Source organism: Physcomitrium patens, chromosome 2 (assembly GCF_059467195.1).
Source record: "Physcomitrium patens ecotype Gransden chromosome 2, ASM5946719v1, whole genome shotgun sequence".
Taxonomy (NCBI): Eukaryota; Viridiplantae; Streptophyta; class Bryopsida; order Funariales; family Funariaceae; genus Physcomitrium; species Physcomitrium patens.
In genome coordinates, this window is record NC_143411.1 from 19,668,960 (window position 1) to 19,812,287 (window position 143,328).

At 34.8% G+C, this 143,328-nt stretch overlaps 13 protein-coding genes and 3 long non-coding RNA genes across 26 annotated transcripts; 6 read left to right on the top strand and 10 right to left on the bottom strand.

The window, feature by feature from the left end:
• The first annotated feature begins 28,302 nt into the window (after positions 1–28,302).
• LOC112276236 (uncharacterized) lies at positions 28,303–34,204 on the top strand. Of its 2 annotated transcripts, none has more exons than XM_024507378.3 (4): positions 28,303–28,505; positions 28,905–32,368; positions 32,616–33,343; positions 33,676–34,204. In XM_024507378.3, exons 2-3 carry the CDS (start codon positions 29,687–29,689, stop codon positions 33,234–33,236), a joined length of 3,303 nt encoding a protein of 1,100 aa, XP_024363146.1. In that variant the 5' UTR covers positions 28,303–28,505; positions 28,905–29,686; the 3' UTR covers positions 33,237–33,343; positions 33,676–34,204. The 2 variants fall into 2 exon arrangements, with proteins under 2 accessions (XP_024363146.1, XP_024363137.1); XM_024507369.3 differs by having other exon boundaries at positions 28,308–28,505; positions 28,777–32,368.
• Positions 34,205–34,661: 457 nt separating this feature from the next.
• Positions 34,662–35,089, top strand: LOC149989778 (uncharacterized). Its single transcript, XR_016501794.1, has 2 exons — positions 34,662–34,801; positions 34,992–35,089. It is a non-coding gene; the product is annotated as an uncharacterized LOC149989778 (long non-coding RNA).
• Positions 35,090–37,272: 2,183 nt separating this feature from the next.
• LOC112278912 (uncharacterized) lies at positions 37,273–39,219 on the bottom strand. 2 transcript variants are annotated; one of them, XM_024512819.2, is made up of 3 exons: positions 38,566–39,219; positions 37,550–38,350; positions 37,273–37,408 (listed from the first exon to the last, which is right to left on the bottom strand). In XM_024512819.2, exons 1-2 carry the CDS (start codon positions 39,067–39,069, stop codon positions 37,556–37,558), a joined length of 1,299 nt encoding a protein of 432 aa, XP_024368587.1. In that variant the 5' UTR covers positions 39,070–39,219; the 3' UTR covers positions 37,273–37,408; positions 37,550–37,555. The 2 variants fall into 2 exon arrangements, with proteins under 2 accessions (XP_024368587.1, XP_024368586.1); XM_024512818.3 differs by lacking the exon at positions 37,273–37,408 and having other exon boundaries at positions 37,446–38,350.
• Positions 39,220–43,032: 3,813 nt separating this feature from the next.
• LOC112278913 (serine/threonine-protein phosphatase PP1 isozyme 1) lies at positions 43,033–47,476 on the bottom strand. Of its 6 annotated transcripts, none has more exons than XM_024512824.3 (5): positions 47,074–47,341; positions 45,253–45,528; positions 44,291–44,850; positions 43,781–44,002; positions 43,033–43,455 (listed from the first exon to the last, which is right to left on the bottom strand). In XM_024512824.3, exons 2-5 carry the CDS (start codon positions 45,428–45,430, stop codon positions 43,447–43,449), a joined length of 969 nt encoding a protein of 322 aa, XP_024368592.1. In that variant the 5' UTR covers positions 45,431–45,528; positions 47,074–47,341; the 3' UTR covers positions 43,033–43,446. The 6 variants fall into 6 exon arrangements, with proteins under 6 accessions (XP_024368592.1, XP_024368593.1, XP_024368590.1 ...); XM_024512825.3 differs by having other exon boundaries at positions 43,033–43,594; XM_024512822.3 differs by lacking the exon at positions 43,033–43,455 and adding an exon at positions 46,774–46,826 and having other exon boundaries at positions 43,738–44,002; positions 47,074–47,213.
• A 1,741-nt stretch (positions 47,477–49,217) lies between these two features.
• LOC112276024 (uncharacterized) lies at positions 49,218–53,757 on the top strand. Of its 3 annotated transcripts, none has more exons than XM_024506966.3 (12): positions 49,218–49,516; positions 49,670–50,187; positions 50,440–50,494; positions 50,682–50,735; positions 50,983–51,046; positions 51,347–51,403; positions 51,693–51,802; positions 52,063–52,107; positions 52,405–52,493; positions 52,709–52,787; positions 52,991–53,038; positions 53,348–53,757. In XM_024506966.3, exons 2-12 carry the CDS (start codon positions 50,000–50,002, stop codon positions 53,429–53,431), a joined length of 873 nt encoding a protein of 290 aa, XP_024362734.1. In that variant the 5' UTR covers positions 49,218–49,516; positions 49,670–49,999; the 3' UTR covers positions 53,432–53,757. The 3 variants fall into 3 exon arrangements, with proteins under 3 accessions (XP_024362734.1, XP_024362750.1, XP_090104385.1); XM_024506982.2 differs by having other exon boundaries at positions 49,377–49,516; positions 49,691–50,187; XM_090248259.1 differs by having other exon boundaries at positions 49,390–49,516; positions 49,866–50,187.
• A 200-nt stretch (positions 53,758–53,957) lies between these two features.
• Positions 53,958–56,574, bottom strand: LOC112276045 (guanine nucleotide-binding protein subunit gamma 2). Its single transcript, XM_024507006.3, has 4 exons — positions 55,130–56,574; positions 54,932–54,984; positions 54,740–54,784; positions 53,958–54,518 (listed from the first exon to the last, which is right to left on the bottom strand). Exons 1-4 carry the CDS (start codon positions 55,358–55,360, stop codon positions 54,440–54,442), a joined length of 408 nt encoding a protein of 135 aa, XP_024362774.1. The 5' UTR covers positions 55,361–56,574; the 3' UTR covers positions 53,958–54,439.
• A 2,496-nt stretch (positions 56,575–59,070) lies between these two features.
• LOC112276061 (uncharacterized) lies at positions 59,071–60,878 on the bottom strand. The gene is made up of 2 exons (XR_002967926.3): positions 60,427–60,878; positions 59,071–60,278 (listed from the first exon to the last, which is right to left on the bottom strand). It is a non-coding gene; the product is annotated as an uncharacterized LOC112276061 (long non-coding RNA).
• A 3,462-nt stretch (positions 60,879–64,340) lies between these two features.
• Positions 64,341–74,125, top strand: LOC112276013 (uncharacterized). The gene is made up of 11 exons (XM_024506934.3): positions 64,341–64,818; positions 65,962–66,442; positions 66,959–67,122; positions 67,351–67,474; positions 67,738–67,870; positions 68,104–68,165; positions 68,369–71,096; positions 71,303–72,754; positions 72,945–73,031; positions 73,132–73,242; positions 73,607–74,125. The coding sequence occupies exons 2-11, from the start codon at positions 66,288–66,290 to the stop codon at positions 73,661–73,663; spliced, it is 5,073 nt and encodes a 1,690-aa protein (XP_024362702.1). The 5' UTR covers positions 64,341–64,818; positions 65,962–66,287; the 3' UTR covers positions 73,664–74,125.
• On the bottom strand, positions 74,042–75,239 carry LOC112276053 (uncharacterized). Its single transcript, XM_024507017.3, has 2 exons — positions 74,932–75,239; positions 74,042–74,808 (listed from the first exon to the last, which is right to left on the bottom strand). The coding sequence occupies exons 1-2, from the start codon at positions 74,987–74,989 to the stop codon at positions 74,453–74,455; spliced, it is 414 nt and encodes a 137-aa protein (XP_024362785.1). The 5' UTR covers positions 74,990–75,239; the 3' UTR covers positions 74,042–74,452.
• A 15,001-nt stretch (positions 75,240–90,240) lies between these two features.
• LOC112278608 (uncharacterized) lies at positions 90,241–91,893 on the bottom strand. Its single transcript, XM_024512207.3, has one exon. It carries the CDS (start codon positions 91,891–91,893, stop codon positions 90,241–90,243), a length of 1,653 nt encoding a protein of 550 aa, XP_024367975.1.
• Positions 91,894–96,052: 4,159 nt separating this feature from the next.
• On the bottom strand, positions 96,053–97,677 carry LOC149989779 (uncharacterized). Its single transcript, XR_016501883.1, has 3 exons — positions 97,354–97,677; positions 96,940–97,132; positions 96,053–96,252 (listed from the first exon to the last, which is right to left on the bottom strand). It is a non-coding gene; the product is annotated as an uncharacterized LOC149989779 (long non-coding RNA).
• Positions 97,678–98,592: 915 nt separating this feature from the next.
• Positions 98,593–99,866, top strand: LOC112295520 (small ribosomal subunit protein eS30z/eS30y/eS30x). The gene is made up of 4 exons (XM_024547249.3): positions 98,593–98,640; positions 98,768–98,905; positions 99,028–99,107; positions 99,494–99,866. The coding sequence occupies exons 1-3, from the start codon at positions 98,637–98,639 to the stop codon at positions 99,072–99,074; spliced, it is 189 nt and encodes a 62-aa protein (XP_024403017.1). The 5' UTR covers positions 98,593–98,636; the 3' UTR covers positions 99,075–99,107; positions 99,494–99,866.
• Positions 99,867–106,072: 6,206 nt separating this feature from the next.
• Positions 106,073–108,262, top strand: LOC112276679 (cationic peroxidase 2). The gene is made up of 4 exons (XM_024508222.3): positions 106,073–106,890; positions 107,064–107,243; positions 107,375–107,531; positions 107,650–108,262. Exons 1-4 carry the CDS (start codon positions 106,645–106,647, stop codon positions 108,045–108,047), a joined length of 981 nt encoding a protein of 326 aa, XP_024363990.1. The 5' UTR covers positions 106,073–106,644; the 3' UTR covers positions 108,048–108,262.
• A 17,363-nt stretch (positions 108,263–125,625) lies between these two features.
• Positions 125,626–131,579, bottom strand: LOC112295589 (potassium channel AKT1). 2 transcript variants are annotated; one of them, XM_024547383.3, is made up of 15 exons: positions 131,234–131,579; positions 130,673–130,888; positions 130,319–130,535; positions 129,863–130,186; positions 129,470–129,709; positions 129,205–129,303; positions 128,983–129,021; positions 128,692–128,877; positions 128,354–128,548; positions 128,107–128,182; positions 127,492–127,988; positions 127,035–127,386; positions 126,801–126,935; positions 126,600–126,690; positions 125,626–126,364 (listed from the first exon to the last, which is right to left on the bottom strand). In XM_024547383.3, the coding sequence occupies exons 1-15, from the start codon at positions 131,434–131,436 to the stop codon at positions 126,361–126,363; spliced, it is 2,874 nt and encodes a 957-aa protein (XP_024403151.1). In that variant the 5' UTR covers positions 131,437–131,579; the 3' UTR covers positions 125,626–126,360. The 2 variants fall into 2 exon arrangements, with proteins under 2 accessions (XP_024403151.1, XP_073385910.1); XM_073529809.2 differs by lacking the exon at positions 125,626–126,364 and having other exon boundaries at positions 126,397–126,690.
• LOC149989780 (uncharacterized) lies at positions 131,453–132,951 on the bottom strand. The gene is made up of 4 exons (XM_090248444.1): positions 132,806–132,951; positions 132,018–132,246; positions 131,730–131,819; positions 131,453–131,585 (listed from the first exon to the last, which is right to left on the bottom strand). The coding sequence occupies exons 1-4, from the start codon at positions 132,949–132,951 to the stop codon at positions 131,577–131,579; spliced, it is 474 nt and encodes a 157-aa protein (XP_090104570.1). The 3' UTR covers positions 131,453–131,576.
• A 7,069-nt stretch (positions 132,952–140,020) lies between these two features.
• Positions 140,021–142,948, bottom strand: LOC112292887 (uncharacterized). Its single transcript, XM_024541847.3, has 5 exons — positions 142,668–142,948; positions 142,001–142,081; positions 141,628–141,745; positions 141,432–141,519; positions 140,021–141,309 (listed from the first exon to the last, which is right to left on the bottom strand). Exons 1-5 carry the CDS (start codon positions 142,804–142,806, stop codon positions 140,518–140,520), a joined length of 1,218 nt encoding a protein of 405 aa, XP_024397615.1. The 5' UTR covers positions 142,807–142,948; the 3' UTR covers positions 140,021–140,517.
• Between the last annotated feature and the right edge of the window lie 380 nt (positions 142,949–143,328).

Consider the following 143,328-nt stretch of genomic DNA (forward strand, 5'->3'; position numbering starts at 1 on the left):
AGAAAAAAAACCAATCAAAGTATTAAAGGAGGATGACGACTTCTCATTAGAACCGAAATCAGTGGAACCACCTATGGAGAATATTGAAATTAATCAATCCAGTGAACCAAAGAGTTAGAGACTTTGTAAGGATTCCATTGAAGTAGTTTTCTTTTACCAATTTTGTATTTACAAGGACACTGCACAATTAGGAGTGGAACTATGTAGAATAGGTAGAATTTTTTTGTTTTACAATACCTATGATGTAGAATTTAGAGAAGCTAGTAAATTGATGAATAGATAGTTTAGTAGGCAGAATGAATGATATAGTCAAAAAAAATAATTATTATTGGTTATGTAGTAGTTGGCATTTTGAAGAAAACATAAGTAGGTTGAAGAAGAAATAGAAAGAGCCAGACTATGATAGTCATGAGCCAGAGTAAGCTTGATGTTATCTCTTTGTTCTTTGTTTTCTTTGTAGAATAAGAATAATGGATAGTTTCTGAATATTATGAAGTGAAATTTTGGAATAAAAAAAAAGATTTGATATAGTTGATATCAAATGAGAAATTAAATTTATTGTGTGCTCAATTATAAGTAGAGGATTTGAAAGTCGATAATAGAAGATGTTTGTGAAGTATGGATATAACTAAAAAAATTATAATACATTGAATATTGATATTCAAGAAGAAGTATGTAGAATCTAGAATTGTGTGAAGCAGATTAATAGGAATGACAATTAGTTTGAAAAATTCCAATGATTAGATTATAGAATGTTTTATGCAATCTTTTAAGATAGTGTAGTATAGCCTATTGTTGTCATAAGTTTGAAAAAGAGAAGAGGTAGTGGATACATAAGATAGAATTATTGATTGCAATATTTTCTTTGATAGAATCCGGAAGACATATAGCATTCTTGGATGTTTTAGTTGATCAAGAGATAGTTAATTGTATGACCCTAACATGAAAACTCATGTAGATAGTCTTTCTCCGTATTTGAATCTCCTTATATAGGTTTATTCTGATTAAATTAGTCCAAAGTAAATAAAATGACAATCATGATATCATTGCATTCTTCATTTTAAGAAGCTCTATCATTATAACACTTAAAAAAATGTCTAATATTACTCATGAAAAACAAAAGATAAGCCTTGAAAATAAAGAAATACTAAAAACAATATTAGTTTAGAAGAAAATAATCTATAACTTCTAATATACTTATGTCTTATTAAGAAAAAATAGATAATCCACTCTTAATCAAGACAAGACAATGCTCTAATATTATAAGTGTATTCTTATCAATCTATAAAAGATAAGAACTCGGTGAAAGCAAATAAACAAGTGTACCTCTTTTAAAGAAATAGAAATATAAAAGTATGTATATTAAATGAAAAACTAAAATGGCTATTGCCAAAAGACAAAAAAAGTAGAAACTCTTGAAACTAGACTAAAAATAAGAAAGGAGTTGACAAGAATGAAGATGACTTTACTCTTATCTCTACATATATTATCTACTAAGGATCTATGTGATGATGTTCAACAAGACCTCCAAAAATGTATTGACTTTGTATGACATATATCTTGACTTGTAAGGCAAGTTTTCAATGTGGGCGCCACATAGAAAGCTTATTCTATGAGCTACAAAAACATGTGGCACATGGATAGCTTATTGACTAAGTTTTTAATCTATCAATCAACTACAAATATATGTAAAGTCAAAACAGCATCTAAAAAGCTTGTAAGAAGCTTTTTTAGAAGGTATTATGAAATTAATCTATCTTTACTTAATTCTACTTATTCATATTACAATAAATATATATTTGTGATACTTCATAAATCTTTTGTAAATATTTTAAAATTTTGGTCTTTACAAAAGATTCTATATCTAACACTTTAATAAGCTTTCTTAGTTCATTGCAATTTGAAGGCAATTCTAATCTTTCACTTATCTTTTTTTTTTTTTTTTTTCTGATATCTCTTTTTTTATGTTAACATTATGAAATGGATTTTTTTCTAAATAATCTTAAAACATAATACTACAAATAAATACACAACCACTTCAAATAGATATAATTTCATTAATTCTTTTTTTTTTTAATATTTTAGGAATCAAGTATAAAATATTATCATAGATATTATTATTGTCTATAACTTTTAGATTCCTTTTAATATCTATCTTAGACATTCCAAAATCAATCAATTTCATATCAATATATTTAATAATTTCATTCATTATTATTTTTCTTTAATATTAAATAAAATATTATGTAGCTTTAAATCTTAATGTTTAATATGTATATCATGCATATATCATATTCTTCTTGAAATTTGATATATAATATCAATAAAAAATCATAAAGTATTTCTTTTTTTTCTTTCAATGTATTCTCTAAGTTTATTTTCATCAACTCTATTCCCAATTATAAACTTTTATTTAGAGTTTTTTTAGTATAAGATTGACTATCACTATTATCATTATTGTTTATTACAAAATAATACTTCATCAAGTTGAAATAGCTTACATATACTAAAATACTCACTTCTCTAATATAAAACTTATCATCTTTAATATGCATATTTTTTATTGCACACAAAAGCACCTATCACTTTATTTTGTAAATTTTTCTAAAAGTTATTTTGTTTATAAATTTCATGTTTTTAATATTTATTATGTTTAATAATAACTTCAATACATCTGATTTTCTACCTTTCTACCTTTCATGCATGTCTTTTAAACTTTATAGTAAATTTTTTGTTAGTTCATAACATTTAAAAAAATTATTTCCACTTATAGGTATCATTATCATATATATATATATATATATATATATATATATATATATATATATATCATTATTATCACCTCCCACATCATTAAAAATTAAAACGAAAAAAGTAATAATTGTAGTGTCTTCAAATGTCTTCCAATTGTATTTTCTAAGTATATCATTTGTCATATTGTAACAACTCTTCAAATTCCAAAAAACAATTCTAAAAGTTTCTTTAATCTTTAATTAAAATATAGTCACTTGATATTAATTTTGATCTCTATAATTCTTTATTAATGATTCAAATTTATTTATCACAAAAAAAAATTCATGTAATAAAAGTCTATATTCCACTCTATTATTATTATAAGTAATAAGCCATTAAAAAACTTTATAATACAATCAATTTTCTTGAATAGATTTTTATATTTTTTTTGTTTAAACAATCTTTTTTTTCAATAAAAATTATATTTTTTGAATAAAAATTTGAAATTTTTCTCAAATATCTTCATCAATATCTTGCATTTTTAATATAGTACCAATATCTTTAATATTATTTATGAATCTTTGAATCTAAAAATTTACTATCAACCTTCAAGCCATTGTTAAAAATCTTGTAAATGATTCTAAAAGATAAGCCATGATGAATTACTAACAAGTATTTTTACTTGATTCTAAATCACACATTCAAATATAAACATTAATTTTACTTGAAATTAGTCAAAATTCATCAATATATATTTTATTAAATATAAAAGCTAAAAATAAATTTATTACTTATAATAATATCAAATTATTTATAAATATTCTAGATATTAAAAAAAGACATTCAATTAAATTTAAAATAATCTAATTTCAAAATAATACTCACCAAGTGGTCTTTATAATACACATATATTACATTCTCTTACAATTTTCTATCATAAAATACTACATTTATTCTACATAATATTTCCAAAATAAAAATCTAAAATAAGACTTCAACTTTCAATAAGACTTATTTATACTTTTGAACATGAGGTGATTACACATTCACGCCATGAGAAATTTATTACAAATAAAAATAAATAAAACTTATTAATAAAAAACTTCAATTAAAATTATTATTTTTAGTTAAAACAAGCTATACAATAATATTACAAAAACCTAATTTTACAATAAATTATCTAAAAATAGTATTTTAAAAATACTTTTGAAAGCCAATCATATTGTATCACATACATCCATAGTTATTATTTTGTACTTAAGGATGTAAGATATTTTGGGAGCTCTGGATGAAAAAAAAATGTAAAAGATCTAATTGTATCAATCACTCTTCTTTCAAATTTTTGAATATTACAATGATATTATAATGTGTAATTGATAAATTTAAAATCATTCAAATCATGGCTTGATTTCTTTGTTTTAATTCACAATCTTTTAAATAATTCTTTCTCATCTTAATCTAAATCACATGAATTTAGTTGGTTGTATCTTAAAATTTTAAAATTTTAATATAATCTTATTTCATTTGCTACTTCATCAATCATGTTATGTAACCATAGAAGGATAAAATTCATCTTTTAACTCAAATTACAAAATTTTTTCAATTAAGAGTTTTTTTTAATTAGTGGTATGAAGTAAGATAAGAAAATAACAAGAAAAAAAGAAGAAAAAATAAAAAATAAGAAAAATGAATGTAATCAAGTAATTATACACTCTAAAACTTGGTTAAGTCTATTTACTTGATTTTTTTACTAAAAAATAAATTTAAAAAACAAAAGATATATTTTTATATAAGTAATTTTATTATCTTTTTAATGAATTTTTAAAAATATATATTTAATTTATTATAAATAAATTATAAATTTTTAAACATATGAAATAAATAATTTAAAAATCAAATAAAAATATTTTATATCAAAGATAATTTAGATATAGATTAAAGCTTTGAGCCTAATGAAGGCTCATATATAGTATATAAAGGTGTCCTAGAGAGACTTTAAGGCCTTAATCTTATCTTTCTACCTACATCTAAGGTGCTACAATCTATATAAGACTTATTCACCTCTTTTTCTACAAGGACTATACTAGCTGCTAGTCTTCCTATTTTTTACTAATAAGACTATTTTTTCTCCATTTTTGACTTCACTATGGTATTCAAAAACTTCCAATTATCTTATGAATATTTTGTAGCCTTCAAATAGCTCCCAAGGTTGTAAAACTCAATTTTACCAAAATCTTAAAATTTTCTTTAAAGAAATTCTAAATAAGTTCTAAATAAACTTATAATATTTTTATAATACTAATATAAATTTAAAGCTATAATTTTTTATCTTTATAAATATTTATAATAGTAAAATAAATTAAAATAAACTAAAAATTATATATATATATATATATATAGATAACTATAAATGACATGAGGTTCTTTTTTATATTCTTTATGACTATTAACTAATATTTATAAGATTTTTTTATAAGTAATACATATAAATAAAAGGCCAATATAGAAATTTGTTTCAATAATTAAATATTAATATTTAATAATAAGAAAAATTATTAAAAAAACTAAGATAATTACATCTAAGACTTGTTATGACTATATTTTATAATTTTAGCTCTAATAAGACATTCATAACTTATAAATAATTTTAAATTCTAATAAATAATAAAATAATAAAAAAATGTTCTGTAATATTTAATTTCTATTACTAAATGACTTAAAATTTTAATTCTTGATCAAACTATTAATTAAAATTCATTGATGGGACTCACAAAAAATAAAAATATTTTTTCAAATCATTCACTTTATCATTTTTCAATTGATCTTCAAGAAGAAATTCAATTTCCATTTGAAACAATATATAATTGATTATAAAATAAATTAGCTTGACTAAAGTAGTGTATTGATGAAAACTTGGCAAAGAATTTTTATGCCACTTAAAATAACTAGTAGAATTTTTTATCTTATTTGTGAATAAAATAACAATTAATTAAAAATATATATAAAATATCAATAATTTAATAAGATTACCATTAAAAATAGATATCTTCTATCTTTAATATTAAGACTTCTTAATCAATTAAATCAAGGCAAGATCTATATCAAAATAAATCTATGATGAAACATAAGTTGGTATACATTAAAAAAAGAGTTGAATAGAAGAATATTTTTTGAACCAAAAAAAAAAAAAAAAATAATATAATATCATGCCTTTTGAACTTACATATGCTCTAGTTGATTTTTCATATCTAATACATAATATTTTTTAAGATTTTTTAGATTATTTTTTAAAATAATATTTTAATCTATTCTAAAAAAATAAATGAAAATAAATATTATATTTTTATTTGTTACAAAAATTTAGAAGTACAAGACTATACATCAAGATCAAAAAGTGTAATTTTTACTTAAATCAAATTGATTTTTATGATGTATTATTTCAAATAATGAATTTGTAATGGATCTTAAGAATATTTGAACTATCATAGATTAAAAAAATCTAAGTATAATAAGATGAATTTAAAATTTTTTGAGCTTTATTAATTATTATTGAATTCTTATAAAGATTTTTTTTCAAATCACAATTCCATTTATATGTTAGACTTGTAAAGACAAATTTGAGTAAAACAAAGAAGTTGAAGCAATATTTTAAGCTTTAAAGATAATTTTTATTTTATCACTAATTTCGTATTAAGTTGTTTTATCTAAGATTTTTAATAAATTAAAAATAAATACGTTAAAATTTGCCTTCGATACAATATTGGCACAAAAAAGAAAAAAATATAAATTTCATCTCATAGCTTTTTATTTAAGAAAATATTTAGCAATCAAAATCAACTATGATATGAACAAAAAAAGAACTTGAAATTATAGATTAATTTTAAGAATAACACGATTATCTACAAAATGATTTTAATATAGCAATTTTATTTATATATCAAAAGAACCTCAAGTATTTTATATAAGTACTTACATCATATTATGTATTTTATTTTTGAAAATGCATTAATTACTTGATTTTAGAAGATAAACTTATATTTTGCAACTATCAAAGAACCTAATAATTCTAATAAAATCCTGAATAAAATCAACTTGAAACATGATAATATTAATCAAAATTAAATCAAATTCCAAAAAAATTTCAAAGAAATCTTAATGAACCTTAAATAAATTTTAAAAAAATTAAGAAATATAATGAAAATTTTAAAGAAATCTCAATGAAATTTTAAATAAAATCATAATCAAATTTTAATCAAATTTTAATCAAATTTTAACCAAACTCTAAGTATATTTTAAAAAATTCTAATCAAATATTATTGAAATTTTAAAACTTCAATAATTATTATTTAAATCTTTGATCTTGCATTAAAAAATAATTAATTTTTAATCCAATAGTAAAAAATAAGCACACAAAAGTTTTAAAAAATAAAATCTAGAGATTGAAATAATATACTCCTAATCTATTTAGATACTAGCAATCTTCCTTCTTAACCCTTAATATCAATATATCAATAATAATAGCTCTTTATTGTACTTTTAACTTATCTTTAAAATTTTAAAAAATATTAAAAACTAATTTTTTTATTAATTTACAAAAAAAATATTTTAATCCAATTAAAAAATTTCTTAAAAACATAAAAACCCTCATTGATCCTTAAAATCTAATTTTTAAGATCCTAGTCTAATTTAATTTTAATAATATTTGATTTAAATATTTGATTAATTTTAAAATTTTAAAATATATTTATAATAATTAGATTTATAATTCAAAAAAAATTTACTTATTGATTTGCTTCAATGCTCACAAATTTCTTTAAAATATGAATCTTTTTTTATTTCACAAAGTTTTAAATCACCTAAAAAAATCCTAACTTTGACTAGTTTTCACAGAATCATTATTTATCTAAATGATTCAAAAAAAAATGCTTATGATATTTTGTTCTTAAAATTTGTTCTTTGATCCACCAAAAAACTCCAAATTTGTTATAGATATGTAGTTTTGTGCCTTGGAGTTTGGTTTTCACTTTGGTTCATAATTTGTCCTTTCTAAATATTAATCTCTAATTTTCTAGGTAATTTTTGCTAAAAGATACTCTTTACTTTCATTTAAAGAAGCTTATTACATTATTTTTGCTAATTTTCTTTGTTCCATTATGTTTATATTCTAATAAAGTAAATTTAAGTCATATTACAACACAATAATATGTTTTGAATCATTTCCAAGCTTATTGAAGTAAATTCTTGTTAAGAAAAGTATATAATATTATATATTACTTTAAAAAAAAACAAAGTTTGTTTTTAATTCTATTAAGAAGATCTTATCTTATACTAAAAGAATAAATTTAGCTTATAATTAACATAAAATAATTCTTTTGAAGGCAAAGCAATTTCATCTTTGAGCAATAAAATTAACATTGATTGTTGATTCGACCTTTTTTGAACGAATTCATTTAAGTATATATTTATACTTTTGTATATGTGATATTAAGTATAATATTTTTAAATTTTATGATATTTTTAAATATTTTTAAAGATAGATCTTTTCTATTTTAGATAAATTTTATATTTTCTAAAAAATAAAGTAGTTATAAAATTTACATGATCTTTTGTTTTTATAGCTTTCATATGGATATTTCAATTTCAAGCTTGAAATTATAATTTTATAAAATTATATTTGTGATATTAGATTTCTTCACTATAATAGCATATTTTGTATCATATATAAATTTGACACAAGTGAAGAAACATCTAGATTTTTTCTTAATAATATTTATTACTGAAATATACTATTAAAAGTTATTATATCAAATATAAGGATTTAATTTGTATTAAGGATTTAGAAAATATTTTTGAATATGTTAAAAGTGGACATTAATTATTTTTGGCCTTCTATTCTTGTAATAATAGATAAAAAAGTAAGTGAATTTAGTATTAGAATAATATTTACTATCTACTATCAACTACCATTAAAATGAATGTACAATTCTTTTGCCATTGGTAGAATTTTCATATATTAATAATAATAAAACATTTTTCTACTCAATAATCATATTTCTATATTAATTTTAGTTATTATCTATAATTTGATATTTTTATTTCTCAAAAGTTAATAATTATGCAGCCAAATACTATGTCAAATTTAATATTAGAATTACATATAACTATAAAGATAAAATTAAAGAAAAAATAAAAAACTAAAAAAAATCAATACATATGTCTATTGCAAGGAATAACTTCAATTCTATATTAGTGACAAGGTTTAGTTACTTTGTTGTAATATCAAGACTATTTGCCTATGTAAAAAAAAATATAATTATAAATTTAGATTATTTCTTATTTGTAAACAAATCAATTTAGTTGCATATTAATTATACCTATTGGAATCTGAAAAATCTATCTTATTTTTTATGTATCTCTTCTTGAATCATATAAGATATTGGATATATTAAAAAAAAGATAATTGCTACTTCTATCTATAGAAGTGGACAATAATCAAGAATTTAAAGTAGAAAATATCTTAGATTTACAATAATTCTAAAATATGTTAAAATATCTTGTATATTAGTAAAAATATAATATTAACAAATACATATAGAAGCCATGTTAGAATCTTGTAAAAGGGATAGAAAAGGTTGGTCTTTTTTTATCAACATCCATCAAATCTAAGATGAAGTGTCAAAATATTCTTTATTATAAAGTAGATGCAGTTCAATGAAGGATTTATTTTATTTTTTATTCTTATTTATGATTTTTTGTGTTTATAATAAAAGAACCAATAATCAATAAATTTAGTTCAAAAGTTATTGTTTATTGAATTATCAAATAAGCCATTGAGATTATTATAACCTTTAAGAGAACAAAATAAAAATGAAGGATCTTAAGAATGAGATATTTTTTTTTAAATAGATAACAATATATAATGCATTTGGTATCACAACTTTAACAGAGACTTTCAATATATAGTTATATTATTAAAAAGAAGAACCATTCTTAATAGTATTTTTTATATTTTATTTGATAAACTTTATAAATATGGATTTAACTTTATAAGTATTTATAGGTGATTGATAGGTTAAATTTTGGCCAACAAATTGACCATATATTGCACATATTGATCACTTATTTTACAAGTTAGCTACAAGTTGTGTATGTTGGTTACTTGTGATATAAGTTTGTTATGTAGTATATATGTTGGAAACTTGTCTCTTAAATTAGACATATATTAGATGAGCTATAGAACATTGTTACATAAATTCTTAGTTAGATAATATATATGAAGATAAGAATGAAGGCTTCATCACTCTTGTCAATATTATAAGTATAAATTTCACTCTTCAACTCCAATTACAAGATGGCCTCAATTAAGAGTTGCTTATAATTGGTGGTGTGAAGTAAAGTAAGCAATTGACAAAAAACCAAAGAAGAAAAACCACAATTCAACTAAAAGAAATGAAATCAAGTAATTACAACATCCAAAACTAAGTCACAATCTATTTATTAGATTTTTATCTAATAAAAAGCAAAATTAAAAAGTAAAAAATATATTTTTAGATAGAATTTTTTTTATCTTTCCAATGACATAAAAATCATGTAATTCCAAGTTATTATGAATAAGTTATAATAGATTAAAGATAGAATGTAAATAATAGAAAAGTTAAGTGAATAATTTTTACCTCAAGGGTAACTTGCTTAAGAAATTAGGAGTTCGAGCCTCACCAAGGCTTACAAGTAGTATATATGGATTGTCTAAAGAGGCTTTGAGGCCTTAGTATTATCTTCCTACCTACATCCAAGGTGCTACAACCCGTATGGGAATTGTGCACCTTTCTTCCTAAAAGGACTACACTAGTTGTTGGTCCTCCTATTTTCTACTAGTAAAACTACTTTTATGTATTTTTGACTATACCATGGTGTTCAAAAACATCCAATTAGCCTAGAAACCTTGTACAGCCTTCAAATCTTACTTCATTTCTTCATAATGGCTCTCAAGGTGGTAAAACTCAATTTTACCAAAGTCTTAAAATTTTCTCTAAAAATTCAAAAAAAAAATCTTAAAAAATTCTAAAAAATTTTATAATATTTAAATAATACTAGCATCTATATAAGACTATATTTTTTTATCTTTGTGATTTTTTATATTTATAAAATTAATTTAAATCCACTAAAAATCTTATTTTCTATATAATTAACTAAGAAGATATGAAGTTCTTTTTCATGCTTCTTCTAACTACTAACTAATCATTAATAGGATTTTATAAGTAATACATATAGATAGGGAGCCAATAAAGATATTCATCTCAATAATTAATTCTTAATACTTAACAATAAGAAAAATACTAAACTAACCAAGATAATTGCCTCCAAGACTTACTAAGACTCCATTTTTATAAATTTCCTTCTAATAAGACTTTTGCAACTTATAAATACTTCTAAATTATAATAAATATATGAATAGTCACAAAGACTCTCTCATCTTAATATTTATATAATTAAATAACTTAAAACTATAATTTTAATTAATCCATCAAATAAAATTAATTTGTGGGACTCACAAATGCCTTTCTTGTTTCTATCTTAATTATAAGAGTTTATAGTCTTATTTTCTTTAGCAATAGTTATTCTAATTTCTTATAGGATATATATATATATATATATATATATATATATATAGATAGATTATTATCTTTGATAGAATTTTTAGTTTTTTTTATTTATCTTCTTTTAAATTCTTATCTTGACACATTATTGATATAATATACCATCTTTATTATCTATTTATAATAAATATTTATTAATATAATATTATTTTTTATTACATTATATGTATATAAGAACTCAAGTTTATGTCAATTATGAATTTATATAAATATTAAAAAATATATATATTTTGCATAAAATAAAAAAATTATATACAACTCTACATCCAAGATAATAAATACTATAAAAATTTCAAAATACATATTTATTTTTTATAAAAATATTTTCAAAATTAAAATAACTTCATTTTTATGCATGAAAATTTTACATAAAATATATAAAGTCCTAAATCCAACTCTACAAGAACTTCAATAGAAGTGTATGAAGCTTCGTGGTCAATGAATGGAAAAGGCTTGATCATTCTTCCAATTTATCTTTTCTATCTATATATTAAGATCGCTTGAGGACACAAGTAGTGGCTCTCCTTCACTGCATGGATGGACCTTTGTTTGCATCAAAAAGGTTCATATTTTGTGGAGTTCAAAACCCGTTTTAGAGTTGATCGGGGAGTTCTACAGGGTATTTTTCATGGTGTTTCACACTGATTTTCTCTTCCTCAGAATTTATACACTTCATACTGTAATGCAATCATATAGACAATGAAAAGGCAAATACATTGAGGAAGGCTCAGCATGTGTTTAAGTTTTGTGTTTTGAATAAGAGCAATGTGTTTTGTGTATTTCAAACATTGGTTTTGAACATTGGTGTTTTGTCAAATTTATGAATTAAGAATTATTATCATTGTGCTTTGCAATCAAAATTTCAAAAGAATTTCATCATGGATTAATAACACGAATTCATCGTGGATCCTACTTTTGGGAGGTTTCTTTGTTATCCCTGTAGGGGCTTATGACGAGGAAGAAGCAGCAGCATAGGCTTATGATCTTACTGCTCGAAAATATTTCTATAATCAACTTTAAGATGCACACATATTTAATTTTATGATATTTGCTGAAATATTGCAGTGAAATATTGCAGTGAGTATTGCTGAAATATTAAAAAAATTGTATTTTTGTTTAGTTTTTGAGTTTTTTTGTTTGTTGTTCTTTGTTTTGTTTTGTTTTATTTTTATTTGATTTGATGTTTGGATTTGTTGTTAGATTAGTGAAATGTGGCTTGGACTGAAGTTGTGTTCATAAAAATCGATTTTTAAATTTTATTATTTATAATTTTAAGATAATATTTATTTTTAAGATTGTATTTTATTTTATTCTAATTTTATTATTATTTTATTTTTTTATTTTTTAAAATTTTATTATTTATTATTTTGTTTTTGGTTTTTTCAAACAAGAATTGTTGTATAAAAATTAAGTTGTAAGAATTTCATTTCTTGCTTTTAAATGAATTTTTTTATATTCAACTTCATATGTATAAATATATATATTTATCTATTTATGTATATAAATAAAATAATAAAATAATAATAATTTTTAATAAATAATTAAATATTTATTATTTTATTTATTCATTTTGATTTGAAAAATATTATATTTTGAAAAAATTGAGCTTTTTGTTATAGCAAGTTGTTATAAAAATATGTATAATTATAATTTGTAGGAACATATAGATAAAGAATATTTTTGTTAAAGTATTGTCGCATTATAACTTGACTAATTAAGCTGTATGTGCTCATTTTTATTTTACAAGTACAATGAAATTTTACTAAAATATTTGAGTAGTAAGGTTTTATTAGAATTTTATGGAGGTACAATCTTGATATTTACAAGCTTATTCCAATTTTCTAGTAGAACTTATGCCATTGTGAATGGTCAAGCTTTAACAATAAATCGGAGAGCAATTGCTTAATGACAACATAGGGAATGTGAGAGAATACAAAGAAAAGCTGAAATAGTTATAAGTGCTAAAGCCATAAATAATCTACGAAAGATGAATATTTTGTATCCTCATTATAACGCATTGCATTAGTTTGATGAACATTCAGTCCAGTTGCCAATGGAGTTGTCATTGCTTGGACAATGTTGTTAAAGAAAAATTTCTCTACCATCTCTACCTTCTTTGCCTTTGCTTATAAAACGCTTATTTGAGGACCAAGATGCAAGACCAAGGAAGTTCCAAGAAAATATCCATCAGTACAATACTGCACATGCGTTTACGTCTTTAAGTGGAAATATTGATCGATCTGTGCTTCAGAAAAATATTCCATACAATTTTAGAATAAATGGAGAGTTGTACCATTTAGTAGGAGCATTGTTACTAGAAGGAGTTGATCCAAGTTATGTACAATTCTATATCTACAATGCATCATTTGCATAAGTTAGAAGGATGATTCATAATTATGGATTATTGAACCAAATTATGTGGAAAATTGGAAAAGTTTTGAGGAAGAATAATCCATTTATTGGATTATATAGACATGCACATGAAATACAATCTTAGGTATGGAATGAAGGAGTAGTAGAAATAAATCTTATTGTTTCTTTGTATTTCATGAATGAAAGTAATAGACACCGATATAATCTTCCCACCACTTTTGAAGAAATTACTATTACATTGCCTGGAGATTGATTGGAGCATAATGCACTTTGTAATATTATTCTTTGTCTACATAGTAACGGGCAACTAAAAAAGATTTATAAGGCTTATTTTGCTTATTTGCCCCTTCACTATATTTTCTTTTTTCTACATGAAATCGTTGGATGATATCTTAACCTAAAAGTGTAAAATATAGTGATGGATATTGTTGAAAAAAGAAAAGGTGTTGGACAAGAAGATTGAAAAGGCAACAACCTAATACGAATGGATTATTTTGCTTATCGACTTTTTTTAAGGTCCACCAATTATTCTATAATTTTGTATGGAGATAAGCTATTACAAAAATTTATGGTTGATAGATGGACAACAACTAAGCAATCACATTTGTAATATCTACATTAAAATCAAGGAAATCTATGTACTGATTTATACAAAGAATTGGTAGATGTTGTTATAATTCATCAAAGTATTAGGCATGAAGAAGAAAAATATGAATTAAATATTTTAGGACATAGGAACTTACATCTATCATCATATATTAGAAGTTGAAGACATATGATAGAAATAATTCAAGATTCTATGGCAATTATGAGATTTTATCAGCATTCTAATATTTTTATGATAGTGACAGCAAATCCAAGATGGTCCAAAATTCCAAATGATTTTTTTTAAGGATAACAAGCAAGTGTCCAGCCACATTTAGTTATCCATGTATTTGAGCTCAAGAGACATGTAATTATGGAAGATATAAAGATGTTATTGCACATGTTTATACCATTGAGTTTTAAAAGAGAGATCTACCTCATATACACATCTTGATTTTTTTGGATAGAGAAAGCAAGATTAGATACACTAGAGATGTGGATCATATGGTTTCTACAGAGTTTCTAAGTAGAGATAACAATCAAGAGCTATTTGAAGTTATTCTATAATGCGTGGTACATGGTCTCTGTAGAATGTAAAATCTTCAAGTGCCTTGCATAGAAGATGGTCATTATACAAAGAAGTATCCTAAGGTATTTGTGAAAAAAATAACAATGGATGTCTTCAATATCGACAAAGAAATCATAGAAGAATATTTGAAATTCAAAGAATGGTTATTGATAATATGGATGTTATTCCATTTTGTCCAAAATTATGTTGAAAGTACAATTGTCATATTAATATTGAGGTATGTACATCTATTTGTGTTATCAAGTATATCCACAAATACACTTGTAAGGACCATGATCGCATTACAATGCAATTTGAAAATCAACAAGATGAGATCAAATAATATTTGGATGTAAGATACATTGGAGTTCTAGAGGCTAATTACAAACTTTTTGATATGCGGATCTATGAAGAAATGCCAAATATTATTTGTATGGCTGTTCATCTTCCAAGAATACATTAAATGGTATATGATCCAAATGATAAGGCAATTATAATTTTAGAACGTTCTAAAAGACAAATAACTTTAGTGGATGTTATTTATCTAAAGCTAGCAGAAGATAATATAGCAAGTGATACCTTCTTTAAAAATAGAATCATTTTATTTATACATAATGATGATGTAGATGATATTAATGATAAGACTATGGCCATATTTCTCAGAGAAAAATAAGAATATTTAAGTGCTGATGAAGTTTTTGTTCAAGATAGTATCAACAACAATAATGTTTATCTAGTTGAATTCATCAAGTCACTTAATCCATCTAAAATATCCAAATAAAAGTTTTATCTTAAGATTGAGACTCTAGTGATGCTACTAAAAAATATTGCTCCTTGTCAAGGACTTTACAATAAAACTTGATTGATAATTATATGACTAATAGATCAAGTTCTTGAAGCAAGAATTCTTGGAAGAAAATTTGCTAGAAACTTGGTATTTATTCTGGAGATTATATTAACTTCTACAACAAAAGAACATCCATTTATTCTAAAGAAAAAGAAATTTCCAATCCATCTTGCATTTGTGATAATAATAAACAAATCCTAAAGATAATTAGTATAACTTGTTGGTTTGAATCTATGACAACCTATTTTTTCCTATTATTATCTTTATATAGCACTCTCTCAATATACTTTCTTCCATTCTATTAAGATTCTTCTTTTTAAAAATAAAAATTTAAATTCTACATTGAATATTATTTTTTCAAAGGTTTTAATTAAATAAATATCAATAATTTATTTTATATTTTATATTTAAATTTAATTATTTATTATCTATAGTACATCTTTGAATGTCTAAATATATTTTTTAATATAATTTAATGTTTTTTTTATATTTTCACAAGTAATTTCTTGAACTAAATTTACTACTTATTTTATATATTAATTGTAACAATAACATGGATTTACTTATTCTACTTCATACATGAAAGCTCCATTATGTAATTTTTTTTCTTTCTATTTGTATTATATTTCAATTTGAAAAATATTCTTTTGTTCACAAAAATAGCTTCATTTGAGTCAAACTTTTTGTGACAACAATATGGGTTCATTTAGTCCTGATTCATTACATAAGTACGTTAATTGGAAGGTGTTAAAAAAATCTTCAAGCATCGAAACCTAATTGAGACACGTCAAGCCTCCAAGAATGTATTTACCCCATCCATGCCCGTGATTTGACATCGACTAAACAAAATCCACATGGGCAGGGATGAGGCTTGTCATGCCCAAACTAGCAGGCTCGAAACCATACCAAACCTAAGATCGGATGTTGTGGGTCAATGGTCAACAATCAGGCTAGGTTGGAGGCCAGGTCCCATGCTTCGAAGAGTGGGTACTGTCCTTTAATCTTGTTAAGATTGTTTAGAAAGACACAAGAGTAATAGTAAGTAATACACACACACAAGAATAGTAGTAAGTCATACACATAAGAGGGTTTCTAAGCAAAGACAGCTTCATACACATAAAATTCTATTGATCTAGTTGTGTCTCGTATACAAGAAGAGAAAAGGGGAGAAGATAAACAGTACTTTTCTACTAGACTCTAAATATTGTAGCTATAATATTTATTGTAGTTTACAATAAATATTATAGAGAGCGCCAGCTACATTTAATGATCTCAATACTCCTCTTGGCTCATCATAATATTTACATAATATAAAATTTGTATAGAATTATGATCTATACTTTTCTATAATCTTGCAAGATCAACAATTATTGCCTCATTAAAATCTTATCTAGGAAAATCTTATTGTATTTAAGAAAAAAACCATAGATGAAGGAAAAAGAGTACAACATTATTTTTTTTTAATTATTTAAAGAATTCATTAATTTTTTTATTCAAGAAAAGCAAGTCACCGCATATCAATGCCATAAATAAGTCGACAATGGTTGTACAATGGAAGAACTTTGGGGAAGAGATCAGCAAGGTTATTTGTAGATTCAATTTTCTTAATTATAAGTGCTTAATCAATAATCAAATTATGGATATAACTAAAATACTGTCACAGCCATAATCATGTAAGCTAATAATTATATATAGAAATAGGTAGAAGTAAGTAAAAGTAAATAAAAGTAAATTAATTCTATAATATTTAATATAAAAGCTTCCTAGAAACTTCTTAGACGCTGCTTTGACTTCATAGGTGTCTTTAATTGACTTTTTGGATTAGAAACGTGGTCAACAAGTTGGCCATGTGCCACACATGTTGTTAGCTTGAAGATCAAGCTAACTATGTGGCCCACACGTAGAAAAACTTGCCTTGTAAGTCAAGGCATGTGTCCTACAAAGTCAACACATATTGGAGGTCCTATAGAACGTCGCCACGTAGCCCCTAATTAGATAGTATATATAGAGACAAGAGTGAAGGCTTCTTCACTCTTATCAACTCTTTTCTTGCTTCTAGTCTAGTTTCAAGGGTCTCTAGTTTTCTTGTCTTTTGGCAATAGCCATTCTAGTTTCTCTTTTCAATATACATACTTATTATTCATATTTTGTTACTTTTCTTTGAGTGAAGGCTTACTTGTCTGAACTATTTTTTCATCGAGTTCTTGTCCTTGACAGATTGACAAGAGTGTACTTATAATATCAGAGCTTTGTTTTTCTTGAGTAAGAGTGGATTACCCCTTTCTCTTGACAAGGCATAAGCGTATTAGAAGTTTGCGGATTACCCACTTCTAAACTGATATTGTTCTTAGTATCTTCTTTGTTATCAAGTCTTTCTTTTCTTTTGTCTTGAGCAGTATCAAACAAATTTTTCTTCTTAGTGTCATTATGGCAGAGCTTGTTGAAATGAAGAGTGCAATGGCACAAATGCAAGAGCAAATGAGGGATTTAATGCTTGCGATGCATCAACTCAATTCACCAACACAGGAAAGAACAAGAATAGCAGAAAGTGGGGATATAGAGATGATCGGAGCTTCTTCAACATCTACAACAAATCATGTTTTTTCTCCAATTGTACAACACCCTATAAGCACTAGAGAACCAAGAATTGCCTTACCTGAGAAATTTGATGGTACGAGATCAAAGTTTCGAGGGTTCATCAATCAAGTACAATTGGCAATTGAACTTCAACCGCAAAGCTATCCAACTCCAGGATCACAAGTCAGGCTTATTGGCACTCTACTTTCTGGTTCTGCATTATCGTGGTTTTCGTCTTTTCTTGAACAACGAAATCCAATATTGGATAATTTGGAAGCTTTTTTGGCGGAGTTTCAATCTATGTATGGTGAACATGATGCAACTCGTGTTGCAACAAATAAGATCCGAATTCTGCGACAAGAAAATCGCTTAGTAACAGTGTATGCTTCACAATTTCGACAACTTGCAATTGACATCAAGTGGGATGATGCTGCACTCATCAGTCAATTTCTTTATGGATTGCAATACGAAGTAAAGAAATTGATGCTCAACTTACCTGATCCTCAAACTTTGAGTCAAGCAATCGATTTTGCGGTAAAATGTGATAATCGACTTTTCGAATTTCGATCCGAGAATCATTCATGGGAACCTCAACGTTATTACTCAATGGCAACATCAACATCTTTGCCAAACGTACATTCGAAAGTAGAAGACATGCAAATTGACGCGGTACATTTTAAACCCCTAACTGAGCAAGAAAAGAATTTGTCGTTGTCAAGAAAGATTTGTCGTCGTCATGAAATACATGTTCGTCAAGTATTACAAAAACTTAGAGATGCAAGATTGTACGCCAAGATGGAAAAGTGTGTATTTCACACTACTCAAGTTGACTTTTTAGGATACATCATTTCAAATGATGGTCTCATGATGGATTCTAAGAAAGTCCAAACAATCATGGATTGGAAGATTCCAAGGACAGTAAGAGATGTCCAATGTTTCTTAAGATTTGTCAATTACTATCGGATCTTCATTAAAGATTTCTCACGAGTTGCAGCTCCACTTACACGCTTGACTAGTAAAGATAAATTCCAATGGAATCAAGAAGCAGAAGCAGCATTTGAAGCCTTGAAGACATCGTTTGTCTCTGCACCAGTCTTATATCGTGTTGACTTTTCCTAGGTATTTTTTATGGAAACAGATGCATCAGATTTTGCCTTGGGTGCAGTTTTATCACAAATGGGAATAGATGACAAACTTCATCCGATAGCTTTTCATTCAAGAAAATTCTCAACAGCCGAGATCAATTATGAGATCCATGATAAAGAACTTCTTGCGATCGTGGATTCTTTTCAAGAATGGCATCATTATCTAGAAGGCGCTTCTAGTCCAGTCACTGTGTATATAGATCACAAGAACCTCGAGTATTTCATGTCAGCACGCGTGTTGAATCGTCATCAAGCTCGTTGGAATATGTCTTTGTCAAGATTCGAGTTTATTATCACTTATCGGCTAGGAAAACAACAAGGTTTGTCTGATGCCCTATCTAGACATTCTTATTTTGCATCAAAAGAAGGAGATGTAGCTTTTGAGCAACAAAGAACGGTCCTCTTGAAACCGGAGCAATTTCATCTCTGAGCAATGAAATCAACATTGACTGTTGATTCAACTTTTCTCAAGCAAATCCAGTCCAGTATGTCCTCAAACCCTCTTGTTTATGATATCGAGAATAATTCTTCCAAGTCTCATGATCCTTATAAGTTCGAGTTCAAGAATAATCTATTATATTTTGAAGGACGCCTATATGTTCCAGAAGGAGAAGCACGTTTACGTGTTCTTCAAGCACGTCATGACTTTCTAGCAACAGGGCACTTTGGATATAATAAGACTTTGGAACTCATATCAAGAGATTTTTGGTGGCCACAAATGTGGAAGTCAGTCAAAGACTTTGTACAATCATGTGATATTTGTTCAAGATCAAAAATTCCTCGTCATCGACCTTACGGACTTCTTCAGCCATTACCTATACCAGAACAACCATGGTCTTCTGTTTCTATGGATTTCATCACAGATCTTTCAAGCTCAAGATCTTATGATTCTATATTTGTGATAGTAGATCGTTTCACCAAGATGGCACATTTTGTGCCATGTACAAAATCTATCACAGGTGAAGAAACAGCTAAGCTTTTCATTGATAATATCTATCGCTATCATGGATTACCTAAAGATATCATATCAGATAGGGGAACTCAATTTGTGTCAAGATTTTGGAGGACCCTTTTCAAGATTTTAAAAGTGGACATAAAGCTATCTTCGGCTTTCCATCCTCAAACTGATGGACAAACAGAGCACGTAAACCAAGTCTTGGAGCAATATTTAAGGTGTACTATCAACTACCAACAAGATGATTGGACAACCCTTCTGCCATTGACAGAGTTTGCTTATAATAATACGGTACATTCTTCCACACAACAAACACCTTTCTTTGCCAATTATGGCTATCATCCACGACTTGATACTTTTGATTTTTCAAAAGTTGATAATCCTGCAGCAGAAGATATGGAAAATCGGTTGTCAGAGTTACATGCAATAATGAAGACGCAATTGAAGGAAGCTCAAGAACGACAAAAGATAAATGCAGATCTATATCGTAAGCAGCAACCACAAATCAACGTGGGTGATAAGGTATGGCTACTTTGTCGCAATATCAAGACTACTCGACCTTGTGACAAGTTGGACTATCGTAGGCTTGGCCCCTTTTCTGTTTCTGAACAGATCAACCTAGTTGCATATCAGTTACATCTACCGGAGTCAATGAAGATCCATCCTATATTCCACGTGTCTCTTCTTGAACCATATAAGACAGTGGATATACAAGGAAGAAGATAAATGCCACCGCCTCCTATAGAAGTAGATAATAATGAAGAATTTGAGGTGGAAGAGATATTAGACTCAAGGCGGCGCCGAAATAAGCTGGAATATCTTGTTCATTGGCACGGATATGATATTAGTGAATGCACATGGAAGCCATCCAGGAATCTAGTAAATGCATCAGCTAAAGTCAAAGTTTTTCATCAACGACATCCATGAAAACCAAGATGAAAATCTCTCTTATAAAAGAGATAAGATTGAGACAAGATAACATTCAATTTCTTATCCTTGTTTGTAACTTCTTTGCATTTGTGACGCTAATTAGATGGAGAGCCAATAACCAGCGGATTCAACTCAAGAACCTTCGTTTGCTGACCTGCCGGACGAGACATTACGATTGTCACAACCTTCAAGATGACGCAATCGAGATGAAGATCTTCAAGAACGACATGTTCTTCCTCGAATAGATGGTGAGATACAACGCATTTGGTATCACGATTTGGGAAGGGACTCTCGATGTTTGGTGATTTTGCTAGAGGTAGGAACAACTCCTAATGGTGTTCCGAATATTCTATTCGAAAGAAGTTACGAAGGCCTCAACAATGATCAAATAACTGGGTGGTCTTCCCGCCCTGGTATGGGACACTACCGATGGTTGAGAGGCCCTATCAATCATCTTCGAAGAGAACAGAGATCAGAGTATGTGGCAAATACAATTCGTCGCATCATAGATTTTCTCAACATATGATGACCACTCCTCGTGGAACTCGTCTCTAGAAGGGGGGTAATGTCACGGCCATAATCATGTAAGCTAATAATTACATATAGAAATAGGTAGAAGTAAGTAAAAGTAGATAAAAGTAAATTAATTCTATAATATTTAATATAAAAGCTTCCTAGAAACTTCTTAGACGCTGCTTTGACTTCATAAGTGTCTTTAATTGATTTTTTGGATTAGAAACGTGGTCAACAAGTTGGCCATGTGCCACACATGTTGTTAGCTTGAAGATCAAGCTAACTATGTGGCCCACACGTAGAAAAACTTGCCTTGTAAGTCAAGGCATGTGTCCTACAAAGTCAACACATATTGGAGGTCCTATAGAACGTCGCCACGTAGCCCCTAATTAGATAGTATATATAGAGACAAGAGTGAAGGCTTCTTCACTCTTATCAACTCTTTTCTTGCTTCTAGTCTAGTTTCAAGGGTCTCTAGTTTTCTTGTCTTTTGGCAATAGCCATTCTAGTTTCTCTTTTCAATATACATACTTATTATTCATATTTTGTTACTTTTCTTTGAGTGAAGGCTTACTTGTCTGAACTGTTTTTTGATCGAGTTCTTGTCCTTGACAAATAATTTAGATCAATATGCTTTGTCCTGTCGCCTTTAATGAAACCAACTTGCATCTGTGCAATACAAGCACTGTTATCTTCATGCAAGATAGTTGGAGAATCATCATATAAAAATCCATAGGTTATTTGAATAAATTTATCAATTGATTGCAACCAAATACATTCTCGAGATGCTTCATGTGGGGCAATAATTTCTGCATGGTTGGATGAAGTTACAGTTATTATTTGTTTCACTGATTTCCATGATATTATAGCTCGATGTCTTAAAAATATATATCCTATTTGAGATTTAGGTGTTGCAGTATCAGTTTTATATCCTGCATCACAATATCTAACCAATTTTGGATCTGCGGATTGTGTATAGTATAATCCCAAGTGTTCAGTACCTTTTAAATAACATAATAAATCTTTGATGCCATTCTAATGTTGTAATATTGAACGTGCACTATGTCTTGTAAGAATACTAACTACAAATGTAATATCTGGTCTTGTAGATGTAGCTAAATACAAAAGTGATCCAACCGCTCTAAGATATGGATATCGATCTCCCAATATTTATTCATCTTCCTTGCATAGACGGTATGGATCATGACCATCATAACCACGTCCAACCATTAGTGTGGACAATAAATAAGCATCAATCATATTAAATCTTTGCAAGAATTGTCTAATATACGTTAGTTGGTAGAAAAAAATGCTACCATCTGTTAGATGCATAATCTGAAGACCAATGCAGAAAGTCATTTTTTCTAGCATTTTCATCTCAAATTCATGTATAAGTAGGTTAATAGTTGTAACACATGCAAATGTAGTATCCACTAGGTTAAGATCATCAACATATACAGCGATGATTACAAAACCAGTTTTATCTCATTTAATAAACAAACAAGGAATTAGTGGATCACTTATAAAATTATTTGTAATTAAATAATCTCATAGACATTGATACCACATGCGTTTAGATTGTTTTAAATCATACAAGGCCTTATATAATTTAATACCATGATATTGACTTAGAGCGGATTGATTTGGAGTTCTTGTTTCTAAGCTAAGTAGAACTTTCATATAAATATTTGCATCAAGAGAACCATATAGATATGCAATTACTACATCCATCAGATGCACCTCAAAGGTGGCATGAATTATCATTCCAATAATATGTCGAAATATAATTGAATCCATGACTAAAGAATAAAAGGATTTATAATCAATGCAAAATCATTGAGTAAATCCTTGAGCAAGAAGACGAGCTTTATAGCGAGTTATTTGACCTTAAGCATCTTGCTTGCATATTAATACGATCTTATATCCTACAAGGTGGAATGTAAGAGTGTCTACAATTGGACCAAAGACTTTCTTTTTACGCAAAGAGGCATATTCTTCATCAATAGCAGTTTTCTATTTTCACCAATTGGAGCGACACATCCCCTCCTCGATGGTTTGAGGTTCAAGATAGTCTTTCTCGCAAGAAAGGGCTTCTATAATTATATATGTAAATGATTCATCTATCGTAATAGATGGTCTGTCCCAAATATCATCTGTAGCATAATACAGAATAGATAATTCTTTACTCAACTTGTTCTTATTCCTTCCAATTTCAAGATTATTTTTCATATGAATTGAAGGTACATTATGCATGGATATATCATCATGAATTAGTAGTCCTACAAGATGAGTGGTAATTTTTTGAGAAATAATACTAAGATTAGTCAATTTTATAGCTTTCTTCTTACGTGGTTGCTTATCTGGTCTACGAGTTCTTTTAGTTATTGTTGTTATAACTTGAGATATTATAGTTAATGGCACTGCAATCTGAGTAGGTATATTCTGAGCTTTATTAATAAAAACTCTTGTAATTCTAAGTGCATCATTGAAGCCATCAAGTGTTTCATCTGCGATCTGTTTTAGATGCAAAATCTTAGTAACTTCAATTTCTGCCAAAGATGTCTTAGGATCGGGATTCATTGTAAATGTTTTTAGTACTTCAGATATGAGTATTTTATTTCTTTGTTGATTGGATATTCTTCCTTGAAGAGATGAAAATATATTTTCTTCAAAATAGCAATTTTACAAATGTGGATGTAATAATATGCTATTATTACATGAACAATACAAATAATGCTTGGTGAATCAAAACCAACATATATGCCCTCTTGTCGATGAATTCTAATAGTACATTGTTGAGGTTCTGGTACTGGAATCCAAGTACGGCAACCACATACTTGTAAGTGACATACATTTGGAACACAGCCTAAAATGAGCTCATGTGGTGAAACAATTTCAAGAGAAGAAGGGCCGAGGCATATTAATGCTGCAGCATGTAAAATTGCATGACCCCATATAGATGCAAGTAAATTTACATGAAAGAGGAGTGGTCGGGTAATGAGTTTTATACGCTTTATAAATGACTCTATAAGTCTATTTTGAGCATGTTCATATGGAACACAATATATCAACTCAATTCTTGTTGCAGTACAATAGTCTTCAAAAGACTTTGATGCAAATTCTTTTGCATTATCCATATGCAATGTTCTTACAGGATAATCAAGAAAATATGCCCAAAAACAAATAAGCATAGATATAAGATTAGAAAACACCCTATTTTGAGTTGATAATAATGAAACATGTGATTGTTTACCTAATGCATCAACAAGGACCAAAAAAATAATGAAATGGTCCTGATATTGGATTAATAGAACCACAAATATCACCATGCAATCTTTCAAGCATTGGTGGTAATTCTTGTAGAAGTTTCTAAATTGAAGGCCAAGTAATCATTTTACCTCACACACATGTATGACATAATTCCATAGAGTCTACATCCGTAGGCTTTAAATTGTGCCCAGTTATACATGGAATGATCTTTCTAAATAATGAAGATTTTGGATGTCCCAATCATCTATGCCAGAGAGAAATACGACTCTTTGTGATAGATGATGTAAAATTAAATATAATGGGAGGCCGAATCACAATTCGGTCTAAACCATTTTCTATAGCAAAAGTTTTTTCAACAACTTTATGGTTCTTTGCAAGAACAAAAATATCTTTTCTATTTAAAATAGCGGTCGAGAGGTGATAACCATTAATATGCACAACTTGGAAGCTGATCAGACTCTGAGGTGCTGAGGATACAAACATCGCATGTTTACATTTTATGATGGAATCCACAGATAATTTTACCATCAATGTGCCCTCTTGGAAACAAAATGCATTTGCTCTAGCCATGGTCATCATATTTTTAATTTGCCAAGTTGAAGCTTTTTCAATAAAAAATTATCTATCTTACAAAATAGTATGTGTTATTGCAGAATCAATGAGCGCATCATTTGATTCATCTTTGGAGGTTTTGTCATTTATATAAGCCTCTAAGTCATCAACACCAATTGAATCCATAGACGCATCTATGGTATGAACTTCATGAGCCTCAGCTCATAGTTTCTTATTTTTTTGAGAATATTTTAATAAAATATTCTGAAGTACAGCATGCATGTGCTAAATGTCCAATCATTCCACACTTATGACAAGAATGCATCTTTGATTTTTATTTTCTACTATAATTAATAGTAGAACGTTTATTCTTTCTATATGAATAGAAATGGTCATGACTATGACTACCCTCATATTTATAAGCATGTTTCTCATGTTTATATAATTTTTTTTTAGATTTTAAAATATTAAGTACATGAGATTTTGGAACTGTAGTTCCAATAGGACGAGCTTCCGCATTGCGCAAGAGTAGCTCATTTTGCCTCTTCGCAAGAAGTAGATAGGACATGAGATCAAAATGACTCTAAAATTTTATGTTCTTATATTGTTGTGCAAGCATAGCAAATATAGGAGGGAATGTAGAGAGAGTTTTCTCAATCATTTCTTCTTCAGAGATGCTTTGTGTATATAATCATAATTCTGAGATAATTCTATACAATTTACTATTGAAAGCATTTAAATTTAGAAAATCCAAGACATGTAAATGTATCCAATTATGAAGTACGCATGGAAGGAAAATGGTCTTTTGATGATCAAACCTGGATTTAAGATTCTTCCAAAGTTCTGCAAGATCTTCCATTTTCAAGTATTGTTGTTGTAATGCAAGTACAAGATGATGACAAAGGAGAAGAAGTGCTTTCCAACGAATAGCAAGAAGAATAGAAATACTTATTGTAGGAGATTCTTGAAACATAATGGCATCCTAGAGTTGTTCTATAAATAAATTTATTTTTGCCATTTTTGCCTATAATAGATAATTATTTCCATCTATAGTTGTCACGGACATATACATGTAAGCCAATAATGACATGTATAAATAAGTAGAAGTAAGTAAAAGTAGGTAAAAGTAAGTTAATTCTATAATATTTGGTATGGAAGCTTCTTAGAAGCTTTATAGACGCTGCTTTGACTTTATTCGTATCTTTAATTGACTTTTTGGGGTTAGAAACGTGGTCAACAAGTGGGCCATGTACCACACATATTATTAGCTTGAAGACCAAGCTAACTATGTGACCCACACATAGAAAAACTTGCTTGATAAGTCAAGGCATGTGTCCTATAAAATCAACCCATATTGGAGATCTTATAGAATGTCGCTACATAGCCCCTAATTAGATAGTATATATAGAGACAAGAATGAAGCCTTCTTCACTCTTGTCAACTCCTTTCTTACTTCCAGTGTAGTTTCAAGGATCTCTAGTTTTCTTGGCTTTTGGTAATAGCCATTCTAGTTTCTTTCTTAATATATATTTATCAAATTATTTCTATTTTGTTATCTTTCTTTGAGAGAAGTCTCACTTATTTATTTGTCTTTATCATATTCTTGTCCTTGACAATAGTCAATGGTAGAAATAAAAGAGCTTGAAAATGTTGGGATGCACTAGTAATAGTTGGAACCATAGTAGAAGTAGTTGAAGATGTTGAAGCACTCATTATAAATAAATCTGTAGAAAAAATACAAAATCAAGTAGAAAAGTTGAGTAAAACATACCTTAAAATATAAAGTCAAATAAAATGATAAACTTGAACTTGAAAAATAAAAATATTATTTTTATTTATTTTTTATTTTTTTGAAGGAGAGATTATGGATTAAGGCAGCAGAACAACAGTAGGACGGCGATAGCACACAGTGGCGGGTAGCAGTAGTAGTGACGACAGGGTAGGCGTCAGCGGCAGCGTCAGCGGCAGCGTCAATGGCAGCAACGGTAGCGGCAATTTGATTGTAGTTCGGCAGTAGCTTGGCGGCAGTTCAATGGCTGTTCAATCCATTTTAAATATTCACACACATAAAATTCTATTGATCTGGTTGTGTCTCGTATACCAAAAAAGAAAAGGGGAGAAAATAAACAGTACTTCTCCACTATATTCTAAATACTGTAGTTACAGTATTTACTGTATTCTACAGTAAATATTGTGGAAAGCGCTGGCTACATTTAATGATCTCAACAAATCTCATTTCCCATCTAAATTTGTTCCCCTCGGGCTCTGCGAACAGCCGAGCTGCCCGGGAACAAATAACGAACGGGAGGAACGTGACACACTCCATCCAGATCCCTCGGGAACCTCCTAAGGCCGACAGCGCATCACAGGGAGAACATCGTCAACATTCTCCACGTTTCGGTCTTCAATAATGGCGGGAAAGCAGCGCCTTCATCTACGAGTTTCAATTATTGCTTCAACCACTTCTAATCGAAGATTTAAGGTATTCGGAACTTGACTATGTAGACTCCATAAAATCTAGGAATGGTTAAATGAGGGGTAGATCTAAAGTTTCAATAGATGTTGCGTCGGGAATGGCTCCCAAGCTTGCACTCAGTGACACACGAGGGAGAGCGAGTTGGTGCGATTCGCGTGAGTCTCAGAGAAATGGCCACATTTGTGGTGGACGAGCGATCTCCCTCACGAATTCATGCGCTTCGTCTCTTCCTTGTCTTTTCAACGCCCTCTCGCACGTCGAAGGTGGAGCCTGGAGCACATCGGTAGACGCACTTTTCGAGGTTGCGCGTTGGATTTGCGTGGGGTTAGTCTCGATTTCCGTTTCCCTTGCGTGCGTGGTTTATTCTAGCCGTAGCCAATGATGTCAGAGTGTGGAGAGGTATTCTGAAATGTAGGAGGTTGGAGAAATGGTTATGTGGTGTGACTGTATCGTGGGACTGCGGTAGACAGGGTCGTAATGAGAACCAGGATTTGGTTTGTAAGTCAATTTCGAGGGCTGGTATGGAGATTGCGCCGAGGGTTAGGTTGGTGGTGGATAAGGGGATGTTGATCGAGGGGTGTGCCATTTTGTGCAGACAAATCTGTGTTGTGATCAGAAGCGCTCTATTGGTGCGAGAATGAAAACCCTAGGTTACTGGATTTGTCGAGGTTGGGATATGAAGACTTGTATTTGCACTTCTTATACATGTCGGTATTGCTGCAGTTGTCAGAAGTGCCTGCGACCAGAAGGGAACGTGGGAAAGGGAAGATAAATATCGAAGTTTCGGTGTATAGCGAAATTTCACCCCAATTTCTTTTAGGTTTATTTATGTATTCAGATCTCATGCCAATAATGCATGAAGTTGCGAGTTGTTAGTTGGCTCCCGAGATGGAATTCGGAGGCACTGGTGGGGATTTTCGTTGACATTCTACACGTCGGGTTTGAGGTTTATTTTCTCTAGACTGTAGTGGATGTTTTTGCAAATTCTGCGACTCACAATTGCCCCAAGGATTCATTCTGTTCATTTCACTTATATTGAGTAGCAGGATAGGTGCATCATCACAAATGGCAGGCTTCCTGTCTTTTTGATCTCTTACTACTTCAAAGTTGATTCGGATTCTTAGGATGGGGGTCAATCATGATGAGACTATACTTGGAAGCTGTCCTGCACCCATCTTGTGGAATATAGCAAGGAGATGCCGATACCAGCAAGGTTGGATTCGAGTCGTTGAGCGTCCTGGATGCCTCCAATTTAGATCAAGACAAAGGTTAAATACATGGAAAAAGCATTGTTGAATCTTCTTGAGCCTCTAAATGTGCACGAGTAGAATCTCGGAGACATTTGAGGGTCCTCCCTGGGAGATCGTTTAGTGGAATGAATGTAGCATTTCTGTGTGTCCGGCGGCATGTGACGAGGGTTCCTTCATTCGATGGATCGTGTACCCTTCGACAGCTTCTAATGAATCCTATATGTTGAAGGGATTTTGAGACATTGAAATAGCACAATGAAGAGAGCCGACATCCCACCGGTTCCCAGGCGGGGCCACAACTCCTCTAGACATTTGCTAAAACAGAAGCTAGATAGGACTCCAGGCATGCGATTATTTCACGAGGAGGATTTAGGATCTGAGACAGTAGTGCACCGGACTTCCTCGGCGACTCGAAATTTTTTTGGGGCTTTGTCAGGCTTGAAGCAGCTTGCCGGTAAAAGTAGTCTATCACGGCTTATTCGAGACTCAAGTGTGCCTGCAGATTTAAATAGCTTAGATACTGAGAGCAACGCTTCCTCTTTTGGGTCAATCAGCGGCTTTGGGAGTAGGTTTGGTAGCGCAGTTGATTTGACAGGATTGATTGGTTTCGAAGATTTGGCGGTGAGTGGAACACCACGAGAGGTAGGGTCACTGAATTCCCCTTCTGTTTTCCTTCGTAGTCAATTGGAAATTGGTGGGCGACGAGATTCATTAGAAGGGCCCACTCCTCGACAATATGACTACGAGCATGCCTTCGAACGTGGCGATGACTACACTGGCACTGAGCAGTTTCCAATGGAAGGCGTCGCTGCGAGCACAGGTGGCACTGATGAAGTCAGTGTTAGATGTAATAATTTGACTGATCAGATGGATCAAGGATCCTTCAGAGACTGGTCTGGAAGTGTTGAAGTCGATGGCTTTGAGGAAGGAAGAGATTCTATTAGCTCTCCTCAGCCTAGATCAGTATCTTCCGATGAGGGTAAGCAGCAGCAGAATGGGGCCACTCCAGTTCAATTTGCTTTCCTTACATCGACAATCCAGTGTCCTACTCGAGCCAGGAAAGTTGCTGTCGTGACAATTCAAAGGTTTTTTCGGGGTTATTGTGCTCGGAAATCTTATTTGGAAATGCAGGAAAAGGCGCTTAAGTCACAGGCATCGGCTCGGATGATCAGAGCAAGGAAGCATTTTCGAAAGGTTCGTAATACAGTCATGGTATTACAAAAGTTGTGGCTTACAGTTAGAAGTCGGAAGTTAAAGGAGCAGGAAGCTGCGGCTACAAGTATCCAGAGTTTGTATCGAGGCTGGTTGGACAGGAGAACATTTTTAAAAAAGTTGCATTCTATTATAGTACTACAAGCCTGCGAGCGCAGAAGACAAGCTCAGAAAAGGTACCAAGTTTTGCTTGACGCAGTTGTATTTCTTCAAAGAAGGAGGCGGTCCATCATTTTGCAACGTCTGAAACTGCGAATGGCAATGGAGGAACTAAAATCCCTGCAGGAGTTACGCAGCCACCTGAGACTACAGGAGTATACTGCTGTGAAGATTCAGACTGCATACAGAGGGTGGGTTGCTAGGAAATCATACCGAAAGCAAATTATATCTGTAGTGAGAATGCAGGCTTATTTTCGAAGTAACCGATCGTTGAAATCTTTCCATCGACTTCGTAGTTCAGTTTGCATGATACAACGAGCATGGCGACTGCAAAAGTCAGTGCTGCAGCAGAGAGAAAAACAATCTTTCCAGGTGAAGGAGAGAGCTGCTTTGAGGATTCAGACCTTCTTCAGAGGCTGGTTGGTGAGGAAGAGGGTTAGGATGTTTTTTGAAAGGGTGGTGTTATTACAAGCATGCGCACGGAGAATGTTAGTCAGAAAGCATTACTGGATGCTTTTTGAAGCAGCATGTACCATCCAACGGGCTTGGCGTGATTTCAAATGTCGGCAAATGCTCATGCAGGCTGAGTTGGAGACGCTTGCTGCTGTTCAGAGTGAACTCTTGCAGTTGGAGGAAAAAGTGTGTGCCGCTGTTAAGATTCAATCCCTATGGCGAAGATATAAGCAGCGACGGTTTTATCAATCATTGCTTCAATATCGTATAGATTGTGCGACAAGGATTCAACAGAGATGGCGTGGTATGATGATTCTTCAACACCTTCGACTTGAGAGGTGGTCACGAGAGCGAGCAGCGACACGTATACAGGCTCACTTCCGGGGAAGGAGAGTGAGGATGCATCTTCAGAGATGGCAACATGCGGTAACATGCATTGAGTCTGCATACTATTCATATTCGCAGAGCAAGCTTTCCAGGAAGGTTATACCTGTTGAACAACAATGTAACGTGTGTGAGCAATCTGCCGATTCTTTGCAGTCTTGTTTGGTTGGTGCATCCCTTACTGATGGCAGTTATCCGCCTGGGACTCCTCTAAGAGAAGAAGCTTCTAGCGGCAACTTCAACACGTATTCGCCCGAGAGTCCCTTAAATGTTGCAGACAGCGTGAATTCTTACGTGCTTCCAAACAGCAGAGATGTGCATCTTAGCAATTTTGAAAATACACCTTCTCAATGTTTCGTTTCAGTAATGAGGGACTGGAATAATATAGCTGTTGATGAGCTTGGACAGTGTCCAGATATGTGCCTGGACGCCTCACCATTAAGTGCTGCATCCTCTCGACAACGGCCCTTAAAGTTTGATGTTGTTTCTCCAAGCTCCTCCAGGGATCAGGTGGACGCTGTAACTTCAACCGGTTTAGCCACTGCTCCACAAATTGAAAGAATAGCTCCACCAGCCTCATCGGAGAAAGCAAAGGTTCAAGGAAGTTGTGTTGGAGCGGGTGAGGGGAATCGCAGCACTGCAAGAGAAATTGTTCAATTTGGAAGTGACGCAGAATTAGCTCTGGGTGAAACATATCCTAGCCCCTCACGTCAAGTTCCTGTTGAAGAGGTAGTTTATGTTTCACTGATATTTGATTCCGCAGTGTCTGGTCCTGATGATCATCAAGTGTTGAATGAGTTCTGAGTAGTCCTTTGCTTATGAGTCTGCCGTCCTTACGATCAATGAAGAGTGGGTTTTGTTGCTGTATCTAGCGCAGAATACATGGTTCAAGTCCGTAAAAGTAATGCTGGTAGACTTGGTCATTGTTTCTACGCATTTCCAGAAGCTTACACACGAGCGATTTTCATTGTTCCAGGAGCGAGCGATGATGGTGAACCAGAGCGAAAGATCTCATGTGAAGTGGATGAGCAAAGATGAGGAAAGACTTCAACATTTTGCTGAGATATTTCTCACTATGCGGCAGATATCAATCCAGCAACAGCGGGCACAATCTGCTCCACCTTTCCCGCCCTCCCATGCTCCCCTCAGCTCTGAGACACCTCCACGATCTCCCCTCGTTGGTTCAACAGTTTCAGCAGCAGAGAATTTTTCAACACGACGCTCCCCCAACATTGGATATTCGAATTCACCCTTGGTCCCTAGTCCAGCGTCAAGCATTAATCAACCTCAGTTCTCGTCGGGTCGGGCTGATGTAGTACTGAATATGGAGGAGCTATTGAAAACATTAGAGCAGTACTGCGAAGAAGATCCGGGAGGATGTGACATGGTTGTCAAAGGGGATGTAGAGAGTGGGCAGGATTGGAGGGTGCGAAAAACGGGGATTAGCACGAGCTCGACGCCAACATTGGGTATTAAGCACTTGAAATTACCAGATGTCAATGCGGTCCTCATCGTCTTGGTGGCTATGGTGGTGTATACCAGGACTGTCTGTCGGGAGGTGTTTTTTGGGACGAAACAGTCACACCGTAAAAACTAAGGAGAATTTGCGTGATTCTTGCTATGAAAGCATGTGAATTCTGTCTCCTGTACCGGGCTTCTCCTAAGCCTTTTTTTCTTCTGGGCGGCACGTGGGGTACAAACAATGTGAGTGGCTACGAAAAAAATTCTCTGATTTATGGAAGTGCTCTCCGTCAGACGTTCAATTGAGTTCATTGGCTGTGCAACTATTAGGTGATGCCACCATATTATCGTTCCAGAGGAGATGATACTACAGACGTTTTTTTTTTTTTGTGTAAAAGATACGAAGCTCACTATTTCAGGACCGTGCTGAAAGGATCAAGTTTTGGAAGTAGCTGGGAATTCCAAGAGACGAAATTTGATTAACTGTGTATGGAACCATGTCGTGGTTATTTTTTAAATCGATACATACTCTGAAAAGGTACTGTTCATTCACAAATTTTCATTTTGCTGGGCAGGCGAGGCTTCTCGAGGATGAGTTTGGCACCGTGACCATGTCTACGGTGTCGCATGGAGACTCCCGTTCTAGGGTGTCGCACGCTCGAATTCTTTTCAAGATTCAAAAGCGAGGTAACTAAACTCAGGCTTTGTCCTTATACTGCAATTTGAGATTGTCAAGGTGTCTTATGATGGTTACACAAAGGTGCGCGTCTGCATGGTACCATAAAGGTTCTGCTGTTCCAGATTCAGATGACCTAGAAAGAATAAGTTATATCAACTCATGACCACAGCCATCGAGTTAGATATGTAGAAATGCCACATTCATAGATTCTTAAGGTCCTCAGCGATCAAGCTTAGAGAGTAATGTAGACTTAGAAAAAGTACTCATTGCTTTGGAAGGTATTGACTTCCACTACTGTGTTGTCTACTCTGGTGAATCATCTCCAAAGAGTAGCCTGTAGATGTAAAATGAATCTAAGTAGTTCCTCAGAACTACTGTATCATAGAATTTTTCACATGTAAAGTAGCTCATGACCTTTGACATCACTTTGTTCAATGTCCCTGCTGTATGGATCGTTGAATATCTGCTTAATCGTAAACTTAGTAGGATATGTAGGGTGTATATTGATTTTTTTGGCTTCTATTAGCTGTTGTGTTGTTTTATTTAGGTAATGGATCCTTTTTCCAACATTACTGATGAATCGGCACTATTCCCACACGTACCTGGTAACATGGAACAATTCAATAGGGACAGATTCTTCTGAGACAACTCGAGATGATGTGCAAACATGAGTCTGGAGAAATATTGCATCTTCACATTCAGATGGGCAAGCCCAGAATCGGCTGGCCCTCAGATCTGTCTCCAGCAGTTTGCAATAGGATTAAAAACATAAAAATGGAAGCACATTCATAGTTGCACTTTTCTATGTGCGAGATGTACTAGGCATTAGGGCAATTGCCACCTTGCACCATCAGGTAGCGTAATGGGATGATGGCTGGCATCTAACCACAACGATGCAGATGAGCAGTTTCTACAGGCTGCAACACCTTGAAGCACCTATCACTAACAAAGCCCGCCAAGCTGCAGAGATTTTGGGCTAGTATCCTCGACTCCCAGGATATGGATAAAAACAGTCACAGCAGGTAAGCCAATGTTTGTGACCCTGGAGATGCCTTCTAAAGCCTGGTCATCCATGCCCGCGGTGGGCCACTTTCTGCAGTAGATTGAATCCCATCCAAGTGTAAACACATGGATAACTGTAGAGTGAAGTATGTGATTTGTGTTTTCCATTCCTTTTGATCCTGGGTTAATAACAACATTAGGGGTTGGCAGAGTGGGAGGATAGAGCAAAGAAATCAATCTTGGAAGATTGAATGAACCAGGGAATTAAGAGGGAATTGAAGGCCACTTAATGCCGTGCCTTGACATGATATCCTTTGTCCATGATTTTTAGAGGCATTTTGTGCGTGGCTGAGCATTCCTATGGATGTCCATCTATTAAAATTGGGTAGATTTGTCCATCCATTGGTAACAAGCCCTCAAATATGGAGCAAACTCAAAGCTTGCTGTTATTATGGTTACTCTTTTGATTTAAATTTTAAGATTTAATTAGTGGAACTCATTTCAATGATTTAGTGAAAAAAGTGTTTGTTTGGGTATGTAAGGTTGTGGATTCCATTTATCACAACATTAATTAGGATAGAGTATGTTTTTTTAAATTGAAAGGAAAATTTTAAGATTTTTTTTTTTTTTTTTTTTTTTTTTCTCAAATGCATTTGATTGGAACTTTTCTTTTTTTGCATCAAGATCTGAATTATAATATATAAATAATCATTATCATTATCATTATAAGTAATTTTGAAAAAAGTGAATTCAATGTCTTTTTATTTAGTTATGTATTTGTTAATTTATATCATTTATGCTCAGAGCATGATATAAAATTTTAAATTCAAATATTATAGTCCAAGGGCTCATAGGTAAAGAAATAGGTACCAAGCTCATTACTTATGATTAAATAAATATATAAAAAAACAAAGAGTGTTAGTATAATTTGAAATCTTTTAGTAGATAGATATATACAAAGACATCAATATATATTATACGCCTTTTTTATCAAAAAAATAACAATAAAAATAACAATAAAAATAACAATTTTTTTGTTACTATCTAAAAGAAGCATTGAAAACAAGTAGAAAATATTTTGGAAGAAAATGGTCATTTCAGAACATATCTCTTTCAAATTGGTAATGTAGAAGTAAAAGGCAAGTATGTCAAATATCCTTAAATTGACTGCAATGAAAGTACTTTGCAAATTTTGGGTGTTTTCAACTATACAATTTTAAAAGGATGTATGTAACAATTATTAATTGGTTGAAGATAATGTGAATTGTAGAGTAGAAGATGTTTGTGGTGTTTTTCTACCAGATAGTTATACTTTGCAAATTATGGATTTGTCACCTAATAACAATGTTGGTGTTATAAAATTCACCTAAATTATTTATTAAAAATCAATGCTTTTGTAATGTGTTTGCAATTTGGTTCTTATTAAATCCAACCAATTTGTAAAATCTCAATGTAAATATTTATATTTCTTTGTGGTTGCATGTGTCAAATATTGTTTTTTTAAAATCATATTCTATCAAAAATATATATATATATATATATATATATATTTATTTATTTATTTATATGCATATATATGATGTTTATATTTTAAATAAAAGATTCTTTATTTTTTTATAATATAGTTATAAAATATTTTAAAAATCAACATACATACATATATGTATGTATGTATGTATGTATGTATAAACTAACACTCTTTATCTCTGTTTTTTGTCTTCAATGTGTTCTTAGTATAAACAAGTAAATTAAATAAAATACTCAATCTAACATAAATGATATGCAAGACATTGTGGTAATGACTGATTTAAAGTTGAGATTTGAAAAGGCATATAATACCTCAAAAAAAACGTGGTATAATTCATAAGCGTCTCACAAGGAAAAAATAAAAATAAAAAAGGCTTATGAGTCATTGCCTACAACATATAAAATAAACATGTTATTTACATACATTGTGTGTGTGTTTGTGTGTCTAATTTTTGAAAGCATAGATTTATCACACTATTCTTTGTGGTCCTTTCACTTTCAACAGTTATAATTATTAATAAAAATCCATTTTAAATGTCATCATACAAAACACACGAAAACAACGGGGAGCAGAAAATTAAATTACATGATTTCTACAGTACAACAATACACTGCAAAAATGATAATTCTGATCCATTTTGTAGGAAAAAAAAAAAAAAAAAACAAACAAAAAACAAAAACAAAAAACAAAAAACACAAAAAAATCTGATCTATACATATATATATATATATATATATATATATTATCATTGGAAACTAAACGAACTTCCATTTCTAATGTGTTGATTTTCAGTACCAAACTTATTGTTGAAATTTTTGTTAGCAGTGGAATAGTTTATGATGAACAATTCAGTGAAATGAGAGATCCAGAGCAGCCTTTGGCTTGGAGGAAAGAAATCCACTCACAAATGTCTTTAACCAACTGTTTCGTGAAGCGATAGTGAGCCATTTGGCACAGCACCTTTGCGCGCCCAAGAAGGAAACAATTTTTTTAATTTAAAAATGATAAAAATCGTTGTGATGAAGTCCCAGAACATGGAAAGGTTGCTCTGAGTCGAATGGTGTGCATCAGCAAAACCCTTTGAAGGCATTGTGAGTATCTACGACCACCCAACGCCGTGTACAGGACATGAGATGGGCACTCAAAACCCCCACTTTTATTCAAACAGCCACGAGCAATTCCCTTTTCTACAAAGTGGTAAGCATTCAGTGGAAATGAAAGATGAAAGACTTTTCATTACCCTCCCTCACTCGAGGACGCCGAACACTTCACAGTGCGCCTGCCAACAAAACTCTAGGGGGAGTTGAAGCTCGTGCCGGATGCCTTGCAGGAGCTCATGCCGCCTTTTGTCCAGGACTCCCTTCGAACTGTCTCGAAATCTCTCCAACAGCTTCTTATACGCCGCCCGGTCCTCAATGACCCTGTCGGCAGAAAAATCTGTGAATATTGAGAAATCTGGTAGCCCCTTTGACACTGTTCCTCTGTTGTGGGTACGCGTGTGCACAGATTCATCCTCTTCGGAATTGTCACCATCGGCATCGACGTCCTCGGAGCTGGACTTTGAGCTGGAACCCGAGTTGTTACTGCTGCTCGTTGATGATGATGAGGATGTCGCCGACAATGGCCTTCGTTGTGGGGATAGTTCTGTAGTTGCGAGTGCAATTTGCGACTGGGGATCCGATGCGCGCGTGATGTTGGAATCGTGGGGAGGACTGTCTGCTGGAGGTGATGATCCAGGGGTGAGGCAGACGATTGATTGCTCTGACACCTTTGGCGGATGCGGCGGCAGATTCGTGGTCGTGATCTCCATCCCGGGCTTCGGAAACTTGATCACGCGAATCCGCGTCCGAGCTCGCGGCTTGCCCGATACACTCTTTCTCTGCAACCTCGGCCTCTTGGTCGGTTGACGCCCTCTCCTTCGTCCTTTGTCCTCGTCCCAAGAGTGATCGGAATCGTAAACTAGGCGACGTGGGGACACCTTCAGTCTTGACTGTGTCTGCAGCTCTCTCTTATTCACCCGTGGCCCCCAAGCTGGCGGATCCTGTCAGAAAATCCACGCAAACCATCATTTTCAGATCTAACACACAAGAATGCTAGAATAGAAATAATCCTAAACTCATGGTTTGGTGATGTGTTTGGGGAGCGACACTTTACTACGACATGCATTTTTTAGCACAAAACACGATTTTCTCCTTCAGGCATCATGAATGTCATGAAAATAACGATGTTTAATAGGAAAGAGATAATCGAGCAAACCTGCATTGGGCAAACACGTCTCCAGCTCCACCGAAGATCAGAACCCGAGGGGCGAACATACTCCAGGCGACATCTAATGTGAGAATGCGGTAAATCGAGCTCTGCTTGCCCCACGCCATAGTAGACTCGGTAGGTGTTCTCCTTAGAGTTGTGGTATTTGATGAAGCCTACCCACCACGCATCGTTGTGCATCGTCTCCACAGCGTCACGCACCCTCCATCTCGTTTGTTGAAGCTCGGGCGGAAAGGGCCGCAGCTGGTCCTTCATCACAAACTCATGCAAGGGCTCACTGCCAGGGTCATCCGACACCGTAAAGTCGCGGTACTGCACGTACACCTGATGGCACACCTTGCGTTCCCCCGAGCTCTTGTAATGCAGCTTCACAATCTTCACTGCGAACCAGGAGCCCTCGTACCCCGCCTCTTCGGCTCTGTATTCCGCCATGTTCCCCTCCCGCATCCATGACGGCTCGGGGACAACAACGCCCTCTCTCACCATCGCCATTGCAATGACCAACGTGACCAGATACAGTCTCAAAAGCTCCAAAACACTACACAACAACTTCCTCAAGTCTTCGAAAAGCTATACACACACGCACACACGACCAAATCCGACGATGACCATCGGAATTCTATCATGGTTGCGACAGGAACGGCACAACCGATGAAATCCCCACGTTTGCCTCACCCTGACCCCAAACCCCCGCAGAAAAAACGACACATGCATGTCCATGAACGTAGTGTTCGCATGTTCGCAATCTGAATCAGAAACCTCCCGTAACTTCCGAACCATTGTAAGAGCGAAGCCCTTTGCAACATACACTCCAGGAGGGAGGGGCAGTGTCAACTGCAATACACCATCAGCACCACCACATCCTTCAGAAACCTCCCGCAATCTCAGAAGAAGCCAGGCCATAATACCCTCCTCCGCGATGATGAAACTGCCCACCGACGAGCGCTCTGGACCCGTGGGCACCACCACCGCATGCATGACGCCATGCAACCGGGCGTGGCACCTCCTCCCCTTCGCTGCGCCTGTTCCGCGTGGAATCGGCATCCCCACGTGAGTTGGATTCTGCCGTTTTCGTCCATCCTTTTCGTCCTCCGTTTTTTTTTTTAATAAATGCATGGCTTGACACACAATGATGATTAGGCCCTTCTAATATAGGACAATTTACTTATTCCAGGTAATTTTCCTTTAAAAAAATCAAAAAAAAAGATTCATGTATTAAGGAGAATGTTAACTAGATCCAAGTTTTTATAAAATCAACCTACCCATTATAAAGAAAATAATAATAATAATAATAATAAATCTCGAGATTCATTTCTCCACTATTGGATTTGCAACCAACTACATCCATCATGATTACCATATTCTTCATCAAAGATGGGTCTATTTAACTTTCCCTTATATTAATAATCATTTTAAATTTTAAAATTTTACAAAACAACAATTATAACATGTAATTATTGAGTTTTCTTAATGCAAGGTCGTTTATTTTGTCCATTGCTAGCATGCACAAGAATGAAAGCCTTCTCCATTCAGCCTTCTCCATTCACATACATATAACTATACATACATTCAAAGCTTATATTCATTGATTTCCAATAATGTCTATTTAGTCCTTTATTAGTAAAAATGTATGTTTTATATTTCTTAAGATAGGATAAATATAACTAAGTCTTCCAGTAGAAGAGTCTAAAAATATCTTTTTAAAAGAAAAAATGAGATAAATTTTATTTTTCTTCTATATGAGATAAATAGTATTGTCTTCAGAATTTGTGGTAGCTTTGCTTCAAAAAATATATTTTACAAAAATTTAAAAAGAAATATAATAACTTTTTTTAAATAACTATATGATAAGTTATTATCATTATTATTAGAATTAAGGTATGCACTAACAAGATTATACTCGTAATAAAAGAATAATCTATTCCATTTTGTGGTCTCTTCTTCTTTTATACTATCTCCAAAAACCAAGACTTTTATAGAATATTTTTTCTTAATTAAATAAGAGATATGAAATAAATCTTTTTTATTACAATCTTTTAAAGTGGACTTCTAGATATAAAACCCCTTAAGTTTAGAGAGGATGTACTTCATGCTAATGCATGTGTTGAAATAAGCTCACATTTATTGCATATCATCATTATTACTATTATTATCATCAAGTCCTTCTAATGTAAGACATTATCCTTCTTGTTCTATATTAAATTATACAAGACACAAAGTTTTATTAATATAAGGCACGAAAGATATTATTAATGAATTTAAGCTTAATAAGTCAAAATAGTTATATGTATGTGAATGGAGAAGGCTTCAATTCTAGTGCACGTTAAAAGGGAGACCTTGATAACTGCATGTTGTCGTTTCATAACCACAATCTTATAAAACAACAAGTTTAAGAAATATCCTAAAAATTTTATTACTATAAGATAATTTTTTAATTATGTAAGAAAAGATATCCTAAAATAAGTAAATTGTCTTATATTAGAAGTATCTAGCCATTGAGTTGATTTTTCTAAATATAAAGAAAATGAACTGAGGCCTCTTGAATTGACTGATCAAATGATTTACATATTATGGCAGCTAATTATCTCTTCAAATTATATAGACTTCTTTACTTGTTTCTTGTATATTGTAATTTTTTTGGAATTTCTTCGTTACATACGTCTTTAGTTTTTGTGGCTTTATTTCTTTAATTTTAATGCTCTTATTTTTCTTTTCATCAATCATGTTCAATTGTGTTTTATTCTTTTGTTCTCTAAGAACTAATCTAATAGATTTTAGTTAAAGTTTTATACTTAAAAAGTAAGTGTATGTTTTTTATTAAATATTTTATATTATTTTGTAAGATTAACATATTGTTGAAGTACAAAGTTGCAAAAGATTATACCAACACAATAATAGTGTGTGCACTTTAGAACAAAATGGTGTTTAAAGTAAGACGTAATTGAATTTATCACCATTATTATAACAAAATCTCATACAAAATACTGCTAAATAATAATGACATACTTCAAGTTTTTAAGATATATTTCTTTAAAAGCTTTTAGAAGATTTTGAAAGAATATAGAAGCTACAAGTACAATGTTACCATTTTTGGAAGATTAAGAAAAGTTCAGAAGGATTTTTTTTTTAAAAATCATAGGAACTTTTATGAGAGTACAAAAGCTACTAAACCATTATAAAAGACTTTCAAGTTGGACAATTTTAAAATAAGTTGACTAATACTTGAAGGACTTATTGGCATAGGAATTATACTTTGATAGCAAGAACATGGATAGCCAGGAGTTTTTTAACCCAAATTAGATAGTTATTGAAAAAAATCAAAACCTTATTATAAGATGTGTGTTTTTTTGCAAGAAGATAAATTGTAAAATTGGAAGCTTAATTTATAATTGCACCACTTGAGAAATAGTTCACATAGAATCAAGTCAATATATTATTTATATGTTATTAATAATAACTTAAAAAGTCACATTAAAAATACAATACTACATAAATATATATATATATATATATATATATATATATCTTACAAATACAATGACATTTAAAATGGGTGAAATTTCATACAACTCAACAAATATATATATATATATATATATATATATATATTAATCTTGTATTCTTTTTGCATTTCAATAATTACCCAATTAAGTTTTAAAATGTATTGTTGTTCATTTCTAAATATCAACTTCATGTATGTATATATCTCTGAAGATTTGTGCTTGTAAAGTACTTTCAATCAACTTGTGGTTATATTTACCAATTAATATTCATTTCATTGAATTCAGATATAATTTTTTTCTATTCATGAATAAAATTCAGTAATTTTGAGCTTTATTTCATAAGATTTGTAAATTCCTTCAAAAAATCCCATTGTATTCAATCAAGAGGCGCAATATTCATTTACATCTCTAGGACAAATCCGAGATTTTTCCACCTTCCGCTCTTAAACCACATGATATACAATCATTTATGCACAATATCATACCAGTCAGCACTTCCTGAATTATTTAAAATTACTATTGTCCAGAAGCATACAAAACTAAATTTTTTCATCAATGAAAGAGTGACTAAAAGCACATTGTAAAGTACCAAGCAGAGAGCAACTAAATAATTTAGTTCAACCATGAAGGGCAAATAACAGAGGTGAATATCTCATTCCAGAGGGTGAAAAAACATGCTCCAATCAATACTTGGCCACTCATATACAAACTATACCTCATCCATGGAAAGAACAGGCATAGAACAATGTGAGTCAATTACATTACATGTGCATTGGGAGAACGCTATCACCGAATGATGTTGAAGACAATAAAGAATGCAAGCATGGACATGGACAAGAGGACGACGTCTAATGTAAACCACGTCCTCTGAGACTTGGAAACGTTCTAGCAGGGAAAGGGATGGAGTATGTTCAGAGAGAGACATCCACAGGAACACAGTCGAGCAGAGAAGAAACTGCAAAACACGTTAAAGCCATGAGCCTGAATAAAATGAAAAATGAGATCGAGTGACATGAAAGGGGGTACTCATGCTCCCTAATGTACATAAACTACGATTGGTAAAACAGCTCTGGTGCAGATCACCGCCAAGAGAAATTTGACGCCCCAACAACCCCAATCCCACCCTGTCAAACCCCCTTGCCTTCGCAATCGTATTAAGGTGGGACACCGCCCTCCGAAGAACACCGCTTCAGCTTCCGTCATGACTATAACTACTATGTTTTGTGTTTGCATTGCACTACACTGCCCTGCGCTGCAATGCGTGCAAGCATGCGTGTGTGTATGTGTGTGTGGGTCACAAAAACCATTCTCAACTTCCTGCGAGCCACAAACTCCAGCAGCGCAGCAACCTGCTTAGGTAGCCTACTTAATAAGGCTGTTCACTCAGAGCAAGTCCACACTCAGTCGCTGCCATCCCAGAACGGTGCCCCAAGTGGATAAGGCTTCCGCGTCAAAGGTGCTTAACTGTAAATAACTCTCTTTCCCTCACTCATGACCAGCATCTGGCATTATCCCTGACCCTCTCACCAGAAACACAAATCTCAGAGTTTTACTTGAAGTCATTGAATGCACAATTGCATGCATTCATACTAGACATTTATGTTTCCCTCGAACATACGCACTTTCATTCTAGTACCATGATATACGAAACAATCGGTAACTTTGCCAAGTGAATTTCTCATACTTCAAAATCTGCTGACCTGGACTGCCCGAGGCGGTGTTCTAGGTCGTGATACATTATTGCCATAGGAGACGAACTTTTGTTTCTTTTCTGCCGGTTTCAAAATCTGAAACGAGCACATGAGAGTATCATCCACACTCATCATCGCACCCGCATTATCAAATTCACCACAGTAATTTGGTGCAGAGAAAATAGTGACCAGCTGGCGTTTAGCAAAAAACTCATAACCATCCTCCACTACCTGCATGTGACATTCACACATGTCAGTACTTGAAACACACCAGGAATAAGGTAATTCTACCCATTAGGAGACTGAATCACATTGTACAATTTGTAAAATCAACACTACGCATGTGTATACTTTTCCACGGGTTCCGCTAATGCTCAAGCACCGATATGATCTTTTTAGTAGAACAATTACCAACCCCTCTTCAGGCATGACTAAGTGCAACAATATATTTCATTAGAACACATGATTAGACGCTTTCAAATTAGAACAGTGAGTAATTCATAGTGTGGATAACAGTACTTGATGGGCTCGGCAGATAAGATCCAAGTCATGTTTTTGGAGAAACTCAGAGACCGTATCTGGACCAAATGTGTAGGAAACTCCTCGGTCATTATCTCCCCAGCTCGCTACATCTTTGTCAGGATCCGCCCATAAAAGGTCACACAACAAGCCTGCATCAGGCACGTCCGTTGGCCGTGCAATCTTCTTAATTTGATCCAAGTTCTTGAGCTCTGGAGAGAGGCCTCCATGCATGCAGAGAATCTTTTCATCAATCAAGGCAGCCACGGGCAAGCAGTTGAAGCAATCTGTAAACGTCTTCCACAACCGTATGTTGAAACGGCGTTTGCATTCATCGTAGAAGCCGTATATTCGGTTGATTGATGCACATTCATGATTACCTCTTAGCAAAAAGAAGTTCTCTGGGTACTTGATTTTATATGCCAAGAGGAGGCAGATGGTTTCTAGACTCTGCTTCCCTCTGTCCACATAATCCCCTAAAAACAAGTAATTTGCCTCGGGGGGAAAGCCACCATATTCGAACAGTCTCAAGAGGTCGGAATACTGTCCATGGATATCACCTAGAGCATTACGTCAGCACTTTGTCAAAGACTAGCTACGAGGCGAATGGACAAAGTGTGGAACTAACAGGTGCCTAAACAGTAACTATAACAGCTAGATTCAGCAAAGCTCATTCAATTAAGTACTAGAAAGATCTGCAATATTACTCCACTTTCAAATTTTTAAATCGATTCAAAAATAAAAAAATAAAAAATAAAAAGTGCATGGATGACTATGAATCACGTCAATGTCCAATTCAGTGTTACATCAATGATTGAAGACCGGACATTGCCAGCTTGTGCTCATCATAACGCTAAACAGCATGGTTCAAGCTCATTCTGCCGTGCATTCACATGAATTGCCAAAACCACTAGGGACTAATACTATGAGATAGTGGTATGAAATGAGAATTGTACACATACCACAGATCTTGATTGGCGCCTCAAGCTCAAGAAGGTTAGGCTGGGACAAAAATATATCCTTTGACGCGACACAAAGCTGACGGATTTCGGCCTCCGAAAGCTGCACTTGCTTGCCCGGCCGCCCAGTCCGTACCTCGAGCAGCCGCACTATAATATCATCTAATACCGCGCTGTCCATTCCCCCTCCCTCACACTTCTCCCCACCTTAAAGGACCGTGTCCTCTCCACTTTCACCTCTGTTGTCGTATTTCAGCAATTGCCAACGGAACACAACTCCTGCAATCCGCACAATGGTTATCGTTCGTAAACTCATTTAAACACAAAAAATTTAAAATGATCCAAAATTCACAAAAGAACTAAACTGGTCTTAGTCAATAGCGGCCAGGTACATGGGGAGAATAACCGGAGTTTGTATTGAAATACGCAAGGGCCGTCCATGAGAAAATGTTACAACGACACTGAGGGCTCCCAACATTTCCAACCCCTCTATAAACTACTGGCCCGTGATGCTCAAAGAGACGTAACATGTGATTCGAGTAACACACAAAAACCAAAAATAAATAAAAAAAACCATCCCATCTGATCAAAGAGAGTTGAGCCAGGACGACCACAACTCGCATTAACCCTAAAAGGATTATCAAATGCGGCAGAACAAAAAAAACTCGAACGAAATTGAAAGACAAATCTCGACGTGATTTAGAGGCATCAGAGTGCCTTTCGTGTTAGCGTGCTTGATTAAGCTGCTTTAGAAGATAACATAATACGTCTGTAAGGTAGACATACAGGCACGCACGGACAAGGACTCAAAGGGGAGATAACCCTTGTGCACTACGATTGCTCACTATAAGGACATCTCCAGAAATCGACTGCAACATAAGAAAAAGATACCAAGGAACAGCTGAAATTCGTCAGAGAAAAATAAATAAAAAAAATACATGCTGTTGAGGCTTCGGCTATGCAAGTCACGATAATAGATTCGGGAGTCGCGAGAAGCAAATACATCTCATCGTCGGCAAAGCGCTACAGAGAATATAAACAAAACAAGACGCGAGTACAACATTTACAAGAGCATCGGACAGTTAGGGTTTAAAAGCCTTGAAAGCATAATGGTGATCCATAACAGAGAAAATGTGAGTTTGTGAAGTACGAAACCTAAAATCATAAAACATTATCCATCCATACCATCGCGTCATGTGCAGAATCCTCAAATAAGAGACAGGAAAGGGGGGCATTCTCGGCACAGTAATATTGCAGAAGTTGAAATATGCAGGGTCAGCTACATGTTTGCTCTGAACCTTAGAGGACCGCTCACATGACCCATGGACTCACGAGTAAAAAAATAAGATGACACAAATCAGCTTCACGAGGTCAATAAAGAGTCAAGGAACCATTCAATTTTCCTATCAACTCCACGCCATACCGACCACAACGACAATGGCCTCCACCAAGACTCAACACCTGAGTCACATCTCTTCATTCCCCCATCCCCAGGGTGCAAAGACGCAAGTCACAACACACCACCTTCCTCAACCTCCGAGGCACCTCACACTGCACACTCCAATCCTCTTCACAACCTTCAAAACCACATCAAAACCATGCCTCACTCTCTCAGTCCGGTCCAAATTCCCCGCATTGGACTACTCACGATCCTGCGCTAGCTAACCAATACATCTATCTCATCACAAGCCTTCTACCAACACCACAACTATCTGCATCAGCTCAATCGACACCCCACCCAGACTCTGCCAATATTACGTCCTATCCCTATGAGCAGTCGACGAAACGGCGACGGAGAGAAAGAGTGGCTGGCTGAGAACTTACAAAGCCGGGAGCTAGGGTACGCCTCCTTGACAGCGCGGGGCAACGGCCAACGGCGAAAATTGGCCAAGGCGCGGCAAGAGAGGCAGCGATTGGGAACACACATCCAAACGACAACCGAGACGCGAGCATCGGCGATGGCGATCGTCTTCTGACCCTCCTCGGCAGCCCAAACCTCCTTCCAGCTCCCAAGGACGAAACAAACTCTGCCCGACCCTGACCGAACTCCGTCTTTACCTCCAACCCACAAAGGGAAAAAAACACATCGAATGAGGGAAAAAAAACATAAACAAGTAAAACATATACTACTTCCTGATCTACACCGCTCCACATCCATTCCCACGACAGATCTCACCATCTGTTTGAGTGGCGTACATGCGGCTGGTTTTCAGTTGTTGATTTTCGAATTAACCACAATGATTTTGCAATGGAACTGAGATATGTTCATAGATATACAGCGGAGGATGCACAGCATGTGTCAGAACACCACCTTGAAAGCTCCATTTTGGGCTGCGTCATTTTTATTTTTTTTTCTCTGTTGCTTTCTAACTTTTTCCAGAGAAGTGTAGATGTGAAACCCGTTTTTATTCACCCCAAAAGTTTTTTTTTATGTTGTTACACGATCAGGAAGAGTTTCGTAAGGCAGGATGTGAACAGAGCGTGAGGGCGCACCAATGGCATGACAAGTAGGTGGGTAATGAGGTGGCATTGGTGGTATTCTCTCATCCCTGATCACCATTCAAAAGCATGCACACACACACACCACCACCACCACCGCGACCATCTCGTCTTCGTTCCACTCGCTCGGTCTCTCTCCAGACCGATTCCCATAGGAAGAAGAAGAAGAAGAAGACACTCCTCGGATGAATTACCGGCAGCAGAATGAGGGAAGAAAAGGCCCATCTGGCCACTTCTGCCTCGTTTCATTCGAAACCACCGACCAGAGAGTGCATGGCACGGTGCTTAAACGACAATCATGACAATTTTTTCCGGTATCAGAGTCACCTACAGGCCGAAGTTTCAATGACGATCAAAATTACTACTGAATCAACTAATTTTGAGTAGACCCTGCGTCTCAATTGCACGGGATCCGATCGGTAGCAAATGGGGAGCGTGAAGCCCTAGACCCATTGCTGGGTGCGAAATCAGGAAGCTGTTGAGATCCAGACCGATTCCTCAGCCGTGCTAGAAATTTCGAGTATTGACTTTTGTGCTGATAGATCCGTTCGACTCCTGGATCCGCTCCTCGCCACCATGTCGAAGAAGATTGATACTCGTAATCAAATCTGGCAAGGTCCAGGTGCAATGGACTTTAAAGTTGAGAATCGAGGCACCAGATAGCAATCGCAAACCCCATGGGAGGACGAAACACTTTCCGACCAGATAAGCGAGGACAATGCACTGGGACAGTCACAGAAAAGCTTATTAAACAAGTCTGGAAATACAAAATGTTGTTCCTCTTGGGCTCTGTGTGTGTGTTATGTTTCGAGGTGGGCTAATCGGTGAACGATCTGTCTGAGTCGTTGCGTCAACACGAACTGCTCTCTTGCAAGGATTAGCACTGAATGAGATGAGGAATTTTGAAACGACACCAGCAGCAATGCCCAGACGTCTACACCAAGCTTGGACACAAGCGGCGGGGGGTGATTGTGTCAAGAGAGTTTACTAGCTGCCGGATGATAATTGGTTGGCTCGAAACGAAATGATTTGGACACGAATTAGGTTTAGGCAATGCAAGATAAAAAGTTGTTGACAGCTTGGTTTTTCGTTTAGATCATCGAAAGCGGGGGAACAGCTGCCTCGGCCCGAAGAATCGCAACACCAAGGCTACAAGCTCATCAAGCTCTGGGTATGAATTCACACACGCATGGTAGGTAAGTTAGATTGCCAACTCCTCAAAGCCATGATTGAGCTTTCAGTTGGAGGGAGTGCGTTCAACAAGTAGTCCCGTCCATCTAATACCAGGTCAAGCTTCCGAGGAGATCCGTAAGAAATACCTTCAAGCATTGTGCACGAAAGGGAACGAACCCAAAAAAAAGTACAAGAAAGGCTCAGCCACCTGGGTCCGTTCAATTCAGAACGTCGATGTCCGATTCTCGATGCGCTAAATGCGTCGTGACTCAAGCATTTCGATCGCCATGACTCTAGTGATCAGCATGCAGTTCATAGGAACTCATGCTCTCGGTACCCAATGTCACAAACGGGACGATGAATGAGCAAAAGGGGACGCGGTCCATGGAAAATCAGGCTTCGACGGTCGTGGGGTGTGGGTTTCTCTAAGACCGTGGATGTGGTGGCAACAGGCTACTAGCAACGTCTTGCCTCTGTGCAAACAGAAAGAAAGGCGCACTAACGCATCGTCATCCAATTGGGAAAGTTTCAAACTGGCTGCCGATTCACAATCTGGCAAGCTTGGGAATCGTTTGTACGATCGGAGAAAGAGATGGTATTATTCCATTTCATCACGAATCGGTTCAGGCTTCAATTGCATTCTAGTTCAATCATTCTGTACGCAGAGTGTCTGAATTCTTTCCCAATCTATGTTTTTGTCGTTGGAATTACGAGAGGGGATATGCGCATCATTATCAGAAGTGGACAGTGCTGCATGTGATTGCTGCAGGAGTAACCATCGGGGTTCTATATGGATTTGGATTGCTTTGGTGCACACTGCAGTTGCAGCAAGCAGGAGTTTTATTGCAAGGGTTTCTGTGGATTTAGGAAGATTGGAATTATTTCAGCAGGATCTTGTGGGAGCGGCTGTTATCTTGAGTCTAGGGTTGGTGTTTTGGGTCCAGGGGAACTTCAAAGCTGGAATGGAGGAGCAGGGAGTTAGGGCTTTTAGAATCCTGTGCGCGTTGCTGCAAGAGTTGATTGTTTGATGCACACGATTTGAGTTCATTTGTTAGGGTGTAGATTTCGAAATTCGGACATGGAGTGGCTTGTGGCTTTTGTCGTTTCTTTCCTGGCTCTCGTTAGGATTGGCGACACACAGTCTTGTGGGAATTCAGAGGTTTCGGATGCTTGTGCCTGGGCAACCACTACAAATGGGAAGATGTACAGCTTTAATCTTGTCTCTCCAACCAAAGGCTACCCTCATGGAATTTTGAGTGAAGACGGGTATTGAATCTTTGGACCCTAGCCCAATCTAAGTAGAGGATGCTAGGTATTTTTCCATGGCGATATGATTCTTCGTCAGTTCTCTGTAGATGCTGATTTAGTGCGGGCGATTACGAATGCGGGAATTGTAAAGCAGAGCACCAATAGCTTCTAGCCTATGCACCGAGCCTTGTACATAATATTCACAAACCACTGGAAAAGTATGACCCTGTTCTTTTTTCAACAGTGTGTTGGTGCTGTGTTTTTGGGAAGGTTTTACAAGATTTCTGCAAAGTCGAAAGACGGAGAGACCAACTACTGGTTCCAGGTGGGTGTACACGTCACGCCATAAATTAGTGGGCATTGACGAGCTTGGTTCTGCAAATTTTTCCCTGCTCCTCTGTCTTGTTAGTTCTGTTAATGGTTGGTGTCACCCTTTTCATCATCTATCTATATGTTCGTCGGTTTGGTTAGTTATTTTCAACTAAGATGAGCTTATCGTGTGCATGAATCAGTTGTGTGAGCACATGAAGTTCAACTTCAATCCACCTTTGTGCGAAAACTGTGAGGTATATATTCATCTTCTACATATAACTTTGTTGATCTATCCTTGGTATCTTTGTGTCGACTTGTAATGAGGTGGTGTATATGATGGTTGACTAGCAATTTGTACGCTAATTTTTTACTTCATTTGTTCCAATCTGTTCTAGTGTTAGTAGAAAGATCTCTAGTTTCTCTACTATTAACTGTGGGAATTTTGTTTATGTTTTATATCGTTCGAGGACTGAAACTTTTAGGTTTTGAATATTTGCTCAGGGTTGTGGTGGTCTAGGACACTGTGGTGAAACCTGCAGTGCACTCGTGTCTTCGTCTTATCCGGGTTCGTAATGATATTTCCTATCAATACACCTTGCTTCACATCCAGACACATTTATAAGTAGATTGATCTTCGTAAAGTGTCTGAATTATTGCTTACTAGTTCCCTGAATCTGCATATTAAAGCTCATTAGCTGGTCTGAAGGACTGTATGTAGGTAGCTGATCAGTATGTGAAGGTGGCCAGTGACATCCCAACTCATAAAATTTAGTTCCATTGAGGTGATGTTTTCTTGAAGTTTCATTAGGTTGCATTTCACATTTCGAATTGAGTTTTGATCTGGGGTACGCGGCTAAATTTACAGGTTATTCTTTATGTACGACTCTCGGGTACCCTGAGAGTATTTACTACTCCTTGATAAGTACGGTACATCTTCACGTATTGTCTTCATTGTACTTCAGTTTGGGAAAGCCTATTTCTTTCTCTATATGGATATATGATTCGAAGTTTTATCTGCTTATTGATTTCGTTTGTATCCTTTTCTCTTGTTAATAACATGGTGTCGGTCTGACAGTCGACGAATGAAAATCAAGAATGAATCTGTTCATGTCAATTGAATCCAGTTGCAGTCGTTCCAATATTAATGATGTAGTCAGCTCAGTGATCTATCAAGACCGTCGTATTCATCCCCTTGATTTTTTGTTAACCAGATCAAGATAAGCCAGAGCAAGGTGTTCGGGTAAATATGACTACATGTAACAAGTCAAAGCCAAATTGCTCATTCTCGGTGTTGGTGTACTGCAGCCATTCTGGATTTGAGGTATACTGCATGATTGTTACTTGACAGTTCCTCTAATTGTTTAATTTGATCATACTTTGGTGTTGCACTTTTCTATTCGAACTCCACTATTGTGAACTACTTAAGCCTTTTAGCTCACATGATTGTGAACTCCGGGCAGAGTTTGGTTTCCACGAATCAATACAAAGTGTTTGTTATGCTTAAACGCACATATTATGAGGAAAGATGGAGGCTTCAGTTATACCGTTATGTGTTTTTCTTATATGCTGCTATACGTGCAGCCGCCGAAGACGGCAATGAATGGAACATCAGGAGAATGTAATCTTGTAAGCCCCTGACGTCATTAACCTTGATATTCGTATCGTTTCTTAAACCTTTGAAGCACATTATCTCTAGTAAAATTTTCTAAGCATACCAAGTTTTTTGACGCTCTGGAGTTCTGTTTTTCTATATTGACCCTTTAACACTGCACAGACTTAGTGTAAGTTTTCCAGTTTGGCAGTAACAATACTGACCGCGAATTGCTGATGGTGAAAATTTAGGTGACGCAAAAACACGGTTAGCTCCATCAGGTTTGATTAACTCTTGATCAGACAATTGACGAGTCAAATTTGCTTGAACAGGAAACCGCATTAAAACATCCAGCAGGCTGCCCAGTGGTGACGAATATGAGTAAAAAAGGTTGGGGCTGGTTTGGTTCTCTACTTTTCATGTAAGTTCATCTTTGTCCCAACTCGGAGCATGACAGTTCTATAGGGATATTTTTGGGTTCGTTTAGTCTAAAGCGTCGAAGGCAATGCAGCTGAAAGGGGCTTTTTCTTTTTTCTTTTTTCTTTTTTTTAATTGCTATAGAGGATGATAGAGACTGTCTTTTTATTTGAATTTGATAGTCTAGCAGGAGTAATTGATTTCGAGTTGAATGGACAGGTTGTTGCTTATTTTTGTCGTATACGTGGCTGTGGGCATCGGTTACCGCGTAACTGTTCTTGGTGCTAGTGGTTTTGAGGTATGCTTCCGAAAACTATGACCTAATTGGCTTCACTTATAGAATTTCTTTGCATTGTCGCACTTGGAATAGGTATACTTTCTATTTCCAAGGTTTGTTGCAAGATGCGAAACAGGTTGTGTGTTTGATTAAAGAGATGACTTGATTGTGATGGTGGATACATGCCGTTTTAGGAAGCTGATGCAATCTGATGATCTTTTCAGGCTATTCCTAACCTGGACACATGGCGCGCTCTTCCTTCAAAAATCCAGGTATTTGTTGACAGCATGGATTTTAATTCAGGGCCACATAGTTTCAGCTTAAATGTACCGTATTTCTGTAATTGTGTAAACTCGCTTTTCGTACTTATTGCTGTTACAAGAGCTGGCTACATAACTGCTATTCGCATAATGTTGTGCTGTGATTTCTCAAATTACATGTGATAAATGTAAGTCAAAAAGAATTCCAACAATGTTTGCATCCCCTTCAACCCAGTCCCATTCTAGTCCTTCTACCCTGGTGGTTCTTAGCAACAAAGATGCTTTTCGACTCCCTAAAATTTGATTGGCTGTGGTGTGCAGCTGTTGGTGGAATACCCCATTTCGCCATGCATGCGTGTCTACTACGGCTTTACGGAAAACTCATACTCACGAATGAGTACATGAAACATTCAGCGCTTACGACAAGCCCGGGTATTGCTGATGTGCAGTATGTAGATTAGGAAATGAAATAGTTTTTTTCAGGAGCAATGTTACATATCGTTTTAAAATACATGTGGCGGTTTGTTCGAGCTAGATTTTCAGAATGCTTTCTGCATCCCTTCCTGAGGAACGTTAATGAAAAGTTAGCCTATCTCAAAATATGGAGGGGACGTCTCACACTCCAATGATGTCGGTTAGGTTCATCTTGCTTTCTTGGTAACTATCCTCTGCCGTCGTGTAAGTTAGTTAAAATTTTATAATAGAAGTTCTGATGAGTCACTTAATATGAAGTATTTGCAGCAGATCTTCACTTTAATAGTCATCACCAGGGAAGGCGGTCTGGATCTGGATAGTGAAAGTTTTGACTCACGTGGATAAGTTAATCCTGTTTCTGGATTAGATGCCACCATCAAACTGGTTGGTTGGATTACTGTTCTCAGTATCGCTGTACAAGATCCTACTTAAAGATGGTTGTGTTATGAAACGAGGGAAAAGTAAACAGCATCGTTTATTGCCAGAAACTGACCCAGAACTTACCAAGAATCCCCCTCAGCTAAAAAGATAGTCAGAACTAGTCGTACATGATACACACTCTGCCCTCAAGTCTATCCTACAAAACTAACATATGGCACCAAGGAGATCGCAGTTCATCAATGCTTCACAGTAAGCTAAGTAAAAAAAATACCAACTGACAGTAGCACAAGAACTATCCCTGGACTTTAGTTTTCTCTTGCAGTGCTTCAGACGTTCAAAGAACATGGTTTTAATAGTCAGGCTAGGTTCTCGCATACATCTTCGTTTCAACACAGCTTCTCCTGTTCGAATGCACACCACACGTACAATGTGAATCACTGCGTCCATCCATCTTAACGGTTCTTGCTCGAGAAGGCAAGGATCTATATAATACATTTCGTTTCGAGACATCAATGCGTGACACATCGTATAAAGGCAGATGAGATTGCCTTTCGAGTGCTACTTGAACTTCCAACAACAGCGTGAAGCTTTGACAGGCCGCTCGTAAGGCCACGACTGGGGTCCTATCCCATCAGAGCTGCAACAGATAGCCCATCTTTCCTCTTAGAACTTTCAACTTTTATCTTTTTCATGTCACGCAGATCAATTCTTCACAGCTGATGCACATAAAGGACTATATACATGTATCGTTAGGATAATGTACATGTACTCACAAACAAAACATACTCGTCAATCCGAAATGCAGACAGAATGATTCAAATAATCGTGAGGAGCTCATTGGTAAATGCCAGGGCTTACCTCGGAATAAAAGGATCGGGACGACTCTCAACGAACGCCACCAAACTGCAGCAGTGCACACGCAAAAGTTCAACACATTATTTACGTAAATCATAATCTCAGATGTATCACTGGCCAAAGCCCATGAATGAAGCACCATGACAAAGAAACTGATATACAACAAGTTCAGTTTAGGCCATCTTTCAAGCTTACTCTTTACAGGCTTTGGATGCAGGGGGTGTGTCGTCCAGAGAATTCAGCTCCTCCTGTAACAAAAGAAGAACAAAATGAAACAAGATGTTCAACGGTGAACATAGACAGAGAGAGACAAGCTCATTGATTGTCTTTGCTTTCCATGAGAATCCGGGGAACATTAAGTACACTGAGGAATGAAGAAACCTCGCGGCTCACCTGGAGTAGCTGAATTTCGGTGTTCAGTTGATGCAGATCACGGCTACGCCCTCGAATAGATGGAGCGGAAATGGACGGCCGATGGAACAATAAGGACGGGATTGCCTCCTGCCGCAGTGGTGTCATGGGCGGGGTAGGATTTGGTCGCGTAATACTGCCCCGAGATTTGGACGAAGACGAGGCACCCACATTGCTCCTGTAATTAGATTGCTGTGATCCTGCTGAATACATTCTTGTCTCAACAGATACGTAAAGGCCGTCTTTGTGGCATGCGCCTCGAGCCCTCTTCTTAACCTATCTCTACATAGTATTATTCCAGAGTTTGCACACGCAGCGCGACGCCCTCGCTGCAGCTCACACCAATAAGAAGAATTTCTCCCACAAACTCTTCATGGTTCTTCCGTGCTGAGATTGGATCACGACTGGAATTGACAAGAGGATGAAGATTCTTTGAGCTGCGCGGATAATTGAGTGCCAACCCTAAAAACCCAAAACCCTCAAACCGATACGTTTCCTTTTCTGACTGCATCAAGAGCTGAAAAAACTCCACAACATCATCAAGAATAAGAGACCCGTAAACTTAAGAGGATTAAGTCCTGTTTTCTTAGGAATGACTTTAAGCTCAGTCTAGGCTTTATCATCTACTCCCTACCTAAGATCGAAGTACAGGATTCTATTACACCAACACGACCTAGAATGATGATGAAGAAGAAGAAGAAGAAGAAGAAGAAGAGTGAACGAATGAATCATATGATTGTTTGATTAATGAATCTCCTGATTGTGGCGAATTGACAGCCTCCACAGCTGGGCAAGGTTGACTACTCAACAACGCTGCAGATACCGCAAACAGACTCCGCTACAGAACCCGTAGCACAAGCGCTGCTGCACTGTCGAACGAGTCACTCGCCCTGGTAATGAGAAAGTCCAACCGCTTCCGTGATAAACTCTGAGCATAACAACGCAAAGGTACCCCTCGTCCAGATTCCTCACCACTACCTAAAAATCCGCCATTGCACCCCACGGTTCCCACACACGGACAATTAGGCTGGAGTTTTTCCACCACAATCCCACCAAAGACACAGAACTCATCCAAATACTTCTGTCAGGTACACTGAAGGGGGCTTGGCGAGGCTGGCAGAGACGGGATATGACATCGCCATTACAATCCCCAGGGTCTAATCAATGCGCGAGAGTGTGTGAAAGCATCGGAACCTAAGCTGGAAGAGTCCGTTACTCCTCGGAACCGTGGAACTATGACACGATACGGCTCTCGTGGACCACCAGTTGTCGTCAGTTAAGGGACTGGCCGAGATTCCGGAGCTGCTACGAAACCATTTCGATGAACTCCTACAACAGAATCTCCAGCATCCACCATTACAACGCGTCGTCCCTCAACCTCCTCCGCCCCGCGTGCGTTAGAGCTTGGCAGGCATGTCGCATAACAAGCCGAAGAAGTATGAGAATACGAAGATGAAAAAGTAGACATGGCCAAAGCAAAAAGCCGCGAAAAAAACCAAAAGCTAGAGGTTGCTCTTCGTCGACTTTGTCTTCGTCTTCTTTTTTTCGTCCATGAGCGTGCGTTCATCGTCGTTCGTCGTCGTCATCGTCCTTTGTTGGGCTTTAGCTCTTGGCTCTCCATCCACTTCCTTCCACAAAGAAGTATCTTTCATTAATTTAAAACTAAAATATCAAATAAATCGGAAAATAAAATCCTGATAAACCACGCGTGCTTTTAAAATATATAAAAATAAATAAATGAACTGGAATAATTGGTAATTTATACGTTGTAGTAAGATGCTATTCTACAATGATTGAATAATTACACCATCAGATACCATTCATATATTGTCACTGCAGGGTGTTTGATAATGTAACTAATCAATCATTGCAGAATCATTCTTATGTTCATCATTTCGTTTGAAACGTTGTTCAAGTATATATAATCACATATATATATATATATATATATATATATCATTTTAGAATAAAAAATTAGATATTTACCCAATTCAAAAGTATCATTATTACAACAAAAAAAAATGAAAATGAAAATGAAAATGAAAATCTTAACTAAATGAATGTAAAATCTAAGATTAACAAACTTTCTCTTTGTTAATACAAGAAGTTAATGAATCCATTTATATGGACACACAGCGGATGGATTTTTATGCACACAGGCAAGAATTGTACTATTGTTTCATGACATGATAAGCATCGCACTTGAGTGTGTTTGTTTCCTTTCCAGCTTACCATTTGGTACTGTAGGTAGCTCTTGGATTAGGTCTTGTGAGAACTGAGCAGGAATTGAAGCATTCCTTTGAGAAATTCCCATCAGAAAAAAGAGAAAGGTTCGAACTCCACTAACATGGAATGAAATGCATCAACAGCTTGTTGTTGTGATCTCAGGGACATATCTCAAGCACCGTGGGAGCAGACACATGCTCCGGAGGCAAACATCATCGACAGAGAATCTTCCTGTTCTAAGAATAGCACCTATTTCATGCACCTCTCAGCAAAATCACACAAAAGACCTCGCCTTGGCACGAAATCCAAGAGCAATGAGAAACATCCACTGAAGACCATCTCTTTCTGTAAAATTAACTTATCGACATCACGCTGTTTGTGGAAGGAAGTGGATCTAGGCATCATAGTCAATTAAGTTACTTGACATCTTGGCACAACTCACCAAGCTTGCCAATAAACTTTACACACCTAATGTACTGACTGACAGAAACATGGATACAAAGTAGATACCAGGGCATAAGTGACACAGAACTGAAGCTCAAAACGATCTCAAATGGTCATTTCTAGATGCACTGTTTGCCAGAGTTAGCGTTTTCTTGCAGATAATGCAGTCAGCTTTGGGAACCCCTGAATGCGGAGACTAAACCTACTAAAGCATTTTGAGTTTGAAATAAGATTTATTCATACAAGCCTCCACAAATTTGAGGCCAAGGAACCTTGTCAGGCAACTTCGACGTACCCTCTTTCACAAGTGTGGAGAAACTGAGCTACTGATGCAGGGGCAAATCCTCCGTCAAGGGTTAACTGAGAAGCCCCCAGACAACCAAGACATCGCTGGCACACGGACATAGTCATGACAGATAAATAAGTTGATGAATGTTTACTTGACGAAAGTGCGAATAAGTGGAGGTAATGGGTTGTCGGCACATGTATCAAGACAGGGTTTTTATCACATCCACATGCAACCTGAGAATTAACCACAAACGTGCTAATATAGATGGAGAGTTGATCGTGAATGTCAACAATTGCCCGCCTCAAAAAATCAAAGTAAGTACCATAGTTCTTGAACACCATTCTGATCACTAAAATGTTCATGTTCGATAGCGTTGAAATTAGACCTGCACTTCGATAGAAAACGAACAGAAAATAAATATATATATATATATGTTCCATTTGCAGCTCATTCATACCCTTGTATGTTTAAATGAAACCCAAAACCTCACGAAAAAAATCGAATTCGCGAATTGTTTATGAGTTTGTCACGTGTAGTCTTCCACAAACCATCTACTTGTCACAACCATGGACTTTCACAAACTCAGATTTGCATGCTGCATATACTCGTTTCAGAGATTTAGTTAAAAGCTGCAGGACACATTAAAACAGAATGTACTTGGTCAACACTTTCTATGACATATACGATGCTACCATTTCCTCCGATGAGACTTGCTTATGAGGAGTTGAAGTATTAGATAAAACCACGATTACTTCGCTCAGGCTACGAGCGCTGGCAGGTGCACAATGGCATCCGATACGTACCTACACGTCAACGAGCCATCGAAGAGGGACAAGATCTAATCACCTATTCAATGTGTTCCTCCTCAAGGAACGCTCTGATTTCAGCATTATTTTGCACAGGTCAACATTCGTTTCTCAAGTTTGAACACAATATCATAAATATACGTCTTCCGGCAAGATAGTGATATGATGAACAACTTTAAATATTTCAGAGACCTGCATCTCTGGATGAAGAACTCTCGTGCATGTCTGGCATGTTTGACACTAAAAGTTATCGCCCTCATTCAGTGAAAACTACTTGCGCACCGAGTATGGAGGACATTGCTGCGATCTATTATCCAACTACAATTCAATCATACTTTTCATAAGGTACATCTATGATTATTCCTTCGTCGGGAATGGCTGCACCCTCTTCAAGTAAAAAGACATCTTTAAATCGACACCACACTTACATTCCATACTGGTCTTACTTTCCAACAACTTTCAATCTTACACTTCGTGACTCTCAATTGGGTGTCTCCTTCCAGAGGCAATTCACCGAATAGACAGCACACCCTCGCAAAAAAAAAAAAAAAAAAAAAAAAAAAAACTCGATGTCAGATTTAATGTCAAGCATAGCGATGGTGACAAAAATGTAAGTGCTGCATATGATGGCACTAGTAAATTCAAAAGAAGGCAGAAACCTCCACACACAAGTTCACATGCTGGTGCGCATGATGAAAGCTTCCAACCCTTACCGCATTTGCCCTTACATTTACATCCTTTGGCTTCTGAACAAGCTGGCGTAGGTCTGAGAGTTAACACGATTCACAGAAATGTAGATTGCTATAACCATAATCTCGACACGTTTCGTGCGAAAAGAATCATCAATGAGCGCGAGAACCAGACTTAATAAAAGATACCTAGGAGACTCTTTATACCAGGTCCTGTCATTTTTCACGAAAACATTATGCTAGGGTTAGGTTCTTGTAGTGCTCTCTCTGCCTTCGGTACACCATCCACTGTATAACACGATAGATGATCCTCCCCAAGGCTATACACAGGGAGGTATATATTCAGCTGTACTTCCAGATCGGCAGCGACTGTTTGAGGACTTGCACTTGAAAATATTTTGACAATGCTTTGAAAATGAAACTAGTTGGTCTTGCCTTCCAGAAGCATGGCCCTGAACTATCTTAAATTACGCATCCTCCCGGAATTGAACTTAAACTGGACATTTTCCCCGAACAGAATCCAACAGAGCAACGGCTACATCTGTGGAGGAGAACCCGGCACGCTTCATAGAAGCATTTCCTTACGACGTCCTTTCAACTGCCTTCGTTATGGCAATAACCTCTTCGCAAGCATTTGGTAGAAATAAAATCGTCTTGAAGTACAACATAAGGTTAACCTGACAGCCACCACAACTCAAGTGGTTAACATACGGCTACCTCAGCCGGAGCAATGGCGTGCGTGACTGGTCAGAAAGGACAATACCGTAAACCAGGTTCTAGACACTCTGGTCAACAAAAACAAAAATAAAACGTGTCCGACCATACATATTCCTGCAGTTCTTTTTCAGAACCCGAGCATCGAATTACGTCCATCCAGCAAACGAATTTACAATGGTAAGGTAGATTCGCTAAATGATTCGTTCAGAGACTCATAAGCCGAGAGAGTTCAGGGAACGCAGCAGCGAGACATATTCGTGATGCATAAAACACGCCCACGCATCCACTACGACCAAAGAAACACGGCGCAGAGTGCAACTGCTCCTCTACAAACAGCAGCATCCCCCCCCAGAAAAAACACTATCCGGTCTCAACACAGTCGCTAATTTGTGCCACCATCGTCAGAGCAGCCGAATCCTGACGCCGCGATTAGCATGGCCCCTCGTCGGCGGACGAGAATGTCCCTCCCCTCTCCTCGCCATTTGCGCCGTCCATACCCTCCCCTCGATCGACGGCGTGTGTTCTAGCATGGACTGGTTTTGTAGATCCCTTTCAGCTTCGTCTCCTCTGCATCTACGGAACTGATCATTTAATCTAACTGATTTGGACATTATCAAATCTGAGTGACTGGGGTGATTTTTAGAAGTATCGGTGCCTGGCTCTTGGCGCGGAACAGCTCTTGAAGTATCGAATGAGTGTGGAATATTCGTATTTTGTGAACTTTAGCTGCCTATTGCCATGTCACCGGTGTGACGTGGCACCTTGCGGGTAACAACCACATAGATACTCTAAACCCTAAACCCACACAAACTGGTATAACATATAAACTAAATCCATTAAAGGAAACAAATTCGTATATGGGTTAACTTGTTCTTGTTCAAAAAGTAAAAGTTTCGTTTTGATGTATAAATATGGCATCTAAACTGTAACTTTTAAAATCATTACAATTTTAAAATGTGATCTTCTTTTGTTAAAAAATTGTATTAAGCAAGTAAATTAAGTAACGATAATAATAGATTGTGTAGTAATTGTCTTTTTTCATTGTCATTGTAAGGATTAAGTCAAACCAATGTACACCAAGCTTATCAAAATCATACTTGAATGTGTAGACAATTGTGTTGAGTTTTAAAACATGTTTGAAGGATGTTCAAAGAGATATTGATAGTTCAGATATACTTATCTCGAAATAGGTGCTATTGTCTAGTCACAAAAATAAAAATAAAAATGTCTACACAAAAATATTAATACAATAAACAGAAAATGATGGAATTCATCTCAAGTTTGGAAGAAAAAGAGAGGTGTGAAGATTGTAGGTAAAGATGCATGTACAAAGTAGATGATCATTTGATCAATACAAGCTAAATTATAAATGTTTGTTCATTTTGATATTGCATAATTAGTGCACAACGCACTCTGAGTAAGAAGGGTGTATTTGTTTTGTCAACCTCACTTATCAATATAAGATTCGGAGTAAGTTTGTAAAAGGAATGGAAGAACTTACACATGTTTTGTTCATTTGCAGAACGTATTATTAAAATATTCAAAAAATAGTGCTTTGCTAAAATAGCTTGTGGTGTTTGTGATGGAAAAACTCAAAAAAAAAAAAATACGCATGTCATCATTGCTTTTAAAAATATTTTTGATAAAATATAATAACCCAGCTTCTATTGAAATTTCACAACATTTTTACTTTTTACATACACAATATTTTAAAATATAACACAACTCAAAACCATAAGACTCATCTATTGTATGTATATATATATATATATATATTTACTGTATTTTTACAGTTTCATATTTATGCATATTTTATGTATAATATATTATAAATAAATTATGTTTTCATGTAGTTTCTATCCTATTTAATATTTATTGAATTTTATGTGTGTTATTAATGAAACAAATTTGCATTGTTTTTAGCTACATTGTTTTCATAGTCAATCGTTTCTGTATTTTGAATTATTGTACATCAATAACTCCATTAAACATGTCACTTCCAAATCAAAGCACATGCCTCTAATTAGTTTTAAGTTAAATTTTGAATGTTTTTTAATTGTATGTATGTATGTATGTATGTATTATTGATGGGTTCTAAACAACAATTGTTATTCGTTGTTGAAGAGTCAAAAAAACTTCTTTAAAATTGCAGAAAATGTGAAGAGTGATATTTTAAAAGTGAAAAAGTAAAGTAAAGTAAAGTAAAAAGTATACATGGTTGCATTAATTGCAAGCAAAAAAATTATGAAATAGACTATAATGTATTTTCATCTTTTTGATTGACCTCTATCCCTGACAGTTTATTATTAACCTTGTCAAAAACAATTACTAGAAAAATCAAAACTTGAGAGAAACTAGAAACGGCAGAATTTGCATAAAATGAGAGAAAAGGTAGATGCATTGACATTAGAAGGGTACAATCAGTGGATACATTTGTCAACTATATTTTGATCAGTACTATTTTCTCAGTGTTCAATTAGTATCAACCTTCTAAATAAAATATTACAGATCACATAGAAACTGTATTATTTTTTCTTTGTGAGGTTGCTTGAAGTATTATGGCATTTCGCAAAGACGACCCTACAATAAAAGTCGGAGTAGAATTTTTAGAAAGAAATCAACATATTGTTGTATCATCCACAGAAAAATGAATTAATGGTTCAAAATTGCATTGTTTTGTTCCTACTTTTTAAGATTAAAAGTCTCTCTCTCTATATATATACACATCAGTCTGTGTATGCGAATTGCATGATTTTATATGCAAATTTTATAACTACCATAATCTACCAAAATCCTACAACAAGAAATTCAACCTATACATTTATGAATAAATACACTCTTTTCTTATTTTATACATGTAATTTATCTGTTTAATTTATTTAAGTAAGGCGTTTTGATTCTTTTATCAACTAGCTGGTCAACATACTTGATTCATGCAAATGAGAAGTTGACCGTTATCAAAAACAAGAATTCGACTGCTATATATTGAATTTTAAAATTTTACACTTTACCGCTTCTGATTATAATTTTTATTGTACTGGTGATGTCACAATTAAGACTATTTGTTTGATAACATTATAGAGAGGTTCCAGTGCTTCCATTCAAAAGTAATCTTTTTGTTGTGTAATAAATGTGATAAGTGACTGGTGGTTGTATGGTTGCTTTGAAGGCACCCATGGCATGTACACTTTCACATTTTACCTTTTACTAGATATATATAATCGTACACATATCAAAATAATAGATGAACTAAAATTTAAAGTCTTCTATGTTCATTTATTGCCGAAGGTTAAAAACTGGGTTGAAATTTATTCTACGAGTGACATCGTAACATACACATTCACAATTGTTTTCACAGAGGGAGATTTCTTCAACAAAAATTCAATCTAAAATTCACAAGAAACAGAAAAAGATCGAACAAAAGCACAGAAGTTTATTTTTATTCAATGTCAAAACATGTCGCCGCAATATTCTGTTAATGAAAAAACATTATCAAATGTTCAGTCTAAAATTTCACGCTCTCACCATTTTGTTTTTGTAGTTGTTGGAAAGCTGAAACCCAGAAGACATTCTGGCGATTTTATCAAAACTGGGTATGAACTTAAAAATAACACCTTACGAAAAAACATTATTTTTAACACAACCCATATAAATAGCAATTACTGTGATAAAGAATAGACGACGAAGAAATGAATGGGAGGAGTTCAACGTGCAGAAGTATTTTATACGACACATATACGCAAACGAAGGGAGGGAGGGAGGGGGTGACCCGAGGGATCAAAGGGTCGAGAGCGGGGGGCGGGGGTAGGGATCACCGCTCAGAGAGCAGCGTCAACTTGGCTTGGCGGAGGAACAGGGACAAAGTATGATGAAAAGCATCCATAAGTTCGGATGAATGTGAGCGGGCATCGGGATGGCATGCGAGGAGGAAGCGGGCCCCACAAGGGGGGGGGGGGTTGCAGAGCTCGGCGTGCAGTGAGTCATGAATGGCCGTCTGGGCCTCTCAATCTTGAGTCCCACCTTACCTCTCTCTGTTCCTGCTCTTGCACTGCTCTTTTCTGGTCTGGACTGGCTCAGCTCGACTCCGCGATCCTACTCCTCCATCCCTCCCCTCTCTGCGAGTTTCCGACTCTGCACTCGTTCTATGCTGCTGCTGCTCGCAATTCTCCACTTCTCTTATCTTCATCGACGTGCTTTGGCTTCTTTTTCTTCCTCGGTTTTGTCGTTCAGCTCCTCCCGACCCCCGGTTTAGAGTTCGTTGCGGTTTTGGAGGGATTCGGTTCTTGAGTTAGCGCGCCACTCGGGTCTCGCTCATCCCGATTAGGTTTGTCCCATCATGACATTGCAGGATTCTCAACTCAGGATTCGCCGTGATTTGAGGTTTTGAGGTTTGGAGCCCTCGACGGGATACGGAGGATGAGATCGCCGTTTCGGGAGTCTTTAGAGTTCGGAAGGTCAGGCTCTCCAAGCCGCGGGAATGGCAAGCGTGGATGTTAACAGGTAATTTTCTCTGTGATTGCGCAATCAGGTGTTTTGGATGGCTCTTCATTGCGGTGTTTCGGACTCTTCTTGAAGGAGCCCTAGGTTTTTGACTCGATCAGGATCCGAGTGCTTGGATTGTGGAGCGTGCCGTTGATCTCGGCGATTTTTATTGTAGGTTTTTGGTATGTGGCATTGCACCACGTGATTTGTTACACCGACATTTTGGTCGGTATTGATGTCGACGTTCACAATGATTTTGTATTTGTCGACTTTTTCATTTTTTTTCTGGTAGTAAGGCGGCCTTGATGTCTCGATGGCTCGAACAGTGGATGAGGAGAGCGTTTAGTCTGACGACCGGATCTTTGGGCTGTGGAGGTTCACGAGTCTCAGTGCGCGGATTTCTGAGTAGGTCCTAAACCTAGCTTTGAAAGGAAAGCGTGAGCTATTACATTGGATAGACTTGCCCCTTCTAGATCTTTATGGTCGTGAAAGATTCAGAGCTATCCATTATGCTCCTCGCTAACCAGGCTCCTGCACAATGTTAAAAGTCAACATGTGAAGCATTGATTCCAGGAACGAAGTCAAAGTTGGTTACACTTGAAGGCTTTGGTTTCAGTGCTCCTGCGAAGTGTTCTAGAATTAAAAAGTCCCTTGAGTACGAGTTGTAGGGTTTTCCATGCATACCAAGAAGTTGCATTAACGTCACTTCTTTGATGTAGGATTGGTTTCAGAGTTATTAATTACAAATGCGGCTTGAAGTCGTCTTCCCACATTGTACTGTACTTACGAATGCTGTGTACTAAAGCATGAATTTGTCAGTCAGTGTCGATTTGCGGGGCATTATTAGACGGTGGTTTTGGTGAATGTTTTTGTCAAGTAATTCCTCCTATCTGTCTCGGCCTGCACCACTACTTTCCTATAGATGTCAAATATGAAACGCACGGTTCTAATATGCCGACAATGTGGTGAGGTCTTCATAGTGGTGGTAGCTGAAGAGTCTAAGCAGGTTATTAATATCATCGATGATTGTAACGATCCTCTGTTTCCCACAGTTCTATGTGTGATTTGAAGTTTCAGTACTAATAGCTTTTGGTAGCACTGATGAATGGTTTTCCAGAGTACATCTCATGTTTTAATGGGATTTTGTTGCTCACATTGCAGAAGGTGGGATACGTCTGTGCTAGACCTCGCCTTTCTCATGACCGTGGCTTCGTCATTCCCAACTTCACAAGATAATGATTTAGTGAGAGCCTCCAAAGCGTAGTCAGAGACTTCAATGGGTTTGCATGGTGCATTTTTGGATGCAGAGCGGCGTTAGAATTTGAGATGTTTTGGTAGAACAACTCAGTCGTAAGCATGGTACATGCTTGGAAGTCTTGCTGGGAAATTAGACGTAACTTCGAGAGAGGTGACAGGTGCTGATTGTCACACTTGTGAGCATATCACTCTAGATAGTTTGAAGTTGACTATTTTAGCGTGGAGCAATAATGCCTCTTGTGAGGTATGAGGTGCGGTGTGAGCACAGTTTGGCCAATCCAGAGTTGTATCGTTCCGCTGCTCGCGATGACCCTGAAAGTTTGTTGGAAGGTGTTGCCATGGCGGGACTTGTTGGTATTGTCCGCCAGCTTGGAGATCTCGCTGAGTAAGTTCCATGTCCTTGCATTTATTGAAAGAAAATGATTCCAATGTTCTGGAAGGGAAAGCTGATACTTTCTGCGGCGTGCCAGAAGAGGACTTATTGCACATAATGTACTCCGCTGTCTTTACGAATGTACAGAAGTCATTTGTCCTGGTTTAGCCTTTACTAACCAGATAAGTTGTTGCTCTTACGGGGTTCAAATGAATGGTTGATCTGCAGAATTAGCAGAGAACGCAGAGCAATCCTTCTATTATGAAGTGTGATTACAATCCTTTCGTAGTACTATTAGTAGTTTTTATTTCAATTATATTAGCATCCAACGAAGGAACTGGATCAATGTTCAAAAAATGCACAAAATAGTGTCATGGGACTCTTTGCCTGCGATGCTGTTGTTACGTCATAAAATATTTGACGGTTTAGGGCTAGCGTTCCAATACCTCACAATAGTTGATTGTCATCTTCTTCTGATGCTCGAGTACGATAAGAAGTTAATGTAGTTTGGGCGCTTTGTATGAACAGATTCGCAGCAGAGATATTTTGTGGCCTACATGACGAACTGATGACTATAGGATCACGAGGTCACGATCTGAACATGCGAGTGCAGCAGTTAGAGGATGAGCTACCAGCAGTGGAAAGGGCTTTGCTCTCAGAGCCGAACCAGCTCCGATTTGCTTATACCAACGGTGCATTGACGTACTTTTTAGTTATCAGCATGGGGGAGGGGAATCAAGATAATGAGTATCATGATGATTAGCATATGTATTTTTGTTTTCCAAGTTCTAAATATGAAAAATTTAAATTCTCAATATTCTGAAGTTTTACCTTTTATCCCGACTTTAAACTTTTTGAAATTGAATTTACATTTCATGTACATGGGTTTTAAAACTGTTTCTTATGTCTTTCTGCTGCAGGCTCTGATTGGCATGCCAGTATACGAAGCGATCAGAACCACTGCACATCGGGTGATTTACCACGCTTTGTTCGGAATTATTATGAAGAATGCCGAGGCCCTCCTCAACTTTTTCTTCTTGACAAGTATGGCTTTTCTTGTGTCTGGTTGTCAATTTCTAATAGCGTTTCCAGTCTACAGATCCCAACTCATGCCATGTTTGGTTGTTTTAGATGAAAAATCAATGGTGATGCTGATTGAGATTTACCAGATTGGACTTGATTTTTCCCCGATTTCACTTCATGTTGATTGCTGCCTTCTTGTTTCTTTATAGTTCAATCCAAGTGTTCTTAAGTTTACAGCAGTTTTTATCCTTGCTGAGATCATGCACATTCTTGTCTGGTAACAGGTTCGATGTGTCTGGAGTTGGAGCTTGCTTGAAGAGATTCACAGATCCTTCTTTTTTCAAGCTTGAATGGGCTAGCACTGAGTTGTTGAGAGCCCAGCGAGAACAGCGTGACAAGAAAGCACGTAGAGAGAAGGTTAGAACCAAATGAGAATTTATTTCCATCTCACCGTAGAATACAGTGCTTCACACTTTATCCTTAGAAAGTCCAAGAACCGCATGCGTAATTATTATTTTATACATGCATAGCTTCTGGAGTACCAACCTCATCTTTACCTACATATCTTCACTATGCTGCAATGAGTGAAATCGCAATCATACATTACATACCATATCTCTGCTTATGCTTGATGCCTTATTTGTCAACAGAAGAAGGGTAGGCGATCGAAGACTGGACATCCAACAGCTGCTATCAATCAGATTCCGGCCAGGTCTATTTTACCCTACTCGTCACACTTGTAAACAACGATACTAGGTGTGGTTATTTCTTGCGTTTGTCTTCATAGAACAACTCAGATATCAAGAGTAGATAGTTGATAAATCATAGATAGTAATGCACCTGCATTTTGTGAGCACCAAAATGAATTCATCATACACAGTTGACAAGAATTAAATCAAGTGGTCTCGGATGCAGGGTACGGTATGGCTCTGCAAGCCTTGAAGATTTGGAAGGACTTCCGCATGATTTAGCCTCTGTTTTGAAAGTCGAAATTCCAGTTCCTTCTCATCTGGGTGCCAATCGCGAACCTAGCCCTCTAACACCAAGTGGTGTTCCACGTGATTCTAAAGCTATATTGGTTGAAGATCCATCTCTACCTACGGTGAAAACTGTTCAAGTTTCAGCGAGTTCAAAAAAATCCCAAGGAATCAAGTCTGTCAGAATCAGCGCTACGGATCCTGAGAGTGCTACTCCCTCAGGGAGCACACCGAAACGTAGTGAATCAGATGATACAGTAAGAAGTTCGGCGGATAGAATTTCCAAAATCATTGAGCAGGAGGATCGTGCTGCTGCACCTGATGTGGGACACGTTAGAGTCCTCGAGACCAAGGAGGTGAAATCCTCTGTTGAGTCGGGAGATGCTGCTGACGGCGTCCAAGTTTTGTCCATAGACTCGAGAGCCACAAATGGGTTATTACGAGAGGATTCAGAAGCACAGACGAAGCCTCGTTCAGTAAGAACTCCGTTAGGGACGCCAAGAGCGAATGCGAGAGGTGAATTTTCTATGGATCTCAGGGAAGGAGATAAACATTCTGGTAACACACTACGTGGCACGGACTCGCCTATGCCTCTGAAATCCTCTAGGAGAAGCGCTTATATGGATGCCCACGATTCCGTACGCTTGTCAGGGAAGTTTCTGTGGAGGAAGAATCTGGATGGTGACGACGCGTCTCCGATGGGTGGCAGATTTTCGAGGCAAGTCTCAATGGCAAGGTCTGGCATTTCTGGGAGCGAATATGATGAATTTGTTGATGCGCCGTCTAGAATTGGTTCTGAAGGGGAGTCCGACTTCGATTCTCCTGGAAGTGTTCACAGAGCGACACATTTCAATGGAGATGCGCTCAATAATGTAGCTTTACAGAATCATGTCGAGGCTCAGAAAACCTACATTCCGCCAGGCATGAAGCTCACGGAACCTTCACCAACTCCCGGAGCATTAGTAGAAATATCAGAAGTCGTTACTGAGACCAAAGTCGTCCAAATGGCTGATAATTCTAGTAATGGGACGGTTCTGAAAAGTCTCTCGCCTATTTCTATGGCGTTGAACGAAGATTCTACTAAATCCTCATCTTTCTTAGGGCAGTCTGATACCTCTGCTGATTACGCCTTAGTCCGGGATCAACAATCAGTAGCTCAGAAACCAGACAACCGTTCTGGTGAAGTTATGAAGTCTCAAGGAAATGGAAACCTAGATTCTCATATTGAGGTTGTGTCTGCTATTGCTATTCCCAAGGACATGGAGGAATCTGATCTACTATTTAAGGGCATTGATCGGACTTCCTCTTCCTTGGACTCTTTGCCAAGTGCTACAAGCCCAAGTCATGAAGGACGTGATGCTCTGCAGCCTAGCTTCACTATGTCCTCTCGCCATTCTATTTCAAGTGAGCTGATCTCAGTATCTAGTGACTCAGAGCCTACTTCTCCTATATCACCAAAATCTCCAGCCTTCCATGCGCTCTACTCGCCTCGAGGGTCACCTCCTAGGTCGTCGAATAATATAGTTAACTCTCCACCCACGGCTTACCTGAGGTCTTCTCCTCCAAGATCACATGAGTCCAACTGCAGTAGCCTTTCTGTTGAAGAGGTGCCTGTGCTCTCTGAATCACCTACATCTTTTCCTAGATCTCCTCACCATGCATTAGTTTCAGAGAGAGATTCCTTACCTTATGAAGTTGTTCCCCTAGAATCGGAGCCAGTATGTCTTCCTAGTCAACCCGTAGCTCAACTCTACCCCTTGCCTACACTATCTATGAGTCCGGATCGTGAAAGTCCTTCGAATTCTGGAGAATTGTGCTGCCCTGTAATTGCAGGCTTTGGTGGGCCTCCTAGTCCTCGAAAGGATGGTGAATCGGTTCACACTGCGCCTGCTGGCGAGGGTGATCATCCTGTTCTTCAGCTGAGTTCAACATTAAAGCATGACACTGTGACTCGATTAAAAGAACCTTCTGATCGTTACCAACCAGCACCGCCTCCTTTAGTTAGTTCGAATGGAGGTGTAACTCCTAGATCTCCTCAATGTGCAACTCCTAGATATTCAGTTTTTTCTGAGTCTACAAGGTCCTCTTTGGTACTACCTTCTCGTGCTGCCGACAGTTCTGGATCAAGTGCACCCTCCAGTCCTTATGGGAGTCCTAAGAAGAGTTTCCAAAGGATTTTCTTGTCAAGTCCGAGTGCACTTGCCTCACCTAGTCCTCTTCGAAATTCCGTGGATGATGCTTCTTCTTATCCTCGAAGAGATGAAAATAGTGCCCCTTCGAGTCCATCAGGTAGTGTCATCATCAAAGACAGCCCTCCAGAAAGTCCTCGATCATCTGACAACGGAAGCGAATGTGAAAGCCGTGATTTTGATGCAATACAAGGTCGACCTGAAATGTCTGCCTCAGCTGGACTTTTCAGTCAGGTGATGAAGGAAACTTTATCAAAGCGAGAAGTTAATGCTGATGATGTCTCATCTATCGTGAGCGAAAAAGTTAAATCCCCGCAGGCTTCAGCAACAAAGCCGGATAACAACTTAAACTCACTGTTCAGTTCTATCTCACACTCTTCATCAAAGCATCCAGAGGCGGCTGTCGAGATAGCTTCAGAATTTTCCTTGGATAGTTCTATGACAGATGGCTCAGCCGATCACTTCATTTCTGAGAAGGTACGCATGGAAAATCATCTTTAATATGCAGTTTTTAAGATGCTACATGTTTGCTACTATTGTTCTTGCCTTTAAAGCTTTATAGTAACTGTGTTTTCTTCATACTTCCGTATATATCATTCGCACTAATTTTCCCGCTCTTCTCCTTCTGTTAATCATATTCTCTTGCTGATACAGTCAATTTTCTGTGTTCCATTGCTTGTCAGAAGATATTGTCATCCGGAAATCCATTCTCCAGTCCACAGGTGGACCCTCTTCCTACTACTTTGAAGCCCATTTCAACGAGGTCAACTACCAAATCTTATAGAGGTTTGGCATCTAGTTCTTCGCCAGATTCACCTGGAAAGGATGAGCAATTCTCAAGTGTTCAGTGGCGTGGTAAAGGAGTAACTCCAGCAACACCGCCTCGGACCGCCTTCAAGCTACCATATCAACCATCGTTGCGATCTCCATTACGTTCTCCCTTACGTTCGCCCTTGCATACGCCTAGGTCATACTTTGCAGAGACCGGCTCATTGAAATGGCTTGGCAGAGTTGATTCTGGTCTTTCTCCCAAGCCAGATTTTTCGCTTCCTCCAAATCTTGTGACTCACTCTGAAACCAGTTCACCCGCTTGTTCTCCCCCCCCACAGCTGGATCTGGATTCTCCAACAAAAAGTACCGTATCCTCAGAAGTCTCTGAAGATTTGGGTTCTGCTCGTACCACAGTTGTTCATCATTACATTGAAGGCGAGAAAGAGGAACGGTATCTTTTACCTGATTCTACCAATGTTTCATCCTCAACGTCCTTTGTGAATGCAGGTCATGTCTCACCATTGAGACGCTATATTCAGGATGATTATGATGATGGACATGTTGCACCAAATGAGCGTGAAAGAGTGGTACCTAATGCAACAAGCAATTCTGACCCATCGTATGCGTCAAGTTCTTCAGTCGAGGATGTTCTTTCTACCGAAGCAATAGATGTAAAAGAATCTAATGTCCTCACCAGGAAAGCAGAAATTGAGCAATTAGCTTTGTCAAGTGGTACAGTGGTCTCGAATGAATCAATTCCTATCACTTCCTGGTCTGCGGCTTCCTCTCCAGATAACGAAAATGGTGATGGATTTCAGCATGCGGGTGAAGTGGATATGGATGATGCAGCTCACTCTTTTCAGCAATCAAGGGCGTCCTCTTCTCAAAGGGCTGAAGATGGTCAAGAACTTGAGATTTCCAGGAATGCAGATTCGGACGTTCGGTCTTTATACAGCAAACATGGGTCATTATCCTTATCTGAAGAATTTGAGAGTAGATCTCAACTAGAAGATGTGAATGCTACACGTCTTATTGCTGCAGCTCAACGTAATCAAGAATCATTAGGTGTTTATGATGCAGTTCATGGCAATGAGAATTTTTCATCTTCAATTGAGGAGGCAGTAAGAAATCAGGTTTTTGCACCACCCGACGGAGTAGACGGTTCAAGTTTTAGAAGACAGTCAGATGAGCAGACATTGCCTTCTATTTCTACTTCAGAGCCAGAGAACAACAACAAGTCTGTAAACTGGGACAGGACAGACGCTACAGCGGAAGCTCAATCCATGGAGTCTCTAGAGTTGCAGAATAGTTCTAACACCCATGATGCTCTTTCTGCTTCCATTGCGCAACAGGACAGAAATATGGTAAGTCCTCATTTGTGTGTAATAATCCTCTTGCTGTGGACCGAGGATCGGTTTTTGTAGGCTCTATTCGATTCCCCGTTAACATGTTTACATTTCATCAACCGGATTTCCTCATTCAAACTTCATTTGCAAGAACTTGGATGTTTTTAAGGACATTACGCTGAGCTGTTTTTGTTAAATATAATTGCAGCCCAAAGTGCTCACGTTCCAGGAATCTACGTTAAGGCCTCCGCCTCCTGATGAAAGAACATTGTTTCGGGATCAAATGAGAACCTCGGTAGGTGGAATTACTTTCGAGTAATTTTTATTTTTATTTTTTATGTCTATACACTGGTTTCGTGTTTGCCTATTTTATGATCCTTCGTTGTGTATTGCAGTCTTTCAATCTTCGTCGGGCTGATAGTATGGAGAAGAAAGAGGCTGTACACCGGCCAGTTGCGAACATCAACGTCGCTGCTATACTTGAAAAGGCGAATGCTATAAGACAGGTACTTCTGCACCTTCATACAATCTAAATTTTAAGCAGAACTGGTTTGTTCAACTGATTTTGCTGTAGATGTGAGCATTCGTTTCCTCTTATGGACACCGATGTTTTCTCGCTATCGCAATTCGTTTGTACAGTTGTGTTTCGATTATTTTGTATGACATCTTCGAGCTTTGATTTGCCCTTTTATTTATTTTTTATTTCTTTGTTGGCGAACAATCCGAGCGCACCGTTGAGAAATAACACCTACGTGGACATCATACTCTGATCTGGTGTTTATTTAATGCCGAAATTCAACTATTTATTTTTTTATGATCATATCGTTGGACAGACTCGATGATCTCACTCATTTGCCTTAAATCTTGTAGGCCTTCGCTGGAAGTGACGATGATGACGATGGAGATGACGATTGGAGTGATTCGTAAAACGTTTGAATTCTAACGTTATTTGTACCGATATTATGCAAAGCTTGGGTTCTGTAGTTAAAATCCCTCGTTAGCATGGACTTGTCGAAGGACCATGAAACCCATTCACAAAGAATAGTTAACTCTTTTTGAGTTACTTTTTCCCTCTGATTCTTCAGCACTCCTTAATAGCCGAAACTTGGTTGATTCTCTCGCCCTGCGGCATCGAGCAGTATAGGCGCCTGATGGTGAAGTGGGTTGTTTCCGACATTTCCCCTTTGCAGGTTTGAAGAGACACCAAGAACCTTGTAGTTTGAATATTCCAACCCCAAGTCTTAATGTTGCCTCAAGTTTATGACGGACTTATAGATGGTTTACGACTTGTGGAGTGGTCCTTCGGTTGGTGCAATACAGTAACTTTGTAATTAGTATACAAGATGTTCGAAGCTATGGAATGGTTTTCAACTTGGATATTGAGGACAACTTACTCCTTGCCATTGTCTTATGGATGTTCTATCGTGGGATTTGTAAGTGTTCTTTGTATCATCTTTTAAGGATATGCGAGACATCGCAATTGTGACCCTTCAATTCTGACACTTGTCTCTTTTTCTTCTTACACTTGCCATCTTTAAGCTTTGCTACTTGTATTACCCTAACTGCAGACTCGTTTCCACCAGTCATCAGAATGCCCTGTTTGTTGCTAATTCTGTGATTTTGAAAGGATCATCTCGTGACTAGATTATGATCATTATCGGTTGGAACCTGTTTCTCGAGAAGGGTTCTGGAATGTAACACTTAAGGCAATCACTTCTATAAGAGGACGATTATCAAGCCCTGATCCTCCTTCATTACTACAGCTCCACCGGACCGTGATACCCCATCAATCGAGACTGCACATTCATTTGTCAAAGTTCGCACGTACTCGGCTACGATCTCGCAAGGTTGACAACGGTCCGTAATGCCATGGAGGAGAAAACCGCAAATCTGGGCCCTGCAAGTTCTAGAGGTGTGTAAGGTGGTGCAGTGGTTGACGGAGTGGTATTGCTGACGACAGCAGTCCATGCTCCCCAGGTCCTGCAGGTATGCTATTACTTGAGCGCAGTCCGTGGTTAACCCCGAGTTTTCATCTGCATTGCACAGAGGTGCTATGAAGTCTGCGTGTATACCTGATCAACAACCAACAGTCAAATTGTTGGGATCTCGTGACATTTTTGGTTTGCATTTGTAGAACTGAAAAACATAACTTTCTACATATAAAGCGGTGGGCATGGTGTGCACAAATTCCTAACCATAAATTGCTCGAAGAAGAACCAAAGCCCACATTACGACCTCACAAAGTCTTGTCATTTCTCGAAATGAAAACCACGCGAATTGATCAGCAGCGCAGGTACGTAGATCTGACTCGATAACTGTCAAAGGCTATGGAAGGCTTTAGATCATTCATTCCCCAGGTCTCATAGGCTATATGGCTACGGTACACATGTGGATAAGCAGGATTTGCAGAAAGTCTAGAAAATCGTCTACACAAATTGTGCCAACCCATCGTGACTAGTCTGCAACATGGGCACCAACATTATGTGCCACCAATTGTCATCTCGGAGCATTATGTAGACTTACAGTTGCCTTTCTAGTCTCCAGCTTGTGCGTAGACTGCGAGTTGTGTAGGGGAGGTTGGTGATAAAAAGAGGCAACCTCGGCCACATGAAATGCATGAGAAACCTTCTTTGGAAACAGATCACGCTTGCCGTATGAGCTGTTAAATACATGGTTACAGGCCATAAGAACAAAGCTCGGTGCTTATCACATGGCATTTGCTTCATGCTTGTCACCTGTCTCGATTGGTTTTGGCTGCATGGCATTTGGGTTAGCTAGTATGATGTCAGTTTGTTAGATAATTTAATGACTGGTTGAGATCTCTCCTTTGAAGCTTGGACACCGTGGATACGAGCGGCATATTCCTAGCACTCTCAACTCCGTTCAATACCCAGTGAGTGTCGTTCGTGTGCATTGCTGGATAGTTGTTCTTCAACCAAATCCACCGAGTGGAGTTTCTATGTTTTTTTTAATGGTGTGCAAGAGCCCCCTTTAATGAACCTCAAACTATTGAACTTGTTCACATGAACGACAATAAAATCGAACTGTTGTATTAACTGTTGTACCATTATTAATATTTACAATTATGTAAAGTTGTGTTATACTACAAATAAATAATGAAATGAATGATTAGTTGGTCAAATTTATAAAAAAAATTACTCTAATTTATATATTTTTTACAATTAGGATTCAAAACTATTATAAAAAATAAGGTATTTTGTATTTGAGAATTAAGCAAAAGAGCTTTTGTATTCTAAGATAACACAAATGAGATGTATATGGAGTATGGGAAGGCAAGTATGTTAAAGAAGAAAGTAGATTTAAGTTTACAAAAAAATAATAATGCAAAGATGGAATATACATTTTTTAATAATGAAGGAAAACAATGCAATCTTAGAAAATGTTGGAGATTCCAAAAGAAAGATAAGTCACATGCAACAAAAAAAATTTCATTGAGAAACTTTTGAATAGCTATGTACAATGAAAATTTTCATTGTGGATTTCTTTTGTTGAAAATGCAACCTCGTGAGGCACAAGTAAATATAAATATTATTTTTTAGAAAAAAAATACTATATGATAATTATTGCTTTATAAGATTAAATTTTTATAATAAAAATTCTCAAAATAACTAAGTTAATTGAATAGACAAATACAAGGAACTACAATAGAAGAAACAAAACATAGAGAGATAATCCCTTTTTCTTAATGCATATTCAAATGAATATTTAAAAAAAAAAAATATTTTTTTTCTTTAAATTGTATTTTTGTAAGGTTGTATACTTTTTAAATTTAATTCTAAGAAAATCTAGATTTTCATACATCAAAATGCCTAAGAGCAAAGAAAATCCCAATATAGGCTTTTAACTTTATTAGATAAGATTTTAATAATTGTCCTTCAAGTAGCAACCACTTTGGAATAAGCCTTAATAACTTGTGATAAAAATAAAATATGGATGGAACCTAGATTATTTTAGTGATAGCTAAAAAATTTAAATTCAAGTTACGAATCCTATTATAAAAAAGAAGAAGAGTTTTTTTGCAATTAATTACAACAACCTTTGCATAAGGTATAGATATTACTTACAGACACAAGATAAAGATTACAAAAAATACAAAGTATTGTGTAAACAAAGATTTTTACATACAACATATTGAGTATTACAAATCAATCATAAAGTATGTCATTTAAATCAAATACAAATGCACATCCAACACACTTTCAAGGAAAGATTAGAAATCTTCATCAAACTAAATCAAGATATCTTTCACACCACAAAAAGAGAATCCAAGAGTACAAGTGTAAAAATAAGAAAAATCCTAAAGCTTTATTAAAATGGCTAAAATACCATAGTCAAGAAAATCTTATAATAAGTTTTCTCACTTTCAAAATCACTCACAAGACTTGATTTGATAAGAATATCAAGTCAAGGATTTTTCTCCAATTAAATATTCAAATCCTAATTAACATGAAAAAAGTCAATTAACAAAAAAATTATCAATGGATTAAAAATCAAATTAAAGTACATACATTCAATGTGATTTGGCATCCAATGTAATATCATGTGATAATTGTTGTGTAAACAAAGATTATTACACACAATACATCGAATACTACAAACTAATCATAAAGTATGTCATTTAAATCAAATATAAATGCACACCTAAGACACTCTCAAGTGCCCTTCCTAGTTGATTAAAAGCCCATCCAATCAACTAAGACCATAAAACAAATATTGTTGAAGATAAATATCATAATGGTGTGAATGCCAAATTATACTCTTCTAAATTAATATTGTAGCTGCTTGACCACCGGAATATGTAACAAAATAAATAGAAAAAATATTCAATCCTTATCAAAAGATAAAACATGGCTAAAAGACTTCCTACAATGAGGACAAATCCAATCTCTTGATAGGAGAGTCAAAAGAGGTGGTGTCAAATATGCCATATGCCATCTATATTGGCATTGATTAATTAAAGCATGGTAGTAATTCCTTTCTTTTTATCACATACAAAACAAGGAAGACCAATTGATACAATTGCCAACTTAGGATGTATAGAATCATCAATAGAAACATGACAAAGAGCACAATTCTTTGAATGCTCCCAACATTCTTGTCCATCTTTGCCTTCTAACAATAAAATACTACTAAACAATATATCTTTTATATATAGAATTATGCACCTTGCCTTAACATCAAGTATTGTAGGCACTTCAAGTTGCAAATATACATGATTTCTTTTGAAGAATCTTTGCAATTGAGGTTGATAAGCTCTACTACAAATGTGAGCATATTATAAAGCTTTGCAATGTTGAATAATAGACAAATTCTTCATAGCTATAGGCATGGCTTGTTTAAAAAATTCTACCTGATTATATAGACATTAAGTCCAAACATCAAGATTATCTAGGTCTATAATTGGAATTAGCTTCTCACATATAGAGCTGGGTAGAATTCATACTAAAACTGATAAGAACTATAAGATGCCAAAGATGCTTGTCTACTAAAATGATGATCCATTTGCAATATCAAGTTCCAATCACAATAATTGCCATGAAATAATCCATACTTTCATAAACCACGTTTGATAGTTTGAGTAACTTGTTCAACTAGGCCATTTGCATCAAGATGATTTTTGGATGTAGTGTGATGATCTATCAAAGCTTTACTACATAAAACTTTAAAACTCTCAAAATACTCTTTTCTTTGATCTATTAAAACTTCAGAAAGTGCTCCAAAATGTACCAATACTCGATCAAAAAAAGCCATAGCTGCCAATTTTGAAGAATTTTGTGGTAAAGACACAAATTCAATCAACTTGCAAAAATTCTCTACCATCACCAACACGTATTTAGCTCCATATGTGGTAATAACAAGTGGTCTAAGAAAGTCCAAAGATCAACAATAATATAAATTCATGATAGGTAACGGCTTCAATTGAGGTAATAAGGTGTTAAAGCTTAATCAAAATTGATTACATACTTTATATTGATAAATATATGTAGCCACTTGTTGATACATATCACTCTATTAATATTAATAACATAATATAGAATGTGTCTTGTATACTCTAAAATAACTAAGTTCTTCATGTATTTGGTGTATTGAAGAGGCTCTTTGATTTGGCCTTCAACCTATATGCCTAGCTCTATCAGGCTATATACAAAATAATAAATTTTTCTTCCAACAAAATCTTATTATTCAATGACTAATCCTATCTCTTTTCATGTTAGAGATAGTTGAAAGAAATGTTCCTTATTAAAACTTGTATAAGACTATAAGATCTTTCTATACATTGCTAATTACTTGATTCTTATCTAATTCTTCATCTAGATTTTTGTCAAGAACTATGCTTGTAGAACTTAACATTAAAGTCAAATATGTGACTACATGCTATCTAAGAATTGCCTCTTCATTACAATTTCCATGCCATGGAGCTCTGATCAAGTCTTCTTTTGAAAGACATGGATTGTAAGAAAGTCCATTGGCATCCAAATTGGTAATGCTTGCTTGATGCACAACCTCAAAGTCATGTTTTTGAAGCAAGAAGGCCCATTCTGCAAGCTTGTCAGTAAGCTTGTTTGATTCTATAAGCCACTTCTAAGGTTGATGGTTGGTTACCAATATGAAATGTTGACCTTATAAATAAGATCAAAAGTGAGGAATGGCTTAAACTACTGCCAAAGCTTCTCTTTCATAAGATGAGTAATTTGACTCCACATTGTTATTAATTCTAAAAGCAAATTCAATAATATATTTTCATCTTACATTATCTTTTTATATCAAGACTGCTTCCAATTCTATTGCACTCCAATTTGTGTGTAGTTGAAAAGATCTATTCCCATTTGAATGTCAAAGTATTAGAATTAAATCCAAATTTTACTTCAATGCATTGAATATATATTGTTATTTATGACTTCAAATCCATGATTGAGCTTTATTTTTAAAAATAGTAAAAGGCTTTGCAATGATGCTAAAGTTTTTAACAAATCTTTGATAATACTTTCTCAATTATAAGAAATTCTTAAGTTGTGAAATATTACTTGATGTTGGAATTTTCTACAAGGCATTTACCTTTGCTTATTGTATGCTAAGACTTCCTAAGATAATCATGTAATCAAAGTATGGTAATCATTTATAGAAGAATTTATATTTCTTTTGATGCAAGCATAATTTTTATTATTATAATTAATCAAATATTTCTTGTAATTACTTTATATGATCTTGCAAGATACTACTAAAAATGATAACATCATCAATGTAGCATCTAACAAATAATAAGCTAGATAAAACTTGTTCTATCACTTTTTGAAATTCAATTGATACATTTTTAAGACCAAATGGAAAGAACTTCTAATGATAGAGCTAATCTTTTTTATCTTGATGAACTCTCCAAAATGTTGTTTTTATCCAATCTCTAATAAATAATAGTAATTGGTGATAATCAAATCTATAATCCAAAGTGTTGAATACTAAAGAGAATCTTATTGCATCAACTAATTCTTTTGATATTGACATTGGATATTAATCAAACTTAGTCTTATTATTGATTAGATAGTAGTCTCCATACATTTGCTTTTCTATCCAATTTCTAAAAACATCCTTCTTCAAAGGCATGGTTGTAGCATAAGTGTATTTACTATTGAAAAGTTCAATCAAGCTTGCAGCTAATAATTCTTAGCAATAAGTTTGGACATTAGCTTTCACTGAGGCACTAAGCATGTAAGGTCATTGGAAGATTAGGTAACTATTTTTTAATTGGATGTAAATTTGTTTGCATTTATAACCTTCAAGATCTTCAAGTTTAAAAGCAAAATAATTACCATACAAACAAATAAAAGCTTGTACCTTTTGTGCTTTGGTATTAGTAAGATGTGGCCCTAATTCCAATGGCCATTTTTGAACATTGTGGTCTTCTTCTTCATCAATGGAATACTACTACATGCCGACACAACCTTTAACTACTAATCTGTTGAAAAAAGAACTCCTATGCCCTCAACATCCTTACTTCTAACCAAATGAAGGACTTCATTACCACAATGTTTGTGTGAATTAAAAATGTTGGTAGAAAATAAGTTGTCTTTCAAAAACAATTCCTGTGAGAGAGTCTTTTGAGCATTTGTTTTTTCTAAGTCTTTAACTAAAATTACAAAGATATATTGAACTTGTAGCTCATCAATTGTATGTCTTTGTAAGCAAAGAAATAACTTTGGATTCTTTAACCTTAGTAAGTTTAGGATTCATTGCTCTTTGATTATTTTTCTCTAATCTCAAAAGTATTGTTCAAAATACTTTTGAACAATAAGGCATATGCCAAAAATCTATACTAAAGTATTAATGTCTATAGCTTGGCTTAAGATAAAACAACATTGTTCTTTACTGAAATCATGAGCAATTGCGGTGCCATTGAAAAAGCCTATGGCATGCTTCTTTTCTTTGGCATTAGGTTCTTCATAGGTTTATGAATTGACATCCCAAACCATATCAGGTCTACACACTCAAAATACAAATTATGCTAGAAATGTTACAAATGTAAGAAATGCACTACAAGGTACTCCTATCTTATTAATTAAGGTAAAAAGAAGTTCATCAGCCTTAGTAGAAACTAAAGAAATTCAATTATTAACAAAGATCTCATTAATATGGCATCCAAGAGGTCATTTAATTCTGGAAAGTACTTTTGTAAGCATATGAGACAATGCCAAATGGGTCCAAATCAAATAGGGTCGATGAGCATAGGAGTTCAAAGTTGTAGCATCCAAACAAGTTGGAGGATGAAGAAGTTAGTTAATATATTGATGAAACTTCAACACTTCTATTTGAATGTCATCTAATAGTAGTACATTTTAAAAAATGTATCCAAGTGGTGTGGTTTGATACATAAACTACTACTATATAAGTTGCATCAAATTTATAAATAAACTAGATTGAAGATCATCTAATCCTTGATATGCTCTAGCACATAAATAATTTTGAGAAGGTCATCTAGCAATCAATAAGTCTATGTGGCCTAATCTCCTCAAATTTTCATCACTAATGAGGGTGACATCACAAGGAAGTTGGCTTAAATAACCAAAAATAGTATGAGGTTGTAGTTGTTTAGGATATATAATCAACAATCTTTAAAGATAATGTTGGGCTGCTTAGTTACATAGAGTTCTAATATCCACGTGAATGTACTATCAAATAATAAGTCCAACTTCCAATATTATTGCTAATTCTAAAGTAATGTTTGCAAAGAATTCTACAAGGATAATACCCTCATTTGGTCGATGTCAATAAATGAGTTGGAGAAAGGTAGATAAGAAAGAAGATTTTGATATCTTCAATATATCTAATGAAGATACAATCTCTTCATATTAGCAAAAAAATTTTATAGGTGTTTTCAAGAGAGGAGATGGATCCTTCCAATATTTGGCATAAACTTCTAAAGATGGTGGATTAGTGGGTCTTGTAGAATGGGATAAAAATACTAATATTTCTTCTAAGAAAATTACTCTATAAGGCATATCAGATACCAATGCACTACAATCAAATAAGATTTTTGCTAATATAATCATAGTAATTGTTAGAAATGTGACTAGAATGAATTTTTTCCTTCCATCACCAATAGACCATCTTGATTGAATCCAAGCTTCTTAAGTCCAATTATCTATGCCAAAACCAAACGTATAAATGACCTGTTGATCCACTAAAATATCATAGTTAGTGGCACTAGTTACTATACATTTTAGAGATAATTTTTAATAAAGTGAATCAAATTCAATGCAAAATATTAATTGCAAATATTTTTTGCTATAGCAAATAGCTTGCTCTATGCTCTTTTTAAAAGTGACAATGGTGAAAGAATAAGGTTCCAAGTCTGTAATAGTCACACGTAATTTTTAAGTAAGCCACTTACTAATTATAATTAGCTAAGCCTCAAAATCTAGCATAACATATAAAGATATAGCACAAGTGGTATTGCTACTAGTACAATTAATAATCAACTCATTATTATTGTTAATTAATTGTACAATTTATGAGTACAAATTTTGACATTCTTAAGTAAGTCTAGCTACAAAGATATAGCACAAGTAGTATTGCTACTAGTATAACTAATAATCAACTCATTATTGTTGTTAATTAATTGTATAATTTATGAGCACAAATTTTGACACTCTCAAGTAAGTCTAGCTGTAATATTAGATAAAAATGCTATCTCTATAGCCAATGGCACCTTACTTGAAGAATTTATATTTTTGGCCTTTACTTGACCTCCATCAAATATAGAAATAGATTTAGTTATAAGTTTTTTTTGTAATTTAGCTAAATCTTCTTGTATTAAAGGCCTTGTTATTGCTTGACTTTCCTTTAAAGGTGGCATATATACTTTTCTTTTTGACATTTTACATACCAGCTGAAAGATCTCTTTTTATTTAAATTCTAAAGCCAACAAGTCAACACTAAAAAATTAAAAGGCATATTCAATACATTGTTGTATTACATGAAGCCTTGCTTGAAAATGCATCAAGGACCTTGCTGTAGAAAGTAGAAGGAATATTATAACAAGATTCTAATTCTAATAGAATCCTAAAGAACTCCAATTAAATCTTAATAATGCTAATTAAGCTTTAATCAAATCCAAAGAACCTCAAAGAAATTACAAAAGAAGTATGAAAAAATCATAAAGAATTTCAAAAAAGTATTAAAATAAAATCTAAAATATATCTTAAATAAATTCCAATTAAATCTTAATATAATCTTAGTTAAAATTCTAGTAGTTTTTACTTAAATCTCAAGTCAAATCTTAATTAGATCCTAAAAAGATCCTAAATTCTAACCAATTCTTTAATCCTACATCAATCCTAATCAAATTAATCTAATCCTATGACAGTTTAGAATTTCAATATCTATCGATTATACCATTGACCTTGCTTAAGATTTTACTCTCCTTTCAACAACTAAGTTGACAACAAGCACAAAAAATTTGAAGAAGTTCAAACTTACCAAATAGAAGATCAAACCTCAATTTCGCTCGGGTGTTGGCTGGCCTCTTACTCCAATTTGAATGCTAAACTTCTAGGCCAATATCTCCTTGTTGGACCATTGAATTGCCTCCAAAGTACACTTAAACTATGGAAAATTAAGTCTAATTTCCACATAAAAAATATTCACTTCAATCTAATCAATAAATTGCTAAAGATCTTAAAAATACTCATTGATCTTTAAAATTCAATTTTTGAAACCTCAACCTGCAAAAGCCTTCATACACTTTGATCTAATCGTTTGATTGACCTAAAATTTTCACATACATAAAGAATTAGAACATCAATACATTGCCAAAACTTACTTTTACAAACATCACAAAATTCAAGAAACCTTCAATTTCATAAACATAATTTTATTTTTAAAAATCTAATCCAACCAAGAATATTACTAATTTTGAAAATCTTTTAAAATATGAATACTAACTTAATTGACATAAAACCAACACTCAAAAATATCTTTTTAAGTTTGCTATCAAATCTCACTCTCTAATGTACCAAAAGAACTCCAAAGTCACTGTAGGTATGCAATTTTACACATTGGACTCTAATTTTGACAAGGTTGACAATTTGTCCTCTCTAGGTATCAATATTTAATAATTTGAGGTAATTTTTACTTGAACATATTTGTAATTTCTTTCTTAAAGTATCTATATCAACAACTTATCTCATTTACTTTGCATTGAGGCATTAATGCCCCTACAAAGCAAATAGAAGCTGCTTCTTTAAAAGACAACATTAAGATTAAACTTTTTATTATCTTTCAATCATTTATATTTAATATTTTACCACACCTTCCTACTAGGCTCTTCTACAATAAAACCAATGTTTTTAATTTTTACCACGTAGTTGAATTATTTTACAACAACATTTAAAGCTAATATATGTACCGTATTTTTAATACTAGTATTTTTTTTATCTCACATTGAAGATGAAATAAAAGCAATTGTTGTAAGGCAAAAAGATAATATCCTCAAGGCAAAAAGATAAAGGTAATAATACATGAGTACACTTCAATTGATACTGTCGGTATTGAGGCGGTGGTCAACATTGAACGAGGAATTTTGAATGTGGGTTGGAAGGTATCAATTTCCATTAACAAATATTATGACAACATTCTTTGAGGGTGAAGGAAATGGTAGATGTTTCTTTTCAAGCATATCCTTATTAATAGATATTATAAATCTATTGCAAAACAAAAAATTCTTTACAATAAATCAACAAAAGAAAAAAAAACAAGAACTAAAATATAAGGAGGATTCTAGATGTGAAGGAATTAAGATTTGAGTGTTCTTTCTAGTATATTTGTGAAAATTTGAAGCAAAACAATGTTTAAAATATTTCAAAGGTTTCATTGTAGAACATAGTTACAAAATCAAAGATAAATAATATACAACCATCACCAAGATTACTTGACGCACCTTTCATTTCTTTTGGCCAATCTATGCTTTCAATAACATGTCATCTAATATTTGGATTGAGATTGATTTTATTAACTTAAAATTGTATAGGATTTAAAAAACTTGGAATACCAAAAGGATACTTATAATATCACACACAATAAGAAATTCCAACAAAAGAAACATAGCAATATGTTTACAACTATGTCATGTATATCATGATTATTTGTGTCACATGCAACATATTCATATTCATATTTATAAAGATATCATAGTTAATTATCATACCCATTTATCATTAATAAAATAATAAATAATTTATCTAAGATCATCTTCATAGACAAAAGATACTTTGCATAAATATTATGAATGTTGTAAGTGTATTTAACTTTTTGTACTATTGTTAAAAATCCAAATGTTAAAAAGTAGTGCTAGTGTTTCAAATAAATGTATAATTGTGTTAGAAATAAGTTGTGTAATTGCACTAAAAGTATTATAAGCTTAAATTAAAATATTACATATAGTACCAAAGTGATAAAATATACTTTGCATAAATAAAAATATATATTTCATATATAGAATTTAAATAAATATTTAAGATAGGAAATTAAATAACATAAATTGAAATATAAAACACAATCATATTAATCTAAATATCTCAAGACTAATCTAGGTTGATTGTTGTTACCATCCTTCAACATTTGTAATATGAGATGTCATGATTTTTATTTATTTATTTATTTATTTATTTATTTATTCTTCAAATAGTATAAAATTTTTATATTCATTGATATTATCATTTCATTGAAAACATAAATTTCAATTATTCATAGTTTTTTTCTTCATAATTCAAACATTTCCTAAATTTACCAAGAGGAGTGTTATTTGTTTGTTTGTTTGTTTTTTTTGTTTTTCCTTTCTCAATGTATGCATCCATTTATTTATATTTGATTATTTGCATATATTTCTAAAAATACACCACATACTTGATGTTAGCTTGGAATGAAGATAATTTCAATCATATCTAGCAATATTAATGTTGTATTATGTATTATGTATTATAAGTGTATTATGTTGTGTTATGGCTAGTCTAGTGTAGTCCATATTGACAAAGCAAGTATGTGATACAAGTTTAAGGAGTATATACATGTGCTCCTATTTCAATGCCATGCCTTATGTTATATATATATATATATATATATATATATATATATGAATATAAAAAAATATACTTATATATGAATTGAATTTAGAATAAGTGAAAAAAAGTATCAAATTTTTGAATTGGTTCTTTAATCCAAAAAAGTTATTGTAGAAATAGAACTGAGAGTAAGAAAGAATTGATTTATATTAAAAAAAATTAAAGAGAGATAATTTTTATTTTTAGTAGGACATGACAAAGATAGTATTGGCATTTAAGAAAAATTTGGAAAAATTATGGAAGATGTAAAAGAAAACTACCAAATGTAAAAACTTTCAAAATAAAGAAATAATACCTATAATAAGTAAATAATATCTTGTGAATTGTTGACACTAACTTAAAATAAAATCAATATGTATGATTTATATTTTTTAAAAATGATAATCTATAGAAGTTTATACAATATTTTGAAAAATGTATAGAATGAAAATGTTACTTGCCCAAAGTATCTACACCTGATTGTAAGGATGTTACATGTTCAAGGAGTCTGAATCTACCGTGGTTGATACCTACCAAAGTACCTCAATGGCATGGTATGAAGCAATAAGTGAAGAGATAAGGCTTTGTTACAGGGCAATTAAAATTAACAGGAAATGTAATAAGACAAAGGAATATTTAAAGGCTGGAAAAAGCACTTGGTGGATAGTAAAGAAGTAATAGAATACATAGTCAAAGAAACATAAATTATTTGTTATGTGTCTAGGAAAGATAGAAGACTTGGATAAATTGATAAAACAATTTCCTATTATATCCTAATCATTAAAAATATATACTTCAAGATTTTCATGAAAAAAGAAAATTAATATCCAAAATCTATTTAATAATAAGCTTATTAAAGATATAGCCAAAGTTCTAAAACATTGATGGTCATATTTTAAATAGGCCATAAATCTTTCTTTAAAAATAAATCCTTCAATCTAAAAACTCACCATGAATAAATAAAAATAGATTAAAATACTAAATGTTTTAAACCTAAATGAACCTAAGATGTTCCAATTTTTATTTTTTTTATTATTATTTTTAATAGAATCTTAATAAATTGATAGTAGCCATAATCATCCAACTTCAAAGAACTATCTTCTTACATGTAAAAGAAATACAAAATTTTCTTGATATGTTTAAATTTAAAGAATAAAGATTTATTAATATAAAAGATTTAATAGAGAATTTAGCTTAGAGCTTCAAGCCAATTACTTTTGGCAACACATCTTTTTATTATCTTTTCACTTATAAATGTATGTAATAGATTAGAAAATTAATCTTTAAATAAATAAAGATTAAATTGCTTAAAATAATATAACACAAATAAATGATGGCTAATTTGAAGAAAGAAAAATTAAGTAGATATTTTTTTGAACTGCATACTCTTTATTTTTAAAGTAAAGAAATTTTCTTGTATAGCTTTTAGAAAGGCTCCTAAGTTTCTAGAACCTGGAGTCAATTTATACTTCTCATGCACAAAATGACCTTATATCCTTAGAATTCGAAGCTATAAAATGCTTTTACTTGGAAACAAGTCATATTTGATACCAAATTTTCTACCATCTCTTTCTTTTGAACTACAAATACTAAGAACTATTTGGACCTTAAATTGATGCTTATTCATTTCTATTATTTAGATATAAAGAAATAGAATGGTCTTCAAATTTAAGGTTTAGAATGATTTCAAAAGAAGACAAGAAGTGTGGTCCAACATCTAAGATTATAGATAAATGACATAAAACAACATACATAAGAAAAATCTTAAAACTTTCCATCTACATAGATGTTCTTTAAAGATAGTGGAATAAGTCATAGATGGCTAAAAAATAATATACACTAGAATAGAGATTATTATTTGCTTAAGAAATTAACTTTTTAATAGAAGCTTTATCATTTATTCCTTACATGATTTATAAAAAAGCATGTAATAAGTTACATTATATGATAGTTCATGCTACAAGTACACCACAAGTTATTATATACACATTCCAAATTGCTATATATACACTCAATAAAATAAAGACCTCTAATTGGCTACTTGTTTTATAGGGATTAACACTTGTTATTATTGAAGAGGTCCCATTGTCATCTCCTATGACAATCTTGCTGGCTGATCAATAAGTGGGATACAAAAACAATGTCCTTGCTCAAGTTTGATTTTAACTTTGTCTCTTTAATTTTGCTAAGACTCATAGTCCTACATTTTTATTTTTTATTTTATTTTATTTTATTTTTTAATATAAGTCTGCTCAACATCTTAATCATCATCCCACCTGCATCCAACTACTAAGAGCTTGTGCAATTCCATTATCCATTATTGTTTTGCCATTGCTACAGAAAAAATATAGAGATGTTGTAAAGCATCTAGAACAATAAAGGAGTTGCAATTTGCATGCTCCTTATTAAGTTTTCATATTTTAATTTGTAATGAATGCTTGGCATCTTTGAGTCATTGGAATAATGCTTAGATATAGACCATAGGAAGGATTGTGTTTGCCATAAGGAGGACAATGACCATAATGCTCTCATAAAAAAAAAAAAAAACTTAGTTGGTAATGTTGATTGACTTCTCTCTATAGATAACTACAACAAGCTAGAGATTTTGGATTTAATAAAGATGCTGCAATGCCTTGTGATATAAAAGACATGTGTTTATCTAAAAACACAAGAGTTTAAGGAATTCTTGGCGATGCTCAATAAATATTAGTATGTAGCTAGAGTTGTAAATAACTCTGTCATTTGAAAAGACATTGAGAGTTTGACACATGATAGAAGAAAGACAAAAGAAAAAGATAAGAAACTTTGCCAAAATTTTGGTAGCTAGATATTTTAAGCAGCAATTATGCACTTACATATTTTTTTGATTTGAAGCAACAAAATAATCATTTAAATTTGAAAAATCTAGCTATAGCAATTGTGGATATTGTATTGATGCTTAATTGATAACCGCCAAAGCTCTATAAGAGTTCAAGAGTGAATGCAATGCTCAACACATTATAGAAGATATTTGCAACAAACTTGCTTAAAAGAATGATGATGAGAAGCTTGAGTTGAAAAAATTGCAACAAGAGACCTTATTGGATTAGGAAGTTGAAGAAGAAGTCAAGAACTTGCTTCAAGTCTAGGAGTCATATCGGAACTAGGAAGCCAAAGTTAAAATCAAACTTAGATAGGAGAGTTGTTCCTTCACCCTGCCTACAAATTGGTCAATGAAACCATTGCAATAATAGCAAGCGTGAGTCTTTACAAAACAAGCAATCAATTAGAAGACTTTATGTTTTTTGGATGTGTGTATAGTAATTTGAGATGTGCACATAGCAACTTTGGGTGTGCTTGTAGCTTAAGCCTTATATGATATGTTTATTCATAAACTTGTCTTATCAAAAGATATTAAAAATCAAGTAATCTAGTCTTTCAAGTGTTCTTTTTTAATAAATCCAACAAATATATCTAAGTTGCTTAAGAAAATAATAATAATATTGATAAGTATACAAAAGACTTAATATTATAAGATAAAAGAACATTTGAAATTAGATGTTTATAGAAAATTTTATTTCAATTTCAATAATTAAAAATTTATTACTTCAAATAATAAGAATAATAATATCTATAAATAAATTGAGTCAAACCACGGCTAACCTATTATTTAGCTTCTCCACGTAAGACCTAGACAACCTCGACGTAGTATACGAGTTCGGATACGGATAATAATACAGCGAGTGCGTACAAAGTATACCGAAATCACCCGTCGTCGCCGTCGGAGCTGTTGTCGCGGTGTCGGTGGAGAGCGAAGTTGCAGTGATGGAGTCTTCTTCCGAGGTGCCCCTCGTCGAGATTCACCCTTGACGTGAGAGTATGCTTCTGAGCACCACAACGAAAGCAATCCAGCCTTCATTGTAATTCCGCTTGCGGTGGTGGTGGTATCAATTCGTCTTCTTCTTCTTCTTCGTCGGAGCTGTACTCGTACCCGAAATGTAGCTGATCAACCGTTAATTCACTGAGCCCCCTTTGATCGGTAAAACCATACGTCTGCGCAAGAGCTTCAAGAGCTTGGAACTGCATCTCGAGCTGAGCGCCGAGTTCAGCTCCATCGGTCGAGCTCAGATTCAGACTTCTGCTTTGAATATGCGGCTGATTGTGGAGTTGAGCTCCATCGATCGAGCCCGGATCCAGACTTCTGCTTTGATATTGCGGCTGCGCCGCTGGATAGGGGTACCCATAGACTGGAACTTTCGCCCATGCGTTGTAATTGAATATGTGCTGCGGTGGGTATTGCGGATGAATATACGGAGCCTGGTTTGGATAGGCGGCGGACCCATACTGATTGAAACCAGCTTGGTATGGCGGATAAAATTGTGGCTGAGCGTATGGAATGGGATTGCAGTAGCCGGCGTTCTCCAACGGATTGAAACCGGAAGAGGGTTGAGTTTGAGGTTGGGGTTGCTGCTGAGCGTCTTGAACATAGAGTGGAGGGTACTGTTCCGCGGCAGGAGGTGTCTTCGGCAACAAACGGTAACTAGTCGTCTCTACCCTCACGGTTTCAATCGCGTACCACTGCTTGAGTTTGTGGGCCGCCAAGCTGACTGATGGGTCTTTGTAATCACTGATGTACATGTCCACCGACGGCATCAGCGTTATGTACTTGTCGTTTCTGCCAAGGATGCGCATCAATGCGCGCACAGGGAGGTTGGGAACGTTGGTCTGCTTTTTTGAGTAGTATTTATGAAATCTCATGCATAACAAGTCGTCCTTGTTGATGTACAATTTCGGCACCCAATCTGCTAGTTTCTTGTAGCTCTCGCGCATCTGTATCAATTCCTGAGCACCTGCTTGGACACCCTCGGGCAACCGTATAAATGGGGGGTTAAAAAGGTGGGTTTCCAAACGATGAGGAGGATTCATGGAGGCGAGATCTTTCGCAATGAGAAGCGCGATCGCTCCTCCAAGAGAGTGTCCAGTGATATAAATTTCGTGAGGTTTACCATTATATGGGTGGCCTTGAAACTTCGTGACCAAATCAAGGACGATCTCCTGACACTTTTTGTAGCGGATGCTCTGGTGGAGTGAGTTAAGTAAAACTCTGACGTTGTCCCGAATGTCTCGAGCGTTGCTGGTTTTCGTTCCGCGAAGAGCGATGACAAGGCGAGGGGCGGCCGCGTTGGGATGGATATCTTTTCGAAGGTAATGCCTAATCCCCACCATGGCCTCGTCTTCTAAATTAGAGGCGAGTTCATCCATGCGCGTCCAATAAATAGCCGTGTACAATTCCGTCCGGACGTCTGCTTCGTACTCGGCCTCGACGAAATGTTTCAACAAATACTGCAAGCTGGTGGCTTCCTCGTCACGGGAATAGACTCCATCGACCAGCATGGCAAGCACCTGCTGCAGATTTGCATTACGTATGTAACTAGCAACTTCAGGTGGTATAGTCCGCTTGGGGGTGGCAACCGCTTGTTGCTCTTTAACCCAGTTTTTTATAGATTGCGCCTTCTTCTTCTTCCTGTCACATTCCTTTAAATGCTTGTAGATCTTCAAGGTAATCATTGTGAAACTGCGAACACCCTCCCTGGAGATGTCCTATGCGCTTAAGAGTGAGCGTGAGCGTGAGCGTGTGGATTCGGTGGATTGAGCAAGACACTGCAGTCAGGGACCACGGTTGAATTCTCGAGGACAATACAAAACCCTGTGTAACGATGACATAACGACACAAGCAGCAAGTTCGCATCAACGGCATTATCAGACGAAGAAGTGTGCAAGGTCCACATACAGCCGGAAGAAATCAAAGGCGTCTACCGAATCCACAAAATGACATCATCTCTAATGCATGTCGCTTGCAAGTAACAAAGCCAAAGCTCACCCGGAATCAACTAACACCTCGGACCACGCATCCGACCACCCGTTTGCACAGCTGCGGGCACATACAACGTCTGAAGACGGCTCGTATGATGACACCCACACTATGCTCCTCAATATGTACGTTTCTGATAAAGATTCGATCTAGGCAACCGTTTCAGCACCCAACTCCCGTAAAGCGTAATGTTCGTGAGTATCCTTCTTTTAGTGGAATGTTTCGATAGAGTGGGCACCCACCGAATGATTTCCCGCACTCTCCAGAAGTCTGCTTTGCTTGGTGGTCAAGGAGCAGATAACCAAATTCTTGGTGTTGCTAAATCTGTTTTGGTAAATTCTTGTTTTTTCTAAAATATAAATGATCCTGCCCTTGACCACCGCCTCAATACCGATATTGATACTGTCGGTATTGAGGCGGTGGTCAACATTGAACGAGGAATTTTGAATGTGGGTTGGAAGGTATCAATTTCCATTAACAAATATTATGACAACATTCTTTGAGGGTGAAGGAAATGGTAGATGTTTCTTTTCAAGCATATCCTTATTAATAGATATTATAAATCTATTGCAAAACAAAAAATTCTTTACAATAAATCAACAAAAGAAAAAAAAACAAGAACTAAAATATAAGGAGGATTCTAGATGTGAAGGAATTAAGATTTGAGTGTTCTTTCTAGTATATTTGTGAAAATTTGAAGCAAAACAATGTTTAAAATATTTCAAAGGTTTCATTGTAGAACATAGTTACAAAATCAAAGATAAATAATATACAACCATCACCAAGATTACTTGATGCACCTTTCATTTCTTTTGGCCAATCTATGCTTTCAATAACATGTCATCTAATATTTAGATTGAGATTGATTTTATTAACTTAAAATTGTATAGGATTTAAAAAACTTGGAATACCAAAAGGATACTTATAATATCACACACAATAAGAAATTCCAATAAAAGAAACATAGCAATATGTTTACAACTATATCATGGATATCATGATTATTTGTGTCACATGCAACATATTCATATTCATATTCATATTTATAAAGATATCATAGTTAATTATTATATAAATTTATTATTAATAAAATTATACACAATTTACCTAAGATCATCTACATATATAAAGGATACTTTGCATAAATATTATGAATGTTGTAAGTATATCTAACTTTTTATACTATTGCTAAAAATCCAAATGTTAAAATGTGGCATTGGTATTTCAAAGAAATGTATAATTGTGTTAGAAATAAGTTGCATAATTGCATTAAAAGTATTATAAGCTTAAATTGAAATATTATGTGTAGTACCAAAGTGGTAAAACATGCTTTGTATAAATAAAAATATAATATTTCATATGTAGAATTTAAATAAATGCTTAAGATAGGAAAATAAATAAGGTAAATTGAAATGTAAAACACAACCATACTAATCTAAATATCTCTAAGCTAATCTAGGTTGATTATTGTTACCATCTTTTAACTTTTGTATTATGAGTTGCTATGATTTATATCTATTTACTCATGTATTTATTTATTTATTTTTCAAATAGTACCAGATTTTTACATTCATTGATATTATCAATTTATTTAAAACATACATTTCAAGTGTTCATTTTTTTTATTTTTTTATTTTTTTCTTTCTCAATGAATGCAACCATTTGTTTGTATTTAATTATTTGCACTTATCTCAAAAAATATGCCATACACCTGATGTTAGCTTGGGATGAAGATAATTTTAGCCACATCCAATAACAACAATGTTGTTTTATACTTAGCTAGTTTAGTGTAGTTCGTACTAACAAAACAAGTGTGTGATACAAGTTTAAAGAGTATGTATACGTGCTTCTATTTCAATACCATGTTATATATATATATATATATATATATATAAACATAAAAAAAATACTCTTATAATGGAATTGAGTATTAGATCAAATTGTTATTTTGGTTCCTTAATCTAAAAAAATTATTATAGAAATAGAGCTGAGAGCAATGAAGATTTGCTTTACACTAAAAATAATCTAAGAGAGATAATTTTTATCTTTAGTAGTGCAGGACGAAGATGGTATTGGTATTTAATAAATATTTAGAAATATTATGGAGGATGTAAAAGAAAAACTATAAAAAGTAAAAACTTTCAAAATGTAGAAATAGTACCTCCTATAACAAGTAAATAAAGTCTTATGAATTATCGAGGCTAAATTAAAATAAAATCAATATGTATGATTTATATTTGCAAAAGATGATTATCTATAGAAATATATACAATATTTGTGGAATATGTATAAAATAAAAATGTTATCCACCCAAAGTATCCGCACTTTACTATGAGGATGTTACATGTTTGAAGAGCTTCTACTTGATGTAGATGATACTTACCAAAGTACTTTAATGGCACAATTTTTAAAGAAGCAGTAAGTGAAGTGATAAGCCACCATTACAGGGCAGTTAAAATTAAGAAGGTATTTAATAAGGCAAAGGGATATTTATGGATTGGAGAAAGCACTTGGTAGATAGTAATGAAGTTGCACAACATGTAGCAGATCTAATGCAGTAGCACCACAAGTCAAGTTAATGTTAGACTGGAGACTGTGTAATTTTATTGAAGCATTAAATTAGTCCTTGCTATTATCAATCATTGTGTATATTGAATTTAGTCCCAGAAGGTCGTATCTCATGCTTGCTAATAACCTCAAAAATCCAAGTAACAAAAAATAATATTTAATATTATTTTTATTGGATGTAATTTGCTCTATATGCAATATATATAGGTGATAACAATTTGTATTAAATCAACTAGTTAAGCATAAAAAAATAATAATTTAGATCTATTATTTCTAATAAAAAATAAATTTTAGATTTTAAAAATATTTTTTATAAAATACCTCAATATGAAGCATATGATATCAAGCTTGGTATAGAAGATATTAGATATGGATTTTACTTCAAATCAAAGAAAGAGATTCTAATATCTAAATTTGTATAAATATATGTTGTAATTATATAAAAAAAGAGTGTTTTATTAAAAATATCTTAAAATATGAAGAAAACAAAATTGAAGCAGCTTTTATAGATTTTTACTATGTAGTGGATGAAATAAAATAAAATACAATCTACAAATTTACCATTATATGTCAACTCAGGGATATTGAAGAAGTGGCATGGTTTTTTTTTATTGATGTTGGAAGAACACAAACAAATTGTACTATTACCATGCATTAGTACAAGGATAATAAAGAAACACAAAGATATTTGATAGAAAATATAAGCTCAAGGTAAGAAGAAACACATCTAGATGCACAATCACATTTAATAATTTATTTGTTTATTTTAAAGAGTGTATATATATATATATATATATATATTTACAATGCCACTTCATTTCTTGAAAGATTAAAAATTGGGTATTGTACTTAAAGTATTGAATTTGAAAAAGCAACAAATATTTTTTCAAGCTAATTTTTTCATTTGTGTCGTGATTCGTTTCCACAACGAGCATATTTGATTCCTTTCTTCAGTCATTTGAGTTTATTTCATACAAGAACGACGTTGCGTGTTTCTCACCTGTCAGGATTCGTCATCATCTAGTATCGAGTAACAAATGCTTGCTACCTAACAGTTAAGGAAACCATGGAATTCAAACCTCAATCCAGCAATTTAAGGACCAAAGCGTAGAGGAGTGACTGATTAGTGATATAAAGCTTTATATCACTACAGTCTCAGCAGCTGCGAGAAAGCAGATCCTAGATGAATGGGAAAAGAGGTTGAGAGAATACACAGGATGTCTGGACATCTGAACAGTTGCCTACTCAATCTCGATTTCTAAATTATTGATGTTTGCGAAACTGCAATAATTAAAAATGTTTAGGATGTAGAAGAGTTTTGTGACACTTTAGCAATCGCGTAGCAATTAAGTAATGCGAAACTACTACATGACAGGTTCTTTACATCCCGCACGATCTGATCTTGCGAGTCTTCTTTTCAGTATTACAAGCAGCCGGTCTTGGATGTAGTTGCTCTTGATGCGGCGCGCTTTAAGCCATGCGGGCTCCTGCCACAATCCAACCGCCACAAATGTAAGTCTACTTTCAGGATGAGAACTCGGCGGAGCGTTAAGTCTCGCTTAATGGAACTTCGTTGTCGGTCATGCGGATAGCAAGTTGAAGAGGTTGTATCGGAGTCGAACCACAAGAATCTGAACTTGGCGAGAAGCAGCAGTTATGGCTGCAAGATCTGGCTCGATCTTCTACCGGACTGCGTCGTCATGTAAGTTTACCAGCAAGGTTGCCTCCATGAACGACGGGGGGACGAATTATTTTAATAAGGTTGTCGATAGAGTTTTAGAAAAACGCATTGGAAGAGTTTGCAAATGTATTACAGCTTTTGTTATAAATTATCAAGTAATGCACTAAGAGGGAGAGGAAATGTATTTGTAAGATGGATAGCCTCGTTCGAAAGAAGACTGCTTGCCTGGATGTTGATCAAAGCGGCGTAACAAGAAGCTATACAGAATCGGATCGCATCTTCAGCAAGTTATTATGCGTAGCATAGGATAGAAAGAAAATGAATACCGCACCCAGGGACTCAAAGACAGTTTAGGAAACTGGAAATCGATCAAAAAGAATGAAATCGATCGAGTTTGGCTCTAGACAAGGTAGTAATGACGAAAAATGTGTAAATTTTACAAAAGAGCCAACATGGCGATGATACTCGCGTCTGATTAGGGCGAGAAGGATACTTTCTCAATTTGAGGCGCATGACTCTCAAATGCATTCTCTCTTGCAATCCTTTTCATGTCTTCGGCAGCAGTTGTTGCTATGTACCCGGTCCACATATACGTCGCATAATCTACTGTATTCTCAACCACGGTGCTCATCAACCTCATTTGCGGGTGAAAAGCCACCTGTGCAGGTGGATCTTGGTGACGACTCCTGACAGAGAATTTCACAATATTTGCGGTGAGGTGCAGTTCCGACATATAGCGGAGACTTTTCAATTTTTTGTGTCGGATGGATTGATAGAAGAGCTCAATGCAAGATTAAAAGAGGCACAATCCGAATACCTGCAAACCTGTTTTCACGAATGAATCATATTGGATACATCGGGAAAAATTAAAACGTGTTTGACAAATCTCATGGATGATCGCAGGTACCTTGCAAATCACACCGTTCGCCACAGCCTCCGTGTAGCCAACTACTTCCTTACATGGTATTCAATCCATACAGCATGACTCTATGACTACCTTTTAATGAATTTTACACCGACTCTAGGGTCGCATTACCAAATAGTGCCACTCCGGGATTCCATTTGGCAACATTAAGTTCCCATCAAAAATATTCTTCGGCATGAGCTCGAATCTGCGGTTGTTCCATGTCCCGATTCCTCCCGAATATGGGATGTAAGCTCTCGTTTCCCTACGATCTGAACTAAATATTTGTTCATTCTATTTGCTCTTGCTCATGAAAATTATTCTATTTATGTGGAGGAAAGTCCTTGCTCTGGGTTCCTTAAGAGGCTGTCCCACATGGCAGACACGTGGAGTGCTCCGGATGCCACGTGGGTGTATTTTCCACGTGGAAACAAGGCTGGCATTGGTATGTAATTGGTTGATCTCGAAGGGGGGGGGGTTTCTAGGAAATGAGGCTTTGACTTGCAAATGGACATAAGTCAATAAACAATATTATTAATTTAATACATGATATTGTTAATTTAAACATTTTTATTTTTTATTCTTGTTTTTTATTTTTATTTTATTTTATTTTTTGTTGTCTGGTATGTATGACATTTTTAAATAATGCTAAGAAGTTATTCTAATATTTTGAGGACATTAAGAAATTAAATTAATTTTTTCATGAATGAAATCTTGGTCGGATTTCAAATTCCACGGTAACTGACCTTTTTTACTAAAATTGGAACCCTGTTTCATATTTCCATCAAAACTGTTTTTTTTTAAAATTAAGTAAGAATTATAATTTAGTTATATTGTACTTAATGAACAATCATACTGTTTGAGATAACAAGATATCAGGTGGGAGTAATTATCTTTCTCTCATTTACAAGAAAAAGGCCTTTTTTTTTTTTTTTTTTTTTTTTTTTAATAACACACTGCCCCAATTTCCACGCACAATTACATATATGCATGAAATAAAACTACGACTTTAGTTTTAAACTAGTTTTATGAAACTGATTAACATAGTTTTAGATTACGCCGGATGAATGAGTTCTGGGCCTTGTTCATCATCGTTACATCCAAATTGAATGTATTTCATTCGTTTATTTCGTTCTCTTTATCATTCGTTGGTTGAATTAGGGTTTTTAGCGGCAGCAGTAGCTGAGACTATCGCTTCATACACTCGAGCTCGTCGTCAGTGAGGCTTCATTGCTAACATTCTCTCGCACACTGCGTTTTCGCTTGCGATCTGACGTCTGCTCACCATGAGTACGCCTCCCAACTCCGCTCTCTGTGTGCAGAATTTCATTGTTTTGAGGGTTTGGCTTCGCACAGATTGGTAGGGCTGCGAAATGTTAGGTGTGAGGTTAATGGTTTCGTTTTCTGAATGGGGCAGGTAAGGTTCACGGATCTTTGGCTCGTGCCGGAAAGGTGCGTGGTCAGACACCCAAGGTTGCGAAGCAAGATAAGAAGAAGAAACCTAAGGGTCGCGCGCACAAGAGGATGCAGTACAACCGTCGGTTTGTGACTGCAGGTTTGTGACTTGTTTTAGGATGTTAGGTGTTCGGTCGAGATTCAATTTCTACCGCTGTGTGAATCTTATCTAAATTAGATGGAAATTCTTGTTGACTGAAGTTTGTTGTGTTTCTGGGACAGTGGTCGGATTCGGCAAGAAGAGGGGTCCTAATTCATCTGAGAAGTAGGGTGTGGTGAAGTGCACTATCAGTCACCTACATGTAAGTGAACTATCTTCGTTTCTGTGCATTTCTAGATGTCGAGTCAGTTGTTATCCTAGTATGCTTGTAAATTGAGGAACGAGTACGCCCTTTGAGGAGGCTTGTGTGGGGGCTCATCATTAGTCACATGATGCGGGTACTGCAATGTGTATCTCTCCATTGTTATGGGTTGCTGAACGACCTGGTAATAGTTGAAAATTCTGCGGGGGTTGAGTAATGGTAATGAGATTATGCGTGGTGGTTGCCACATGAACTTGCGAAAGTGAAGCCGTGATTGCATTAGTGGCGTGCAACATGACAATTAACTTGTAATTAATATTTTTATTTTTAGCTGTAATGGATTTCAAATATCTCTTAAAAGTCTTGGATGCTATTTTCGTGCGCAGATAATGGGCGAGTTCGAGTATCACATTACATGATGTAGTTAAGGTGCAGCAGCTGTTTGTGCTTCGTTCGCACGGGGACGTACTGATGCAGTATGTTTGCGCCGAAGCTAATTTTTTTACTATTTATATCAGTATCATGACACTTGCAGCCTCGTCACGGTTGTATTGTAACATGATTATGAATCCGGCTTCGACTGCTCTCAGTTTAGCTTCTTTACCTCGGTATAGGATGGCTCCGCGTTGGTCCATTTTCGTGAATTTGAACTCATGTTTCCTTGCGTTCTAGGTTGAAATGTATTCCAGTCTGGCAATTTGGCAATACCGAATGTCGGTCCTTGTTTAATCCCATGCTACTCTTACTCTTTTATTTTTAGCTCTCATTGTCATGGTTTGTTTCTTCCTCTTTTCTGAGTATATGAGCATATGTGATTCCTCGTTCATAGACCCATTTGAATCAAAAGTCATTGGTTTTAAACTTTGTCGCACCAGATAAGCAATTTCATTGAAATCAACTCTTTGATGCCCCTTTCTCAGGTCTTTTGCTGTGGTTTAAAATCCTACGTTTTTATTCGCACCTGTAACTTACATCGTTTTTCACTTTCACATGATCTCGGTCATTTGAGATTTATAGCTATATTGCGTTGCAGCAACTTGTGGATGCAGTGCATTGTTAATTTACGTCGTGTTGCCGTGTATCACGGCGTTCAGAGAACAGCCTGTGAAACATCCTTTGTTTTGTTTTTTGAATGTTAATGAGGCAAATTCTGTGGTACTCTTCCTTCAAATTCTTTATTTTAAGTTCATAGAATGTCTTGGGCTACTTTTCGTGTAAATTTATATAATGAATGAATGGTGGGGATGCTTCATGAAATTGGGTCAGGATTTTTACTTCCGCTAATTTGTTAATTCACGGAGCTAAAGACAAAACTTTGTTCTGGCTCCATCTGTTGATCGTTTACTTCATCTTTTTTTACACTGAAACCTCAGTTCCTCGCTTTGCTAGTTTCTTGCTAGATCTTTGCTATGCTAGACCACCCCATTTCCAACATTTCCAACATATTGATTGGAAATCCATTGACATTCACATTGATTAGCAATAAATAAAATTCATTGTATTGGAAATGGGTATGCATAATTAGGTGGTAGTATAATTAGGTGTCACACTTCTTGGTTTTGCAAAAGTTGGACTCTCAGTTTTGTAACCCACCATTGACTGGATTGATTGGAATTTAGGCTAAGATGGGAGTTAGGTTGGCTTTTATATCAGAAATGGGTCCAAGAGAATACTTAGCTAAAACATTTATATAAATTCCATTTTTAGGTCAAATTGTGTGAAAACACTTGGAATCCTCCTCATTTCTATTTCCCTGCATGTGGGTATATTTATTTTATTTTTACACTAAATGCAAATATGCTGAAATGCGTATCTGAAATGGGTCGTCTATTTCTGGCCATCGAACGTCGGAGCTGGAGAACGTGATTGTGTGTTTTGGCGCAGGAGACTGTTTACCTTACCGGGTTGCTTTTGTTGTCAAAGTGCGCTATATTGGTACGTGTCAGAGGGCTGAATTGTAAAGAGTAGCAGCGAGATAGTAGAACAAAACTAAACATGTAGCACAGTTTGAACAATGAAGAAAGAAATACCTTCACCAAGACCTCTTTATGATATATTTATACACAATGCTTGTGCGTCGGTTGTCCTCAACAATTATATATTCTGATTTTTCTTTGGTGATAACAACTCTGCCTACTACAGAGAGAAAAATAATAATTGAAGTATCCGTTTTGATTCATAAGAAAGCTACCAATATTAGAGTCCAGAAGGATGTGGAAGAAGTTATCATTTGATTATACGCTATTGTGTCCCACCTAATTGGATTGTTTTGTTTGTGTATTTTATCTATACCTTTATTTTTCAATGTTTTCTTGATTGTTGATTCATTTTTGAAACCCTGATATTGGTACTGCCTTTGATCTGCACTTGGTTGTTTTTCAATAATGGAAATTCTTAGTGTCCTGAAGCCATGGGCAGTCGAGTAGAGTGTTACCATGTGCTTGAGATCTTCGTTTCAAACTGTAAATAGTTGCAATATCAGGTGTACCGCAGATGTGCATAATGATATCTTTCAGGATTTCAACAAGCTAGACGTCAGTGGACTTTTATTGATCCTCATGTCATTTTAAGAATGAATTGAAGAAGTGATTAGGGAGAAGTATGAATTTTCATATTTTTTTTGTTGAGTACTAGAAGTGATGTCCTAACGTTGGTTTAGTTTTGTTATGAATATTGGTTCTTTACGTATACTTGTGTGATGATCGCTGGCTACAACTTTTTTTTCATAAGGGTCGTTTTTAGGGAGGAGTACAATCAGCTATATTTATTTCATTCCTTGGTCTATCCGGGTGTGGCAGTTCTTGTAACAGATTGACTCGTAGCTGGAGTTTATTTGTGAATGGTTTACGGTATCTGTAGCAGAAATACGGAAAAATCGTGTGTTAACACAAAAGGAAGTATGACCATGCTTTGAACGTTGTGTAGAGCAATTGTGTCACAAAAGAAGAACCCAGAAATATTTATTGAGTGCGTTCAGTGCATTGAACTAAATTCATATCTCATGAGTACTAAGTCAACTTGGCAGACCAACAGTAAGAAAATATATACCAATAAGATTGAAAAAATATTTTACCACACCATGGATGGATTCAGAAAAACCGATATTTTTTCTTCACTTGAAAGACAAGGTTGAGAGAATTGAAGCAAATAATATGTATTGTGACAATAACATATTTAATTGTTGAGAAGAACCCCTCTTATAAAACTTTATAGAAAACTTTTGATTTAAGAGAATGTGGATCTGCTCAATCCAAGTCAATATGCTATGTAAACTGAAGAGTGCATTGTTTGACTAAGTGGGATAAATTAACTATATATCTCAAGTACTTGAATATGTGTTTAAGACATAAGATAAGTTTCAGAATTGTATATTGCAATATTTATCACAGTACACTATTTTACTTCATTTGGACACTTACATTGCAAAGATTATGTGTAAGCTACAGAGAATATATTAGGCCTAATAACAAACTTAAAATGATACTCTTGATTTTTGGTGACCCATTGTTTAGTAATTTGTAATCTAGAGGGTTGCGCCTTAATTTTCAGTAATGACATCGCCTTTAATTTATGATTGTTTCTACTATATTAGAATTATTTGAATAAAGTTGCTTCAATAAAATCTTGAGTTCATTCTTTTAGAACCTATTTCATTTGTAAATTAATAATGAAAATAATAATTTATTTTTATACTTGTATGTATGTGGCTGAATTATATTAAAATATCATTATTATTTTTTTAGAAAGTTTGAATAATTTAAAAGTATTAAATTATCAACTGTATCATATTTTATTATTATAAAAGAATATTTTTCTGTATACAAATTCTTATACTGTAAAAGGATGCTTTTTGCCTCTATGTGTTACATAAATATATCAAATATCATTTAGAATATTCCACATTGCTTGAAGTAAAACAATTTTTACAATAGTTATTCTAATAATTGATTGAGTTTATTGAGTAAGAATTATGTGAATTGTTTTGCATAGAATTGCCTAGTAGCTTTCAAGATAAATCTTTATTCTAAAGTATTTCTACTATTCTTTCCAATTGAAACTAAAATTTCTTTAATTCCTTTAGATTTTGATATTATAGAAGCAAAAAATATTTTAGTAATATAAGGAATACAACTAGAATGATACAAATTTTGAGAAAGAACTAAATATTGGATATTGAAATAATATTGGATGTTTAGAAGTTTATCTTCTTCTTCTAAGAATTATGTGAATTTTTTTGCATAGAAGAAGAAAATATAGGAAGATACTCAAGACTTACTCGAAGATTATAGAAAATAGTGTAGTCTATTTTATCCTCAAAATTTGCAATGAAATGAGAGTGAATACAAAATCTATTTAGCATATCTAACTATTAGCAATAGCATTGTAGATAAAGTGATAGGAACTTATTTTGAATTAATGATAAAATCATGTTTTCATTAAAATTGTCCAAATCATTTGTAATATATCTTAAATATTTAGATACATTATAATAAGATTTTTCAAAGAACTTAATTTTGTTAGTAATCTAAAGAATAAATTTAATTACATGTTTAGAGCATATACATATTCAAATATATTTTAAAAGACCTATAAGCTAAAGCATCCAATTTTGTGAATATAACACCAACTACAAATAATCATATTATATTAATTAATTGATATTTTTTGAAAGATGAATGAATTTATAGTATAATACTTGACATTTTATTTTGTAAAATATTGAAATAAATCCATTACTTTTGTTTTTTTAACTAGGTTTATATTTTTTTTCATGATTTTTATTTTTCTCAAATTAATGCAACAATATAAGGTTGATGTTAGTATCTTATCTTTTGTATTCTATACTAAGTTAAACACAATAAAAATGAACTCAACTAAAGGTTGCATGCTAAAGTTGGAATAGAATATTCTCCACTCCAATTTTTACTTCTATTTTCATAAATATTTTATTGATATAGAAGGATTTTATTTCGACAATCAAATATGAATATTTATAATAATTTGACTACGTAGATTTATAAGAGTGTTAAACCCTCTTTTTTATAGAATGTTCTCTAATTCTAATAAAAATATAATTTAAAATATAAATACTTGATTTTTTATAAATTGCAAAAAAACATTATCACATACCATATATAGTTTGTGTTGAAACTCATTTGTAAAGATGCTATCAATTTTTAAGAATAAGGGTGATGAAAAATATCATTTTGGTTGTTGTTTGCAATTTAAAGACATTGTAAATCAATTGAATATCATTGTATGTAAATTCTTTGTAACATAAATTCAACACTTCTATTACATTACTAATAATAAAAATTAGCAACTTTGTAACACATATGGAATAAAATCAAAAATTATAATTGATTTTAGAATAAATTGGTCATCTTTTCTAAAGCAAAGCACAAGAAAAACTCAAGCTTTATAAAATGCAACCAAAAAAACGAAGTTCAAATTGTCCCAATATACTTTAAAATAAAGAATTGTATTGTACAAATCAAACGACAAAGAAGCCATTCTAATATGTAAAGATATGAATTCATGGATTCAACTCATCTCAACTATGTCAAAGAGGAAATGAGCACAGCAACCTCAAAAGTTGGTGATGGTCAAGATAACACCTTAATGCGGACAAATGAAAAGATAAATCCATTCAATTACCAAACAAAAATACATCCATTGAACCAACTCCAAAAATTGTGTTATAAAGATTAAATGACAAAAAAGTCACTTCAACACACAGAAGTATGGATTCATGAACCTAACTCAATAACTCAATGCTAGAAGAAAGCACCCTTAAAAAAGTTCTACAACAATGGTAAAGACAATACCATAATGCACACAAATAGATAGATAGAACCATTCCAAAAACGAAATTTGTATCATCAAGACCAAATGAAAAAGAGTTCATTTCAACAAGTATAAGGCGTACTCAGTTTCCAACCCCAACACTGTTTTGAAACCCACCAACACTGTCCCATGCTTGATAGCCGCAAGAGAGTGAACAATGCTGCAATGCTTGTTAATTTCGTCCTTCCCTGCCACATACTATTTACGTTTTGTTGCCTTAGATTAGGGAGACAAGTTTGTGAGAATACACAAATATTACTATTCTCTCATGAACACCCCACCCCAATGGCAAAGGGGGCCTCAAGTTCTCGCACACTCAGGGATCGCTGATTCACTGTATGCCATGTCCCCCAAACTTGTTGTCCAACCATTTCCCCTCAGTTTGCCGCCCACAATAGTGTGTAACGCTGCACACCACAGCTCAAGAGAAGGGCAGGAGTGGAAGGGGTGGCGGGTGCGCTGCAGCAGGTGGAACAAGTGCTAGAGTGAGGATGCACATCCACGCGTCCACAGCTTATAATCCCTCACAACATGTCTGCACCTCACCTTCTGCACGAGACCCATACACATCTGCAACCCCACACCTGTGGTGTACCCATCACCACTCTTCACGTCCACCCTCGCTCACCACTGTACGTCCACCAAAAACATAACGCAGCGCTCACTCCGCTCCCACCGTCACAGCCGCTGTCTCGGAACCATCCCCGCTGCACGGTGCAGATAGCCCGAATCCGTCCTCGCCCACCCCCATACCAGCAGGCATGCATCCCCGTGGGAGGGTTGCCGCGTGCTTCGAAAGTCCCTTGTGTAACCGTTTCGTCCATCCGTGTTGTGGGTGCTCCAGTCCCTGCGTTGACGTTGATCCGTCGTCAACGACTTCCATTGCTTTTCGGACATCTTGGAGTGAGCGGGCCACCCGCGCTTCTGCCCTGGGGCCTGCGACCACTCAAGCCCGACTCAACGTACCCACCCTCCGAACACGGCGGACCCAGCGCTGCTCGCACAAGATCGAAAGGGGAACTGGATCTCGGTACAACCAAATGTTCCACTCCTCCCCAAAATGCCTCATGCGTACTTATTTCGGATGCCCCTTTTTCTCTCTGGTGTGTTACTGGTGTCAACCTGCGTCGCCATCAGCGGGCAGCTCCCGCATTTGTACACCCTTTGTTTCCCAATCGCCATTGACTTTGCATGACGCTCGACGTTCCTGGAGCATGAAGAGAAGAAAATGGAGCATGGGTTTCATGGAGTTTGCCTGTCGTCGGTCACCCAATGCTGCTCCAACCTGCACGCGGACTTCTGGATGTGTAAAACATTTATCCTCTCAGCTGGCGGTTCGTTGCACATCCTTCTCCAATAATTGACACTCCATAGTCAAGCGCTCCCCCGGATAATTCTCACGCTACTTCCACGAACCTATGCGCCGCAGGTCGGTCTGCACCCAACTGAAAGGCAACATAAATCCGGGCAAACTTGGTGGTGAAATGCAGATTCGTCAATCCACACTCCTACCCTCTTGCTGCATTTGCTTGTCTGACGATCACTTTGTAACCGCCCAGAGTGCAGTGTTCCTGCCACCGCCATCCTGAGGATTCCGAATCCGTTCCTGCTGCTGTGGACGCCAGTGTTGCATCAACCAGCCTCCCTCTCTTCAATTTTCTGTTCCTCCGACTCCTGCTTGACAAGCAAAATGTCGAGATCGACGAAAATTGGTAGTGACAGTCAGGCTCCTGCTCCCTGGCTTCTCACCATACTGATCGCTTCTTCGATCGCGGTCCAGCACGTGGTCCACGGGGCCGTCCAGGTGGGGTTCTACGACGCAACATGCAGCGCTGCTGAATCCATTGTGAAGGGTGCGGTGCAATCGGCTGTCGCCTTGGATGGGACCATCGCTGCCAGTATCATTCGCTTGCACTTCCACGACTGCTTCGCTCAGGTACGAGGATCCTGGCACCGGAACCCAGAAATCCATGTGGCGAACTTCACCGCTTCCCGCACACGATGTGTTCCTTGCCGGCTGCATTCAGAAAGAATTGGGGCGCAATCATGGTGGATTGCCCATTGCTGTGTGTTTGCTAATTGTTCCCAAATTCTGTCGGGCCGCTTCAGGGTTGCGATGCATCCATCATGCTCACCGGAACGGGCTCGGAGCGAGATGCACCGCCGAACCTATCTGTGAGAGGCTACGGCGTCATCAACGATGCCAAAGCTCAGCTGGAATCCAGTTGCCCAGGAGTGGTTTCCTGTGCCGACATAATCGCCCTTGCTGCGCGAGACTCTGTCGAAATCGTAAGCCACCATCGCTCCACAGAATCCGACACTATGAATGTCCGCAGTTGTATCCACATCCACATCCCCTGCTCTTGCCGCGCTTGTAGCTCATTTGCCGACGGCTCATCCCTGCCGATTCACTTGCGCAGCTAGGTGGAGCCACGTACGGTGCAGAAACTGGGCGCTTCGATGGCGCTGCTCCCGCCGCAAGTGTGAACATACCGTCCCCGAACTCCGCTGTGGCGGAGGCCACTCCATTCTTCACCAATCTTGGCCTCACGCAGGACGACATGGTCAACCTTCTTGGTAATGTTGTCAATCATGATCCCGCCTCCAGCAAATCATTTGCGTGTCTGTCCAGAGCGACCTCGGGCCCTCGTCGTGGCCAACCTGGGATGCTAAAGTTTGGTTCTGGTGTGGACAGGTGCGCACACCGTCGGCGTCTCGCAGTGCCAGTTTTTCGTCGACCGCTTGTACAACTTCCAGGGCACCGGTTTGCCCGATCCCAGCCTGGACGCGACGTATTTGGCCGTGCTTCAGTCTCGCTGCCCAAACGTGGCCGGCGACGTGACCACCGTGGCCCTGGACCAAGGTTCCGAGTCGTCCTTCGACACCGGCTACTTCACCAACATCCAGGCGAGCAAAGGAGTTCTTCGGATCGACCAGGAGATTGCAAACGACGCCAGCACGAGCGGGAGAGTTAACACCCTCGCTGCCTCCCCGTCCACCTTTGGCACAGACTTCGCGACCTCCATGATTGCAATGGGGAGGATCGCCGTGCTCACTTCTGGAAGCGTCCGCTCCGACTGCGAGACAGCTTGAGCGATCCAGCAATACTGGAATGCTAGCGAATGGCAATCGACGCAAGCTGGGCCAGTCGCTACAGGTTCTGTACAGATTCTTTTAGTCTCCGTGGCGTCTTCCGCACACATTCCGTGATGGTTGTAAGGAATGCATTAAGACTCGTGAAGTCACACCAACGCACAAACCCTCAACATAACATGCAAACAGTGCCGCACATTCAGGCCTTGACTCATCATCAGATTGTCCGACAAATCCTCCATGTTCAACTCACCACGAAATGTTGGCAAACCAGAATTTTAGACTGAGAGTCGGAACATGGTTGATAAGTACATCATGCACGCATTGCTGCAATTTCCGACATCTACCTCTCGTGTTCAACAGGAAGTCGGTAACTCTGATCATTCGTGAAGCTCAACAGCAAGTTCGGGTTCGCACAACACGTTGCATCGCCTCTGACATAACACATAACAAGATGACGTGGTTTGATAGCACCGAAAAGTTCCAGATGGTCTCGTTCACGCAAAATAGTACAGCCCACAACATCGTCCCTAGCAACAACGCTGACTAGTGCAATAGTGCAGACGCACACATCAAGAAAATACTCATACTTCTTTTCATCGTTACTTCCCCATGTTCCTCCACACGAAGTCACATTGCCTGTGCCTCTCTGCAAACGATCCTACAGGGAGAACAAGCATCCCACCCACAAATGCTCACACAATTCGTGCATCAGACGGAGACTTTGCATCTGATACGATGCTTTCATGGATACGATGCTTTCATGGGAGTACTTGCCACCAGGGCTAGCCAAATTTCCTCTAGTTAACACTCGAAAACTCCTACGCTCGCCAAACCCCATGCACGTACGCTTCTCTGCACTCCTACTGCAGACCCTAATGCAGCTAATCGTGACGAATTTCTGTAGGGAACCGACCATTTCAGCTGGCTGCTGCTTGCATTGCATCCTCAGACATCGACCCATTTTCCTTGCCGCTGTCTACTGATGCTGGTGCAGCAACTGCCCGAGGACGCCCACTGTGTACTCATGCAACCGCTCCAAAACCCTAGATTCTCTTACAAGACCAGCACCCCCACCAATCCAAGCAGGTAGTCCAGCCTTTCTCGATTGTATCCTGAGTCGTCATGTCCACGCAGGTTGCCGAGATCTGTACGCCTTGCAGCGCTTCATTCCCGGCTGCTCACACGTGCTTGACCTAGAACGGTGTCGATCCGCTCTCGAGCCGTGCTTCCAACTCCGCGATTCGCCCATCTTTCTCACCGAGCTCCCGGTTCTTCTCCTGCAGAGCCTCCTGTGCCCTCTCGTAAGCATCCTGCACACCCTTCACCTGCGTTTCCAGCTCGCGGATGCTCTTCTCCCACGCCTCGTCCGTCACCTCGAAGATCCCGTGGGCCACTCGCACGATCCGCCACAGAGTGAGGATGATAATCAGCCCCGCTGTGTCCGCGTCCAGCAGAACCTCCAGCCCTAGGGCCGTAGAAACCACCACCAAATCCAGCACGTACAGCGGATGCAGGAAGAACGATCTTCCGAACGCCACGATCAATCCCAACACGTTCAACATGAGGATGACCAGAATCACGATGCTAGTCCAGTACGTCCACTTCCACTCCGCGCTGTGCTCGAAGTGCCCGATGCAGCCTTGACAGCTCTCCACCAAATCCACGCACACGTCCAAGTCGTGGCTCTTGTTGTGCATCGTCTTCAGGATATCGATCGCAGTCGCCGCCAAATCCACCAACAGCAATACCACAATCGCCACATGCGTCCATGTCGCCTCCAGCGCTTCCGCCAGCTCCTCCCTCCATCGCGCCCTCCGCGGGACGTGGGTCTCTTGCTCAATCCATCGCTGCGCCGACAGCCGCTGCGCCTGAGTCCTCTTCCGCCAGGCCTTGCTCACTTCCTGCAACGCAGACCCCAAACTTGATGCGTCGCCGGGATCCGGCATCTCGCCATCGCCTGCGTCCTGTGGCTCCCGCTCCGGCAACAGAGCCGTGGTCGCGGAGTCGTCCCAATCCGCACCCTCCAAGTCGGTCCTGCCGTGGGCGTCCATGGCGCTCGCACCCACGCACGCACGCACAATTGCAAAGGGCCTCACTAAAACGACATCAAAGGCTCAGCGGGGCACACGTGTTGCGAAGATTACCGGAGCTCTGGCGGGGGCATCTCGGGAGAATGCGGCTTGCGAATCCCTTCGAGAAGCAACGGCAGAGTTATGAACTGGGCCATGTGGGAATGCGCAGTGGGTAACATGATCCAGCAGGGGTGTTGTCCAACCTGCGAGAAAAGGGTGGGGCACTTCGACGTTGCGCAGGAGCGTTGAATCGTGATGGATTGAGCGATGGGTGAATGTGGAGCATTTGGGGGATCGTGATGGAATGGAATGCAACTGCTGGGGTGCGGAGGAAGGAACTGTATACTGTATGATGTTGCAACGTTGTAGAGGCAAAATTTGGGCGCCTTGCAGAGTGCGAGGGTATGAGGCGCTGTGGCACTGTGGCACTGTGGCATTGTGGGGAGGGTGAATAGCCCGCAGCGTGTATGTTTGCATGTATGTGCAGTTGAGGAGGTCTCGGGGGCAGGGAGTGGACGAGTGGCGATGGAGGGGGCACTGCCTTTGCCCCCTTGTGGATTGTGGATTGAGTCCACGTTGCATTGGATCTGTCAAATACCCTCTTCACAGTAGGATTCTTTATTAAGATGTAAGGCTAGGGATTTTTATATCTGAAGTCTACTTGGAAAAGCTGTGGTAGAGAAGTTCTGTGAAGGTTTCCTTTATGGTGATGTTTTTTTTTTTTTTTTTTTTTTTTTTTTGTTTTGTGGATATTTTGACCTTTAAAGATATTATTTAAAAAAAGGATGTTTTTTCAAAGTGCCATTTCTTTATTTTATTTTATTTTCTTTTTTAAAATGAATGTATCATTTTATATCTTAATTCTAACATTTATTAAAAACATTGATTAAAACTACTTAATTTCTAGGAAATTTTGCCACATATTTTTGGATGTGTAGTCTGTTTTATGATGTTTAAGGATAAGTAGCAAAAACTATTATTACATTAAAAAATGAGCACATAGAAAGTTAATTTTAATTCAATGTATTACAGAACATGTGGCAAGTATGTTTTCTTCATTGATGTCTTTGTTGTTAATCTCAAATGCTTGGACAATACAATAACAATTGTCTTAAAGATCCAATTTGTCAATTAATAACATTTGAATCTCTAAGTTTATGTCAAAGGATTAATATGGTTTCTAACATCCAAACTAATAAGAATTAACAAGTCCATAAGCCATGTGAAAGTTCTACACTCAATTCTTTCAAACTTTGAACCAAACTTTGAGACAGTGAAGCTTGGATGTGCCACTTTTAAATTTGGATATGAACATGTAGAGAAAGGCTCATTCTAATTTCAATGTTTGTAGATTATCTTGCACTAAAAGATTGAAGTAGATATATGGCCAAAGAAAATGGCAAAGATTACCAGGGCATATAAACCTTGCTCCAAAACCAAAACCAATCTACCATTGCTGCATTGGAACAACTAAAAGACCATGTCAAGTTTGTAGTGGAATTGGGAGACCAATCTCTTCACACCCTTTCAAAGAAGTAGATATAATGCATCTATAATAAGGTTATTATTATTATAAATTAAGAAGTTATTTGACAATGCCTATCTTACTATAGTAGAAGTTAATGATAATAGTTTAATGATAAGTTTCTAAATGATAGTTATTGCTATGTTTGATGGTGAAAGTAACCATTCACAATAATATTTTGTGAACATATATACATTATTATTGAAGAGATATAATACACTCATTGTCAATTGCCATTTTATTAATATAAGGTCAAACATTTGAAGTTTTTCTTTAAACATGGTATTAGAGCATCAAAGCTTAGGCGGAGAAGGTAGGTTGAGTGTCTCTATTGAAAATGAATTTTACAATAGATTCTTTTTTTTCTTTGCTGTTTATTTATTAAACTATGTCTTATTTCATTTTGAATTCAAGAAGCTATATCAAGCATTATTGCACAAGTAATTAAAATTTTCTTACTACTTTATCATAATTAATATAGTTAGAATTTTTTTTTTGAAAGATACTATTCTATTAGAAGAGATGTTAAGGACAAGAATATAATGAAGGTAAATAAACAAGGAAGATTTTTCTTAAAGAAAGATAAAAATAGAAATAAATAAATATGTTTATTTTAAAAAAACTAAAATCACTTTTGTTGAAAGATAAAAAAACTAAAGATTTTTGAAACTAGACTAGAAGCAAGAAAGTAATTGATAAGAGTGAAAAAGACTTCACTCTTGCCTCCATGTATATTATTTAATTAAGAGCTATACAACAACATTCTATAGAACCTCCAACACATGTCCAATTTCTAAGATACATGTCTTAACTTGCAAGGTAAGTTTTTTTATATATATAACACATAGTTAGCTTATACTTTAAGATATCAACATGTATAATGTGTGGCTAACTTGTTGATCAAGTGTTCAACCTATCAATCACCTATAGATACGTATAAAAGTAAAACTGCATCTACAAGATATTATCAAATTAATTTATTTTTATGTACTTCTATATATTCATATTATTTAAATAATTATTGAAATAAAGATATATGTTTGTGACATTATCTTCCTTTCTAGAGATAAGTTTGATGAAGAGTGGTGATGATACATTAATCAAGTCTAAGATGCAATGAATTATATTTGTCACATATTTTCATCTTTTTTTCCTTCAAAGGTAGTTGATAGGTCTTCTCAACCATTGATAATGTTCCATTCTAAGGCTAAAAGAATATCTTAATATTTGATCATTGTTGAGGCCTTTGCAACTTCCTTCAAATAAAATATTTGTAACAACATCAAGAGTTGTTCTTACTTCAAATAAAATCACCACACATCAGAAGCCTATTTCAAAGTTGTAATACCAAATATGTTGTATCTTACCAAATATTTGAAAAACAACATGTTGTTCTTGAAGGTCTTTATTTCTATTATTTTGTCTTGAAGGTTATAACAATCACAATGCCTTGTTTGATAAGTCAACAAATAATAGTTCTTAAGTTGAATCTATTGACTATTAAATCTCTATCTTGTTATTGCTACTAATAGAAAAAAATCACAATAAAGGATAGAAGATAGAATGTAATCTCCATTGAACATTCTTTCTTTTATAGCAAAAATTTGCTTAACTCTTCAACTTAGTTTTGATAGATGTTGTTGATAAAAAGCTTTGATCTACTTTGTTGAATTTACAAATTTTTTTGTTTGTTTGCTTGTTTATTCACTAATATTGTATCTGCACCAATGAACAAGATATTTCAAATTAAATTGGCACGACCTTGATTCTAAAACTTCTTCTATCTTGAATTAAAGATTATTACCTATTTTTATAAGAGGCGGTGTCATATTACATATATTCTTGCTTGAGAATGCACCATACACCTAGTTGTGGAAGGTAAGTAATAATTCTACCAAGTCTAATAGAGCCTTAAATAAACTTTGAGAAACTCTTAATAATCCAATCAAACTTTAACTTATCAAAATAAATTTAAAAAAAGTCTTAAAAGAAATATAAAAATCCTAAAAAAATATTAAAAATAAAAATCCTAATATAATCCTAATTAAAATCCTATTTAAATCTTAATCAAATCCTAAATCAAATCCTAATTAAAATCTTAATTGAACCTTAACCAAATCTTAGATCAAATCTTAATGAATTCTAATGAAATCCTAAATCTTAAATAAATTCTAAACAAAATCTTAAAGAAATCCTAATCCTAATCAAATCCTAGATCAAATCCTAAATCAAATCCTAAATCAAATCCTAATCAAATCCTAGATCTTAAACAAACTTTTGATAAATCCTATAGCAAAATGGAACTTCAATAATTAATGATCAAACTATTGATATTAATTCAAAATTTGCACACTTTTTAATATCTTAGTTAGGAACAAGCTTAAGAAAGATAAAATCAATCACACTTACTAATTGAAAGAAATGCAAGATAATTCAATCAAGTGTTGGGCAATCTCTTATTCCAACCTAAATGTTCAACTTCTAATGCCAATATCTCCTTCTTGTACCATTGAATTGTTCTCAAATTTCACCTAAACATTAAAAATCAAGTTTAGCATCCATACAAAAAAATTCATTGCAATCCAATTATTAAATTGCTGAAGATCTTAGAAACACTCACTAACCTTCAAACTTCAAATTTTGAGACCTCAATCCACAAAAACCTTTACACACTTCAATTTAATTGTTTAATTGACTTCAAAATTTGCCTATAAATTTACAACTAGGACACCAACACATTGCCTAAAATTCACTTATACATACACTATAAAACTCAAAAAATCTTTAAATTTGTAATCATATTTTGATTTTTCAAAATCTAAACCAACTAAGAACATCATTAACCTTAAAAATCTCTCAAAAACTCAATATTGATTTAATTGATATAAAATCAATGCCCAAAAATCTTCTTTTAAGTTTGCCCTCAAGTCTTACTCTTTAATCTACCAAAAACCCTCGCCTCAATGTAAGTGTATAGTTTTGTGCCTTAAGATCTAATTTTGACCTAAGTTGACAATCATTTCTCTCTATGTATCAATTCTTGGCTTCTTGAGGTAAATTTTGTTAAAATCTACTCTAATTTTTTTTTACACATATCTATATTATTTAATTTTTTAATCTAATTTATTTTGTCTAATATGTAGTCCTATAAAATAAGTATAAGTCTATTTTGTAAATAGGCAACATTAACACTCTTTAATTTTATTATCTTTTGATTATTATCTATATTTCTAAGATAATTTGCTATAATATTTTATAATAAGATCTTCTATTATAATATTTTCTTCTGTCTTTCATTCATTAGCCATGTTACATTATGACAATGGTGGCATTTGTCTTCTTTGTAAGATATTCACTATCTTATATGGCTCAAGAAGAGACACATGAAATATATTATAGATTTCCATAGATTCCAATAGATATAATCTATAAACAACTCAATTGATTTGTTTACATATAGAAAATGGTCTAAGTCTACAATAATCTAATTTGTTATAAGGGCAAATATTCTTAATACAATAAAATAATCATATTTTATTACCAATATAAAATTAAAATTATTCTTTGGAATAAGCATCCACATTGATCTTTTATTGTTCTTGAACTTCTTTTAATTGTACCTTTATTATTTTATGTAGCTCAAATAAATAATTTACAAAATCTTTTGTCAAAATTTTATCAACTTTTGAGAAATCAAAAGCATTAAATTGTAGATGATAATTATAATTATTAAAAAAATATTTATTGAGTAGAAAAAAATATTTAATTATTATAAAAAAATTCTAATGATAAAAGAGTTGTCTAATTATCTTATTAGTAATTAGTAGTACAACTCAATTATTACTTTAAAATTTAATTAATATACTTTGTTTATCCATCAATTTGTGGTTGGAAAATTAATTTTTTTTTTATTTCTACCTTTAAAATCTTAAAAAGAATTCTTCAAAATTTGCTATAAATTGAATCCTCTTATTCAATATAATATCTTTGAATAATCTATGATAGATGTAGATATTGTCAAAAAGAAACTTAGTTTTTCTTTTACCTAAGATAGATTTTATACATTGTATAAAATATACCATCTTGGTGAAATAAACTTTTATCATAAATATAGAATCATAAAAATCTAAGATTGGGAGATCCGTGATAAAATCTATAGTAATAATAAACCATGGTTATTTTGAAATGGCTAAAGAATTCTATAATATTGATGGTGAGAAGTTTTTGATCTTGAAAAAATACCACATGATTGTACAAAGTCTTTAATTGCCTTCTACATTTGAGACTACAAAAAATCTTTAAATATTAGCTCTAAAGTCTTATTGTATCTTAAATATTTCATAATTGAGAAGTTGTAATGAGCTTAAAGAATACATCATTGTACTTTTTCTTTTAGAACATATAAGAGTCATTTAATATAAAATAGATTATTTTTAAATTTAAACTTAAAAGTATCATGAGACTTAAAAAATTATTCTTAATATCATGAAAAAAAAATTAAAAAACATACTTAATTGAACTTACTTGAGAAACAATTAATATTGATTTTATTATTCAAAGATGAAAATGCTCTAGCTTCAAGAAAATTATTCTTTTTTGATTAATAGCTGTATTAACTTCTTTTAGTATAAGATAAAAATACTTAAAAATGGCATTTAATAAACCTTTTTTTTTTTTTAGTCAATAGGTGATTTTGAAATCAAATCTTAATAAAAACATGGTCAAACAAACTTGGTAATAATTAAAAATATATACTACTATAAAATACTTAAGGTTTTTATAATTTATATATATTGTGACTAGATTGGAAGTGCCTTCTAAACAATAATTTTATTCTTAAAACAAATCTATAATTACAAAAAGTCTTTTGTTGTAGTTCTTGTAGTTGATTTTGACTATTGAAAATTTTCTTGAATGAAAAAGTACTAAGTGTAGTTTGTCATTTTTTCCCACTTGTAATAATATAATACCTAAAGCAAAGTCAAATGCATCTATTTCCATAAAAAACGTCTTGGAAAAGTCCACACAATATAAGATTGGTGTATAAATAATTATTATTTTTAAAGCTTCAAAAGATATTTTGGCTTTCTTATTCTACTCAAGTTTTTCTTTACATGTCAAACATATAAATGGAGCTATAATTTGAAATTTTTTTTTAGTAAAGATCCAATAATGATTGATAAATTTTAAAAAATATATTAAATATTTTTTTCTTATTTTTAGAACCTTTCAATCCATGATAATTAATTTTTTTAAAAAATCTATGATAAGGCCATCATTTGAAATGATGTATTCTAAGAAATCAACTTAAGTAGTGTGAAATGTATTATTTTTTATCTAAATATATAATCCTACATTTCTAATTTTTTGTAATACTTGACAAATATAAAGTTTTTTTTTTTTTTTTTATATTCTTATAATAGATTAAGCTGTCATCTAAATAATAGATGATAAAATCATCTAAAAGTTCACAATAGGCATCATTCATAAAATGTTGAAAAGCAACTAGGGCATTTGTGAGTTTAAAAGGCATGACATTATATTCAAAATATCCATATGTGATTTGAAATATTGTCTTTCATTCATCTCATTCTTTGATGTATATTAGGTTATATGTTCCTCATAGATCTATTTTAGTATAGATCTTAGCTTGTTTCAATTGATCCAAAAGCCTTGCTATTAAAGGTAGAAGGTACCTTTTCTTGATAGTAATCTTATTAAGTCCTTAATTATCCACACACATCCGTAGTGATCTATCTTTTTTCTTCACAAATTAGATAGGAGCTTATGCTAATTTTTTTGAATGATGTATGAAATTCTTTGCCAAATTTGTCATTAATATAAACATTGAGTTTGGATAATCTATTTTGTGATAAACTATAGATTGGTCCAAATGGCAGTTGAGCTCATTTTTGAAGATTAATTGAGTAATCATAGAGCCAATGCTTTAGAAGAGTATTTATATTTTATTTCTAAAAAACATGATAATCTTAATATTGGCTTAAAATACGACTTAAAGTCTTTTTATCTTTAGAAATAAGTGTCACATAAATATCACAAGGTAATATTTTTTTGTAGTATACAAGAAAGCTTTTATACCTATAAATATGGATTTGGTTGCATTAGACCTTTGACTTTTGACTAGATTAATAAAATTCTTAATTATACTCTAAGAAAAGTCAAGACTACAAGAAATTCAATTTATTTGAAGATTATATTTTTTTAGCTATAATAAATCTAAAATAATTAGATTATATAGAGATCTAATTATATTAAATATTATATAGCTACTATGACTATTAGTTTTTTTTTATAAGTAATATCTTCAAAAGATAATAAACAATTATTTATGACTTTTATATGAATAAATTTATTTTTTTATACTAAAAATATGCTTTAATTTTTAACAAACTCTTTATCTAAGAAACAAGCTAAGACTCTTGAATCTAATGAGGCAAAGGCTTTATGATATTTGAATCTTAAAGTAACATCTATTGTAAAACAAGAAAAAGATTTTGATAAGAAAATAGAACCTTTATTAAGTGTTATATAAGGTTTTAGCTATATAGTCTCTATTATAACTTGACAAACTTATTTTTTTAACATATTATCTTTTTTGACAACCATATGCTTTATTTTTTGATTGCATTATTTTTTTGGATAATGTTGAAAATTGTGTCTAAGATCTTTACAATATAAGTACAATCTTTCTTCTCAACGATGAGTCTTTTCTTGCTTGATAAGAAATTTGAAATGTATTAGATCAATTTGAACAATTTGAACAATTTTTAGATCAAAATCTAAAAGATCAATTGTTATACTTTACAACAAAATCAATTACTTGGCTCAATGTTTAAAAATCAAGTAAGTTGTATATCAATTTCTTTTATCTCATATCGTAATTCATAGAAAAATTAGCTAATAAATGTAATATCATTCTATTTAATATTAGTTAAAAATTTTCAAATTTTTTATGCATATAATATTATCAATTGATTGCCTTATAAGTTAAAAATCTTATTGGTTGCAATATGAATTGTATCATATTCTCCATATATATATCAAAATTTTGCTAAAAATATTTTCAAATTATCCAATATTGAATCATGTTATTTAAGAAAAGATAGAAACCATGATAATGTAGAACCTAAAAAAAATGTATCAATGAACCTAACTTGTGATCGTGAAGTTGAATAGCTTAAGATTTGAAATTCAATCACCAATTATACTTGATTAATGAATCTTCAAAATTTTAATCTTATACCATCAAACTTCTTTAATAATGCAACTCTTGGTTTTTTAACACTTAAAGAATATTCTACTATAAGAAAAATAATATGATTCAGTGTAGATATTGAAGCAACTCCAATCATCTTTATATTTTCACTTATCAATCTTGTTGTTCTTTATGGTGGCAAATTATGTTGATACATTATGTGAGTATAAAATTCACTCTTTATTTCAATTACAAGTTGGCCTCAATTAAGAGTTTCTTGTAATGGGTGGTATAAAGCGGAAATAGCAAGAATAAGAATAAAAGAAACAAAATACAAAACAAGTGGAAAAGTGAAATCAAGCAATTATACACTATAAAACTAGTCATAGCCTATTCATTGAGTTTTTATCCAATAAAAAATAAAAAGCAAAAAAATAAAAATATATTTTTAGAAATTTATTTATTTTAATCTTTTCAATGATATAAGAAACATGGAAAACCAAGTTACTATGAGCAAGTAATGAACGTTTGAAAAATAATAAGTAAATAAATAAATAATTAAATAAATAATTTTTATCTCAAAGATAACTTACTTAAGAAATCAGGAATTTGAGCCTCACCAAGGCTCACAAGTAGTGTATATGGATTCTAAAGAAGCTTCGAGGCCTTAGTCTTATCTTCCTAACTACCTTCAAGGTACTACAACCCATATGGGACTTGTGCACCTTTCTTCTTACAATGACTACATTAACTGTTGGTCCTTCTACTTTCTATTAGTAAAACCAATAATTTTGCTTTTTGACTTCACTATGGTGTTTAAAAATACCGAATTAGCTTGGAAATTTAATGTGGCCTTCAAATCTCACTCCATTTCTTCATAATGGCTTCCAAAGTGGTAAAACTCATTTTTATTGAAGTCTTAAAAATTGCTCTAAAAATTCTTAAAAATTTCTAAATATATTCTAAATTTTTTTATAATATTTTTATAATATTAAAATCAATTTGAAGCTATACTTTCTTATCTTGATGATTTTTTATAGTAATAAATTTAATTTAAATCTACTATAAATCCTACTTTCTATATAAATAACTAAAAAGATAAGAGGTTCTTTCTCATGCTTCTTCTAATTACTAACCAATATTTATAGTTTTTTTTATAAATAATACATATAGATAAAAGCTCAATATAGATATTGATTTTAATAAATAATATTTAATACTCAACAATAAATAAAAATCCTAAATCAATTAAAATAATTTCTTCTAAGACTTATTAAGACTCCATTTCTTCTCCTTTAATACTATTCTCCTTCATTTCATATCTTCTAAGCATATCTTTACCTAAAAATTATAATTTTAGCATCTATATGCATTATTTTGTCCTAAAATAATTAGTGAGTCAAATTGATGACTCACACATTGCATGGATCAACTTCTTCAATTACTCTTATATTTGTAATATTATAGTCTTTATTTCAAAAAGCATTGCTATAATAACATTAGAAAAAAGAAGATTTCTAATATTTCCTAAGACAAGTAGATAAGAGGACTTGAGAACAAAAAAAAATGCTTAAAATAATATCAGTTTAAAAAAAGATAATTTATAATTTTTAATATGCTTATATCTTATTAAAAAAAATCCACTCTTAATAAAAAAAAGACAAAGCTTTGATATTACAAGCATTATCTTGTCAATCTATTAAGGATAAGTACTCAATAAAGGCAAATAAAAGAATAATACTTTTTTCATTGAAAGATGATAAAATAAAAATAAATAAATATATTTATTTAAAAAAAAATGGTTATTTTCAAAAGACAAGAAAATTAAAGATCCTTGAAACTAGACTAAAAACAAGAAAGTAATTGATAAAAGTGAAGAAGGCTTCACTTATATATATATATATATATATATATATATAATCTTATTAATATTTATATAGCAACATTCTATAGAATCTCTAATACATTCTAAATTTATAAAATAGATGCCTTAATTTATAAGATAAGTTTTTTATATATGCATCACATAGTTAGCTTGTATTTTAAGCTATTAACTTGTGCAATACGTGGCTAACTTATTGGCCAAATATTCAACCTATCAATTACCTATAGATATGTATAAATGTGAAATTGCATCCATAAAACTTTTAGAAAGCTTTTTTACAAGATATCATTTAATTAATTTATTTTTATATATTTATATCTATTCATATAATCTAGATAATTATTACTATAAATATATATATATATATATATATATATGATAAGAGGTTAGATTGATATAATTTTTAAAATTCTATTTATAGAAATATATGATGATTCATATTTCTAACCTTGAAAAAATATGATTTTTGCTTGACAACACAAAGACTAACTCCTCTAAAGATAATATGATAGAAGATCCATAATTAAATGATAAGAAAAGACAATTATTATATATCTTGAATGTGTCAATTAAGTTAGGAGTTTTAGAAAAACTTACAACTTTTAATCATCTTCAATAGATGTGGAATACTCTCAAGTTTATATTCAAGATTACTTTTGATAGTTGCGAATTTGAGCTTCAAAATAGATTAGTTTAGATCACTATAAATGAAAATAAGTCATTTAAGTAATAATTCATTGAAATCTATGATATCAACGGAAAACAAGTAGCAATAGGACTCACACTATTAGATGATGATCTAATTCAAATTATCATGAAAGTTGTATCTAATTGTTATTATCATATTATGCAATACTATACCACTACAAAAAAAGTTTCCTACCTTAGATCAACTTCAAGCCAACTTAATGCTTAAAAAAAATAAAAGATAAGTTAGATCATCTAAATCAGCTTTCAATCTAGAAGTACTATATTTTTAAGTAAACAAATACAATAGTCAACCTATGAAGCAACATACTTGAATAACTTAGCAGATGGCAAGATCCAAATTTTTTGAAACATAAGAAACTAGATCTTACAATTATTGTACAGAAATGAATCATTGAATTCAAATATGTCTCAAGTATCTTTTTGACATTTGCAAGTTAGAAGCATACCACAAATTATGCTATAACAAAAGAAGGCTCAAGCACATATAGTAGAGAACAAGAAACAAACTTGGTACCATAATGAAGATCTAACAAATTAATACATTGATATTGCTAAAATAAAAGAAAGAACTATGTTTGAAGTAACTCTTATAGTACTTGACATAAAAGAAGAAGATTCTAGATGGTATTATAATACAAGAGCTACCGTGTATGTTTTTGGAAAAAAAACAAACTTTGCTAGTTTAGATAATACTTTCAAAAGAACTATTAAAATAATAAATACCTATATACATTCTATTATTGGAAGAGATATTATAAACTTTTAAATAGCTATTAACATAATAAAAAAAATACTTAAAGTTTTGTGTATCTTTAGAATATAAAAAAAATTATTTTATATTGGACCACTCATTTATTGTAAATACACTATCTATTTTGATGCCTCCAAATGCATATTATTTTAGAAGAATTTATAGAAGCCAGTAGCTAAAGAGATTAGAAATTTTAAAAAAAGATTATATTAATTGATTACAAAAGACAACTCTTTTAAAATCAATCTCACAATGTCATCTTTAAAATACTTAGCTTGGACATGGCACCATTACATGGCATACTTGAAAAACCAAAGCTTATACATGCTTTCAATAAGATTAACTACAAGAATTTTGTATATCCTAGTAATTACAAAATTTTATCCATCATGTCAATTTGAGAAGCAAGGAACAATTTCTATTGAAAAGCTTTACTAGAACTACAAAGATTCTTGTACTCTTACATATCAACTTAGCCAAGCCTATGCCATTACCATCTCTAGATGGTTTTGAATATTTTATGGTCATTGTAGATGATTACCATATGATGGTATGAATGCACTTTCTTTGAAAGAAATTTGATGTGCCAAAATAAATAAATAAATTTATTAGACTTATTAAAAAATAAACAATAATTAAGGTCAAATATTTGTGCTTTGATAATATAAGAATTTTTTTCAATGATATAATGGACACATTTTTCACCAACAACAAAATCCAAAGAAAACTCACAAATACCAAATTACCTTCTTAAAATGAGGTTGTAGAGAAGATAAATTGCATAGTAATCAAGAAAACTTGCTCCATCGCAATTCATAGAAGAATTCCAAAATCTCTTTAGAGTGATGCAATAAATATAGTTGTTTTTTTGATGAACCAATCTCCAACACTTGCTAATCCAAACTTCATGACATCTTATCAACATTTCAAAAGAAACAAGCTATCAATCAATCATGTAAAAGTTTATGGTTCATTCAATCATACAAGTTAATACTAGTTGGATACAATTAAAAAAACTAAAGAATATAAATGTTAGGTTCCAAATTGTCATAATTTGATAATTTTTAAAAATATCAAGTTTGAAAAAACAATAGCTATGGCAAGGAATCACTTGGAACACCTTTATTGAGCAATTGATTCCTTCAAAGCCAATAGGTCCTTCAATATTAGGCATAGTATCATCAAATAAAAAAATGATAATTCAGCCAATACATTAGTTCCACCAAATACAAAAAGTCACTCAAAGCCATTATCACCAAAAGAATCAATTTATTTTATCTATAATCAATGCACTCATTTATTTTTTCTACAAGAGTGTCAATTATTCAATCGGCTCAAAGATAATTATATAGGATATATTAACTATACTTTCAAATTTAACTTAGTTAGATATGATTTTTTTTTTGGTCTCATTGAGGAATCCATTACAATTGCTAATCCTTCATCTTATTTTCAAGCAATGAAGTCTATTACACGGCAAGCTACTATTTAGCTTGAAAAAATTTCTATCACTCAAAACAAAACTTGAAAGTTAGTAGATCTTTCTACAAGATTACACCTTATAACAACTTGATGGATTTTTAAAACAAAACTTGGTTTTAATGGTAAGCCAACAAAGCTCAAGGTACAATTAGTAATTTGTCGTTTTTAACAATAAGAAAGAATCAACTATTTTGAAGTTTTTGCCTTTATTTTTAAATAGAATAAGATCAAAATAATACTCATATTGGCAACTAAAACAAATTAGGAGATGATTTATTTCAATGTAAAAATTGCCTTTCCAAAGGCGATTTTCATGAACCAATCGATATGGTTTAGTCAAAGAGCTTAGTCCAACCTCATATAATTTATAAAGTATGCCTGTTACAAAAATCTCTATATGAATTGAAGCAATCTCCCTATGCGTGGTTTGAAAAAATTGATATATTTCTATTCAATCATAGCATCGATCATACAAAAACAGATTATAATTTGTATTATCAACAAAACAATGATGGTATTATAATTCTCATTTTCTATTTAAATAACTTACTTCTTATAAATAGTAATACTTTTCAAATTAGGTGGCTAAAGATGCAACTAATAGAAAAATTTAATATGTCCAACTTGAGCAAGTTCTAGTTCTATTTGAGTGTTGAGTTTATATCCACCAATAAGGATCTCTTCTTGATACATTGAGCTTATGCAAAAAATATATTTACTAAATTTGATATATTTGATAATAATTTAGTTTTTATACCAACATTTAAAAGATTAAAACTAAAGAAGGGAGAAGAATTAACACGTATAAATATAACATATTATTAAAAATTAGTCTGTAAAATGATCTACTTGTTAAATTATAGACCAAATTTAATGTATGTTATAGGATTCTTGAATTGATTTATACATTTATAGAAATAAGCATATCTTCAAGTTGTCAAACATATACTAAGATACATAAAAGATACATTGAACTTTTGAATCTTATATCAAAAAACATAGAATACAAAAGTTCAAAGATATATAGGTATTGATTGGAAAAATAATGACAATGACAAAAAATCACTTATATCATATGTATTCAAATTAATTAAAAGATCTATTTCTTGGGCATCAAAAAAACAAGTAATAGTAGCAACATCATCTATAGATGTGAAAACAAAAGAAATTGTAGAAGACATCAAAGAGACAATGTGGTTAAAGACACTTTTGCAAAGAATTGAAGTAAGAAAAATCAAACCAATTTCTATTTTTTGTGATAACCAAAATATAGTCAAATTTGCTAAAAATTCCATCTATCATTCATGATCTAAATACATTAAAGTGTCGTATTATTTCATTTGTAAAAATATCCTCACTAAAATAGTCGAATTATTTTATATATCAATTGTTGATATAATGACTAAGCCAGTAGGTCAAGGGAAGTTCAAAAAATTTAGAGAAGAACTAAATATTTGCAATCTTACAACCATGTATGGTCACTAAGGTTTGGCATAGTACAAAGATTGACCCTTGTAATTGAAGCAAGTAAAGAACTCCAAATTTGAAGATCCACCCAAAGAATACTCATGAGCAATAAAAGTAGAAAAAACTAATTAAGTTCTCATAGAAGGAAAGAAAGACAAGAAATCTCATTGTTTAATCCATCAATTAGACTTACTTGATTTTCTACAATAGTTCCTAAATACCCAAGGTGATCTAGTTTCACAAATTCCAAGCCCTACCACTAAAGAGTAGAAACAACAAAATCTATTCAAATCTTGTTAACACACTCCAATTGCCACAATAACAATGAAAAAGATAGATTGTTCAACTTTGGCCACAAGACATGCTTCACAATAGAATCTAAAACTAGAGAAAGTAACATAAAACTAAAATCAAAATTAAATGAAGTAATCTAAATTTTGACATCTTCTACTACTATGCCTCTAATAGAAGAATTGAGTTGCCATTGTCTCAAATAATACAAAACACAAAGATTAATACATTGGCTTGAGGTTGTTTGCTCTTTAGATATATAATCTTGACCAATTAGACCAATTATCAAGATAAAGAGGGGTGTTAGTGTAAATCTAAAAGTTACCTAAAATTGCCTAAAACTGCCTATCTTACTATAGTAGAAGGCTAATGATAGTAATTCGAGGATAAGATTCTAATTGATAGTTACCACTCCATATGAAGGTGAAAGTAATTGTTCACGATGACATCATGTGAACATATATACCTTACTGTTGAAGAGAAATAATGCACTAGTTGCATATTGTCATTTTTTCAATATGAGGTCATACATTTGAAGTTCTTTGTACAGTTACAACCACCATGTCCATTCTGAATCCTAAGATGCAGAGCCTGCATCTTTCCCCACCTCCATTGCTTGATTATTCAACAGAATGGACTGCACCAACTCTTGTTCTGCGTGGTGGTAGAGCTCTTATTGTCATGTTGAGAATTTCCTCCGTTTTCGACTGCTTCAACTTGTTTGCACTAATTCCTTTCGAAAGAAACCCTATCATGAAGTTCATTCTGCTCAAACTTCGCTACAAGCCATAGAATAAATATAGATCGCAGTGATTGTTTTGTCACCATCTTGTGAAGATCACCTCAGTTGTTGAGGAATAGGAATGACTGGACGTTTTTTTTTCTGCCGTGCTCCGTACAATTAATAATATCATCTGCAAATCGTCAAGTTGGTGTAGAAATGTGATGCTTGAGCAACGGAGTCATAACTGTGATATTGATCATTGGAATCATGGAAAATAATTATAACAATTCGTGGGCTTATATGTTTATGCGTTCAAGGAGGAATACGGCCGCAGATATCGTTAATTAAAACCACTTTCTGTGGGAGTTGTTGGTAATCTTGTGATATCCTGAGTCAGGTCCTAATCTATTCAAAGTTACACTTACTCCTGATCGTCTTTTTGAATTCGATGTTTGTCTTGAGATAAAGCTGTAACTACTGCTTGCAACCTTGCTCTGAGATCATCCGTGTCAATCCCTGTTGGACAAAAGAATTTATTTAGACCGTACATTCCTCAACAACATGAAACCATAGCAACAAAAACACGAAAACTGGTTTACTTACAACAAAAGAATGAGGAAATGCACCTTGGGGAGCACTCCCGACATCTTCTGAATCGTCAATGACATACAAGTGGTCGTCATCCCGAATAGCACCTATGTCATTGATTTCTGCCCCCTCTTTACTCAACACTTTCGTAGGACGATTATTGAATTTTTCGACTGCAATTTAGATGCCTCCAACAAATCAGCTTAGTTTCTAAACTAGAGACCTGAAAGAGAAAGTTTGGCACATGACGAGAAAAGAAAAGAATCCCTTACTCGCAATTTTGAGCAGAGCTTCGATGGATTTAGGCAGCAAAATGACCTTTCCAACCCCCGTCACTCCCGTTTTCCTAGGATGATAAGGATGAAGGATTACGCGAAGACGAACCACCTTGGCGGCGCCAGCTGACGAATTAGTCGAGAAAGTGTTTCGCTTTTCAAGCCGTTGAATGCCCGAGCCTTGAAGGTTTTGCTTTCGGTTTTGAATTTCACTTCGTTTCCGGTCTAAGGCTTTTTGGCTTCGCATAGTCATTAGGCGGCCCCTGGCGGATTGCTTCCGCATCAATGAGTGTATTGTTCGTTCCCCGGGAGCTCCTCCACTTGGACCAGGCAGACTTGTTTCATCAACCTACACTCAAAAGGAAATTTTGAAAAATGAAGAGTCACCGTTCCTCGTTCCAAAAATCACAAATTCATGAGGAGATTCTAATATGAAGAAGACGGTATGAGGTACCTGGAATTCAACAGTGGAGCTTCCCTTCATGGAAAGTTTCTTCTGGGTGGCATTGGATGTTGAATCTTTGGGAGTAGTGGAGCTGTATGATTCGAGGCGGATCGGTTGTGCCTTCAGAAAAGAAACCATTTCTGGGTGGTTTGGACAAATCTCGGCTAGCTTGCACGCTGAAAGGGTGGCTTCATCACCGGGCTTGAAGTGGGCGTCGGCTCCGCGGGATACCAAAAACTTAACCATGTCCATGTTACCATCTATAACGGCAACATGGAGTGCGGTTTGCCCGACTGCGTGTCCTTCAGATTCGCTTACCGTATTTATGTCAGCTCCATGTTTTAAGTAGTCGTCAATGAGGTCTTTGTTACTGTCGAGGACAGCTTGCCCGAGGTATATCCCCATGTCCGCATTACCCAAGGTTGCCCCGTTCTCTGTCAAGACCTTCACAGTGCTGGTGTCCCGAGCGATAAGGGCCTCGAGGAGAGGAACTTTCCCATGCGCGTCTACATCCATGCAGATAGCACTTAAATATCAAATAAAAAGGGAACCACACATGATATAAGCGGTAGACATGATCATGACTAGTACCGTAACAAAAAGATGAAATGTGACTGAATATACCAGCCTTGTTTGGGTCAGCTCCGTGTTCTAGCAGGAGCTTTACGCACTCCTCGTAACCTTTTGAAGCTGCAATGACCTAGTCGCATTCCCCGAAGAGATGAGAAATGATACTGGACATGAAAGTAATACGATTTAAAGCGATCAACTCAAGGATGTAGTCCGTTATCTGTAAACTTGTGGGGTAGGATGAGTAAGGGAAACACTGAGGTGTAAGGGTGTAACCAGGGTGGAGTTCGGAAGGCCATACCAGAGCTGTTCGACCGTGATAATCTGGTTTGTCCACCTCTGCACCTTTGCTTAACAGCTGCTGTAGAAACCCCACGTTGCCTCCGGCAGCTACCGCACATAGGCTTGGCTCTGACATCTCGCTGTCTTCAGCAAGGAGAGTCTCAATCTCTGACGAAAGCTCTTCGAATCGGGGGTCATTTGCTTCCCGCAGCCGCTGCACACAAAAAGACAGATGGCGGTTTTGAGGTGTGCATCCACTAGAAACGTAACGTACCAAATCCTTGCTTAAAGATTGACTATCCCTATGACGTTGTGAAAAGAAATAAGATGAGCCAAGATTTGAAATGAAGATTGAACCTGCAAGAGATTGTCAACAATCCTCTGACCATCTTCCTTGTATTGTTGCACGATGTTCATGAACACAATACGGTCCAGTCGCAAGAGCTGGGACAATTTTTGACTTCGTATAGTGAAAGGTTGCGGCATATAACAAATCACACCAATCTCCCCAATAACGTCGGTTGCGTAGACCGTCGTTAAAAGCTGCCACAAACGTGTCAAGTTTTAGAAAATACAAAAACGAGCTTCATGACCACCGTCTACAGAAAATATTTATATCAAAAAAACCATACAAGGTTTAGTACATACTTGCTCTGGCCCACCCTGATCTCCTCGAATGAACACATTCTGAAACCAGTCAATCACACATGTTGTTAACTTCTGTTTGTTTCATGAAATCACAAGTAACATCAAGAAAAACAGCCCATGAACAGAAGGGGGAAAAGAGAAAAACGAAGAGAAGTTATCAATCTGTCAAAAAACAATATCTCTCCAACCTGAATGGTCGTGGATAGGGAATATTCAACTTACCGCGGAACCGTTCACAACAATGTAGAACTCGGAGGGGGCCTCATCAACCAGAATGATTTCTTCGCCAGGAGGGAAGAACTCGACCTTCATCTCTGACACCTTCGTTCAATACCATGCAGAGAAATTTCGTTGGATTTAAAGCCAATGAAAATAATTATCTGGTAATAAGATGGATGCACAGAAACGTCCTTGTTTGATCACTCTCAGACCTCCATGTTCACCAGCACAAAAAAGCGTAGAGACAGAGAAAGCAGAGAAGAAGCACCAGCTGGGCACGAAAATTGTAGGAAGTGCCCTGGAAGAGGTAGACTTGCTCCACGGTGTCGAAGAACAGAAACTGCGCAACAGATGAGCGGATAGCCTTTGGAAGGGTGGCTATGATCGCTTGGTGCCGCAGGTTCTCTGTCTTGAACTTGACCTGCAAGTGGGAGATGATTTTCTCGTGAAGCTTTGGTGGCAATCCGTTCCTCGTTGAGAACTCCACCAAATGTTGCACCGAGTCACGCTGGCCCCAAACCCAATCACATCATTAAAACCTGACCGAGCCGAGTTCCATGCACTATAACCCGCAAGAAATCTTAATTGAAGAATTTCATGCAGCTCTCGGGGATGGAAATAAATAAATAAAAAAGAACACAGGGAAGGAAGAGAGGCTCACATAGTGTCGTGTTCGTGAGGTAAGACGAGTGATGAGATTGGTCATGTTTCCGATGATATATGATGTCAACGCCAGGTTCAACAACATGTAAATGCTGGCGAAGATCATTTCACTGCGGTTGATGGGGTGCAAATCGCCATATCCTAAAGTTGTCAGTGTGGTCATGGACCAGTAAACACTCGTCACATACCGCGCCCACAGTGATTCCTCTTCAAAATTCGGAAGCATGGCTCCCAGCCACGTCTCGTCCTCTTTGCTTTTGGGATGCCGGGCAGCTAACAGGTAAAACGAGCAGGCCGCAAAATGGCAAACAAACACTGTCACCTGTGGCGTCGCAAAAATTTCCTCGTCAAAATGCAGAAGCTGAATCGATATTGAGCAACCGAATATGATTTAAGACTTGACAACGAGGAATAAAGGATCATTACGACAGGAATGTTAACACAGCTGACATACCAAGAAAAGTTTGAAGCATCGAGTCCAGAAGTAACTAAATTTCACATTCTTCTCCACCCTAGCAAACAAGGCACTAACGCGCCTTAATCGCCAGAGGCGCAACAAGTTGACCAAACTGGACGCAAATCCTGTATAGTATTTTCCAGTAAATATCGCTACCACTGCGGCCAATGGAACAGTCGACAAAACATCCAGAATGAACCATGTTCTCAAATACCTGTAAATTGCAATGCGGTAATGAGAAGTGTAAATACTTGAGAAAACAAAGCAAACAAAACAGAAGCACAGCTTGCTACCCAAGCAGACAAGGTAAACGTACGTAAACGATGAGACTCAACGATCTAAGAATACTACCGGAAGGAAATCCTCCTCAAGCTGCATTCCATCAGGAATGTTGAATTGTCCCGATATGCGACGAAGAAGGTCAAAACGATGTCAATTAAGAAGAAAAAGTTGACGACATTGTCGACCGCTAACAGAGCGCCGCGAGGGTTGTGCACAAACCCAAACTCGAACGGAGCCACCCATGAGGAGTAGAACACCAGAATTATCAAAATTCCCTGCCAGTACCTGTCCACACTTGCAACGCTTAGAATCCACAGCCTTAATGCGAAACTGGCCGCATATCCCAATGGCAACAACCCCACGCTCTGTTGCAGATTCTTAGCATCACGGCATGATGCTGAGAATGCTGCACATTTTCACGGATCCCACAATCTCAACCATAGTACTCCATAGCCACAGTACATTCTACACTCTCTGATGTACTGTTTGGTGAGCAATCATCTCCCAAGTAGGATAAGAACTTTCGATCCAACATTCCTTTCTACGAATTTCCCCCAGTGGAGGAATTTCTTTCGTCGGGGGCAGAAATCGAGAAAAACTTCATGGTGGGGACAAAAAGAATGATGGTACATGTATTTTTTGTTGTAAGGATGAATCACGTATTTCTTCGAAATCAGATCTTTGGAGCTCTGGTTGGATCCAAGAGCCGGCAACATTCCACTGCTGTACGCATGGCTGAAGATGCTTGGCGTGGAGCCCTTGCGAAGATGGCTTTGCTTCACCGGCCCCACAGCTCGAAGAACCCTCGCAGTCAAGTCTCCCACCTTTCCCATGATCCTCCAATGGCCACAATGGCCACAATTATCTACACAATGGCAGATACCTCTTGATAGGTGCTCATTTCTCAACGGAGCTTATCGAACTCTCCCAAAACTAGGTCATCGACGATGGTCCTCCAAGGATTGCAACAGTTTCATGCACCCTAAAACACGGCATCCAATCGACCAAATGAGCGCGAAGAACATGCCCAGATTCAAGAATCCCAGAACAAAGTTACTAAGGGCTCCCCTAGCCAGAAATGAAAATCTTTTGATTTAGAAAAAAGTTGGAAATTGGCTGCACTTACATGGTTACCTATCATTCTTCGATCCGAAAACTGCGAACTCCAACCCATCTTGATCACAGCTTGAACCGTGTTGATTGTCAGCATCAAGACCTGCTCTCACATGCCAGGAGCTGAAGTTCTCTCTCCTGAAAAGTTTGAAATGGTCGAATCCAATGGAAAGATCTAATAACGTCGACGAGACAAGCCCGAACACCGAAAAAGCTGAAATGCATACATTTCATTCCAATCCAGGCTCATGTCATATGATCGGCGGCTATTGTAACTGCCAAGAGGACTTATACTTCTTACAGGTATAATTCGAAGTGATTCACCACAAGTCGACCACAAAGTGACCATGCACGGAGAATTTCCGCTGAGGGAGATTGAACAGCACAATTCACTAATTATCAGCTTTGAATGCTCTTCGTCTACTACCACCACCTTAGCAACACCTTCGTTTGACAAACTACATCCTGCCTGAGAGCTTCCGTCATTGGCAACCTGGCAATCAAAGACATAACTCCTGTTCGAAACTTGTCTGGGTCACACATGGATTTTATGCATATTTCCCGAATGAATAATAACATCATGCAGTTCGAGATGGCTGGAACAAGTCTTCATGGGAGTCTGTGGCCGGGGAGGATAAAACATACCCTCAGGAAGCAGCCTGAGGCAGGACCGACTATGCAGAATCTTGGAAAGCACCTTGAAAGGAGCCTGATTGAAAAACAGCGAACTGTTTCCTCTCTAAAATCGAAGATGCTCCCGAATTATGGAGAATTTCGACAAACAAACAGAAATAAAAAAGTGTAGTCCCGTATCTTGACACACCAGTTGACACGTCAGTTGGTGTGTCAAGCTTTCAGCAACTGATGCAATGGTGGCGCCGGCAGAGAACACGAATAGCCAAGATTCCTCCACAGATATCGGTTCAGGAGTCTACAGCCCAATGATTTATCTTGATTATTGTCGTTGTTTCTTCTACAAATAGAAAGTATTGAGAAACTTAACCCCACGCGTCTTCCGATATTAAAACAGGTCTGAACGGCACCCAAACAGTTTTTGTGCCACTCGGTCACCCAGTAATTTCAACCGACCTCACTGCAGCATCTCCCGTGCGCAGGTACAGCGGACTTGGAAAGTTGAGACAACCAAGGAGTGAAAGGGAATGTGTGCTGATCGGTAGTAGGAAGGGGAACATGGCAACGATAATTGAAGAGATGGCACGGCGAACGAAGCGCATGATCGAATGTCACGGAATAATCGGAGCTTGAGGATTTCCCGGACCCAGTCGTCGCCTGTCTAGTGGACCGGGCGAGGAATTGGTTTCTTATTTTTCCATCCGCAACTTTTTTTCCCGTGTGGTGCAGTCACGGATCTCGCAGCCTAAAATGAGATGAGTATGTTCATCGCCACCGTGCACCGATCGTAGCCCATCCGCAGCATGGCCTGGTCAGTTCGTCGCCTGTCAATTTTGTCGATGCTTCGATTCCCCGCAGATTCAGGACTGCTTCGAAAGGCTGTGAAATCGCTCACCTACTCCCAAACTCATTCCAATCCTTCCGCATCGCATCGCATCGTATCGCACCGACCCTTTCAACCCCGCATGTCGATCTGCGTGCGACCCGTCGCCGCGCCTGCAGGTCCCGCTCGCCCACAGATCTAGACATTGCCGACGATCCCACACCATCGCCGTCGCCGTGTTGACAGCCACTAGATTCTTCCTCACACGAGCTCAAGATTCGCCTTTGAGTTGATCTCCAAGAATTCCATGTAGGATCCGTTTTTTCTTTAGCATTGTCATTACACATAGATGTTGAATTGGACTTCAAGTTGGTGTTAAAATGTTGTTACTATTCTATTCAATTGTGTGACTTTCCATACTAGATCAATTTGGTTTCTTGTTTCACTGAATGTGAGTATTTAGTAGTAATGATTTATGTTAAATTTAAAGTGAGTATTTCTATAGCTTTGATTTTCTTATATTGAGGTTACTTATGTATGAATATGTACAATGTTTGTAATGAAACCAACCATATGAAAATCAATCTAGAAAGAGAATATTACATAAAATAAGAGTCTCAAATTAGAATGTATAGAATGATATTTTCAAATACAATATAAAGGTATTAATTCATTCAATTCTATTATGCTATCTTTATATTAAACATTACCATGATAAAGGTAGCATAATAGAATTGAATGAATCAACTTTGATTAATGCCACTTTTTAGTTACCTATAATGTCCATCACTATAATCACCTTCTATCATCCGTGTTTGATAATCATTCTTTGGCAATTGAACTCTATACTAGAAACAATCACAAAAAAAATTACCTATGGTAGGTTTTTACAATTATTTGTGTAGAAGTGCAAGGAAAAAAAGTCAGATTGTCAAAAGTGTGGATTTGTCATTGGTTGCATTTTTTATGCATATTCTACTTCTAAAGAATGGTACTAACTTCAAATATTGTTTAATTGTATAAAAGGTGTCATATCCTTCAAGAGCTTACATATTCTCAATGGCACTATACATAATAGTTTCAAAAATATACATCTAATGATGAAAATAATAAAAGATGATAATATATGGTAACAAGTTTTGGAAGAAGTAAATGTTGTGGGAAACAAGCAAGCAACTATAAGACATGTTTACCTTTGTAGTATTATTTTGTGAAGTGAAAAATATGGGGGACATGTAGAATAAGTACTAGAAGAATCTTAGTGTCAATATTAAAACAATAACAAACAAAGACTTAGAAAGCTCTAAAATTTAGGTTACAATATTGTATTATGTGAAAATTAGTTTACAAATGTAGCAAGCATCTGGTTGTAGAAGGATATGATCTTATCTTGAAGTTGGATTTACAACCCAAAAAAATGATATATAAGGTGGTTTGTTAACCATGTTGATAATTTTAAAACAATCTAAATATTCTTATCATATTATATTTAACTTTGAATAAACCTTAAGCAATCATAAAAGATAATATTAATTAAATCTTAAAAAATAAAAGAAAAGAAACCTTAAAAAAGTTCTAAAGAAATTACAAAGAAAATCTAAAGAAATTATAAAAAAAATCTAAATAAACCTTGATTGATTTTTAATCAAATCTTAATTGAATCCTAATCAATCTTAATCAAGTCTCAAGTAAATTGTAATAAATCTTAATCAAATCTTAAGTTAATATGACAAAATAATTCTAATATTAATAACTATTACATTAATTATTGATCTTGATTCAAACTTTCTATACAACTTAGTTTACTGGTTGAAAACAAGCATATAAAGTTTGATCCTAGCATTCAATTTTCAAGATCCTAGCTCACTTGAACTTCACTTAGGTTTGGTTTGAACCTCGAATTAAATTGAAATTCACAACTTATATTCAATACAAATACATTAAAAAATTCACCAAATTTTACCAATAGATTTGTTATAAAATCTATATAATTTATCAATATATATATATATATATATATATATATATATATTCAATGCAAAATTGAGTCTTTTAAAACAACTTTATCTTTACAAAGCTCTCACAAAGTCAAAATGCATTCTTTTGGAATAATTTTTATAGAAATCTTATCAAGTTTTTTCTTAAAATCTATACTTTAATTGATAGAAAAGAACTCCATTTTCCATAAGCAAACAATTTTGTACCTCAAGGTCTAGTTTTGACCTTGATTCATAATTGGCCCTCTATGAATATCAATCTAAGATTTATTCAAGTAGTTTCTACTAATTACTATACTATTCTTCCACCCAAAGATGTCTATAATATCATTTTCCCTCATCTATCATTTTTTGCTTTATGTATGGTTCTAAAAAGTGAATAGAAACCCTTTTTACAAAACAATATCATTAGCATTTATTAATTTTACTACCTCCTTAACTATTATCTATGATTCTAAGTTAATTTTATACTATATTTTAAAATAAGATCTTTTGTAATATAATACTTTCCTCTCTCTTTCATCCAATAGATGCCTCACAACACAACAAAAAGATATTCATGCCATAACACAACAATGTATAAGCTTGAATGTATTTTAAGATATACTTTGAATCTTAGTTGATTTTGCTTAGATATTGGTATCTACTTATGTACTGCCAATTGAAAAAAGCAATAGATTGATTTGAGATGAGTTGGTATATAACTAGCAAGTCCTTGCTATTAAAGCATATGATAACAAAGAGAAGTTTAATAAGAACTAGCGTATTGATTTCAAAGAAATTTGAACGTTGTAAATTTCACAGAAAAGTGTTTTTTTTTTTGTCTCAAAAAGTGGTGGACCATAAAAGACATTTGTATGAAAGATAATTAAATGTTGGCTATACAGTCAAGAAAAGATTGTTCTCATTGTTGCATCATTTCAAATTGCCATATTGTTGCTTTTTGATAGATGAAGTATTGATTGTCAATTTTTAATTTCTATTTTATTAAATAATGAGACCACCTACTCTATTATGAAGCAAATGGCTATTGCATAACTTCTTTTGTATGCAGATCTTACCATATAGGATCAAGCACCAATAATGCATTGTTAAGTTCTTAATATTTTTGATAGAATTTTGAGAGATCTAATGTAAAATTTTGATGCAAAAAATAAATAAATAAATAAATAAATCAAAATAAATCAAAAGCCATTTGGACAAAAGATTGTGATATTTAGTGATCACTTTAGACGAATTTTTTTGGTATTTTTACAGGAGAGATATAAAAATATTGTGAAAACATCATTGCTTCAATAATATCTTATGTAATATATTTATATGTTATTACTTCAAATAAACATATAATCAAATAATATCAACTCCAAATAAGAGTGCATCTTTGTAAAGTGGTATTCTTATGCCAAAAAATAAAGATATAGATGATATTAATGACAATATTTTCTAATATGTAACACATGTCTACTTTGCTTTGTTGAAGCATGCTTCATCTATTCATCTAATAGCTATGTTTTAGATTGTTTTGTAGCTAAGAAAAAATATTATAATTATTACAAGTATATATTATTCCAATTGTTGACAATTTAAGTTTTATTGTTAAATATCCACAATTGCAGCCTTAATGATTAAGAGTATAACTAAATTAATTGACAATTAAGATATTATCTTAATTTCAAAAAGCAAACCAATCAATGAAATGCTCAATAATATAAAAAAACCAAGAGATTGTGCCTTAGTGCAAGGGCAATAAACTCTAGGTGCAGCCAAGGTAATAAGTGTTCATCATCTAAAAGTTACTTAAATTAGTGTGTTTTTTCTTTTTTTTCTTTTTGAACACAGGTTTGTTGATTGCTGCATTACAACTTTTGTAATAAATGCTCATTCCAGAAACAATGTTTTCTAAAATAAATATAATAAAATAAATAAATAAATATAAATAAAAATGGTTATTATTTTTGAATTTTTTTTCTTTTTTCTTTTTTCTTATGTATACATTGTTCATTAGGTGGCCATAACTACATTAGGTGGCTATAACTACATGATACACAAACATGCACATTGTACATGGAATAAATTTATTATGTATATATATATATATATATATATATGATGGTTTTTTAAAAAATATATCATTAAAATTTTAGCTTAAAATGTAATAGATGTTTAATTTAAACTTTTTTTTTAAAAACTAAATAAAATATTCTTATCAAAATTAATTATTGTTATAAAATAATACATATATTACATACATGCATGTATATATATCTACAAACGTTTTTATGCAAAAAAACTCTATTTTTATAACAATTATATTCAATATATAACAACTTTTACCTATAATTTTAATGTTGAATATAAATTATACTTTTATGCAACTTATACAAACTACATATATATATATATATATATATATATATTAATAAACCAAACATGTATTTATTTTTCTATCTTTTAATTAATATAGCTTGTACAAAATATTGTTTATGGTATAAGGTTTACATTGATTTTTTATTGAACACAAAATAATTGTTAAGTTTTTATTTTAAAAGAATAATTTTAGCATATATGGAAACATATATTAAAATAGAGTGTAGTAATAATTGTAATTATATATATATATATATATATATATATATATAAAAACTTAGAATAAAATAATATATATTATAAACTTTTCTTATAATTTTTTTTAATTTACTTAAATAAACATGCATTAAATTTTAAACAAAATATTAATTAATACAAGGCTATTTGAAATGTAAAATCAATCTTTTTTAACTCTATATTTAAAATGTCTAAAAAATAAAAATGTATAAATCTATTACATTTACATAAAATTTTTTTGAATGAAATTAAATATATTACATTTTTATCTTATATAATATCATATTTCAAATGTGTTACTAGAAGCAAAAAAAAAGATATATAGTTTTTAATACTAATTGCAGTCACAAAGTATTTTTAAAGATAAAAAATTATTATATCTAAAGATTGGAATATTCAATTGTAATAAAAATAATATAACTTATATATAGAATGGTATATTTGTTTCTAATTAGAATATATTTTTTATCTATATATATAATTATTAGGGTTGATGTCCAAATTTTTTTTAATATTTGAAATTAAAATTAGTTTTTTAATTCCTATTTCTCCTTTTAATATGATACATAGATATTATTATTTTTCATTGATGAAAATTCTATAGAAATAAAAAATTCAAAAATGAAAACATCTCAAGTTAAGATTGTATATTTTTATTCAAATAATAATCAACTTATTTTTTTATTTTATTTTTTTAAAAGGTAAAAAATTACTAGATTTAAAAGACATTAAATCATAAAAATGAAATGTTTTTGATATTTAATCCTTCACAAAAGTTTTTTTTTTTTTTCCTATATTATTTTTTTATGCAAGTAGTTGGTACTAAATTGCTTCTTTAGATACAAACTAAATAAAAAAATTTATAAGTGTCAGACTATATTGTCATAAAATATATTTATTAATAAAACATAGTGAGGCCATGGTATCTAAAAAGACTTTAACAAAGATTTTTCAATTTAAAGTTTTGATATGTAATGAAATTTGAAGATAAAGTCTAAGATCTTGTAGTTGCCCAAAAAATTAATTAATAAGTATATACTCAAAACCACCTAATTGCAAGGTTTTTGTTGCAATTAAGGGTTTTTATTTGCTGAATTCTTTGTGGGTGGAATCGTGCTCTAAATCTTGAATTTTGTCGTTTTGCTCTAAGAAAGTTTTATTCTGTAGTTCTTTTTAAATTCAAGCATTAAACCTCACATTGGTATTTGTCTTATCACTCTTAAATCAATTTCTTAAACTAAATTGTATTATTTTGCATGTTTGTGAATAACAAAAAATAATCTTTAAAATTTTAAGTTGTTGTCATACCTTGAAATGTTCTTTTTGAACACCAGTCTTTGTTTTTAACACCTTTCATTTTTATTTTTATTTTTATTTTTTGGTTGGAAACAATTTCTTGACTAAAAAAAACTTGCAACAAATTCACTTTTGATATTGCAAGCAATAAGTGTTTTACATAAACCTTCAAATTACATAAAAATCAATTAATAATTATTCTTTTGCAACAATTTATATTAATATAAATTTAAATTCAGTAATACATGATAGTTGAGTGTAATCTTTTTCTTTTTTTACAATTTGAACTTTTTTTTTTATGACTTCTTTTCAACTACTATCTCTGAATGTGTTTACAAAAACTTCTATAATTGCAACCATATAATTAAATAATTTTTAAACTTATTTTGTCAATGATAAAATTTAATAAAACACATTATTAAATGAAATGTGACCACAATATTTATTTAATTGATGACATCAAACTATTAGAAAGGATGTTTTATGCATAGAAAGAATTTTAAGTATTACACAAATCTTCAACTTTTTGGTTTCACACAATTAAAATATCTAAACATTTTAAATTTAGATCCTTTGTATTTGTAATAGAAATATCTATAGAATCTATCTATGCAATTTGATTACTTATTTTAAGTTATTTTAAATTAATAAAAAAAAAACTTCTAAAGTGTGAATTATATCTTTAAGTTTTGAATTTTTTAAATATATAGTAATATCATTAAGATACAAGATTTTGATTTAAACATTATTTAGCAGTTCTCAAAATTTTGAATTTGTAACCATTCTAGTATTAAAATTTACATATAAATTTTGATTGGTTTGTTAAATATTTATCTAAACAACTAATGTCAACGATGATGAAAAATCTAAAGAGTTTTCTTTCACGATAACTTCCGCAGAGGCAACTAAAGTTGTAATATTACATGGATTAAATAGACCTCAAAGCAACACTTTGATCCATGAACATCATTTACTCAAAAATTAATTGAATGTCACATGATTCACATGCGGCTTTGCTTACATCACCAGCGAATTGAAGTCTAACCGGGAGAAATATTGTTAAATTGTGCGTTTAGGCAATACACAACACGCAGCGACCCATTTCATGGCGTCTTCAGATCTGTTCACTAACCAGCTCCCAGATGCGGACACACTTCTGCAGCAGATCTGACCCTGTTGTGTCCCATTGCTCGCAGGTTATGTCCTTGTCGAGGATGTTCATAGAAAGGAATCCTCAAAAATAAAAACCCTCAGCTTCAGGATCCTTTAGAGCCCATTTCAACCATCAATCCCTTGGCGGTGTTGCTGTCCAAAAACTATGCGGTCACTTCGGCCATGGTCTCATGAGCCCGGTGCAGCTTCCACATATGAGCAAGAAAAGCTAGAAATACCGCTGACGGAAAGAGGCCTTCAAAGAGTTACTTTGCAGATTCACATTCACTTACCATCTAAAACGAATAGAACAGCTCCAGTTTTTCCTTGAGAAGCTCTTCGGATTCCGATCCTGGTCCTTTCACATCTTTCCAGATTAACGGGGCTCGGACAGCAAGCAATCTGCTCATGGACACAATCTCGTCCGTGAGGGGGTGTTTCGCTTGAGGCCGGTACGCCTCCACTCTGTCCGACTCGTTTCCCTTCATCAAGAGGTGCCTTGCGGGGACAATGCTTCCCCACCAATACTCACTCATTACCCTAAATATCAGTCCCCAGTAGTTTTCGTCCCTGTAGATCCGATAGATGGAGCTCCCGTTCATGCACCAAACGTAGAAATCCATCCACTCCCTGTCAAAGATTTCGAGTAACCCTTGAGCTTGCGGCATGTAATAATGAGGAACCGATGTCCATGGAGCCCCCGTTTGTGGACTACCTTTGTTATGTGGACACTTGACTTCCAGGATCCCACCGGAGCTGTATGGTGCCGAGATCCTGCCGTCTATAAGGCCATCAGGAGATGCGCCAAGCCATCCGTGTAAATCGTCACCTTCCTTGTAGATCTTGAAAGCTATGTGTTCCACAAGGTTTCCAGTCAATTCCTTGTACCGCTCGATGGCTCCGCTTTCCTGGTTAGTACCCCATATGGTGGCTTCGTTCCCTGCGAATGGCTTGCGAAGGCCCAGCTTTTCTTCCCACAGCTCAGCCCTTCCGGCTTTCCAAAATCCCAATGCGTTGCCAAATGAGCTTGCTGTCAGGCGTGCTTTGCGCAGACCGTGCCATTCCAGGGTCCTTTGCTGCAGCTCTCCCTGCATAGAAGACATGATACATGTCCTCAACAAATCTCCAATTCCACGCAACACTCCGCACCGACTAGACATGGACATTCACAATGGCCACAAACCAACACGAAAACAACAGCTGCACTCACTGGAACAGTTGCAAGCGCAGGGTCTCCAACACTCGGAAGCACCAAGTCATTCTCCGTAGTCCCTGTTGCCGTTAAGTCCGTCGCATTCCTGCTCGGTCATCCAGCTGCCACATGTAAGGTGTCTGTATTAAATTCTACTCAACACCAGCCACCGAGAAATGAGGAGCACGAATGTGAGAAGCTCTTCTGTACCCACCCCAAGCCATTTTGAAGGTTGGAAACATCCCCTGAACTCTGTTTGGGAACAAGAGTGCTGTTGCGCCTAGCACGATTGGCTGTTCTTTCCTTTTCCGAAGACCTTCTTGACGACAAACCTATATGAACATCAACTTGTCTATCAACACCATCACACACTTCTTCAACTTCATTGCATCATACATCGAATGAGGATGGAACTGCTGCCTTCCAATGACTAAGTGCGCTGAGACACCTTATCACTCCCATTCAGTATCAGAGCACTACAAATAGTCTGCGTGCTATCGTTCACTTCCAACGTCAAGCGCTGTCGCTACAAACATCGGGCAAATTAAAACCCAAGTGCATTTAAAAATAATCCAAAGTTCAAGTACCTCGACAGAATACAGAGTTATGCACGCTATAGGATCCGCCGCGAGATCCAGTCACCGATGTATCTTTGTGCAGAATATTTCCTGCACATGCTCAACAGATTCCGGAAAGGTAAGCTCACATCGCCAATTTCGGCGATTTTACGCCATACTCACTATTTACAAGCTATTTGTTACGGCTGTTTCAATTCCTTAAAACTAGACTCCGCGGGATAAAAATAAAACATATTAGGTCAACGACTTTTAAGTCTCCACAACCAATTAATTTAATCAAAATTACTCAAGCAATGGTGCATTAATCAAGCCCCTTCACACAACTATCACGCAACCACGAAGTTCAAAGATACCCAATCGAAAACCAACAGATTTAATGTGCAGAGCCCACATCCTGTCCAAATTTGCCCACCAATGACAGCGGCAGCATTGACCCGACACCAGCCCGAGACGCCTCATGTCAATCACTCGCAAAACTTCCACCTTAGTTCACGCATTATCGTTCAGAGCCCTTCGCACACATTCCACATCCTTGTCTCCCTACCGGAGGAGAAACACGAACCTACCGATGCAGCGACTCGAAAAATCTGCTCGGCATCCACAGGAACACCCGAAGGAACGCATGGTCGGTGCAAACTCAAGTCAAGAATCGAAGAAAAAAAACAAAGAAACTTACTGGCAAGAGCACCCGGTGACCTGCAAAGCCCATTGAGCTGCATTTGATGAGAGAGCAAGGGACCAACTCTGGCAACGAATTCAGTCTCCAAGCACGCAATACGACTCGCGCCCCAAACTCCAGAACACCGCCTTAGCATACACAGCCACCGCCAACACCAACGCGAATAAAATCTCAGATAAACCCACGAGCACGGGAAACGCAACGAAACCAGGCAGCGTCGGCAAGGGACCTCCCCAACGAAGCTGGTTGCGAATCCACTCTCGCGCTACGTGATCCCCGCGCGCTTTGGCAAATATCCTCCTCACGCTGCCTCGAAATGCCTCGCGTTGGCATCCGGCGCGGCGCTGCGCGGCACCCACAAGGATCCCGTTCTCGCGTTCCCATGCGAGGGTTCCCCAACCTCAACGGATTCGGGAACGAAGTCTTCAAGGAAATTTTATGCCTCCATAGCCACAAGCTTTAAGCTCGTTTTAATCCTAATTACAAGCTTTTCACTACTCTATGCCCATGGTAGAATTTGATGCATATGTACTCCACCCTCCCCTCCCCTTTTCAATGTTTCGCTTTTTCCAAGGGATTGTATACTTTTCGTGCTGAAATTGGTGCCTACTTTATCCTTATTTTGGTGTTTCTTGGTGATAGTGAAATTTGTTCATAT

Excerpts from the sequence above, each read along its gene's own strand:
- LOC112295589 (XM_024547383.3), bottom strand. The coding sequence starts at position 131,436 with ATGGGAAAGGTGGGAGACTTGACTGCGAGGGTTCTTCGAGCTGTGGGG. Across the intron at positions 128,878-128,982 it reads ATCAGGGTGGGCCAGAGCAA|CTTTTAACGACGGTCTACGC; the intron begins GTATGTACTAAA and ends CGTTTGTGGCAG. Across the intron at positions 126,936-127,034 it reads AGCTCTGCTCAAAATTGCGA|TCGAAAAATTCAATAATCGT; the intron begins GTAAGGGATTCT and ends TCTAAATTGCAG.
- LOC112276679 (XM_024508222.3), top strand. The coding sequence starts at position 106,645 with ATGTCGAGATCGACGAAAATTGGTAGTGACAGTCAGGCTCCTGCTCCC. Across the intron at positions 107,244-107,374 it reads CGCGAGACTCTGTCGAAATC|CTAGGTGGAGCCACGTACGG; the intron begins GTAAGCCACCAT and ends TCACTTGCGCAG. Across the intron at positions 107,532-107,649 it reads CGACATGGTCAACCTTCTTG|GTGCGCACACCGTCGGCGTC; the intron begins GTAATGTTGTCA and ends TGGTGTGGACAG.
- LOC112276024 (XM_024506966.3), top strand. The coding sequence starts at position 50,000 with ATGGAGTGGCTTGTGGCTTTTGTCGTTTCTTTCCTGGCTCTCGTTAGG. Across the intron at positions 51,047-51,346 it reads CGTGTCTTCGTCTTATCCGG|GTTATTCTTTATGTACGACT; the intron begins GTTCGTAATGAT and ends CTAAATTTACAG. Across the intron at positions 51,803-52,062 it reads GCAGCCATTCTGGATTTGAG|CCGCCGAAGACGGCAATGAA; the intron begins GTATACTGCATG and ends CTATACGTGCAG.
- LOC112278913 (XM_024512820.3), bottom strand. The coding sequence starts at position 45,430 with ATGGACAGCGCGGTATTAGATGATATTATAGTGCGGCTGCTCGAGGTA. Across the intron at positions 44,851-45,252 it reads GGCGCCAATCAAGATCTGTG|GTGATATCCATGGACAGTAT; the intron begins GTATGTGTACAA and ends GTAATGCTCTAG. Across the intron at positions 44,003-44,290 it reads TTATCTGCCGAGCCCATCAA|GTAGTGGAGGATGGTTATGA; the intron begins GTACTGTTATCC and ends TGTCACATGCAG.
- LOC112278912 (XM_024512819.2), bottom strand. The coding sequence starts at position 39,069 with ATGGCGATGGTGAGAGAGGGCGTTGTTGTCCCCGAGCCGTCATGGATG. Across the intron at positions 38,351-38,565 it reads GACGTGTTTGCCCAATGCAG|GATCCGCCAGCTTGGGGGCC; the intron begins GTTTGCTCGATT and ends ATTTTCTGACAG.
- LOC112295520 (XM_024547249.3), top strand. Across the intron at positions 98,906-99,027 it reads CCGTCGGTTTGTGACTGCAG|TGGTCGGATTCGGCAAGAAG; the intron begins GTTTGTGACTTG and ends TTTCTGGGACAG.
- LOC112276053 (XM_024507017.3), bottom strand. The coding sequence starts at position 74,989 with ATGACAAGACTTTGTGAGGTCGTAATGTGGGCTTTGGTTCTTCTTCGA. Across the intron at positions 74,809-74,931 it reads TCTTCTTCGAGCAATTTATG|GTATACACGCAGACTTCATA; the intron begins GTTAGGAATTTG and ends GTTGTTGATCAG.
- LOC112276236 (XM_024507378.3), top strand. The coding sequence starts at position 29,687 with ATGAAGAGAGCCGACATCCCACCGGTTCCCAGGCGGGGCCACAACTCC. Across the intron at positions 32,369-32,615 it reads GTCAAGTTCCTGTTGAAGAG|GAGCGAGCGATGATGGTGAA; the intron begins GTAGTTTATGTT and ends TCATTGTTCCAG.
- LOC112276045 (XM_024507006.3), bottom strand. The coding sequence starts at position 55,360 with ATGTATTCAGCAGGATCACAGCAATCTAATTACAGGAGCAATGTGGGT. Across the intron at positions 54,785-54,931 it reads GCATCCAAAGCCTGTAAAGA|TTTGGTGGCGTTCGTTGAGA; the intron begins GTAAGCTTGAAA and ends GCACTGCTGCAG. Across the intron at positions 54,519-54,739 it reads CCCGATCCTTTTATTCCGAG|CTCTGATGGGATAGGACCCC; the intron begins GTAAGCCCTGGC and ends TATCTGTTGCAG.
- LOC112278608 (XM_024512207.3), bottom strand. The coding sequence starts at position 91,893 with ATGATTACCTTGAAGATCTACAAGCATTTAAAGGAATGTGACAGGAAG.
- LOC112276013 (XM_024506934.3), top strand. The coding sequence starts at position 66,288 with ATGCCTCTTGTGAGGTATGAGGTGCGGTGTGAGCACAGTTTGGCCAAT. Across the intron at positions 66,443-66,958 it reads CAGCTTGGAGATCTCGCTGA|ATTCGCAGCAGAGATATTTT; the intron begins GTAAGTTCCATG and ends TTGTATGAACAG. Across the intron at positions 73,032-73,131 it reads GGGATCAAATGAGAACCTCG|TCTTTCAATCTTCGTCGGGC; the intron begins GTAGGTGGAATT and ends TGTGTATTGCAG.
- LOC112292887 (XM_024541847.3), bottom strand. The coding sequence starts at position 142,806 with ATGCTAAGGCGGTGTTCTGGAGTTTGGGGCGCGAGTCGTATTGCGTGC. Across the intron at positions 142,082-142,667 it reads GTCACCGGGTGCTCTTGCCA|GAAATATTCTGCACAAAGAT; the intron begins GTAAGTTTCTTT and ends GAGCATGTGCAG. Across the intron at positions 141,746-142,000 it reads TAACTCTGTATTCTGTCGAG|GTTTGTCGTCAAGAAGGTCT; the intron begins GTACTTGAACTT and ends ATGTTCATATAG.
- LOC149989780 (XM_090248444.1), bottom strand. The coding sequence starts at position 132,951 with ATGCGCTTCGTTCGCCGTGCCATCTCTTCAATTATCGTTGCCATGTTC. Across the intron at positions 132,247-132,805 it reads ACGGGAGATGCTGCAGTGAG|ACAAGTTTCGAACAGGAGTT; the intron begins GTCGGTTGAAAT and ends TGTGTGACCCAG. Across the intron at positions 131,820-132,017 it reads AATCACTTCGAATTATACCT|GTCTTGATGCTGACAATCAA; the intron begins GTAAGAAGTATA and ends ATGTGAGAGCAG.